This window comes from Lycorma delicatula, chromosome 1 (genome assembly GCF_047948215.1).
Source record: "Lycorma delicatula isolate Av1 chromosome 1, ASM4794821v1, whole genome shotgun sequence".
NCBI classification, from domain to species: Eukaryota; Metazoa; Arthropoda; class Insecta; order Hemiptera; family Fulgoridae; genus Lycorma; species Lycorma delicatula.
In genome coordinates this window covers 179,432,510-179,555,516 of record NC_134455.1, presented here as the reverse complement: position 1 = coordinate 179,555,516, position 123,007 = coordinate 179,432,510, and the positions used below count along the sequence as shown (strand labels likewise).

Here is a 123,007-nt window from a genome sequence, read left to right as displayed (position 1 = left end):
TTCTTAAACAGGTTTAAGTAAAAGTTGGTGATACGTTATGGTACATCTGCCTTATGACATGCACCTATCCATAACTATGCGGAGAAGTAATCTTGATATATTTAGGTAACTTACATATATTAGAAATCATTTTTTTATATTTTTTGTTTCTTCATAAGACAACTGGAGATCAATTTTGGAAAGAAGAAAGTTTAAGTATGATGAATTTTACATTTCTGCTCTTACCACCACCATCACGAATAGAAAATGTACTTAGGAATGAATCTGTAAAAAATGAAAAGCTTGAAGATGTCCTAATGAAGAAGAGTTGTATCTTGCATGAATGTAAATATTGATATATCCAAAATACATTTAGATGAAAAAAGAGTATAGAAAGATGAAAATATAATTTAGAAATAGTAACAATGAGCATAGTAATAATAATGATAATGATAGTCACATGGCATACGTACAATTCATGTACTTTGGCTCAAATGTTGTAAACTAAGAGGGTCATTCAACACAAGCCTGTGATGGTTGTGTTTTTTGGATTTTGTTAATTGATTCTTATGTATTTTTTAGCTTTGAATCTGAAAATAACCTTCATTTTTTCCATCTTGTCAGTTATTTTTGCAAACTGCAAATTTTAAAATTTGAAAGATTGCAAAAATGTGTTGAAATAAAATGGATATAAAATGTTTTAATATAATATATTCACTTTTTTGGCTTATACTATGCATTCTTATAACACAATGGTTGAGTGATCTGAAGAGGAAGGTGGGATTATTGACCATTAATTTCTAATGAAAATTGCCGAAAAATAAGCCCAATTTCTGTTATAGTGCATTTTTAAATTAATTAATTTAATTTTTTGAGTTACATGAAGCCTTTGAAAACCACTTCCCCTCTTCACCCACCCTTAATGACGAAGTATGTAAAATACTTACAATTTTATTTTAGTCCATATGTTGAAGTTTCTTTGGAGAGCTTATGCTCTGCTTCGCTCTTTTCCTTCTATGTTCTGTGGTTCATCTTTGTGTAACATCCAGCAATAGTCTGCTATCATTGTAATAGTCCATTTTCCTTGATACCTCCTTTCCATTTCTTTCATGTCCTGATCAAATCTCTCACCCATTTCTTCACTAACGGCACCCAGATTTTCAGGATAATAGTCAATGTGAATTTAGGAAGTGAAACTTCAAGCTTATGGAACAGCCTAAATGTTTGTTCTGCAGCATGTTTTCAGTGATTGATTTGAAGTTCGGATCCTTCTTATTGCCCAGAAACTTGGTTAATATATCTTTAAAGGCTCTTCAGGCTTCTTTTTCTGCAAATTCCATTTGTTTCTCAAATTGACCATCTTTTGAGATGGACTCCCCGAAGGGGAGTCTTATTCTTTAAGAGTTTGGGGGTTGGCGTCCCCACGGGCCTAGCCTCTGCAGCTTTTCTTCCCACTACACACTTAGCTGCAGAATACTTTTCACTATACACGTATAGTGAATACGTGTAGTGTACCTACACCAGGTACACTACATGAATTACAACATTTACATTTACACAACAACATCCAACACAGTTTTCTGTTTCACTTACACTTGGTGGTGTTGCGACATCGTACGAAATGCAACCACAACCCAAGGTGGGAACTATCGTGCCGATGGGTGAATGGCTCTACATAGTGAGTTTCGAACGATGTCCTCTGGGCACCAGAGCAAACCCAGTTGTATTTAGCTCTAGCTCCAGTACACGTGCGCTCTGCTGGAGTGGTCTATTGTATCGCCGGTTCTTGTGGGACCAAGATTTCAGTTCCTACAACAAATTCTATGATAGTTGGTGGTCCATCTGAAAAAACCACCAATTTAAGTCTGGTGAAAAGGCCTCGGTCAACTTCGTCTGACGAGGACAATTTTGCTACAGCCGATGGAGATGGTGTTAGGTGCAAGAATGTTCGCTTTGTTGTTGTTAGGAATAATCAGGAGGGTGGCTCCCTTCAAAAGGTCTCACCTTTCTTGATTAGTAAATGCATCACAGGATATATTGGTTCTCCGAGGAACATTAAAAAATTACGTGATGGGACAATTCTGGTGGAGACATAAAACGACGAGCAGAGTCGGTCTTTGTTACATCTGACCAATATGGGCGGCATAATCATAAGTACGGCATGCCACAAGACCCTAAATACCAGCCAAGGAGTGATTTTTTGAAGGAAATTGCTGATGAACTTAGTACTCAAGGTGTTGTAGAGGTGAAACGTATGATGAAACGGCAGAATGGGACAGAAGAACCGACGCCGTCCCTTATACTGACATTCGGTCTTCCTGTTCCTCCAGAGAGGATTAGAATGGGTTACCTCTCCGTTTGGGTACACCAGTTCATTCCCAACCCATGGCGGTGTTTCAAGTGCCAAAGCTACGGTCACACTACAACATCTTGCTCGAGGTCGGAGATCTGTGCTCGATGTGCTACCGAAGGCCACAGTGACGCTAACTGCGAGGAAAGAGAAAAATGTGCGAACTAAAATGGTTCTCATACGGCTCGCTCCCAAGATTGCCCGACCTTTAAGGAAGAGAAGGTGATTCTCAAGATCTGTACTGAGCTGAAACTATCTTTCCCGGCTGCACGCAGGGAGTATAGGAAGATAGTTAACTCACGGAACCTGATGTGTCCTTTGCCACTGCTGCGTCAAAACAGACTGCTTCACCTGTTCATACTCCACAGTGCAGATCCTGCACGGAACTTAAGAAACTCATTCAGATGCTTTATGATCAGATTACTTCGCTTATGGCCACTATTTCCAGGCTGACAAGCATGAGTGAAAAATCCTACGTCGCAATAACTGAATCCAACAGTGTGGTCCATACAAAAGTTCCTGCTCCCTATGGACAGAGGCTACCACAGATGGCGGTAAGCCAACTAACAAGTTCCCCATGAAAGTACTTGCTTGACCACCCCCTCTGGGATGTCAGTAGTGACATCCCGTTCTCATAAATCTCCTCCGCCGTCACCCCGTATACTGGAGGATATGGTTGAGGAACCTCCTGACCCAAACGCGTCAGAGTTATCAAAGTTGAAGAACACAAAAAAGAAAAATAGAATCACGTACAACTGAATTCTATATGGTTTCCTGATTATATTTATTGTTTATTATATTTATATTTTTTTACTTTATTTTAATTTTATGAACATTATTCAGTGTAATGTTCGGGGTGTACGGTCCCGCATTAAAGATATTGGAGTGCTGGCGCAAGCTGCATGATCCGATTGTCATGTGTTTCCAGGAAACTCATCTTCTGCGACATGACCCAATCGCACTCAGGAGATACTTTTGTGAGAGATTAGACTGTGTAGTGGATGGTAGAGAGAGTGGTGGAGTGGCTATTTTCATGAGGGATGAGGTATCGGCTACAAGGATTCGACTGACCACTCTCGTTCCTGCTGTTGCAATGAAGATCTCTGTCCCCTTCAAGTTGCATATCTGCAATCTGTATCTCTCGCTGAACACTGAGTTCAGTGCTCTGGATATCTCAAACCTCCTCGCACAAATACCATGCCCATCATGTTTCTTGGGGCTCGACTTTCTGCTCCACTCGGGGAAATATAGTACACAATGTGAGACAGGACTTGAACCTTCGATTCAGCAAACAAAGGTTGATGGATCTCATACATTCATGTCTTTATCATCTGGTACTGTATCTAATATCGATCTCTCCATATGCTCTCCGGCTTTACTCCCTCATTTTGATTGGTCTGTTTGTGATGATTTTCATGGCAGCGACCATAAACCAATTGTTATTCGTTTCGGTGTGGATCACGAGATTTGGAGAAGGCGACGGAGGTGGATTGTTGAAAAGGCGAATTGGGATGGTTATCGCAGTGTGACGTTATCGCAAATTGGCCTTCCAATCGTAGTGTGACGTCGGTGCGAACGTCCTTGAGCAACTTTCCTATCTTACGTCCAAAATACTTGAAACTGCCAGCAGATATCTCCCGCAAACATTGGGTAATCCTAAACATCCTTCCGTTCTGTGGTGGAATGATGATTGCAAGTGTGCTATTCGGAATCGACGGTGAACACTACGCAAATTCAATAATAGACCTTCAACTGAACATCTAGATATGTACCGCAGGTCTAGGGCGGTGTGCCATCGGGTCTTCTTGACTGCTAAGAGCAATTAATGGACGAAGTGTGTGGAGAAAAATCCATGCAATTTTCAGGTCGCCAGGGCAATTTATTCTCGGTCTCGTCGATGAGGGGGAACTCCTTACATCATCTTCGGCTGTAGCAAATGCTTTAGCGAAGTCTTTCCGCACGGTGTCTCTCACTTCGTCATATAGTAATGACTTTCAGAGGTACAAAGCACAGATGGAAGTATTGGCGTTGAATATTGGTGTTTCGGTTGATGAATTGAACACTCCATTCTTACTTAAAGAATTGTTGCACGCACTTAGGAACTCACGTGACACTTCCCCTGGACCAGACAACGTTCGCCTTTGTATGCTTTCAGACTCAGCACTACAACATCTTTTGAGTATTTACAATGGTCTCCGGACAAGTCTTTCCGCACGACTGGTCAGAAGCAGTATATACCAGTACTAAAGCCTGGCAAAGAGAAAACCGATCCCTTAGGCTACCGCCCTATTTCTTTAACAAGCGTATTGTGTAAAATAATGAAAATAATGGAGAGGATGGTGAACCGCAGGCTTGCATGGTACTTGGAGAAATATGGCTTTCTTTCTTCGGAACAGTGTGGTTTCCGACAGGAGAGATCTTCCATTGACCATTTGGTGTCGATGGAGACAGCCATACAAAACACCTTCCTGAACCGCCAACACCTCGTTGTTATCTTCTTCAATATAAAAAAGGCATACGACACGGCCTGGCGATGTGGCATTCTTAACACCCTTAGGAGGTGGGGGATCACTGGCAATATGCTTGCTTTTATCTGAGGATTCTTGGATCACCGGACGTTTCGTGTTCGTGTAAACGATTCCCTTTCAGACAGTGTCGTCTCGGAAAATGGGGAGCTTATTGCTGTCTCTACTTACGTCAGGTTTCTGGGTTTACATTTTGATAGCCGTCTTACCTGGATCACACATATAAGGGAATTGAGGACAAAGTGTTCCAAACTTTTGGATATGATGCAGGTCCTTAGTAACACCAACTGGGGGGCCGATCGGTCATGTATGTTGCTTTTTTACTACTCCCTTGTTTGTTTCCATTTGGATTATGGTTGTGTCGACTATTCTTCAGCTCATCAAACCGTACTTAAGATGCTGGACGGTGTGCATCATTCTTTTCTTCGGCTTGCCACAGGTGCGTTTAGGTCGAGCCCTATTGCAAGCTTACTTGTAGACAGTGGCGAGCCATCACTTTGGGATAGACGAGACCAGCTTTTGTTGTCTTATTTTGCCCGTCTCAGCGGACAGCCGAATCACGCAGCTTTTGACCCAGTTCTTAAGAATCCTAATTTGAGGAAGTATGAGGACCGTCCACGTTGTAGTGTGCCTGTGGGTGTCCGTACACGACATCTGCTGCAGCGTATGAATGTTGGCACTCCCTCGTTCTTTCCATCATGTCCGTGCTTGAATCCCTTGTGGAGAATAAACCATGTAAATTTTACGTTTGATCTTACAACGTATGATAAACGATCAACGCCACCTATTGTTTTCCAGCAGATGTTTCAGTTTCTCCTCACCAAGTCGAACCCAGACGTGGTGGTATACATTGATGGGTCGAAACATGACAGTAACATTGGTTGTGCTTTTGTTTTCAATGAACAGACTTATATGTTTGGCCTACCCGGTGTTACGAGTGTGTTCACCACGGAACTACTCGTTGTGGATAGGGCTCTAAGTATCGTTGGCCCTAAATATAGGAGCATTGTTATTTGCAGTGACTCGTACAGTGCTCTCCAGGCGTTGCAGAACCTTTATTCCGGACATCCTGTCGTCGTTGGCATTTATGATAAAATTGCTGAGTTAGATAAACGAAAGGAGGGGGTAGGTTTTTGCTGGATTTCTAGCCACGTTGGAATTCTAAGTAACGAGAGGGCAGATTCTGCTGCCAAAGAAGCGTGTATTCAGCCTCCTTTCACCACCCGAGTTACTACCTTTGATTTTATCAATCATATAAAACAATCACTGCGAGCAAGGTGGCAAAGTGGCTGGACGGCTGCCATCAATAATAAACTTCGACGGATTAAAGATTCAGTATTGCCGTGGGGCTCCTCTTGCAGGAACTGTCGTCGTGAGGAAGTGGTCCTCTGCCGGTTACAGTTGGGACATATGGGGATCGCACATGAATATCTTATGTCGGGAGAAGACCCACCCCTGTGCACACGGTGCAACTGCGCATGACTGTACACCATATTCTCGTGGACTACATATGTTACTTGGAGTTGCGTCGTCAGTTTAATATACCCAGCAGCATTCATGATATCTTGTGCAATGATGGCGGGATTTTGGAACAGATGTTTCTCTTTTTGCATAGTACTGGGTTACTACAAAGGATTTAATGTACTCATATATGTTTTTCTGTAAGGAAAGTTTTTTAATAATTTTAACCTTTATTTTCGATTTGATTTTTTGGTTCTATGTGTTTAATTTTACTATCCGGGGAGGGGATTTTTGCACAATCCATCGGAGTTAGGTAAGTTTTTATACTTTCTTTATTCTATTATTTTAACTTTTATATTTTATCAACTTTGTCTGTGGTATTAATTTTGGGTTTTTTTGCCTTCTTGGCTTGTTTTAGTAAAGTTTTATTATATGGTTAATATTACGTTTACACCTTGTATGGTTTATTGTTTCGGAGTTATTTTACCCTTTTACTAATAACTACCGGGCGATGATAACGCCCAGGCGTTTTTCGCCCACAAATAATAATAATAAAAAAAAAAAAAAATCTGAGAAGATTTTTAATGTCATTAAAAACACCCTATTTTAGTTTGTTGTTTGCTATGACTGGAAATTTGTAACATGTTTTTAAAACATTTATCTTCTTTTGGTAAGACTTTGACAAATTGCTTCATCAAGCCTAACTTGATATGCAGAGGTGGAAGAGAACTTTATTTGGATCTATGAGAGCTTTTTGGAGCACATTTTACCTTTATGGTTCCAGGCTCTAATGAAGATCTTTTTGGCCAATTTTTCCTTATTCAATGATTTTCCCTGTCTGTGCTACCCATTCACACAAAAAACAAGGAAACTTTGTGTATCCTCTTTGCTGTCCTAGGAGTATCGATATTATTTTGATATTGCCGCCTGTAATCCACTTATGATTGTCATATTTAATTTTATCGAAAACAAATTCAAAATTATTGATGGATACATATTCCCATTGTGAAAAAGGACAACATGAGGCTTCTTTTGGACAAATCTATGAACAGTCTCCAATCGTTACTTTTGTGTGTAATGTTAAATCGAGTCAGAAGTCCACATACATCAGTGCAGAAGACTCCTTCTGAAAAATATGGAAGAAAATATTTTTCTGTGTACCTGAACCAGGAAAATGAGGTGCCAGGTTCTTTTCTTTAAGCTTCGAACCAAGAAATTCTGAATCTTCTTTAGTCAAGATGTAAGTCTTGAACCAAATCGTTTAGTTCTGACTTTGAATAAAGCTCTGGTACACAGTTATCTCTAGGTTTTTACTCCTCAATGTTATCTTCATTTAAATCACTTCTGGAACTGTCTGTTTCAGGTAAATTTTCTGGTAGAATTGGCACTAGTATGTCTAGACCATGAGGAACAGGCATAAATCAGATGGCATATTTGGATAAATTTTGGACAATATAAAAATACAGTATATCGAAGCAAAAAAGGTTTTTGACACAGCTTTGCGTTACGTTGAATAATCAAACAACCTAACATGCATTAAAATGTTCTACAAATAAAAAAAATGGAGAAACAAAGCAAAGTGCTGCAGCGGCCAGACAAACAAAAATAACAAATTATTTAAAACAAAAGTAATAGACTGAATCGTTTAAATTTATTATGTTACAACATAATAAATTTAAGACCTTCATTAAAAATGTACTGTTACAGTATTAATACAAAAGCTTTGGTTATTGGTTAGTACTGTATAAAGAATACTACCAACAATACCTCTTATTCATAAAAAAAATTCTTCAGTTTAACCAACCTTTTCACTTAACTGACTGACTACCTGTCAGCCCCAACTAAGTCAGTTAACAGAGGGGGATTACTGTACAAGCCCTGATATGTCATACTCCTATACAATAACAACATGAGATTCATATCTCATGTATATATAATGTAATGTATATATCATTATATACATTCCTTACAGTACATTACTGCAGGATATGAACACAACAAATTTTCAACTTCATAGAAGTGACCATTTACAAATTAAACTACAAGCACATCATATATGATCATTGTTCAATAGTCAAGAAACATAAATGACTAGAAAAATTATTACTTTTTCAGTGACAATGTAATTAATGCTACTATTCAATGTAATCCTGGCTCCATTTAGGCACTTTCCCATTTTTCCATGAACTTCTATATTCCAGCAGTAAAGAATTGTTTTCCTTGGTGTATTCTTGACCTACTCATTTTTGCTTTACTTAGTGTGATATAAAAACTATACGAGAAAAGCAAACAAAATAAAATCTGATTATGCAAGATTGGGACTGTAAGTGTAAGACGGTTTGATTTGAATCCATGTCTTTTTAGCGATACAAGGGTGAGCGTTATCATGCAGAAGAATTATGCCTTTTGAGAGAGAACAAGGACAGTTTCTCCTTATAGGAGGCTTCACTTTATTTTCTAGCAAGTCACATTAATACTCACTGTTGATTGTATGATGTTCTTCTAAATAATCATAAGTAACTTGGGCCTTTATAGTCTTAAAACTCTGTTAGCATTACTTTAATTTTTATTAATGGATTGAACAGTTTAAATTGGAAATTAATATCCCAAATTTTTATCATAGCAGAAGACCAGTAGAAGTTTTAACTGATGCGTTGCAAAATTTCATTAATGATCTTATTCACAAGGACAATCATAAAAATTAAACGTAGGTTTTGAATTTTTTCCTGGTGTTTACTTGGTTGTTTCCATTCCATAATCAGACATTTGGATTCCACCTCCAATTTTCACCAGAAATTACTCACATTATGCTTTTGATGTAAAAAATAGCTAGATGTAAATATTAGCTGTACAAATTTCAGCAGTTACTCAGATTTTTATGCATGTGTCATTGTGAACAAGATCAATGCAATTTTGCAAGCATTAGTTGACGCTAACACCAGTTTTCTGCTATGATGAAATTCTGTGGTACTTACTCCGATCTGTTACTCCACTTATAAAAATTTGTATGGTTAATGCACTTTTTATCATAGTGTTTTAACATTTATGAGTAAATTTTGGCCAATATTACACCTTTAAAAAAATAAAAATCATGTCACAGCACGCTGTTCTTCAACAATACACATTTCAAATGGAGCCAGTATTTTGAAATAAGCAAAAGAGGTTAAAGTAATAGAAATTATTTTTGAACAGCTGATATTTTCTCTCAAAGATGCAAACTCAAATGTCAGGCAGTTTCAGTTTATTCTATTAAATAGTTTTTCAGCGGTTGCAATCTGTATCTTTAATTACTGAATGATCATATTAGTTTAATTCTGATTATGCTGAAAAATAAATAAATTTGTGACAAAATGATTTTATGTACATTTTTTGTATTTACCATTTATTTGGATTTGCCATTTTCTGTTAAAAATACTTTTTAATACATTATCTAAAATGTAAAAAATTGCATATTTTTTGTTAAAAAAATTCATATTTTGAAAGTAAATGAACTTATGTGGCAATTGATATTTTCCATAAAAATAAATGAGGTGATATAAATGAAAAGGGATTATTTGTAGTTTTTTTTAAATTTAAACTCCTTTAAAATCAAAATAAAAAGTAGTGTCATTTTGAAAAACCACTTAAAAGAATAATTTTCATATTGCATAAAAATGTATACTATATAAAAAATATTTATATTTTCTGATAGTACTAGATACACATTAATGGTCTAAACCAACCTAGACTAGACTAGTAATAGAATAAATGAAATTAAAATTATTCAAAGTTAAGAACAAAACATGAATTGATGACACAGTACTAATTGAACATCACATTTTAAATTGAAAATGTGCAAATTATATATTATTTGAATCATGCAGTAGTTGTAATCATTACTAATTGAACTTAAAAATTGGACAAAATAGAGTTTGCAAGCTGTGTCATATTACTAAAAATCAATAATTACTTTTAGTCCTTAATACTAAATGGATCCCAGTTACTAAAATGACAGTATTATAAAAGGATTCAGTACCAAATTTATTCTGTTAATTTTGTAACCTGTTATTTTTTTTTTGAGAGATGGTTAGTTTGGATAAAGAGGACGGCCAATCAAAACTGTGAATCTTTTCAACTCATCTCTGTGATGGATATTATTACAGATCATTTTGTCTGATTTTCTAATTCTGATTTGTTTGCACAAAGATGTTCTGAAAAAAAGGAGAATACTGAGAAATTAACTAAATTTAATTTGTTCATCTTGGTAGAGTGGTAGCTTCTTGGTCTTTCATCTGGGAATCCCAGTTAGGCATAGCATTTTTCATATTCTACAAAATTCTGTTTCGAAATTCCTACATACAAGCTTCAAAAGCTTCTGTGCTAAATTATTGTATTAATTCAACATTACAAAAAATAAAAGAAAATAATGTAACAAAACACATTATACCAGAAAAAGAAGAAATTTATTATTTAGGTTATGAAATTAAAATATATAGATGTAGAAATGCAGAAATCAAAAGGAGACTTTTGCAAGTTTTTATGAAAACAAAAATCTGGTAGTGTCAAATTCAGATCTAAGAATTAGAAATACTTGAGTATGGTTGTGAAACATGGCATGAGAAAAAGCAAAGAAAAACAATTCAAGATTTTGAAATACTTTATTACAAGAGAATGTTGAAAATTGGGTTAATTGATAAAGTTTGAAATGAAAATATCTTAAGATGAATGGGAGAGGATAGAAATTTTTGGGAGAATCTTGTAAAGAGACGAACTAGCCTTGTTGCCATATATTAAGAATCCAGTTTAATACATTTAATCTTAGAAGAATGTGCAGAAAGTAAAAATCTGTAGATAAAGACAAAGATTAGTATGTATAAAACAGATAAATGTGGATGTAGGATGTGGTAGAGATATGTTGAGGAAAATATTAGCACAGAACAGAACAGAAATGTAGATCTAGGATGTGGTAGAAATATGTTGAAGTTAAAATATTAGAACAGAACAGATAAATGTAGTTGTAGGATGTGGTAGATATGTTGAGTTAAAATATTAGCACAGTACATAAAGGAATGAGAATAATCTCAAATGACTGATGACCCACCAAAAAAATAATCAAGGATACAAATAACTTGATGCTTAATGCTGTCAAGAACTTCATTCATTTGGTCAATAAATTTTTTAAAATAATTCTGAGTAAAGTACTAATTCTATTTGCGCGTCTTTGATAAGCTGCCAAAGAGAACTCTAAATATGATTACACACATATCATTCACAAGTTATGTATTAATTAAATTTCACAATTTAAACTTTTTTTTGGGATTGCTAAACAAGACTATGAAGCGAATGGTTACACTGCACCCATTTCATATACTTCAGCCATTACAGTATAATAAAAACTAATGTTCAGATGTATATAAAAAGAGGTTTACATAAAAAAGAATAAATGCAGAGTTTATACATTTGAAAAAGGATTGATTATTTCAAATGGAATAAACTAAATTAAAATATTAAAGATCCAGAGAGTAAATTCAAAATGTAGATAAATTAAGAACTTTGAATTTGTAAATAGCTATGAAAATAATGTATGTACAAATTGATTGTTTGATTTAGGAAGAGTACTAAAAGTAAGGTAAGGGTCTTAGTATCCTTCTTTAATGTATATTAAAAGATTTGATGTAATTATAAAAAGTGGATGAAAATTTAAGATCTGCAGATAACATACTGCGTTTTTGGGAGATAAAGTACAGGTTTTTAACAGATGATTTCAAAATTAGAATAATATATTATGATAGAATTTGATATGAAGATAAATGTTAATAAATCAAATAAATAATGAGGATAGGAGACAAGAAGTCAATGACTGTTTATTAAGAGCAATGAAGAATTAAACAAATAAAGTAGTGCAGGTATAATTTTATGCTTACTTACAATGGGAAAGAAAATTGAAAATGAAATAACCATAAATGTAGTGGCTAAGGAATTATTAATAGAAAGAAATAGTCAATGAGATTAGAATTTGATTTGAAAAAGTGTTATTTTTGGAATGTAGTTTGATATAGATATTAAATGTCGGCACTAAGAAATGAGAAAAAATTTCAAGTGACTGGAGGCATATGAAATTCTGGCATGGAGGAGATTGAAGAAAATTATTTAGATACATGAATTGAAAAATGAAGAAGAAATGAGAGAATGAACAGGAGTAAATGTTTAACCAGAAAAATTCAAAATAAGAAAGCTAACTAACTGGTTGGTCATCATGAAAAGAGAAGAGCTGATAGAATAGTGTTTTAAGTATTATTAGTAGGAGCAAAGGAGAGAGATGAGAGAAAGTAAAAATTAAAGATTGTCTAAAAGGAATTGGGAGCTATTAACAATTGAGAAGTTTAGCTGGAAGTAGAAAAAAGTGGAGATGGTGCCTGGGACTTGCCGCAGTCAGGGTAGCCTTGGTATATAAGATATTATAAATTTTTTATTTATATTAATATATACTGGAAATAAATGAAATATGTCAGAAGTAAATATTATAAGTTGTACTTGTTATGAATTTCAAATAGAATTATTTTGAAAATTCTTTTAATCTATTATTTTAAAGTATAGCTAATTATAAATTACAAATTTATTATTTTATAATAAGAGTATTCCTTTTTGATTTCTTATCAGTTCTTAAAACTAATAATAGAATACTATAAATACCTAATTATTTTGATACTAATTATAAAATATGGGTTTCCTTTCTACTGAGGAAAAGATAACGTGATTAAAAAAAAAATGACGTTTGATGAGGTATTTTTTGTGGTTTTCCTTAGAATGTTAAATTTATAAAATGCTTAAATATATAACACAGTTTATAACAACCAGTATTCACCACTTTAATTTTTTTTAAAAAAACAACCATGATCATTGTAGGAGTTCTCATTCCAATTTTTGTTTTGAATTATGGAGCAAATGGAGAAGGTAAGTAAGTAATATATATTTTTACAAAAAAAAAATATATATATATAAATCTTACTCTTTTTTTCATATGAGTGCGTTTTAGTACACTTTCTTTTTTTTAGTGTATTTGTACAGATTACAGATCTGTCAGAATTTTTCTAAAACCCTTTGTTTAAAGCAAATTAAACATTAAACATTTATTGTACAGTAAATAGTTTGTATACTTATATTAAAACTTCTTACTCTATGCTCTTCTTTAGTTAGCCTCAGGTACATCCCAAACTGATGTCCAGTAGTAATTTCGTAGAGTATTAGCTCTCCATTCACCTTTGTACTAATTTTTCAGTACACTTCATGATTTTTTCATGATTTTTTTCAGTTTTTTTTAATACACTTTCTTTTCATCTGTATACTCTTGCTCTCCTTTTAATTTTTTCATGTGTGCTTTTTTAGTACACTTTCTTTTCTTTTATTATTTATTCTTGGGGCTAGACCTGCTTTAAATATGAACACAGCTTCAAGGGAAAATCAGGGAGAATTCACCCCTGCATTTTCTCTGCCATCTTTATGTAGAAAATCTTGACCAGCATCTTTGACACCGTTGTCACATCTGTTCATTCTGCAGCACGGTACCGATGATGTTTTCTGGAGTAAGCATCTCGAATTCTCTTAGGTGTGCTTCTCAATGCTGTAAGAACCAACCGCACTTGAACACAGTGTATTCTATGATACACTCCCTTTTGCCAGAAGTCATACTCTGCTGATAATCTCAATGTATGTGCACACAGGTGTACTACTTTAAAGTAATCATGACATTATTTTGAATCATATTCATTATTCAAAACATACGCTATTATATAAAAAATGTTCAAAGTTTAAATGTTGAACATTTCTAAAAATTAACAATGATGAAAAAATTTTATCAGATATTAGTTTTGTATGTTAAAAACACTAATTCTTTTGGTATAAATTAATTTGTTACACTCAGATCTGGATTTTTGAACCAACCTTGGAGACATAAGAAATGAACCCAAGGAATATTTCAACTGGGATTTTTCTGTGATGAAAAATCACTACAAAGGTAAATGGAGGGCTAATACCCTATGAAATTACTACTGGACATCAGTTTGGGATGTCATTAAGGCACTAAAGAAGAGCATAAACTAAGAAGTTTTAATAAAAGTATATGATTATTATATACTTAGTATATGATTTATTGCAGACTATTTAGTGTCCAATAAATTTTTAATGTTTCATTTGCTTTAAACAAAAGTGATAGGAAAATTCTGTCAGATCTGTAATCTTTACAAAAAAGCAATATAAAGCAAAAATACAAACAAAAAATGATTTACTAAATTTAATGAATAATGTTAAGTTATATGATGTCTCTAAAATAAGCATATATTTATACACAAATATAAGCATAACTCATTTGTTGGACAGCAAGATAAAAAATTGTAATGATTAAAAATGAGTAATCATTACTCATTAATTAATCATTACACATTAATTAATCACAATTAATCATTACGGCCCGTGGGGACGCCCGTGGGCGTCCCCACGGGCCTAGCCTCCGCAGCTTTTCTTCCCACTATACAATGAGCTGCGGAACACTTTACATTTTACACATATACTACACCAAGAACACTACATAAATTACAACATACACACATACACAATTACACAACAACAACCTACACTGATATTTCTTACATTTACACTCAGTGGTGTTGCGACATCTTACGAAACGCAACCGTAACCCAAGGTGGGAACAAATCGTGCCGATGGGTGAATGGCTCTACGTAGTGAGTCTTGAACGATGTCCTCTGGGCACCAGGGCGAACCCAGTTGTACTTAGCTCTAGCTCCAGTACGCGTGCGCTCTGCTGGAGTGGTCCATTTTTCGCCGGTACTCGTGGGACCAAAATTTCAGTTCCAACAATAAACACAATGATGGTTGGTGGTCCATCTGAAAAAACCACCAAATTATGTCTTGCGAAGAGACCTCGGTCAGCTGTATCTGACGAGGATAAAAGTCCTATGGAAGAGAACTACAAATCTTTAAACATGAACACTAAAAATATTCGATTCATTGTTCTCCGAAATAGTCAGGAAGGTGGCTCCCTCCAAAAGGTTTCACCCTTCCTTATAAATAAAACCCTAACAGGTGCAAGTGGCTCCCCTAAGAATATCAGGAAATTACGTGACGGATCGATTCTGGTTGAAACATTCAACGATGAACAGAGTCGATCTATCTTACGTCTCCGTAATATGGGTGGCATAAATATAAGCGCAGAATGCCACAAAACGCTAAATACGAGCCGGGGTGTAATTTTTTGTAGAGACCTTCTAGATATAGATATCTCTGAAATAGTTGACGAGCTTTGCCACCAAGATGTTGTTGAAGTGAAACGTATAATGAAACGGCAGAATGGAACAGAAGAACCGACACCGTCTCTTATATTAACATTCAGTCTCCCTGTTCCACCAGAAAAGATTAAAGTGGGTTACCTCTCGGTTCGGGTACGACCATTCATACCCAACCCACGGCGATGTTTCAGATGCCAAGGTTTTGGTCATACTACAACATCTTGCACGAAAACTGAGATCTGTGCTCTATGTGGTAAAGAAGGTCACAACGACACTAACTGCGAAGAAAGTGAAAAATGTGCAAACTGCAGTGGTCCACATACAGCCCGCTCCCGAGATTGCCCAACTTTTAAAGAAGAAAAGGCAATTCTCAAAATCTGTACGGAGCAAAAACTATCTTTTCCGGCTGCACGTAGAGAATATTAAAAGATAAACAACTCACGGAATCTGGTTAAACCAGACGTATCTTTTGCCACCGCTACAACTAAACAAATTCCTACAAATGCTAATAATCAGCAGTGCGGATCCTGCAATGAGCTTAAAAAACTTGTTCAGATGCTATCTGATCAAGTAGCTTCACTTACAGCCACTATCTCAGAGCTGACAAAAATGAATAAAAAGTCCTCCGTCGCAGCTAGTGAATCAAACAGTATGATACATATGAAAGTTCCTATTCCCAAAATCGTACCGCCACGAATAGCGACTATCACAGCTGGCAGTAAGCCACCTAATAAGCTCCCCATAAAGGGAACCCACGTAACTATCTCTTCTGGGATGTCAACTACAGCATCCCATTCAAATAAATCTCCTCCACCATCACCTCATATACTGGAGGATATGGTTGAAGAACCACCCGACCCTAGGGCATCGGAGTTCTTTAAAATAAAAAATTCAAAAAAGAAAAACCGAATCACGTACAACTAATTTTTATATAGTTTCCGAAATTTATTTTTTTATTTGTTTTTTACACTTATGAACATTATTCAGTGGAATGTTAGAGGTATTCGGTCCCGCATTGAAGATATTAGAGTACTGGCGCACACACATGATCCACTAATCATGTGTTTCCAGGAAACTCACCTTCTACAACATGACCGAATTACACTTAGAGGATACTTCTGCGAGAGATACGACTGCCTAGTAGACAGTAGGGAGAGTGGTGGAGTAGCGATTTTCATGAAGAATGGGGTGTCAGCTACAAGAATTCAACTAACCACTGTCATTCCTGCTATTGGAGTAAAGGTCACTATTCCCTTCAAATTGCATATCTGCAATCTGTATCTCTCACCGAACACTGTGTTCAGTGCTTTAGATGTCTCAAATCTCCTTACACAAATACCATCTCCATCGTTAATAGTAGGAGACTTCAATGCCCATCATATTTCCTGGGGCTCAACCTTCTGCTCCACTCGAGGAAATATGATAAACAGATTGAGACAAGATTTTGACCTTTGCCTACTGAATAATGGATCACACACATTTATGTCCTTATCAACTGGTGCTGTATCTAACCTTGATCTTTCCATATGCTCACCGAATGTACTCCCTCATATTAATTGGTCGATTTGTGATGACTATCACGGCAGTGATCATAGACCAATTATTATTAGTTTCGGTGTAGACTGCGAGATTAAAAGAATGCCACGGAGATGGATTGTTGAAAAGGCAGATTGGAACGGATACTGTAAAGCATTCCAATCTCAGTATGACGATGGAGCGAACATCCTCGACCAATATTCTTCTTTTACGTCCATGATACTTAAGAATGCCAACAGATATATCCCACAAACATCGGGTAATCCTAGACGTCCTTTCGTTCCATGGTGGAACGATGAATGCAAAAATGCTATTAGGAATCGACGGCAGGCACTACGTAAATTTAATCGTAGGCCCACAACAGAACATCTAAATTTATACCGCAGGGCTAGAGCGGTGTGCCGTCGAGTATTCTTGGACGCTAAGAGGAATTCATGGACGAAATACGTGAGCACTATCTCACGCACTACTTCCACGTCTACTGTATGGAAGAAAATTCGTGCAATCTTCGGATCACCGAAACAATCTATTCTTGGTCTTATTGATGAAGGAGAACTCCTTTCATCATCCTCGGAAGTGGCAAATAGTCTAGCAAAATCTTTCCGCTCGGTGTCTCTCACCTCATCATATAATAACGATTTTCAACGGTACAAGATACAAATGGAGGTGTTGTCGTTAAACATTGGTGATTCGGTTGGTGAATTAAACACTCCATTCGTATTTAAAGAATTGTTACATGCACTTAAAAATTCACGGGACACTTCCCCTGGACCGGACAACATTCGCCTTTCCATGCTTTCACACCTTCCTAATTCGGCACTACAACAACTTTTGAATATTTTCAACGGTTTATTCTCCGAACAAGTCTTCCCACCCGGCTGGTCAGAAGCATTTATTATACCAGTACTAAAACCTGGTAAAGACCAGACGAACCCCTCAAGCTACCGCCCTATTTCATTAACAAGCGTTTTGTGTAAAATAATGGAGAGAATGATAAACCGCAGACTTACATGGTACTTGGAGAAACATGGCTTTCTATCTTCAGAACAGTGTGGTTTTCGACAAGGACGATCTTCCATTGACCATTTAGTGTCACTAGAAACAGCCATACAAAACGCTTTCCTCAATCGGCAACACCTCGTCGCTATCTTCTTTGATATAAAAAAGGCGTATGACACAGCCTGGCGACGTGGTATTCTTAACACTCTCCAAAAATGGGGAATCAAGGGCAATATGCTTGCTTTTATCCGGGGATTCTTAAATCACCGAACGGCTCGTGTTCGTGTGGATGATTCGCTCTCAGATAGTGTCATCTTGGAGAATGGAGTGCCCCAAGGTAGTGTATTAAGTGCCACCTTATTTTCTGTAGTCATAAATGATATTACCAAATGTGTTCAGGCTCCTGTCTCATGCTCTCTATTTGCTGACGACTTTGCTATCTACATTGCAAGCCGTTCGGCACCTACAGCAGAGAGACTACTGCAGAACACTATATATCACCTTGAAGCTTGGTCCAGGATTACTGGTTTCACATTTTCATCCGAAAAAACAAAATGTGTAGTTTTTTCTCGGCTACGAAACCCTTCTATTCCGCAAATTTTTTTGAACGGTGAGACTATTACTATCTCTAATTACGTTAAGTTTTTAGGTTTAATTTTTGATAGCCGTCTTACTTGGGGTCAAACATTTAAAAGAATTGAAAACAAAATGTTCCAAAATTCTAGATATGATGTGAGTCCTTACTAACACCAACTGGGGAGCCGATAGATCATGTATGATACGTTTTTACTATTCCTTTGTTCGCTCCCGTTTAGATTATGGTTGTGTCGCCTACTCTTCTGCTCGTCAAACCGTGCTTAAAATGCTGGATAGTGTACATCATGCTTTCCTTCGGCTTGCCACAGGCGCGTTTAGATCAAGTCCTGTCGCAAGCTTACTTGTAGACTGTGGTGAACCATCACTTTGGGATAGACGAGACCAGCTCTTATTATCTTATTTTGCTCGTCTCAGAGGACAGCCAAATCACCCGGTTCTTGAGTCAGTCTTTAAAAATCCTAATCTAGGAAAGTATGAGGACCATCCACGTCGTACTGCACCGGTAGGTATCCGTACCTGGCGTCTGCTGCAGCATATAAATGTTGACAAACCGTCATGCTTTCCTATATATCCTTGCTCATATCCTCCGTGGAGAATAAACCTTATAAATTTTAATTTTGACCTGACCACATACAATAAACAACCAACACCATCTATTGTCTTTCAGCAAATGTTTCAGTGTGTTCTCTCCAAGATGAAACCAGACGCGGTTGTATACACTGATGGATCGAAACAAAACGATACAGTTGGGTGTGCTTTTGTTGTCAACGAGAGAACTTATATGTTTGGTCTCCCCGGTATTACGAGTGTGTTTACCGCTGAATTATATGCTATAAATAAGGCTCTAAACATCATTAACCCTAAATATAGAAAAATTCTTATTTGCAGTGACTCGTGTAGTGCTCTCCATGCCTTAAAAAACTTTTGTTCCAAACATCCTATCGTCATTGAAATTTACAACGCAATCGCTGAGTTGAATAATCGCAACACAGAATTAAGTTTTTGCTGGGTCCCTAGCCACGTAGGGATTCCAGGTAATGAACATGCAGATTCTGCTGCCAAAGAAGCATGTAATCAGCCTCCTTTCACCACCCGAGTTGCTACTTCTGATTTCATAAACTATGTAAAACAATTATTAAGAGCAAGGTGGCAAGGTGACTGGACGGCTACCGTTGATAATAAACTCAGACAGATTAAAGATTCTGTGTTACCATGGGACACCTCGTACAGAAAAACTCGGCGTGAGGAAGTAGTCCTTTGTCGATTGCGGATAGGACACACGATTACCTGATGATAAGAGGACAAGCACCCCTATGCACACGATGCAACTGCCCCATGACTGTGCACCATATACTTGTGGATTGCATATGTTATGCGGCGTTGCGTCGTAAATTTAATCTACCAAGAAACATCCGTGGTGTCTTGTGCAATGATAATAAAATTTTAACCCGGTTGTTTTTATTTCTTCGTAGCGCTGGGTTAATGCAAAAAATTTAATATCGTTGCGTATATTTTTTAATGCTAGAAGAGTTTTTAAATAAGTTTTTGATTTTTTTTTATTCTTTATTTTAATTTTTTTATTTTATCCGATTAGGAGCCTTTTACACTCCTTATCGGAATTGTTAAATTTTATATAGTTATTTTTTATTTATTTTATTTATTTATTTTTTTTTTATTTTTAATATTTTAAAGACTGTCTGTGATATTAGTTGTAAGATTTTAGTGATGTTAGTTTTAAGTTTTATTTCAACTTTTTAATTTTTATTTTTAACCTAGTTTTAATTATATAATTTGTGTTAGTTCTAAGTTTTATTTCATTTTGTTGTTTTAGTTTTAAGTTTTATATTAGATCTTTTTAGTCTTTTGTTATCCAAGAATGGGCCTTTACACCCATCTTGGACTTTGTAAAATTCTATTTACTCTTGATTTTATATTAGTTTTTATCTGTGATATTAGTCGTAAGTTTTATTCATCTTTTAGAATAGGTTTAAATACTTTTATTTTTTATATTAAAAAAAAAAATATAAAAGACTCCGGGCGATGATAACGCGCAAGCGTTTTTCGCCCTAAAAAAAAAAAAAAAAAAAAAAAAAAATGACTCAAATTGGTGAAACCTTTTTGTCCAAGTGATATTTTCAAGAAAATACTACCAAATGTTTCATTAACACTTGAAATTTGGTATTGTTATGCGACATGATCCACTGAAGAAGTAAGGAATAGCTACTTCCAGAAGATCTTAGGGAGAAAAAGTTCCTTTAATTTTTTAATTGATGTTTAATTATTTTAAAGGATATTATTATTATTATTTAATAAAGTGTTAGTGGCACTACTTTATTACTGTTATATAACAGATTTTTTAAAGAATTAATTTTAAACTTATTATTATTTTTAATTTATATTTCTTTTCTTTACTGTTTTATTTTATTATTATTTTTTAAGTTTGTTCTATATGGTTCGATTTTTGTTAATTACATTTGTAAGCTTGGTACATGTATTGCAGAAATTTTACTATCGCTCATACCATTCCCCAAATTTTTGCTGCATAACACATTACAGACTGGGATACAGCACTGAGTAATTTCATTCTTGACGGTAATACCACTTGTTGTCCATCTAAATCCTACTCTGACCTGCATTCAAACCGGTTTTGGCTTTCGATAACTTTACTTTCAAATGATTTTCAAAATTCAAAGAAGGCAAAGTACTTCTAATGGAACGTAAGGATATCAGGCATATTTTATCCCTCTAATCACGGTAAAGCCTGGTCATCAGTTCTCTGCTGGTTGGTCTTTCTACTTATCTGGTGTGTATTTAATTTTTATTGGCAGTTATATATTTATTTTCTTTTAATTAAAGACTGATGGAGTTTGAGATTGCATTCTGATCCTTTGTAGATTGTGATTTGACGTATTTTACTTCGGTTATTCCTTGGTAGATAAGTAAGATATTTGCTGACTATTCTCCGACTGCTGTCTTCCGGTGTTCATCTTTTTCTTCTTGGTTGTTAAATTATAGGATAGTGGGGTAGGTCTATATAATTGTGTTACAATTAACCTACCGGGTTGGTCTGGTGGTGAACTCGTCATCGCAAATCAGTTGATTTCAAAGTCGAGAGTTCTAAGGTTCAAATCCTAGTAAAGGCAGTTACTTTTATATGGATTTGAATACTCACATATGAATATGGGCATTCATAATTATCATCCTCATTCATCCTTTTAAGTAATACCTTATGGTTGTTCTGGAGGCTAAACAGAAAAAGGAAAGGACTTACAATTAATATTAAATCGATTTGTTCATATACGTGATCAGTGGCAATGATTGCATGTTGTTGAACATCCGCAGATGATGCCAACAAAGTAAACTTTCATCATTTCTTTTAGACACATACGTATCTCAGAAGGGTTTGGGGCGTAAGTACTTCTAAATGTTTATAACTAATTTCACCTCTTCTTTTGTGCACCCATTTTATGCTTTTACCCCTTCTTCCAACTTTCCTAAATATCATAATATTTGATTTATTTTAATTTATACCTGAATTCCAAATTGCAAAATATTTCTCAAACATATTTATCATATAATTAAAAACCGCATCTGAATCCATTACCATAACCACATGATTCATAAGGAATATTTCAGGTAGATAAGAAAATTTGTAAAATCCACTGATTTTGATTTTCCCTCTGTCTGACAGCCTTCGCCCACTTCTTCAAGCACTTAAAAATAATGATAAGAGAAGAGGATTTAGCAAACCTACTGTTGAATCTTAATCGATGTATAAAAATTATTTTTAACTAATAATGATACTTCATCACATCTGGATGAGGAAGTATTTCGCAGTGGCAACATTAAAGTGACAATATTTCTGCAATCAAATGTCACTAGTCTTATTCAGAATATGAACCAAGGGGTCATTACAGCATTTAAGAAATTCTACAAACGAAAGATGCTTACTTATATCCTCAGAGAAGAGTCAAATGCAGGAAATTGAACAGATTTTGAAAAATATTAAGTTAAAAATGGATTTATTGGATAGCGGATGCTTTGTGTGAAAGAAAAATTAAAATGGAAACCCAAAAAAATGTTAAACAAAAAAATATTTTATCTGAAGAGATAATTATAACTGTTTATGAAGTTATTCTAGAGATTACGACTTGACCGCTTTAGGACAAAAAAAAATACATACCAAATTGCAAAAAATATGAAGAAATTAAGAAACGCGTAGATTCTGAAAACAAAGAAGAAATTATTGATGTCGACGTAATAGGAGTGAAGAACCAATAGGCAATATAATCTTTAAAACGGAACATTAATATTTTAACTTTTTTACACCATCTCTATTGTTTTACTTCAACTACATTTCTTCTAAGCTATGAAATTTTATTCCTTTCAAAACCAAAAAACTAAAAAACCAAAAAATTAAAACTCATCTGAATTTGCCATTTTCCAGTTCGTTGTAGTATCTCTTTTTTTCAGTGCCAACAGCTTATTTCTTTTTTCATGAATCAGCCTAGTGTAGTCCTTATGCACAACAAATTTCATATTTTTCAGTTTAACATCCTTTTGAATATATTAGAACTATCTTACGTTACAGAAATATGTGATAACATTGACATTCTGACGCTCCGATTAATGATTACATCCATTACTACACTCGAAACTGTGGAGCAAACTTTACTTGACTTCAAAACATAATTATCTTTATGTAAATTTTCTAAGCATTTAACATTACATTATTCCTTCTGGACCTTGCCTCCAGATCTAACAGTTTTACCTTAAATTTTTATTTATTTTGCTAATTCATATGAATATTCTCCTGAAAAAATCTGTTCTCTTTTTCCAGAGCACAAACTTTCTAATTCATTTAGCGATATCAACAAATTTCTTTTCCAGAAGATCTCTCTTATCTCTTTTAAAATCTATTATCACCTAATTCAGTGATTTCCAAACTGCACATCGTGGTGGCCCAGGGAGCCGCAACATATTGTAAAAGCTTCATAATTAATTGAACCTTCATATTAATTTAATGTTTATAAAGTAAAAAAAAAATAATGAAGCTACATGAGTTTTATTTATTTTTATCTCTGGGTGTCATGGAAAAATTTTAATTGAAAAAGGCCGCCACAACTTGAAAAAGTTTAAGAACCACTGACCTAATTTATTATTCTCCATTTTATTTTATGTATTTTCTGAAACCACCTCTGGTGATAACCAACCTCCCAAACATTTTCAATCACTTACCAGGTCTGCATTCATGGAAACAAAAAGTAAACAAAATTGTATTATTGTTTAAGCAAAAGATACACCCGTTTTTTCAATCGTGAATAGAAAAACAATACATGAATAACTTTATTGTGAATCTTTTCTACACTCAATCATCAAATACTTCCTATTTTTCATCTTTTTTTTATAAGTATGTAGTTTTTTACAAAGTACTTTGACCTTGATGGTTTTGAATCTTTAAATTATAAATTATTTTGATATTGGCCGCAATACTAGAAGGTTGATTTCTCATATCTGGTGTAGTATCAAATCTGTTCCTGGATATTGACTTTACACCTAATATGAAAATTCTACCTCGCATAAATATTTCATTGTTAAATATTTCATTGAAAGTAAAATATAAATACAATGGAATGCCGGTTAATCCAGATGGATTGACCTTTGTTTGCCCAAATCCGGATTACTGGAAAATTAAAAAAAGGTTTATCATATGTACTAATAATATCATTCTGTTTAATGGGTATCACACTTAATAAAAAGATGAAAATATAAAAACAAATATATATATTTCTATAAAATTAAAAAGGTACTTAGAATATACATACAAATGTAATAAAAAAACAGATACAGTAATACATTACAAAAATCCAGTGAGTAGAAATTTGCTAATAAAAGAATCAGAATTTACAAAAATTATTTGAAAGAAATTAATTTTAACTATCTTACTATTTTATAGAAAAAAATATTATTTAAAAGATTAAAACAAACTCACAATAAAAGTATTGAAAAGAAATTGAGTTAAGTTATTGTGGGTTGTAAAAATACCAATTATTAAAAATTACAGTACATTTATTAGAATAAAACCTAGTGACAGTCAATAATCAGAACATATTTTTAAAAACACTATTTCTTAAAAAAAAAACTAATACTTATGATTTTGATCTTATTTTATAAGTTCCAAAATTACATAATCATTTTAAACAAAGGATCTGTGTAGAATATTCCTCTTGTCGCTCCAACCAGTCCATAGCAATAGACAAAGATTCATGCGCTTTTTGGTGTGATGGTCCTGAATGCAAGTCATTACATAGTTCATGCTTGACAAATTAATCTGTTTCCATCAATATTTTTAGAAGTTAATTTTATAATTAGTTTAACACAGGCCTAAATTTATGTTTTATGCTATAATAATTGCAAAAAAGCAATTAAATAACCCATTAAAAACAAATATTGATAAAAATACATTTCCTGTTGAAGCAAAGTTTTATTTTAATAGTATTTCAGATTTTTTAAATTAGTGTACATTTTTTTCTAAATTGTCTAGTGCAGTCTGGATAATTGGGTATTTGGAAAAACTGGTATCCCACTGTATCTATTTTTGACACGCTGGTGTACTCTTCTGTTAAATTTTGTTTACAACCTTGGGGTCTGATTTTCAAATATGAATACTTGAACTTTTTGCAGTGTTTAAAGCCGTTCCAGGTTCATGTCAGTTCTGATAAGTTTTCATTAGTGCTCCACAGAACTTTGTTAGGAAACCATTCCACTACTTTATGGATCTAAATTTAATGTAAATCTGAAATATTCAAACAAAAATAAAGCAGTAGGAATCGATGATAATCCATCCAAATTGCTATTTTGTGAGGTAGGATTGAATAAGCTTAATGCATTATTATTCCAAATTTATGAGGTTGGAGAAATACTCTCAGATTTTAAAAACCAAAGAAAACAGTAGCAGTTGCACATGAGAACTATTGAACTATCGAGTTTAACGTTTCATATGTAAAAATATTTGCAATGATCCTTTTTCCTACAAATAGATGATGAAAGTTATATTAGATGAACATTAGTTTTAGTATTGGTTTACCCAGTGTGACTGCCATTTAAAACATGAGTCTTTTAATGTAATAGTTTAAATACATGAAACCTCATTGCACTCAGAAGGAATAACAATTCATTAATACAATCCATTAGTGATAAACAAGTCATACTACATTGTAGATTGTAAGTTAAATTTTCAGCGGTTTCATTAATATTTATAATTTATTATAAATAAATATAATTGTAATACTAAAAAATGGCATATAGATGTCGCTCAAAATTACATTAATTTCATAGCTATGTAAATAAGATAAATATTTTCTATTAGAAAGATGATGTATCAAGCACAGCGAATTCAATTGAAATGCATTTAAAGAACTAAAAGATTAGAAAAATGGTTCTTCAGACCACTTGGTTGATATGATTAACAATGGCATTTAATATAATTAAGGTGACCAACATTTTTACAATGAAAAGGAGACAAATAAATTAAAGAAACAAAAATAGTAAATAAAACAAACATTTTATTCATTGCAACAGTAATACAGAATACACTAAAAATGCATAATAAAAACATACACTATTAATGCATAATAAAAACATTTGTAACATTTTATATTGTAATTATGGTTATACTAGGCCCAGCCAATATACGAGCTTGTAACGTCACAAGCAGACTGCCTATTACTACTCAGCCTGAAAATATCAACTCCGCGAATCGAATCAAAATATTACTTATTATCGTATTGTACGCAGTAATTAAAATCATACTTACATTTACTAATTATAAACAATACATAATTCTTTTATAAACTTTATTTGTACTAAATTATTAATCTTTAATAATAAACCAAAAGTTACTTGAATTTTCTTCATGCATCTAATTCAAACTTCTAGCAAGTTCACTATTCCCGTTAAATGAATCACTATCACTCACTTTCATTTTCAATTTCACTATCAGAGTCTACACGTATAATATAATGTTCCGTCATTTCAACTATCAGTGGTTCCAGTTTTTCATACTCTTTTTCAATATTTTGTACTTTTTCACAATCGGTTTCCAGTCATCTTCATTCATGGAATTAATTTTCTGCATAGTCAATTTTTAAACATTTGTGAAAGAAAATGTTGTGTTATGACTCGCCACATGTCTTTTTATGGCTGACCATACCATCTCGATCGGATCCAAATCAGGAAGTTATGGTGGGAGTCACGGGAAGAACACAATGCCCAGGTTTTTTCAAAAGTTCATCCAAGTGATATTTTTTAACTTTAGTTTTATGTAACTTTACTAATTCATATAAATTTGGTTTCAGTATTTTTGAACTATACGGAATATGGGTTTTCTCTAGCCAATCGATCATATCTTTTCTTTTGGAGTTAGAATTTGGCACTTTATCAATGGCTGTATTGTGATAAGGGGTGTTATCAGCAACTACTACTGACACTGATAGAAGATTTGGAATCAATTTTTTATGTGTCAATTTCATGAAATTTTCTGTATTCATGTTGTCGTGGTAGTCGCCACTTTTCGAACTGGCTTTCCAAGTTAATAATGCGTACGGAATAAAACCAATTTCTCCTCCAGCATGAATTACTATTAAATGATCACCTTTATTAGTCGGCACATGAAGTCCCTCAACAATACCATCAGACCATGATTTTGTCGAACAATGCATACATACAACTTAAAACATACATTACATCCAAATAAACAATTGTAGCATTTGCTTTGTCTGTTCTTAGCCGTTGCCTGCAAATATTCAATTCTCTTCCACCTGATATCAGATTAATCAATTAAATTTTTTCTACTATTTTCAGTTTTACGCCATTTGAAACCTAACTCTTTTAAAATAACAGCTAAAGTTAATTCACTGCCTTTAAAATCAATAGATGGCTGAAGATCTTGCCTTATTTTTTTTAAAGTAGGTAATTCATTCTTTGAATGAAATTCATGAACTGTTCTTTTAACTACACCTAAATCAAAACTGTTCAGTCCACTGACAGGTTTCAAATGCCGTTTATACTTTTTCAGCGTGCTGAAAGAACACAATTGGGATGTTGATTGAAGAATCATGTCTTTTTTCTCTTCTGAGTTTTGAACCTGTGTTCTTGATATTCCAACAGTTGTTTCTTCGCATATTTGAATGCCAATTATATGCTTGTCGTCAGTTACCTGACGACAAGCATATCTACCTACCTACAAGCATATCTACCTACTTTTAGAGCTTCTTTTTTAATAAAATCATAAACATTATTGATAATTTCACATGCTTGACTCCTAAGTTTTTTCTGAACTATGGATTTATATAACACACAAACAAAAATAAAACAAAAAATATTATATACAAAAAATTTTAGAAAAACAATGAATAATTATAAAATAATATGACTGCACAAAGACGCTATCCGAATACTTTCACTGAACACAATATAAACTGGACTAAAATTTATTTCTTTATACACACATTATGTTCTACGAATGACAGCTCTAAATATAATCGTGATAATAGACATCATTTTTAACTACATGTATAAATTTTTATAGGGCTGAATATAATACCAATCAGAGTAAAAATCATTGGTTAAGGAATTGTTATTGTTTACAAGATTGAGTCATTAAGCATGTAATCAACTCAAATGGAAAGAATTGAACACACAACATAAATGTATTGTTTGGGCGCCCGTATTGTTTGTAAGTTGAAAAATGAAATAAAAATAATAATTATGCGGAAAAATAATGTTTTGGAAAACAATAATGTAATGAGATGTCAGCACGTGACGTCACAAGCTCATAGATTCACTGGGGCAACTGTACATACCTATTAATTATTATTTAAATGAAAGTAATATGTAATAAACGTGGTAAGAAATAGATAAGAAAATTATTGTTCCTATTTTCTTTATTATTTAAATTGACCTCAATTTTTTAATTTACAAAATCTTGTTACTGATAACATAAAAAATGTAATATCTTTTAATACATAACTAATATCTTTTAAAAAAATAATAACAATGAAAATTAAGAGCTTGATTTTATAAATTTTTATTTTTTTGATTTAAATTAATAATTAATCTGTTCATTTACTCTATTTCACTTTGATTTATACCTTTTACTTAACGGCTATAGCAATCAGTGCCCTTGTAAAATGGAAAAAATTTAAAGTACACTAAACAAAATCTTTTGGTCGATTATTTTTAAGTATTTCCATTCTTCATGAATCCTGTAACTTTGACTTAGTTCATCTTACAACTTCAATTATTTGCTTTATGAATTCTAGTTATCTCTTCCTATAGTGGTTGCCTTTTACACTTCCTTTTATTGTCAAAATAAATAATGTTGAAGATCTTATTGTATAAGCTACTGTTCTAGTTTATCTTCATCATACAAAAATTTATTAAAACTTCTTCCCACTGTCCCTACCTACCTGCTGGATGGTTAAAAAAATCTTTTTGTAAATTTTCAGACTGATTTTTTGTGTTTAAAAACTTTTTCAACATCATGGCAATAGTGCGAAAAGCAGCTTCATTGATTGCAACCAGATTTATTTCAATTGGATTAATAGTAAAAAAGTTATGCATGAACAAACATAAAAAAAAAATGTATGGTCGAGTAAATTACCTCCTTTTTTGAAGTCAGTTAAAAATATTGTAAACTGATGGGTTTTATGGTATTTTTTTTTCGTTATCATATGGTTTACTTTTAGTAAACTGAGTTTATTTGTGAATAAAACTCAAACAATGATATTTTGTCCAATAATAACAAAGAGAAATGTCTAATCTAGAGTTCTGTCTAATCTAACTTAAGCTAGAAAGTCCTCACTCAAAACAAAAATAGTAAAATAGGGCCAAGTTATTTATATATTGATGTTATAACAACAGGTTTTGTGTGAGAAATAAATCTTGTAGTATGCAAAAAATAGCAGGTTGAATAAGATTTGAATTTTGTATTGTCTGGATGAGAGGTAACGATGCTATTTTATTTTAACCATTTCTCTGTAAACCATTGTTTGTAGGCTTTTGAATAATGACTATTTTTAAAGTATTATAATCACTCTGTCTGTTGGTGGACTATTTTCCATCACTTTACATGTAGGAAACAATCAATAAGAAGGCTCAGTGTTACTAAGAAAATGTTTAATAAAATGGTATTAATTATTTTAATGAACTCTCTTCACAGATGTGAGAGGCATAATGGTACGTTTAAGAAGTCAATAACCTATCTTACTCGTGATGATATCCTGACTTATGTTTTTGTTTTTGTCTTTTTTAGCTTTATAAAGCTAAATCTACTGTTTACTGTATTCAACTGCTATACATCTGTATTTTATATTATGTAGTTCTTAATTTTTAAAAATAAACTCATTTCATTTTTTTACTTTATTTTTTTGTTTTTGTAATTCTAACTATTTGTAATGTAAGTGCATTTATTACGATTGCATAATTCACTCATATATACCTTATATTGTTTATTTCAGTGATGTTCAACTGTACACGTTCTCAATTCCGTTGTGATGATGGAAAGTGTATTTCTAAGCTACACGTGTGTGATGACAAAAGCCACTGTGATGATAAAAGTGATGAGAAGGAACAATTATGTAACTGTAAGTACTACTCGTAAAAAGCTACTGTCTATTTTTTAAAGATTTATTTTATATTTTATTTTTTATAACTAAAAATAGAATATATACAAAATATAGCGGTGACAAAATTAATAACTGTGTGGGTATCATAGACCTTATACAGTTAATGATTCTTTTTTTTAATATAATGTTCTATTTATTACAGGTATAACTAGAAATATAATAAAAGTATAATTACACCAATATAATAATACTTTTTGTATTATCTTAAAATAGAATGAGTTTTCAAAATACAAAAATGGGCTGATGAATCTTTGTTTGATCAATAAATACATAGTTCAGTAAACTTCAAACCTTACTCATCTTGTACTGAATTTAATAAAGTTTGCTCTACGACAAGATTGAAATAATAAAATTAAAATTAAAATGTAGTACTAAACAGAATTGCCAATTGTAATTGATTTAGGTTTACCCAATGCTAAATGTGCTGTTACTGTAGACCGTCTTGTCTGAGTAATATTAACAAATGATCAAACACCCATTGAACACTGATGGAATGCAGCGTCTAACATGAATAAACTAATCATTTGAAATTTTAATTTTTTTCTACACAATCATGCACAAGAGGGAGAAACAAATGTTTGAAATTGATAGCTTGATAAAGCTTTTAAATGTAGACATGGAGCATTCATGCTAGGTTTGGTCGAAGAAAATGTTTATTTGCTGAACGCTTTAAACCAGTAATAAATCCTATAAAGAAATTAATGAAAAACTTGATCAATATCCATAGATGTATCAAAATGGTTAGATTTTCTTTTAAATTTAAGATCTTGATGAATAAGATTGAAAAACCTTATACTATTTGGATATTTTATTTTTTTATAGATGAGATCATTAATGGGATATCTTTTTCTTAATCTGTATAACATTTATTTTAAAGATTTATATTGAGTGTAAATAGCATATGTGAAGATGTTTAACACCTAATTTATATATATTAAAGAATCATTAACCTTGAAAATAGTGTCGTTAAAAATTGCTCTATTGTTAAAAATTTACTTTATATGAAATATTTTGGGGGTGAAGATCTTAATCAACTAATTACGTACATTAAAAAACTATTTTATATGAAATATTTTGGTCGTAAATCTGCGAAGCCTAAACTGACATACATTAAAGAATCATTAACACTGAAAATGTTGTCTTTAAAAATTGTTGTTTATTATTTTATATGAAATATTTTGTTGTGTGGAATTCCACCCGACTAAATTTAGATGCATTAAAAAAAATACATTAAAGAACTGATTCGCTAAAACGAAATGACAAAATTAAAAGTAATTCATAAAACATAATGTATTAGTTTTACATTGTTAATATTTTTTAATATAGATATTTAAAAAGAAATATCTAATATAGTTAAAATTAAGAAATTGAATAATTTTGTTGATTTTACAAAATATCCTAGTGAACAAAGCGTAGGTTTAGTTTTATTTTCAACAATCAATGTAATTTTGAAAGTAGGTGAAATAAAAGTCATCCCACCGGTATCGCTATATTGTTGTCAAAAAACTTGTAAGCGCAAATAAGATCCCAGATCAGGTATAGCGGCTAAAGACGGCATTACTGTCCGCAATTAGCTGGGCACAATTGACGCTGATTATCGCGTTGAAATAAAAGTCATCCTTAATAATTTAAATGATAAAGATTTTATGATACCAAAAGGTATGAGAATCGCACAAGTGGGAATATCAAAATACAAACGCGTATCGTGGATTGAAAGTGAAACACTCGATGAAACTGAACGTAATTGTCATGGGTGTGGTTCGACGGATTTAGCATAAATAACCTAACCCACCGGGTTGGTCTAGTGGTTAACGCGTCTTCCCAAATCAGCTGATTTGGAAGTCGAAAGTTACAGCGTTCAAGTCCTAGTAAAGCCAGATATTTTTACATGGATTTGAATACTAGATCGTGGATACCGGTGTTCTTTGGTGGTTGGGTTTCAATTAACCACACATCTCAGGAATGGTCGAACTGAGAATGTACAAGACTAACACTTCATTTACACTCATACATATCATCCTCATTCATCCTCTGAAGAATTATCTAAACGGTAGTTACTGGAGGCTAAACAGGAAAAAGAAGAAGAAGAAGCATAAATAACCTAGACCCACCGGGTTGGTCTAGTGGTGAACGCGTCTTCCCAAATCAGCTGATTTGGAAGTCGAGAGTTCCAACGTTCAAGTCCTAGTAAAGCCAGTTATTTTTACACGGACTTGAATACTAGATCGTGGATACCGGTGTTCTTTGGTGGTTGGGTTTCAATTAACCACACATCTCAGGAATTGTCGAACTGAGACTGTACAAGACTACACTTCATTTACACTCATACATATCATCCTCATTCATCCTCTGAAGTAATACCTGAACGGTAATTCCCGGAGCCTAAACAGGAAAAAGAAAGCATAAATAACCTGTTCTATCGATAAATTTTTTTTATTTTTTTTTGTTTATAAAAAATAATTTGGTCACTCGAATCTGAGAGAGTAAACTTTAGATACATTGAAGAATCATTAACCCTGAAAATATTGTCTTTAAAAATTACTTCTTATTGTAAAAAAATTACTTTATATGAACTATTTTGGTCCAGCAAATCTGCAGGACCAAAACTGACATACATTAAAGAATCGTTAACCCTGAAAATGTTGACGTTAAAGATTGCTGTTTATTGTAAAAAAAATTACTTTATATGAAATATTTTGGCGGTCGGAATGCTGACTACCTAAATTTGGATACAGTAAAGAATCATTAACACTGAAAATGTTGTCATTAAGATTGATGTTTATTGTAAAAATGTAAAGTTATTCCATCGGTCCGAATTCGGATTGATGAAATGAATGGATACATTAAAGAATCATTACCCTGATAAATGTTGTCGTTAAAGATTCACATAACTAAGTTAAGTATTCATATAACGTATTTTTTACATTTAAGTATTTAGGTAATGTCACTTAAAATGTTTAATTTTCATAAATCTGTGGATCTATCGTGTTGTGGTATATGCAATACGGTTATATGTAACAACTATTTATTGTCATTCATCATTTAATATGTACTATTTTATTATATTTCAACTGTATGTAAAAATAAATATTTACAAGCTTCATCAATAGTTTAAAAACGACTTTATATCTGAATATCTTACATTGTTATATTCAAAATTACACTGAACTGTAGACATTATTAATTATAAATTTAAAAGTAAAAATAAAACTTTAAATAGAAAATATATTGAACATATGGAAAAATTGTCCACTTTAACTACACGTAATTCGCTATGTAAAAATGCAGCGTCAAATATATTGCATAATATTGCTTATGAAATAGTATATCAAAAAGAAAATTTAGAAAAGAAAAGAAAAGAAATCCTCGTTTAAAAAGAAGTACGTTAAATGCTTAACATAAGTCAAAATGAATTGTATAAAAATGTAAAACCAATAATAAAATTTTTTTATAATAAATATTCTTTCTATATTAGATTGCATACATCTATATTCATATCTCCACATTTGTATAAAGAAATTTACCTATCACAGAAGATTTATGTAAAGAATGTCTAAATAACAAATCAATAAGTACAAATATATGCAAAAAACAATTATGATATCTTTATATTTAAACGTTTTATTAGGTTTAGATCTTGAAACTGTAATGTTGTATATTAAAAACCAAATGGAAAACAGTGCGGTGCCTGTTGTAATAAATTGACTAGAATTTATAAGCAAATTTCTAAAATTGCTTTTACTGAAATATATCAACAAAATATTTTTTTATCTCTAATTAATCTACTAAAAGATAAAGATTATGAACTGCTAATAGATGAAATTTTATATATATATATTTTGTAATATAAAATATAAAATCATGCAAGCAATATATAAAATTATAGTATAAACCCCAATGATATTTCATTATCTGCAAAGACAGCAATCAATATAGATATGATTTAAATTTATTCGTCAAAATATCAATTATATTTTCATATAAAACAAAATAATAATTTTAAATTTATCGTATATAAAAATCAAAATGATAACAGTAATATTTTATTTTTGATTTATAAGCGTTAAATCAAATTACTTTAAATGAATATTCTTGGAATGAAAGACTTCAAGTCTAGAATAATTATGCACCTTTATTCCTTATCTGTATTATGGTTGAGGTTTGAGTGCGATAAGAAAATATAATTGTTGCGCAACATTTATAATGGAAGATAATAAGTGTGTATGTTATCTTCATTTGGCTCAGTGTTAATGACTGACTTTATTGATGAAAATAAAATATTTATCTCTTTTTTGGAAATTGAATATTTTAAATTCCAATAGTATATATGCTTCAATTGAATATTACATAAAATATACATACGAATAGAATAAAAGTTGCATGGAAATGTGTTACATAAATTTATAAAAAGGGTAAAATTCTGAATAAAATGAAATGATTGAACAGAAGAGAAATTGAATATGTTTAAGTAAGGTACAACAATGGGAAACAAAATATAAACAGTAGTAATTATTTATGGAAAGGTTGGAAACACATTCTAGGAATATATAGGTAAGTAATAAATGATAGTATATGAAAACTGGGCAGTTCAATGTATAATATCACAGTCACTCACCACACACGTCATCCTGCAGACGTCACCTGGCACGGAAACCTAGCAGGCACCCTGGGTAAAGTTGGATGTGCAATGATGTAGTGAGAATGACCACACAGTGAATGTCTGGATTTCCAGATGGGATATTTGATCTGATATGATATGAATTTTCTAAAATAAGGTGATCTTCCGTTCTTGGGTTTCAGCACAAAAAATGTTAGGGAATGAACTACTCCCAAATAAAGTTCAATTGAGTTTATGAAATGTTTTATTTTTATGGTATAAAAAGACATATGAATAATGGTAATTGTACTGTATAAATTATAATCCTGTCTGTTATATATTTTTATACTGATTTCTGTCCATTGTATAATAGAATGCATAAGTGTAAAAATATAAATTGTATAAAATATATCAACTGAACACTGTAGTTGCACGCACACTTCTCATCAGCAGCTTGACTTGTACTGTTCAATCCCCACTATAAGTACACACATAACCAAACTATATGCATATTCTACAAAGGTCATCCCATATTTCAAATTTTAATAAAAGAATAGAATAATTTTTTTATATAATTCTTTTCTTGCATACTTAGAGCTTGTGGTAAACCACAAGCTTGTCCTTCAAACATTTCTATAGACAACACATTTTCATTGGTGGGGGTATGCATTTGTTCAGTTGTTTCATTGCTGTCATAGAGTTTGTGTTACTATGTCTGTATGAGTGTGTGTCTGTGTGAGTGTACTATACTAATTTTGTGGAAAATTGTATTGTGTTTTGTTTATGAAAATTATCAGCATCATTACAGTTTTTTTATTACACTTTCTGTTGTTAATGGATTCTGTTTCTTTAGATTACAATAAGTTTAATGTAGGATATTATTATAATTCCTATTTATTATCTCAGAAGATGACAGTAGTAGGGTATAGAAGAAAATAATTGGAGGGTGTAAAGTTATCTATAGTAAGATTAGAGAAGATCATTCATCCTCTGAAGTAATACCTTACGGTGGTTCCGGAGGCTAAAACAGTAAAAGAGAGAGACAAGGAAAGATGTATTTAATGTTTTAACATTTATGACAAAGAGGTACAACCTCCTTTGAGGAGGTGAACTTCTGTTCACCTAAACAAGTTCAGAAACGTGTCGCCCAGAATATGGAAATTTTACTCTGCAGTGTTAAAAAAATTTTAAATGAAGCAAAACTAATTCCGATAAAGGCTTTAGCACTCCTAAAAAATCACAACACCAAAAAAATAAAATGTCGGTGGATAACTTTAATAAAACTGTTATTCATGTAACAATTTATAATTTTCACATTCATCAAGGTGAACATGTTACTCTTCGGTAGCTACTATTGGTTGTGAGAGAGAAAATTAATTTTCAAGCAAACCTTTGGTCTTTATGTCATTATCAAAGATGTGGGGGTTCAAATGGGGGAAAAACCTGTAGATAATAGAAAAATTTTAAATAAACAATAATTTTTGATAATAGAAAATTTTTAGTAGAAAAATTAGAAAATCGAGAAATGAGGCTATGTTACAAAGAGTTATTAAAGAGTAGTGTAACCAAAACAGACCTACAATTTACATGACCAATCCTGTGTGCATTCTAATCATACAAAGCCAATATTGTGGAGTGATAGCTCGGATTGCAACGTTCCTGCTCCGATTTGTAAAGGCAAGCAGGTTGACATTATTCATGCCAGTTCTGACAATGCTTTTGTTAAGAACATGCTTCTTATATTTAAATCTGGTACCAAAACAGGAGGTTACCAAGATGATATGAGTTCTGTTAATTATAAGCAATGGGTAAAACAACAATTAATTCCTAATCTTCCCTCTAACTCGGTTATCATCATAGATAATGGTTCATAACTTGCATCTGAACCACGCTCCAAATTCAAACACGCGAAAGACAGATATGATCGATTGGCTTATACAAAATATTGTGTCATTTACAAGAACAGTATTGATATCAGAACTGTACAATTCAATAAAACTGCATAAGCTGCATTTACATTCTTTAAAATCGATTCAGTTTTAACCAAGAAGGTCAGTGTTTTGAGATTGTCTCTTTATTCTTCATATTAAATCTGATTGAAAAAATTTTTACAGTTTTAAAAGAGTAAAAAAAAAATTTTAATTTTATGTTAGATAATGCCATTGCATTAATTGAAGAACGAGCAAATTTAATTAAGAATGCCAAATGAAAATCAAGGTGCGAACATGTCAAGAAGATAGAAACATCTTATTTGTACTGGGAATCTTAATTGGTAATGGCATTGAAGAAGTCTGTAACTAAATGGCAATAGTGATGATAATGGTTTAAGTGATGATTGTGATTTAAATATTGGGACTGATGGTATAAGTGATGTTGAGTTATCAGGAATTGAAGCATTATGATTTGATTTGGTAAGTACTAGTTCAGATCAATGTTTGTACAGTTCGTTTGGTGGTGGTGGCGTATGAGCCTCATGAACTTTTAGTTGTATCGACCTAGTAACACAGAGTTTCAGTTTACAGATAGGAATACAGAGAACAAACCTTCATCTAGAATTGTAGTTAAGAATCCTCAGTTTCATAATTTCACCTTCACCAAAGTTCCTTATGTCCCTAATGTATTACACATATGTCAGTAGCTAGTCATAAATCTACTTCAGTAAAACAAAGCTTGCCTATGTTGTCTTAACTATGCATAGTTTTAGTTCTATATTTAGCTGTTTGATTGTGTATGGTGACTAATTCATGATTATTTTTATTTCTAAGAATCATTACCACATGTCCAACATATACAATTAAAGACATTATATACAAATAAAACATATTAAACAAAACGTACACTGCAAATCATTTCATAAATTTTAACTCATTTGTTATCAATAGAATCTAATTTGTCATCCAAAAAATAAAAATAAAAATTGTAAAAATTCTGATCATGGTGTTGATAGTAATGTAAAAAAACAACTTATTAAAAATCTAATGACTGGTGTAATTGCAAAATTAATCACATTATTATATTACACCATTTCCAAATTGGTTTCATGAATAATTTTTACTAGATTCACTGATTAACACATTACCTAACACAACATATTTAATTTCTTTCCAAATTACAATATTTCTTCAACTTCAGTCAGTATATCATCTTTGTCATCACTGTCGTTAATAGAACTGTTGGAATTATCAGTTTCATGAAATTTTACAATAAGACGCTCGGAAATTTGATCTACTATCGGTTCAAGTTTTAAATAATCTGTCTTACAATTTTCCTCAGTTTTGCAAGCTGCTTTCCAGAAGTTTACATTTATTTCTCTAAGTTTTTCTTTCACCAGTTCTATTGTATTTTCTAAATTGAAGATGTTTGCTACATTCTTTTGGGCAATGTAATTTTTAGCACTTATCCATAAATTCTCAATAGAATTTAAGTTGGGCTGATAAAGTGGTATTCTGACAACAGTATGCCCTTTTCCAATTTGTGGTTTGTGTAGTTTTATCAGTGTAATAAAATTCAGGTTTGAACATTTTAAGTGAAAATGATATCTAGTTTTTAATAAGTCATTGATTATGTCTTGTTTTTTTGAATTTGAATTAGGGGCTGAATTTATTTGAACATTGTGTACAATATGTTGTTCATGACTATTACAAACCTCTGTGACAGATTTGGTAGCAATTAAGACACAACTCATTTCTGAAATTGATTAAAATTCATGACATCATGGCCTGTTTTTTGACCAATTTAAATATTAGGAGAACATTTTCGATAAAAACATCTTTTCCTTCTGCATTAACTATTATTGCTTAACTCCTTTTAGAAACGGGAGCTTTCATCCCTTCTAAAGAACCATTGGTCCATGGTGAGAATGTCTAGGTTTCATCTACTTATAAAATAGACGATTTTCTTCTCTGTACTGCGTTATGGAGTGGAGATAATGCAGTATTTTATCTCTTACATCATAATTTTCAATCAAATTTTTTCTGTTGTTTTCAGCTTTTTTCCACCAGAAGCCTAATTTTTTCATGACTTATGAAAAGCCCAAATGCCTCCTTCAAACATTATGTGCTCTTTTACTAATGGCAAAAATTTCCTCAGAGAGGGGTGTTCTCCATGCCTTAAGTGACTCATTTACCATCCTCCGAATAACACTTTTTTGAAATTGTCCAGGTCAGTTTTCAACTTCATCCTTGGCAGTTTTTTATGAGAATTACTGAATTCACTTCCACTAGTTTCATGTTCTTATTGTTTTAAGATGTGGTGAATCTAATGGATACACCGGTCGCTTTAGAAACAAGAGTCTCAGGTTGTTTCAAACTTTTTTCTTGTCCATTGAATTCTTTCTTAAAGTGCTGGTATCTGACTTTTGATAATCCTCTTTCCCCCAATTTTACCAGTTCTTGCATTATGGGTGTATGTTTACACTATAATAAATTAAAATTACAAACAATTCAAATAAAGTTAACAAAAAAATAACTTTTCTTGAACAACACTAATACTAATACAAATACGTCTGTCTACTACTACTGTACAAAAAGCTGTATGTAGTATGATACTTCCCGCGCCACTTCTCCTCCTTTGTTCTTTTTTCCTTCTAAGTTAGTTATTTCCCCTTCAAAATTATTGTGGTTTGCAATAAGCTCTACTTTAATGTCCCACTTAACACTTTGACTCCCGTGAGTATCTCACAGATACACAGTAAACATTCACTGCCAGCCCGTGAGTATATCCTGGATACTCAGGTAGAGGCACACTTTAACGGATCATGTATCTAGCAGCAACACAGTTAGCGTTGTTTTAAATAGTTTAATCTGTTCGTCTGGTCCCTGGTAAGAAAAAAACGAGTTTGGGTTCTAAAAAATTCAGCAGTTGGCTACACTGTCGGCTATTGAAAAACAGCTGCTGCATTTTTGTGTTTTCTTTGTTTACAGTCAGAACGTCTAGTGCTATTGTAACCTTTATAATTCATTATTTCTTAGTTAAACAGTTGGATTGTTTCGTGAATTGTGGTTTATTTTATGTTTATAAAATGGATGAAGAAGAGATAAGAATGGAATTAGACTGCTCTTATGACAGTGATGATAGCACACTCAGTATTTTTCACAATCTAAGTGACACAGACGATCTATCAATTCATACCTCTGATATGACTTCTGAAAGTGACAGTGAGCGTATGGATAATTATTCTAGGTCTACTACAACAACTGAGGAAATGGGGGAAATGTAAGTCCGAATTTTATTACTAATCACAATATTATATTTTATTCCACCTCAAGAAGTGCCAACAACAAGGCTTACAGAAACTTCAATTCCTTCTGATGGTCAGGAGCCTATTCAAAATAATTCTAGATCTAGGTCTAGAAACTCGTACATAACATGGGAACCTATTTCAGGTAACCTAAATCATTTTGATTTTTTACCTAGTTCACCTCTTGGGCTAAATTATGATAAATTGACAAACATTGAGAATGGTAATGTTTTTCATTACTACAGGCTTTTTCTAAATGATCAAGTACTTGATCTACTTGTAAATGAAACCAATAGATATGCTAACCAGCGTATAGTTCAGGCAATTTTAGAAGAACATGACAAATCATACTCAATGCTAGTCATTTGGAAGGACATGTCTAAAAATGAGATCGTAACCTTTATTGGATCAGTTTTATGGATGGGTTTAGATACCAAACCAACTATCAGAGACTACTGGTCAAGCAATGTACTATATGCTAACAAAGTGAGTAAGAGAAGGCCGAGAAACCGCTTTGAGACAATTTTGGCACTTATTCATTTGGCTAATAATGAAGAAGCACAGCCAAATGATCGCCTACACAAAGTGCAAGGCCTAATAAATCTTATGGTTGAGCATTTCAAAGCATGTTTGTTCCAGACAAAGCCGTCTGCATAGATGAGACAATGGTTCCTTTTCGTGGACGAATAGTTTCGCCAATATATACCTAACAAAAGGCGTAAATATGGTTTGAAAATTTTTGAAATTTGACTAAAGGGAGGCTATACTTGGTCTTTGAAATTGTATGGAGGGAAGGAGACAAATCCTAATAATCAAGAGGGTACTCAGACCACTAAAGTTGTTATGGACTTAATCAGGCCAATAATTGGGGAAGGACGAGTGCTCTATACAGACAATTTTTATAATTTTTATATGAGCGTAGACTTGGCACACTCTCTCAATAAGGAAAAAACTCACCTGGTTGGCACTCTTCGCAGGAAGCGAAAGCACAACCCTGTGGAGTTTACAAATGCTAAGTTGGCCAAAGGAGAAATGATCGGGAAACAAAGTAATTCCAAAATTATCGTATGTAAATGGAAGGACAAGCGTGATGTCGTGTTCTTAACTACAGAAAATGTACCAACAATGGTTGATATTCCAACAAGAAGAGGTTTTGTGAAAAAATCTTCTACAATTGCTGAATACAATGCAGCAAAATCATTTATAGATATTTCGGATCAGTTGGCATCTTACAACACCCCCACTAAGGAGAGGGGTCAAATGGCATAGAAAAATTATCTTTGAATTGCTGGTAAACACATCTGTAAACGCAAATGCTGTTTATAAATGGCATAACACTGACAATAAAATGAAGATAACAGAATTCAGAGAAAAATTAGCTGTTCATCTTTTGTTTGGAATTGACGAAGCATCTGATGATGATAATGGCAACACTACAGGAAATCATAGAATAGAAGAAATTCAAAAAAAAGGAAGATGCGTTTCATGCTATGAAATATTTTCAATAACCTATGGTAGAAATTATGCTCAAAAGCATACATCACAAGTTCGCACGACCTCCCCTTCATGTCCAAAAAAAATTCATGTGTATAAAATGTTTTTTTGATTATCACAAATGCTTCAAGAAATAGTTTTTGTGACATAATACAAAAGAACGCTTTTCTTTATAGATTATTTCCTAAGTGTTTCTAATTTTGTAATAAAACTAATAGATTTGCTTTCCATGTATCTTATTGTTTTTCCTTTCATATTACGATCTTTTATTTCATAAAACTTGTAACTGTTTCACTTTATGTTTTCATACTACAATTTTCTAACAAAATCTAAAACATAAAACAAATTTTCTTCATTGTTAGTTACATCAGTTGAGTATTTCAGGAATACTCACAGGCTCACATTTTCATTGCAAAACTCTTATATGGTCCGTTAGTATCTATAAAACACTCACCTATAAAACAAATATCTAAAGAAATAAAATCTTTGTTTTTATATCAATTTTGGAACACTAGAGAGTCCAAAACTGAGTTAAAAAATTTCTGGGTTCTGGGGAAGATTTACCAAATATACCCCTGGGAGTCCCACTTAAGTTTTCTCTTAAGTATTAAGAGAAAAAAAGTTTCTGTCTTTCTCAACAGAAACTAGTCTCTGAAGCTATTGTCTCAATAGCCAGAGTTGCTTAACTTTCCAGTAAGACTAGAAAAGTTATGCAACTCTTTACTGGCTTTTTTTCTATTAAAACAATCGAAAGGCTGCTTTTAAAGCATTTATTCCAATCATCTCATTTTCTTAAACTTCTATTAACATAGGTTTAACTTCTGTTAAACATAGCACTCTAAATTTTTATTTATTTGTTTTTGTCATTTACCTTAATTAAATTTTGTCCATGACGTCTGAAGTATCTACTTAATTGTTTATGTCTGTACACCTTCTAATTTCCATTTAAAACTTCTTCATGAACTTTTCATAACTAGTAAATGTTTTGGTCATTTTATTATTGGGTTTCCCATTATGGTTGGACTATCTATACTCCATTTGAGCCCTGAGAGTTTCTGTAGTGGTCAGGAAATTATTTTTTTAAAATTCTGTGTTGCTTCTATGTTACCTATTGTACTGTTAAGTTTTAAGAGTATATAATTTCTACCAACTGCACTTGTTTTTTGGACTCTGGTAGGTTTATTGATGTAAGGTTGAAGTCCTCTTCTTGCTAACATTAGTATATATGATTTGGTTTTTCATTTGGCTCAATCAAATCAATGTTTATGTCTCCCATCAATATATCTAAATCATTTTTGTAATTTTTTTTTTGTCCATTCACTGATTTCATTGATAAATCCCTATTCTGTATATACAAGGGTGAATCAAATATAAACCGAAAATTGTTTTATTATTTATTGAAGGGTAATAAAAATGCATACTAACAATAGTATATTTCTGCATATGTATTTCCTCTTTTGGAAACACATTTTTCCCAGTACATAGGTAGGATTTTAATCCACTATCATAAAATGAAGGTGGGCATGACATCAAACCAATTGTGCACGAATGCTTCAACAGTAGCATCATCTTTAAATTACTGTCCTCCAAGTGCTTCTTTTAGTGGTCCAAACAGATTATAATTGCAGGGTGATAAGTCCAAATTGTATGGAGGGTGCTCCAGTGTAGTCCAGAATAAGGATGCAATCTTTTCTTGAGTTTGAACCGTGGTATGGGGCTGAGCATTGTCATGAAGCAGAATGTCTTTGATTGGAAATTGATATCTTTTATTGACGATATATGAGGCTTTCTTTGTCTCAAAATTTGTAGTAGTACACAGAATTCACTGTATGACTTCATGAATAAAATCAACATGCAAAACTCCTTTGAAATCAAAAAATATTACGGCCAGGTGACCTTCGAGTTTTGGCTTTAATGGGTGCAGTTTCTCCCTTTTTTCATCACTCCATACTAAATTCTGGTAGTGCACTTTATGTTTGGATTTACTACTTATTCCTTTTATCTTTTTTAATACAGAAATTACGTATGATGAATGGTCTTTTTGTTCATGACACATCATTAGTATGGCAAAATTCATGTGCTGATTAGCCGTAGCCTAGTCTGCCAGATATTTCTCATAGGTTGAACAGTATATATGAGGAGCCAGTTCTTATATTGATCTCCATCTTTACAGCCAAAATACAGTTCATAATATTTTTTAACTAGTGGAGTCACATTCCATTGTTGTTCTTTAAATGTCAAATCCCCACAAAGTAACAGAAGGTATCCAGATCAATTACGCACTTCCTTGGTATATTTATTCAAAACACAACACATTCGACTAAGTAATTGTAAATCAGAAAACAGAATGAAACCACAGTACATGTATATACAGCAAACTTTTAAACATTACTAGTACATTAATTGTTTGACTCAGAAGATTACTCTGTGCTGACATTTCAGAATGTATAGCAGTTTATTCATCATACATATGCAGCTATTGCCTTCATAATGTTATGTTTGTATCCCACCCACTGAAAAAGCAAAAAGCAAAAGAAATTCTTCAAAAATGTTTATCAGACAAAAACTGTGCATGATGGAAATATTCTAATTGCACTTTTGAATTCAGTATAAAAATTATGATCAGAATAAAAATGTCATGGAAAAACTGTTTTTATTAGTGTTATTGATTTTTATAGCATTTCTAAACCCAAATCTTACAAATGTTGTTTTTGAACTTAAAATAAAAAAATTGCAGATTTTCACCAACTCAACCTCTGAATATATTCATTACTGCCCACTGAATCAAATGACTTCAAAAAAACTGTTGTCAAATCTATAAAAAAGCTAGCTATAAATTTACTGTCATATCTATATATATATATTTATATATTTAGAAAACTGTTCCATAAACTTTAACAGAGTCTACTTAGTGCTTAATTTTTGCTGGAAGCCAAACTGCTTGTCACTGAAAAAATTCATTTTGATTAAAAGAAGACATGAGTTGAATTTTTGTAGATTTTTCAATTAACTTAGAGAAAACCGACAATTACGCAAAAGACCTCTAATTCCCTGGTTTATTTTTATCAACTCTATTTTTATATAATGCTACTACTACTGGGTTTTTAAGTTTTTATGAAAACTTCCCAGTAATGAAACTTATTAAAATATAGGCTTATGGCTCATATATATGTTTGGTTATATTTATTATTACTAATGAATTTCTACCATCAAATCCAGGTGTTTTTTTAATTTTAATTTTTTATAAAATTGCACAATTTGTTTAGAGTTAAGGATCCAAACACATAGGAATTTTATTGTTTCATTTTAAAGAAATTACACAGAAATCTCTAACAGCTTTCATTTATGTACATTTTGGCATAGTTACGGTCAGTCCAGTGTGCTCAGTGGAGAAATTTTCTTTACTCTTCTCTATAATTCAACTTTGAACAAATCTCATAATGATCCCTGGTGAAGTAAATCCTTCTTTTCCTTTACTGAGGATTTGGCAGTAGTCTATATTTTCTTTATTTCAGCTTCCAAGCTTTTATCCATCTGCTGAACAATTTCAATCACATTTTTGTACGGAGTCTTAGGGACACCATGTATGTATGTATGAACAGTAATTGCCCATAAATATTGTTCTGCATCATCCAGACATTCCTGTACAAGTATGTGGTTTTTAAAATTTTACTCTGAGTGGTTCGTGCATGAAAGTTCTGTAATTCTCTCAGAACAAGTGTAGACATTACTTTGTATTATTTTATTTCATTTTTTGATTTTGTGGGATCCTGCATCATCAGTCGGTATATAATCTTATAATTGCATCAACAAATAACAAAAAAGAAATAAAAACTAAAAAATTTAGAAAACATAAAACTCTAACAACCACAAAATTTCTAATTTGGAATGATGTAAATTTAAAATGTCACACATCTACATTCATAAACATTGTTGCCAATCACTTCAATCCACTCTTCTCCTGTCTTTAATTAAAACATCATCTTCAAATATGATCTGTTGTTTGATCATTTCATACATTTGTTTAATTTTACATATAGTATTTTTCAAGTATATTCATCTTTTTATTTCTAAAATTACTAAATTTAGAAAAATAAATAAATTTACTAAAATTTAAAAATTTCTAAATTATTTCTACAATCAGTAATACTATGCTTACATTGAAACAAATGTATGGCCACATTAGATACACCTCTCTTTCTCATTATAATGTTCCATAAATATTTTTTTTAAAAGATCTATTAGTTTTACAAATATAAATCTTATTACATTTAATTTTATATATTTCCCTTAAATCCTCACTGTCATTTTTATTATTGTTATTCATTAAATATTTTATAATATGGTTATTTGATTTATATGCTTTTTTACATTTATTTTTATCATAAACATTAGTAATATTTTCTATTATTTTATTTGTATAATTGTAATCTAAGAAAAACTATTAGTAATCTCTGGGTTATTTTGTTGTAGTAATTTTTTTAAACCATCATGATACTTCATATTCTTTTTTTTATAAATTTTTTCTACATTTTTATCATCGAAACCATTAAATACTGCTATTTGTTTTATTTCATCTATTTCTTTTTTTAAGCATAGCAGATGATAGTAGTTGGCAACAATGTTGCTTTAATTTATCCTTTCCAACTTTATCAACATGTTCTGATGAAAACAGGATTAAATTTTTAAAAAATACCATAATAATATTTTTAAGTTTTTTAATAATCATCAGCACTTTATCATATGTGAAGTGCATGCAAGCAAGAACAGAGAGACAGACTGATTGGCAGATAATAATTAGGCAGACAGTTGAAAATTAATTTATATTAGTATATAAATGTTCCTTTGGGATTACACCAGTGGGCCTTCTTCAATATCCTGATTGGTTTGTGAAGATGTATTTTTAACTGACTACAGAAATAGGATGATTTGTTGTTACAGTCTTGTATGTATACATGTATAAATGTTTGCATTAGTAGGTGTAACTTCAGAATAGCTGCCTTGATTTTAATGGAATTTCACACACATGCACATTTGTGTTCACACACACACACACACACACACACACACACACACACCACACATACACATACAGAAATAAACACTCATGCGTTTATATATCCGCTCTTTTGTGTTGATTATCAACATCTCATTGATACATGAAACATGTAAATAGAGTAAAAAAATAACATTATGCATTGAAAATAAATTTTTTTGTATGTTCAGACTTTATAAAGTCTGTTTAAAACTGAAAAATAGTTAAATTAAAACAGAAATAATAATCAATGTAAAGAAAAAGAGAATGAATAATATCATCTTATGATCTCTGCATCTGTATGTGGTATATGATCAGAAACAATTTTTTTTTCAACATTAGATTTTACTTCTGCATTACTATTTAAAATACTATGTTAAATTTTTAAAGTAAATAATAATGATACTGAAAGTAATGTTATGTAAGAATCAATTCTGAAAGAATTAGTTAAATTGATTAAAGAATTAATTAAAAAATTAGTAAGAATCAATTACTTACATTTTAATGACCATGTGTTAATTTAAATTAGAATTTATTTCAATTTTCCAGAATATATTTAAGGCTTAGAACTTAGGCAATTCTAAGCCTTTTAACAATAATAGAAGTACATTCTAGAATCTGGGGAGTAAATTATTATGTAATAAATTATTGATTATTTATTACAGAACTGTATTAATTTAAACATCAACAATTAGAATTCTCTGTTAGGTTACTGAATAAAATTTAAATTAATTACTAACATTTTTATTTATATTTTTTCTAGATTTTACATATACTTCAATTTAAAAGAGGCTTCATCACTCAATAGATTATACTAAATGCATATTTTTGTTAAAATGCACTTATTAGTGTCAGATTGTAAAATAATTTGGAAGTTGTTGGTACGACTGCAGCTGGAGTGAGAAGGGCTGTTTATTGCTTACACATTTGAGTATTGTCAGTCTGTGTCAAGAACTGGCTTTTGAACAATTTTGCATAATCATGTGTTGTTGTTTGTTAATATGAGGTTAACTGTTAAATAATGTGTATTCATGGTGGAAACTTCTTTAGACGATATCTCATGTTGTTTGTTGGTGAATATTCAGGAAGAAATTTGAAAAGGAAGCATTAGTGAAAAGTATTAGTCAGAAGTTAGTTAAAAAATTTTGTGAAACAGGTTCAATGTTAGGGGAGAAATGTGCCTGACACAGGTCAGTTTTAACAACGCAGATCATACAGGAAATTAAAGCAGCAGTTACAAGACTTCCTCATAAATCTTTGGGGAGTCTAAGCTGGGAAAAGAACATTTCACTAGGTTCAGCCCACTTTGTAGTGAGAAGAATATTGAAATATTTTCCATATCAAATGCAGGTTTTCCATGAGCTAACTAATGTTGATTTTGTTAAACAGGTTCATTACTATGTCAGTGGTTCAAGAATTTCATTAGAGGTAACATTGGTATTCTAGATCAAGCATTTTTCACACATGAAGTGTGGTTTTACCTTGGTGAGTAAGATAATAATCAGAACTATCTGACCTGGGCTACTGAAAATCCACACATTTTCTTTGAATCTCCTCTACACTCACAAAAATAGGCGCATAGTGTGGGGTTTCAAGGTGACAAATAATGGGATCCTTATTTTTTGAAAAAATACTATGGATGCTGCTGTCCACCAAGAAATTATCCAACAGTTTATAGCCTTACTGTAAAGAGATGAGCATGACTGTTGGTTGCAATAGGATAGTGCCACTTGCCCATACAGCTCACTCTACTATGTAGATGCTATGGATTTTTTTGATGGAAGGACCATTTCTAAAGGATTGTGGCTACCAAAATCCTCTGATCTGACTAGTCCAGACTTCCTTCTGCAAAATTACTTAAAAGAAATTATTTATAGGAGCAATTCACATACCCTGCAGGAATTGAAGATAAACATTATAATTTTTTTTTGTTTGGGGGGAAAAACACCTATGCGTTATCGCCCGAAATTTTTATTAATAAAAGAGTAAAATAACTCTAAAATAATAAAACTTATAAGGTGTAAAATTAATATAAATTATATAATAAAAATTTATTAAAACAAAAGTCAAAAAAGTGAAATAAAACTCAAAACTAATATCGCAGACTGAGTCTTTAAAATGTAAAAGTTAAAATAATAGAATAAAGAAACTGTATAAAACGTACCTAATTCCGATAGGTTGTGCAAAATGCTCCCTTCTCGGATAATAAAATTAAAGACATAGAACCAAAAAAAAAAAAATCGAAAGTAAAGGTTAAAAATTATCAAAAACCCTTCTAGCATAAAAATATATATGATAATATTAAATTTTTTGCAGTAACCTGGTACTATGCAAAAACAGAAACATCCGGTTCAAAATTTCGTTATTATTGTACAAGTTATCACGGATGTTTCTTGGTAGATTAAATTTACGACGCAACGCCGCATAACATAAGCAGTCTATGAGAATGTGATGCACAGTCATGCGGCAGTTGCATCGTGTGCATAAGGGTGCGATTCCTCCTGACATTAGGTACTCGTGTGTGATCCTCGTATGTCCTATCCGTAACCGACAGAGGACCACTTCCTCACGACGAGTTTTTCTGCAAGAGGAGTCCCATGGCAACACTGAATCTTTAATCCGTCGGAGTATATTATCGACGGTAGTCGCCCAGTCACTTTGCCAGCTTGCTCTCAGTGATTGTTTTATACGATTAATAAAATCAAAGGTAGTAACTCGGGTGGTGAAAGTAGGTTGAGTACACGCTTCTTTGGCAGCATAATCTGCTTGTTCATTTTCTGGAATCCCTATGTGGCTAGGGACCCAGCAAAAACTTACTTCTGTGTTACGATTACTCAACTCAGCGATCGCATTGTAAATTTCAATGACGACAGGATGTTTGGAATAAAAGTTTTCTAAAAAGAAAAGTGCCTGGAGAGCACTACACGAGTCGCTGCATATAACAATGTTTCTATATTTAGGGTTAATGATATTTAGAGCCTTATTTATAGCGAGTAGTCCAGCGGTGAACACACTTGTAATATCGGGTAGGCCAAACATATAAGTTCTTTCATTGACAACAAAAGCACAACCAACGGTATCGTCTTGTTTCGATCCATCAGTGTATATCATCGCGTCTGGGTTCGTCTTGGTGAGAATACACTGAAACATTTGCCGGAAAACAGTAGGTGGTGTTGATTGTTTATCGTATGTTGTAAGATAAATTGTAAAATTTACAACGTTTATTCTCTACGGAGGATATGAGCTCGGATATGATGGAAAGAACGACGGAGTCTCAACATTTATATGCTGCAGCAGACATCGGGTACGGACATGCACAGGTGCAGTACAGCGTAGACGGTCCTCATACTTCCTTAAATTAGGATTTCTAAGAACTGGGTCAAAAACCGGGTGATTTGGCTGTCCTTAGGCAAAATAACAAAAGCTGGTCTTTTCTATTCCAAAGTGATGGCTCGCCACAGTCTACAAGTAAGCTTGCGATAGGGCTTGATCTAAACGCACCTGTGGCAAGCCGTAGAAAAGCATGATGTACCACCGTCCAGCATTTTAAGCACGGTTTGACGAGCTGAAGAGTAGGCGACACAACCAAAATCTATACGGGAATGAACAAGGGAATAGTAAAAACGTAACATACATGACCGATCGGCTCCCCAATTGGTGTTACTAAGGACCCGCATCATATCAGAAAGTTTGGAACATTTTGTCCTTAATTCCTTTATATATTTGACCCAAGTAACACGGCTATCAAAAAGCAAACCTAGAAACTTGACGTAAGGAGAGATAGCAATAAGTTCTCTGTTCAGAAAAACTTGCGAAGGGTTCCGTAGCCGAGAAAAGATTACACATTTTGTTTTGTCGGATGAAAATGTGAAACCAGTAGTTCTGGACCAAGCCTCAAGGCGAAATATAGTGTTCTGTAGTAGTTGCTCTGCAGTGGGCGTTGAACGGCTCGCAATGTAAATAACAAAATCGTCAACAAACAGAGAACATGAGACAAGAGCTTGTACACAATTGGTAATACTGCTTATGGCTACAGAAAATAAGGTGGCACTTAACACACTACCTGAGGTACTCCATTCTCCAAGACGACACTATCTGAAAGTGAATCGTCTACACGAACACGAAACGTTCGGTGATTTTAGAATCCCTGGATAAAAGGAGAATATTGCCCTTGATTCTCAATCTCGTACCACGTCGACAGGCTGTGTCGTACGCCTTCTTTATATCGAAGAAGATAGCAACGAGGTGTTGGCGGTTTAGGAAGGCGTTTTGTATGGCTGTTTCCATTGATACTAAATGGTCAATGGAAGATCGTCCTTGTCGGAAACCACACTGTTCCGAAGATAGATATGTTTCTCCAAGTACCATGTAAACCTGCGGTTTACCATTCTCTCCATTATTTTACACAACACGCTTGTTAAAGAAATAGGGCGGTAGCTTGAGGGATCGGTTTTGTCTTTACCAGGCTTTAGTAATGGTATAACAAATGCTTCTGACCAGCCGGGCGGAAAGACTTGTTCGGAGAATAAACAATTGTAAATATTCAAAAGATGTTGTAGTGCTGAGTTAGGAAGGTGTGAAAGCATACCAAGGCGAACGTTGTCTGGTCCAGGGGAAGTGTCATGTGAGTTCTTAGTGCGTGTAACAATTCTTTACGAATGGAGTGTTCAATTCACCAACCGAATCACCAATGTTTAACGCCAATATTTCTATCTGTAATTTGTACCTCTGAAAATCGTTAATATATGATGAAGTGAGAGACCGAGCGGAAAGATTTTGCTAAAGTATTTGCTGCAGCCGAAGATGATGAAAGGAGTTCTCTTCCATCAATGAGACCGAGAATAGATTGCCTTGGCGATCTGAAAATTGCATGGATTTTTTTCCACACAGTAGACGTGGGAGTAGTACGTGAGATGGTGTTCACGTATTTCGTCCATGAATTCCTCTTAGCGTTCAAGAAGACCCGACGGTCTAGACCTGCGGTATGAATTTAGATATTCAGTTGTAGGTCTATTATTAAATTTTCGAGGTGCTCGCCGTCGATTCCGAATAGGACATTTGCAATGATCATTCCACCATGGAACGGAAGGACGTTTAGGATTACCCGATGTTTGTGGGATGTATTTGCTGGCAGTTTCAAGTATCATGGACGTAAAAAAGGAACATTGCTCAAGGATGTTCGCACCATCGTCATACTGGGATTGGAAGGCTTTATGATATCCATCCCAATCTGCCCTTTCAACAATCCACCTCCGTGGCCTTCCCTTAATCTCGTGGTCTACACCGAAACCAATAATAATTGGTTTGTGGTCACTGCCGTGAAAGTCATCACAAACAAACTAATCAAGATGAGGGAGTAAATTCGGTGAGCATATGGAGAGATCAATGTTAGACATAGTACCAGAAGATAAATACATGAATGTGTGAGATTCATTATTCAGCAAACAAAGGTTTAAGTTTTGTCTCACACTGTGTACTATATTTCCTCAAGTGGAGCAGAAGGTCGAGCCCCAGGAAACATGGTGGGCATTGAAGTCTCCTACTATTAACGATGGAGATGGTATTTGTGTGAAGAGATATGAGATATCCAGAGCACTGTACTCAGTGTTCGGTGAGAGATACAGATTGCAGATATGTAACTTGAAGGGGATAGAGAACTTTACTGCAACAATAGGAACGAGAGTGGTCAGTTGAATCCTTGTAGCTGATACCTCACCTTTCATGAAAATAGCCACTCCACCACTCTCTCTTTCTACCGTCTACTACACAGTCGTATCTCTCACAGAAGTATCCTTTACGGGGAGCTTATTAGTTGGCTTACTGTCAGCTGTGGTAGTCTCTGCCCGTACCGGTAGGACTTTGGGAGCAGGAACTTTCGTATGGATCACACTGTTGGATTCATTTACTGCGACGTAGGACTTTTTATTCATCTTTTTCAGCTCTGAAATAATGGCTGTAAGCGAAGTAACTTGATCAGAAAGCATCTGAACTAGTTTCTTAAGTTCATTGCAGGATCCGCACTGCTGATTATGAACATTTGAAAGGGGTTGTTTTGACGTAGCGGTGGCGAAAGATACATCTGGTTTGACGAGGTTCCGTGAGTTAACTATCTTTCTATATTCCCTGCGTGCAGCCGGGAAAGATAGCTTCTGCTCAGTACAGATTTTGAGAATTGCCTCTTCTTCCTTAAAAGTTGGGCAATCTCGGGAGCGGGCTGCATGTGAACTACTGCAGTTCGCACATTTTTCACTTTCCTCGCAGTTAGTGTCATTGTGACATTCGTTAGCACATCGAGCACAGATCTCCGTTCTCGAGCAAGATGTTGTAGTGTGACCATACCTTTGGCATCTGAAACATCGTCGTGGGTTGGGTATGAATGGGCGTACCCGAACGAAGAGGTAACCACTTTAATCTTCTCTGGTGGGACAGGAAGACTGAATATCAGTATAAGAGACGGTGTCGATTCTTCTGTTCTGTTCTGCCATTTCATTATACGTTTCACTTCTACACACCTTGAGTACGAAGTTCATCAGCAATTTCATTTAAATTCATTTCCAGAAGGTCACGACAAAAAATTACTCCTCAGCTGGTATTTAGGGACTTGTGGCATGTCGTACTTAAACATAAGTACGCCCATATTGGTGAGACATAATAGGGAGCGACTCTGCTCGTCATTAAATGTTTCCACCAGAATTGTTCCATCACGTAATTTCTTAACGTTCCTCGGAGAACGAATACATCCTGTGACGCATTTGTTAATCAGGAAAGGGTAGATCTTTTGAAGGAGCCACCTTCCTGATTATTTCGAATAACAACAAACCGAACATTTTTGCACCTGACACCATCTTCGACCGCAGTAGCAAAATTATCCTCGTCATATGAAGCTGACTGAGGCCTTTTCACTAGACTGAAATTGTTGGTTTTTTCAGATGGACCACCAACCATCATAGAATTTGCTGAAGGAACTGAAATTTTGGTCCCACGAGAACCGGCGATATAATAGACCACTGCAGCAGAGTGCACGCGTACTGGAGCTAGAGCTAAATACAACTGGGTTTGCTCTGATGTCCAGAGGACATCATTCGAGACTCACTATGTGGAGCCATTCACCATTCACCCATCGGCTTGATAGTTCCCACCTTAGGTTACGGTTGCGTGACACCACCGAGTGTAAATGAAAGAGAAAATTGTGTTTGATGTTGTTGTGTAGTAGAGTAAATGTATATGTTGTAATTTGCATGGTGTTCTTGGTGTAGTATATGTGTATAGTGTAAAGTATTCTGCAGCTAAGTGTGTAGTGGGAAGAAAAGCTACAGAGGCTAGGCCGGTGGGGACGCCAACCCCCAAAGTCTTAAAGAATAAGTCTTGCCATCCGGAAAATAGACAGGGTCCAGCTAACAAACGTAGCAAGGAACATGGTCAAATGTGTTGACAAGTGCATAGAAATGGGTGGACATAATTTTCAACACCTTCTGTAAATTATTATGCAAGTGTTTGCCAATAAACTAATTGATGGGACCTCTTTTAAGTTAAACACCTTTATATATATATTATTTTTTCCACACCTAATTTATATTAGTCACTGATGTCACACTAAAGTAAGCTAGCTAAAAATAAACTTATCAGTTTGTATCAATAGATTTTTGAAATAATGGAACCATGAGTTATAAAATCAGGTAATAAATATATTATCATCAATATTGGTTACTGTTACCAGTATTGTTAAAACATTAAATATTACTGTGTTGTAATGGATGTCTATTTGAGTTGATTATTTCAATTGCCTCTTTTTTGCATGTAAAAATGCTAATGAATTATCTAGTGTTTTGTAACTGATGATGAATTCATGGATTAGAAAAGCTTTTTATATAAATCAGTAAGTTGATTTTAAGTGTACTATTTCAGTGCGTTCATAGGTGATTTTTGTTAATAGTTAATTACAGCACTTACCCAACATTTCTAATAAAACTATTGCTGTGAAATAAAAAATTTCCTCTTTGTCCTTTGAGATTTCTGTAGACTTCATGTAAAAAATTCTTACAATTCAATTTTTTTTACTTCAAACAGCCTGCACAATATATTCAAGAATAATGTTTTGATAAAGGGTTTTTCCCAATATATTGTTTATTGTAAGTAGTAGCAAGCATACATTCAGGAAAAATTAAAATAAATACAGGGAAAATTTGTGTACATTTCAAAATTCATAAGAATGCTCATTGAAAGCTGTTATTATGTTTTTGGGAATATTTTTATTTCATAGTCGCATCTGTCTAGATAGCTTACTAATTGAAAACAAATTAGGACAATTCCTATATTCATTGTAATATATAGTCTTGTTATCTGTGATATAATGATGAAAGATGCCAGCTTTAAACTGGTATTTTTGTACATGAGTAAATTTATAAACACAAAATATTCAAAAACTGTTAACAAACTAATGTAAACTTATGTTATTTTTAACCTAAGTCTAACCTATTTATTTACATGAACTATTTAGCATTATTTATAGCTTTATTAATAAATTTTTATTTTAACTTTATTATTACTATATTATGTCTTTATATAGCATTATTTTATATCTTTATGAATTATTTTAGCGCTTTCATTGAATCCTTTTTTTTGTGGAGTAATCTAAGGATTTTGTCTAATTTCTATGTCTAATGTCTAATTTCTAGACATTTTTAAAATCCTAAGATTAATAAATAACTAAAATAATGATACTTCCAAAATATAAAATATTATTTTGTTTTTAATTTTAAACAGCATTACAGTTATGTAGAATTAAAGATTCAATCACGATATGGATTTTTTTTGTCCCAGTCAATGGTATATCATCACTATGTAGTGACTGTGCTGAACTATACTTATGTAGTACCTTAGTACAAAGAGAATGATGCTTATCTTTAAAATATTCCATCTTTCTAAAAGGAATTCAAATGAAAAATCAAAAACATCATTGGAATCTGGTATCATTTCTGCATAAAACTAATGAAAGTAGTTTTATATGTTATCCTCATTTTATTATTATTCATGTGAGAAGGGAAAAATCATGAGTTTTAGTAGTCATTAGTTTTAGTATTTTGGAAATTGTTACTCATATTGTTAAATTACAGTAACAAAAAGGTGAAAATGTTATTTGTCTGGTTTCACCTAACAAATAAAATTGGGGTGAGATAAAAGTGTTTCATTTCTTTGAATCAATGATACAGAGTTTCATTAAATTTTTTCAAATTACTATTATGACTGTTTAAGAAAAAATGGAATTTTACATAATCAGTTGATTTTTTGTTTAAAAAATAGTTTTTTTACTTTATTTATATTCTAAAGTAATTTTACATTTTTTATAACCTACAGTAATTTTGATTAAAAAAATTATTACATTAATGAAGAAGATTTTTATTTTTATTTACTTAAGTTCATGTATTTATATTAAAAATATGTGGTTAAGTTTATATTTCATATTAAAATTTTTACAATCATATATAAATATGTACCTTCCAAATTAACCATTAGGATACACTTGAGATTTCTGTAGACTTCATGTAAAAAATTCTTACAATTCAATTTTTTTTACTTCAAACAGCCTGCACAATATATATTCAAGAATAATATTTTGATAAAGTTTTTTTTCCAATATATTGATTATTGTGAGTAGTAGCTAGCATACATCCAGGAAAAATTATTAAATTACCTCATTATTTAATTGCCTACATCATACAATATTGCAAAATTTTTTATTAACTTGTAAAGAGTTATTACTGTAATTGAACAATATTATTTGGAAGTACAGTATAATATTAGTGTACTTGTAAGTGGATATTAGTTGTGATTATTTTTTATTATAACTTATACAAAAGAGTAAGAAAGTTAAATTATTTTTAAAAAAATTTTTACTTAAAGATTATTCTCTCTACTGTTATACATAATAATGTTATTTTTAATGTTCTTTAGTGAAACCTCATTATTATAATTACTTATCTCAAGACCCTAATCTTAAATTATTTAATTGTGATAATGATTATATAAGTCCTGAAAAGCTATGTGATGGTGCAAATGACTGTAGTGATAAAAGTGATGAAGACTTCAATAAAGTGTGCAGTAAGTATAATACAAATTTTTCTATTTTTTAATAATTTTGGGCACAAAATATTTTGTAACTTTTGCAGACTTTCTGTATGTGAAGAACTGTATGTAACGAAGAATATATACTAGTACAAATTAGAATTAAAAATAAATATAAGTGTGTGTATATGTGTGTGTGTGTTTGTGTGTATATATATATATATATATATATATAGAATATAATATTCTTTTAGCCTTCACAATATTTACATAGAGGAAAAAACTCTAAAAAGTTTAACCTAAATAAATTTATATTTATAATCATTTTTAAAAATTAAAAAAAAATTAAAAAAAAATTAAAAATTAATTATTTTTTTGTTTGTTATTTATTTAATAACAGTGTAATGAATAACAGTAATTACATTGCTATACAATGTATGGTAACAAGATAATTTTTTGCAATTTTCTATTAGGAAATTAATAATTAAACATTTAAACCATAAAATTGTAAATATTAGGTTACAAATTTTAATATTCTTTAAATAAATATAGTATTTATCAATACTTTTTTGAATTGACATTGTTTAGTTCATTAGATTTTCTTTATTTAAAAAAAAAATTTTTTGTATACAGAAAATCGTATTTGTCCTGAAGGATATTTTCGTTGTAAAAATGGCCAGTGCATATTAAAAACTCTTATTTGTAATAACAAAAATAATTGTTTTGATAAAAGTGATGAAACAACAGATTTATGTAGTAAGTATTTTTCATTTTTTTATTACTGTATTAAAATAATTTTTCTTCTCAGCATAATTTAAATAGCGCTGTTGTGTAAGTTAATTAAAATCAACTATAAACTTCAGTTTGACTCTTCAGTTTGACTGACTTTTTGTGGGTCACCTGTAATATCAGCTTTTAAAATGACTAATTATTTCACCCAAACACTTCTTTATAGTTTAAAGTACAGATTTTTTTAAATGTAATTCATAAATACTGTATTTAATGTGATAAACTTTTGATGTGTAGTTATTTTAAATTAATTGACAGCATATGTCTAGAATTTTCAATTGTTATACTTGTTAATAGTAAGTATTTTTTTGAACTTATTTAAATGTTTTCATTTTGACAGATAGTATAAGCATAACATTCTTCAGAAAAAGAAGTGCTAATTTCTAATTTCCAAGTGTTTTTATAATATGAATTTTTATTATTAATTTCAATATTAATTGAATCCAGTTTAAAACTCAACTAAAAGGAATTTTTATGGAAATTGTTTGTGAAGATGGTAATAAGAGTTAACAATACAGAAGAACATTACAGAAGTAACAATACAGAAGAAGATTACAGAACTCTGGTACATCAGCTTCTAACTCTTACCGAACCACAGGATGTTAAATTTTACTAAAAATATATATTCTACATTCACATACAAATATCTTTCTCGGAAATCTTGACAAAGTTAGTAATGAATAAGAAAAGGTATTCCACTTGACAGTAGGACAATGGAGATCTGATACAAAGGCTGCTGATTCCTAACTAACCATAAATGATTATAATTAAATTTTATATTTATCCAGTTTTAATTATTAAATAAACTGTGAACATTAACAAAAAGTTATACTTTTTTCTTTATACTCCGTGGATAAGAATATTCTGAAAATGGTTTAATATTATAAAACTAAATTTAACGAGACAGTACCAAAATATTCATATAAATAAATATTAATAAATAACATATGAAGCTGAACATACGTCTGCCAAAAAACCAATAATGATTTTTTTTCTTCTTAATATTATAGTAAAATATCCTAAGTAATAACAGTTTTTGATCTGTAATCTCACAATTATATAAAAAAAAAAATGTATAATATAATATTATATTAATATGTTAATAGTACATCAATTATAATTGTGCAAAGAACATAAAATTGTACAATAATAAATATTAAACATATGTTACAAAATAAATAAACAGTAATGCACATGGGTCATTCCAATACAAGTGAATGCTAGAAAAATTCAAATACTAATAACATATTGTATTGAGTTTTGGTTCAGCAATACAGTATATAACATATTGTATGAACATACATAATATTATATTAATAAATAATATATCAATTCAATCAATCAATAATAAATAATAATATTCAATTACATAAAAATTGGTTTTGAAAAAACTATAATGTATTATATGCCTTTACTGTCATAGATCATTTTGATTTATGACTAGAGAGATTGATCTATGATTTTATCCTTAATAAATACAGTGTATGTCTTAAGTGTTGTGTTGTTTGTGCATCCAATGGTAAGACTAAGCTTGATGCCAATGGGTATTTTGGCCCAACATCACCAAGGATGTGTAAATCTGGGACTTCTTTAAAAGTGCTGTTCCTGGGGCTCCACTAGAGTGAAGGTGAATTCAATGGCATGAATAATCCTGATTGAATGATTATTCAATGATGAACAATCACGATGATGGCATGAATAGTCATGATGAATAATCATGACGATCACATCAATAATCCTAGGATCACTTGGATCTAGTATTTCTTTTGTTCATGAAATCCCATTGGAGTGAAAGTGTATTGAATAGCCAGACAAGCGTGATGCCACTGAATATAAAAGTGTACGAGTAATGTCATGGGAACTTAGCCACATAACCTGATGTTTAAATCATCTAGGTGCATTAAAAATAAAATCTAGTTGTATATGCATACATGATATATTTGTGTATGTACATGTTGGACGTGTATGTATGTATGTATGTATGTATGTATTGTTTGCGTATGTGCCTGTGGTTAGTATGCATTTACCCGTAATACAGTGTAGTAAGAATCTGTAAAGAAGTCTGTTAAAAGTGTAAGAGTAATATGAAAATAATGTTATAATTACTATAACATAAGTACATATTATACAAAGCATACAATAATCAAAACATAATACATTAGGGAATTACAATGTGCTGAAGTTACAATAACAATTGATTGCAAAGGTAAAAGATTAAATGAAATATAATAAATTTTATTATAACTAAAAATGTTATAACTTATCTAAATAAATATTGAACAACTTAATCATTGGAGGTTGGGAGTAAACATAGTTTATGAATAGGTCTTCTTATTTACCTTTTAGCAGTATTTAAATCCACAATCCTTACCAACTTGTCAGAACCTAGATGAACCTGGGTAACAATTCCATGCTTCCAAAGCATGGAAGCAGATTCCTCGGTGATTAAAACTAGATCTACCGAAAGATTACAGGAAGGAATACGCCATTCATTGCATTGTTGTAGATAATGCAGATAATTTTTGCATCTGATAATTTTTTTATCTGCTCCGAATTGAGTGAATAAATTTTTGAATAAATTGCCAGCGGCCTAAACAATTGTCAACCTTCTGATAATTAGGTTCAAGCAAAGATGTAATAGGGCATCCAATTAGAAAATGTCTTGGAGAGACATTTTGGTTCTGGATCTTCAATGATCTGTGGAAATAGAGAAAATAGGACGCAAATTGAGACATGCTTCAGTTTGAGTTAGAATTGTATATAACTCCTCAAAATTCAGAATTGTCTGTTCTATTTCATGACATAAATGAAATTTAATGCTCTTTGTTGTGCTCTTCCATAAACCGCCAAAGTGGGGAGAAGTGGGTGATATAAATGACCACTGTCATGTCTTATTTAGTTGAAAATGAATGTATGCCAATTTAAATTTATCTGATTTAAAGAGTTGATATAGATTGTAGAGGATATTTCTAGTGCAGTGAAAGTTAAAGGCATTGTCAGAAAAAAATTTGAGTAGGAATACCTCTATGAGATATAAATCTCTTTAAGGCTGCAATAAATGCTTGTGACAAAAAATCAGTCACCAATTCTAAGTGTATGGCTTTAGTAGCAAGGCAAATGAAAAAAGTGATATAAGCCTTACCCAAAGACTTAAATCTCTGCCTACCATAGTGTATTATAATCGGACCACTATAACCTACTGCATAAGCAAAGAAAGGTCGAGAGGGAGTCACTCTATAAGATGGTAGTTGACTAAGTTGTTGAATTTGTGTTGATGCATTAAACTTAAAGCAAGATATGAATGACTGATGAAATAATTATTTTAGCGTTTAGTATCCAATACTTTTGATGCAACGAATGTTGTATTAAACTGAGTACCAGCTTGGAGAAGTATTAAATGCTCAGCAGTAATAATTAATCAGGTGATATTAACATCTGGATGTATAACAATAGGTTGCTTTGCATGGTAATATAATAGAGAATGTTGTAGCCTACCTCTACACATAGTAAGCCCAATTCATCCAAAAATGGATCAAGAGAAATAAGCTTACTTTGTTTAACAATAATTTGATTGTTTTTTTGACTATTTATCTCATTACCAAAGTGTATAGATTGGGATTGTAGCAAGAAGGTAAGAGTATGATAGTTCTTGTGTAGATAATGGACCAAAAATTTGTTCTGATCAGTTCAACTTAATATTATGAATAAACCGGAAGCAAAAACTAAATGTGCAGAGAAACATGATGAGAACTGTTATGTATAATCAAGCAAAACAGTAGACACATTTGACATTGAAATAGATAATTTATCACAGCCTAATTCAAATAGGAGGGCCAGATGGTGTAATGGTTAGTAAACTGGCTTCTTGATCAGCTGATTTGGGTTCAATTCCTTACAATTAGTCACTCATTTTATCCATCTTGTCTTTCTTATTAAAATACATTTAAAAAATCTAAGATTAAATATAAAAATATAGAAATAAACTAATGTTGTTTTATTGAACCGGTAAAAGAAATTATAGTGCCATCATTAATACTGGATAATGCATTAATATTAAAATAATTTGCTCGTTTGGGAAAATTAACTTTTTTTATTATAATATAGAATATTACAACTGACAAGTATTTTTATAATCTATTTTCTAACAGAATCCACTTTGGTCTATGAAAATAGTTCTACCTCATAAACTTTCTAGATGCCCTACTTCTTTTGGAGTATAGAACATCATTATTTTCATGTCTTGAGCTTAATAAAAATTAAAACATTAATGTTTCAAAGAAAATTGATTTTTGGAAAATTTTATGGTTGGACTAAAAACTCAGAATAGTTTAGAAGGATAGCTTCTTTTTTTTTTGTTCAAAATTTGAATGAAACTAATCTAATGGTTTAGTTTTAAAGTGAGCTTCCAGGGATAGAAATAGACTAATTGACAGTTTACAGATACTATGGCCCTGAGAACATGTACATCTGTTGAAATCATATGTAAAATGTAATTGAATGTTACTTGTGATCAATAGTTTCTCTTTTTTCTTTAAGCAGATTTTGATTTTATGAAACTGAATCCAGACAGTATTTTAACAGCGCAGTAGAATCAAACTCAAATATTTTTATGATAGGAAATATTGATCGAAGTAGTAAACTGAATAACCTTAGTTTCAATAAGTGTTTAATAGTGATTAATTTTATTTTTTGTAGAAAAACATGTATGTTATGATAATGTAAATCAGTTTCAATGTGGAGATGGTAAATGCATTTCTTCAAGTAATGTATGTGATCAACAGCCTGATTGTACTGATAGAAGTGATGAAAATTCAACTTTATGTGGTAAGTGTTGATAATAGAGCTATTCATACATGGTGATAGTAGAGTACAATTTATTTTATAATGCTTGGCTTTTCATTTCAGTTCCTGGCTTGGACTTTGCCTTTTTATCACTTACAACTCATTACCTATGTGGAGTCAAAGTATTTTTTTTAGGATCACTCATAAAATATTTGTATTATTAAATTTTTATGTTAAGTTTTGTAAATAAAGTAAAGTTAATTTCAACATGTAATGTGTTGGTGGTTGTTCCATGTTTATATTTTATACATCTTCAGTATAAGGACTGACTGTTCTTATAAACTTCTTGTAGATTTTTTTTTTATTTGATTGTAATGATAACCAAATTTAAGAATGTAATGTTAGAAAAATCTTAGTATTTTAAAACTGTTTACCTATTATCTTTTTTTTAAATGGCTTAAATGATTAGGAATATTTTGTTATTGCAAGTTACTTATGTTGGTGACTTGTATTTAGCATCTGTTTTATCTATACTCTATTGCTTGATCTATAATTGCTTCAGATAGTAATAATCAGATAATGCAGCAGATAGTAATAATCTGAACATTTTTTGTCAATCTGCTTGAGTGATTTAATAAATATACTGAGACACAAAGAATTTCCGGTATAATTTAAATGAGAGAAACTGTATACAAATATTTGTATTTACAGTATTGTTATATTAACAGATAAAGGGTATGACAGCATTTATAAATGTTTTGTAACAGAGGAAAGTTGTAAGACTGCATTTAATCCTATAATGGTAATAAATGCAACTTTTTTAGGTATACTGGAAGGAAATATTTGTCACAACTCGTCCAATGAGATTAGGTATCCACATTTCTAATCATGTTTACTCTAAACAGTTGCCTATGAAATTCTGTATTTGATTGTTGTATTGATTTGTCTCCCCTATGAAATATAAAACCACAATATTTTTAAATTTCATTACAAGTAGATATAAATGATGATAATTTTATGTAACATTACAGTGAAAATAAGTATGTAAGTAGACAATTCAGCATAAAAACTATTTCAGGCAATTTTCTTTTACCAAGAAGATTAATAAATTGGAGCAAAAAATGTTTACTATATGTAAACATATAGGAACATATAGGATGTGTGTTGAAGATCAGGTCTTGGTAGCAGACAATGTATACACATTACTATGAACAACATATAAACAACAGAAAGCTGTATAAAATTATAATTTTGAAATATCAATCTTCAAAATCAATCTTCAAAATAAAGTCAATAGTGTTTGAGAGCCTACATCCTATTCCTTGTAAATAAATATTGAATAATATGCCAATCTGATGAGTAAGTAGTAGATTCATGTTTTTAGGATGAGAGGTTATAATTACAGTAGAAGTAGATATAAATGTTAAATGCCAAGTTGAAAAATTATGTAAGATGTATGGAACTATAAAATGGAACAATGAAATGAGAGGAAGGACACATTAACATTTTACAAGACTATGGCTATTCTTGCTGGATTGAATTATATGGAACTGATTCACAGATGCTAACCTCAAAAATTGAAATTGGTTAAGAAATGGTGATACAAAGAAGCATTTGAAAATTTATGACATTATTCAAAAGCTGTAGAAAACAGAAGTAATTATTTAGGATGTATTTTCCAGATGAATGGTGAATGCACATCAAAAAAAAATTTTAACAAGTTAGGAATTTTAACAAGGAAATTTTTTCAAACCCCAGAAACTTTTATTTTTTTCCTTGCATCCTGACCCCATTGAGGAAGATACCTCCCTTGTAACAAATCCATTTGCTACACCACCCCCTCCATTCCTAGCTCTGATGGGTTTTACTGGAAGTCGTCTTTTAGATCCTCTATACTTGATAACACAGTCATCAGTTTGGCCTCTGTCAGGATGGCGCTGATGCAAATGCTTTGGCAGACATTCCATCAGTGTATTAACACAACCTACTATTGCCTTCGTATGGCCTTTTCCAATCACAACCACCTACTATAACTTACAACCCTCAACTATCAAATTAATTGATTTGTGGAAGCACGACCCCTATGTCTTCCTCTAACACTGAAGGTTTCACAAAAATCTCTTCCTATATCTATCTTCAATTAGACTATGCACTCAGATTGATTCTTTAAACACCAAAAATACTATCCTCATACCAATAAAACAAATGTTGATCACAACCACAACAATTTTGTCCTATAATTCAATTTACTCAGAGTCCTCTTGATTTATTTAAAAGTCTAGAAACAGATTCACAAATTTAATAAGCCTCTAATGAAAATATATCCTATTTCTGTCTGCTTTGGTCTACCTTTGGGAGCGAGGTTAATATCTACACCTTCCCATACTGTAGTTTCATCACAGAGTTCTTCACACATCCTATCCTATCTCATCCTATCAGCTAATATCTCACCTAACCAGAGCTTGATGCCAAAATGACTATCTTGGTGAAGTAAGCACCCAGACAGATCTCTATCCACTCAGGTTGCTATTCTATTTATATATCTATAACAGTATCAGACTTTGTCAGGCATCCTTCACAGAGCTAAGAATCTAAGAAAGCCAGCAGCTATGTTCCATTCCCTTTCAGTTTGCCAATTAACTTGCAGATCAAAACCAGAATTGATCGTTGCAAGCTACTCTCTCTCTAGCTACTTTGGTACATTTAGGTTCATACCTAGGGCAGAAAAACATCACATCAATATAAGGCATGAGACACATCATCAATGACCCTATACTCCAGACACATACATTAATCAAACCAAATCTGGCCAACATGTTTTGAAAAGCACCATGTTCAGAAAGAAAATATGTAATATGCTGATTGCGGGAAATCCGCCTAACTATCTGTATATGTCTCACATCTGGAAAAATACCATGCTTGTAATGTCCATCAGATGATTCAATCCACCTTGTATTTACATTTTAAAACTTTTATTTACATTTCAGAATACCTGTGTGATATTTCTACACAGGCATCTTCTTTCCTTAATACTTTCTGTAGTGTGATTAAAGTTTTTATGATGTGGTACCTTCTTTAAACTTATTCTTCCCTGAAGAAGGTTTGGGACAGTCAACCCTTTAGATCAAATTTTGCTTAAATTCATCATCATTCTCGAACCATGACCACCAAGCTACATCTGTTGTAGTAAGACTGGAAATTATTCTAAGCAAGATCATAGGGGATGCAAAAAATCTTCTACTTAATTTCCTGAATTATTCCTGAGTTGCTGCATGAACATTGTCAACAGTAGTTGAACACAATAAAATGTTCTGAATATTCTATCTGAATGCAGCTCAAAAAATTACCATAAACCACACATACTGTTCAATCGACATAAATTTTTTTCCAAACCACTTCTTTTTTTTTCTTATTAAATGATGGACCTAGTTTCATCACCAGTCCTAATGAATTCAAGTAGTTTCTTTTCTAACGAATTTAAAAAAAAAAACATTCAAGCTGAATTCATATATTGTTGTTTTGTAATGTCAGTTAAGTAAAAAGGCATCCCCCTCATGCTGAGGTTTTTATTGAGAGGTTATTCAATTAACATCTTTTCTGATGCTTTATGGGTCTGACTTCAGTCCCTGAAGTGTATAAAAATATCATCAATAGTAATGCCATGATTTTCTTACATAACATTGCAAATTATAGAATTGGCATTGTTTACAGTTGTTGAGTGCAATCTCTGAGCGTTATTTTTTACTTTTTTACGTCCTACTGTAAATATTGCTCACTGATATTACTATTTAGAATATCTTGCACTCTTCCTGTTAGCGTAAGTTGATTCATATTGGCTATTCATATTATCTCTTTTTTCTTGAAGCAAAACCTATGTATGATAGAGGGTATTTTCAATGTATTATCTATTGAAGTAACATATCTGAAATTTCAGGCTAATGAGGTACTAGGAAGCATTGCTGCATAAAACAAATTATGGCAATAGCGGAGTGGCCAAATCGTCTCAATAACACAACTGCCTTATTTCTTGTTGTTTGGATCTATGTATATTAGAACTTCTAGAGCAGTTTTATTTTTTTTTAAATAGAGTAATTTGTTTATCGGATGCCTGTCAAATAGTGTTTCAAATAAGGAAATCATGTAGTATTGCTTTATGATCATTTTAATAACTGTATTCTACCTATGTGTGAAATGTTTACCATACTTTGAAAATAACAGAACACTCTTTAACATGTTTAGTGAAACTAAAAAAAAGACTATGTATCATTATGTTTCAGTAAAACTGAAGCTTTTAACATTTTATCAGTTTAAAACACTTGCCTTATTTATTAACTTACCAGTTATTTATTAACTTATTATTTATTAAAAAATTAGAGGTAAGTAATAAATAAATAATAATTAGTAATAATTAATAATAGAATAATAGTAAGTATATTACTTATTTAATAATAGCAAGTTAATAATTAGTATTCATTAATTAATGAATTTCATGCATTAGGCTGAAAAAAAGGAAAATGCTAAAAATGTTTAATAATAGTTATGTTATTTTTACAGAAAAGCAAAATTGCATAGCGAATGGAGTAACTTTGTTCAAATGTAACAGTGGGCAATGCATTGACAGTGAGCATGTATGTGACAATGAAAAACATTGTTCTGATGGAACTGATGAAGACAAAATTATGTGTAGTAAGCAGTTTTAAACTTCTTTTGTGATTTTACAATTATAAAAAAAAATCTGATGTGGATCCCACATGACTTCCTTGTATACCTATTAAATTACACATACACATTTTTGGCTGCACTTCATTTAAACTTATTTCATTTGAAAGTGAGATAAAATTGCTAAAATATTAGTTTTTATTAACTTTAAATATTTATACAATTATTAATTTAACAATCTTAAATGAAATATTAGGCCAGTGTAAAAGTGCCTTTATTATTATTAGATCAGTATTATTTGTATATATGTTGCAGTTTAACAAAAGTTTTAGATTTCTGCTGTGTTGTATAAATAAAAGTTAATAAAATAATTAAACTATTCCATTTAGTGAACTACTGTATACTGGTTACAAATGTTAATTTTGACCTTACGGTATAAAATATTTAGTTTTTATTATTGGGTTATTTGGTGAATAATCAAGAATGAAAAAGAAACAATCATACAGGAAACAGAAAGATAACATGAAGAAGTATATTCCTAAAAAACGATAAGAAGATGATTATGAAGAGGAAGAAAATGTTAAAACCAGAGAAAGTATGAAAAGATTAAAAGAAGATGATAGACATAAAGAGGAAGAAAACATCAAGATTAGAATAAAAAGATTAAGAATAAAAAGATAAAGAGAAGATGATGAATATAGAGAGAAAATGTGAAAACTAGAGAATGTGTACACAAATTAAGGTCAGGAGAATAATATCAAACCAAAGAGTGATTATTAAATGATTGGCAAAAAAAAAAAACAAATAAACAGAATGATTTTTTTTAATAAACTTCTGATTATTTTCATTTTTTTTTTAATCGTTATTATTAAATTATTATTTATTGTAAAACCTTTTTACAATCATAGGTTAATAATTATTAATAATTACTGCAGTTAAAAAAAAGTCCAAAATTAAAATTGTTTGGATTTTGGGATTTTTTAGACATTTTTGGTCAAGTCGATTGCAATCAAAAGGGGAGCTAGATGTCACAGCAGTCCTAAATCCAAAATTTCAACATCCTAGGCTGATCGTTTTTGATTACATACAGATGTCACACCAAAATTAGTCACATTGGATTCAGGGTTGGTCAAAATGGATATTTCCATTGAAATCTGAAAACCAAAATTTTTCATGATCCAATACTTCCTTTACTTTGTACAAGGAAGTAAAAATGGAGTGGTAAGAAGTAACTCCCACATTTTGAAGGTTAATTAAAAAAAAGTAATGAGTTAAAATAAATATTTTTATTAACATAAAACAAATATAATGCAGTTTGTTTAAACTAAGTTTGGAAAACTATGTCACTTAAATGTTGACCGTAACAGTACCGTCAAATGTTGACCGTCATTGGCAGTACATTGTTGAAATGTTTCTTGGAAGTTATTCAGTATTTTCTCTGGCACATCTTGAGAGGAATGGCGGCGATTTCTTGCCCTATTTCATCCTCTAAATCATCCAGACTTTAACGTCTATGTCTAAAACCATTTTCTTTTAAGAATCCCCACTTTCTGTGGGGATTCACTAGTGGTCAAATCTAGTGATTGTGTGGGCCAACCCAATGTCATTGAGAAATGTGAGCTGTGGCTCCATCTTGTTGGAACCAAACATCTGCTGAATCTTTGTTTGTCTAATCTAGGCTGCAGAAAGCTGTGTTGCATCTTCACATATAGTTCTAAGGTGACAGTAACTGTGACACCTTTGTGTTAAAATAAAATAGGGGCCTCCAAAGGCCAATATGTCCTATTACACACCAAACAGCAATGCAAGGACTGTGCAGCGGTTTTTGATGAACTTTGTGAGGGTTTGTGTTGGCCCTGTAATGAAAGTTATGTTTGTTTATGCTGCTGCTGAGAGATAAAGATGTGCTTCATCGCTAAACAGTAGCAGGGAGGATCTACTGTCAAAATTTGTTACACATACTTTTATTATTGATGCAGACTCTCTCACTTAATTCTTTCGCAACTACCATTTTATATAGATGCATTTTAAGCTCCCTGTGGAGAATTCTTCATAGACTCTAATAAGAAATCCCAAGTGTAATTGTATGTTTATGTGCGGTGGAGATTGTTTGATAGATGTTTTTACTGCCCGCATATTTTCTGGTAGAGTTCTGCCAGATGGTTTTCTTTTCAATGTTGATCCAATTGCATGGAGATGAGGAAACCTCGCAAAATTGTTTTACTACATGGAATGGTGGCATGTCGACAGAGTCCGAAGTTAAACAAAAGGCTTGCTGAGTTGCGACTACAGATCCTTGCTTTTGATAAATGTTCAACAAAAAAACCGTAATATTCTCCCATTCAAGCCATGATAACTAAAAATGGAGGAACCGGTGTTAACTAGCGAGACTCCATCCATCTTAGTATCACCACCATATAATGGACAGTGACATTTCAAATGTGGGAGTTACTTCTGCCGCACCTTATATATTATGTATATGTATATTATGTCCTTATGTATATGTATTTACATATAAAACATGCAGAGAAATGATGTGAACAGACTGCTATTGAGCTGAGCTAAGAACTGTTTAGAGTGCAGGATTGTGTATTATTTTTCATGTGAAGTTTTATAACTAAATTTTTTAATTTTTGTATGAATGTATTCTGAATATGGAAATAATACAGGGATATATATCATTATTATGTTTAACAATACAATGCTAAAAAATGATTACAGGAAAAAAAATTCTCAAATAATCTTTTGGACAATGTAGATTTTTATTTAAAAAAATATCATCTATCAAGTTACACAGAAAAAATTTAAAACTTGATCACTAAAAGAATTTCCTCCATAGATAAAAGAAAGAATTAAAAGATATTAAGCACATATTATGCTATGTGTAATACACATATTCCTTTGACTTTACATATATCTCTTCTTTTCTGAATCAGAACGAAAGTTTTTTCATCTACTCTTATCACTGATTCTTGTATAAATTTTCTGTAAGAATTCTTTTCCTTCTTTCAGAATGATCTTTCTTAAAATTTGAAATGTTTTTGTTTCATTTTGCTTTATAAAGTTAATTCTCAAGATATTCAAATGGTTTTATGTATTAAATATGCATTATAAAAACTTATTCTGAGAGCCAGAATGGCTTACATTTTACCCATAGTCTTTCTGAAATGAAACTGGTCTTCATCTAGATTACTTTCTTTCTACTGCACATTCCATTTTCTGTAACTTTTCCTAGTGATTAATGTTTATACATATAATGTTAAACAATGATTGTAACAATTCTCACACTTTGGCTTCATTTTATTAAATAATTAGATTATACTAAATCTTACCTGATATTACTATAGTCAAGAGGTTCTGTGGCCAAAATTTATTTTTTCTTCTAGATTATCATTCATATTTAATCATTCAGCTCTTTTTCAATGGATTTACTGATGACCTTCAATGAAAAAGGAGCTGTAGGGTTACTTTCATTTTATTTTAAGAGAAGTTGAAGGAATTGCAGAAAATTATACATTGTTTTTAAATATATATTTACAAATCTAGTTTTGTCTTTATTTTCAAATTTTTCAAAACTCTTTAATATGCTATCAAGATAGAAAAACAGTGGCTCACAGTAAAAATTAGGAAATTTGTTTTTGCTTTAAACTACGTTTTAACGTGTGATGAAAGTGTATATTTAGGATAGAAAAAGGGTTGGCAACTGATGACAGTTTTGGTTGTCTGAGAAGATCATGGCTGTTCTTTGCAATATTTCATGGGGAAACAGGTGTACAGAAAAGTATAAGGTTTCTATTATGTTCTACGCTGATGTGAAGTAACTATCTCTTTTCTTCTGGGAACATTGGTAAACGTATGGGTTATAAATGCATAATTTGTCATAATTTCTACAGGTAAATTATGACTAATTGTCATAATTTCTTTTTATAAATTCAGCTCTTAATAATTAACAGAAATGAAAAAGGTTTAATACAATTTCCATTAATTGCTTGTAAGCTATAAATCATCAATGACACAAATTTTATTTTTTGATGTACAGTTATTACATCTTAATGGACTGTAATTCACAGTTTGGTTGGCATTACCTTTACAGTTTCCGGCTCGGTTGGAAACTTAAAATTTCTGTAGTACTGGAATAGTCATTGCACTGCAATATGAGATCATTATGTATATCTGCTTGAGTATGTTTTACATTTAAATTAAAAGAAAACTAATACTCATTAATATCTGAAATTCTGAGCAAAAATTATTAGGAACAGAAAAAATATACTAAATATTGTGTATCTCGGTCTTGATTATTCACAAACTTTGAACATTTATAATATCTTACATTTAATGTTTGTCATAAAATAGTACTTATCTTACAGGAAACACGACATGTAATGATATAAATAGTTTTCGATGTAGCACTGGAAAGTGTATTAGTAAGTATAAACTGTGTGACACATTCAAAGATTGTTCTGATGGAGAAGATGAAGAAAGAGAAATGTGTAGTAAGTACTAATTTCAATTTTACACATTTTATTCAGTTTGAATATTAATAAAAATTATGTAATATTTATGAAAAAAAGATATTGAAAACACTTTAAAAAAGTAGAATAGATTGAGTATGGATTGTAATTTCCGATGAAAAAGTATAGAGTTCATTGAATTGCAATTAAAAATTTGGTTCAGAACTAATTATTAAATTCTATGAAAAATTATTTTGTAATTTGCCTTTAGACCATCATTAAGAGATTAAAACTAGTTAATAGGATTTAGTACTTCCAGTGTATATTATAAAAGCAAACATTTAAATAAACAGTGCTGTATCTATCACAGAGATGCTAAACATAAATGGAATACCTCCTCACTACACAATCCATTAATTATACTTCTTTAATAGCTTCAAAGCTGAAATTTAGAGTGTTTATTCCTAAAGGAGATCTTGAGGAAAAGTAAAAAAAAAAAATATTTTTATTTAATTAAGTATCTTTTTCAAAATATTTTCTATCTCTTATGAATTGTCTCAGTGTAAGTATCAGATCAGTTATTCTCCTTAGTCTAAATCCTACTTGTTCCTCTCTATTCATCTTTTCTCTTATCTCTATTTTTTTTTTAATTGCCCAGAACTTTGTTAGTATTGTAAGATTAACATTATTGGGTAATAGTTTGAGCACACACTTGGGGGGATCCTTTTTATATACTGGTTTACAGAAATACTTGTATATTATATAAATAAAAATAATTAATACTATGAAATTTCCAAAATAATTGTACATTATGTAAACAAAAATAATATTTGTAAATAATTTTTTATGTTGATTTGGTGACAAATTAGTATTGATTTTTATGTTAACAATAAACCATTCTCAAGTAAATCCGTACTCACATCTCATTGGTACTTAGAGTTTCGGAAAAATGTAAAATTTCAACTTTGGTTTCCTTGACTGAAGATGGGTTTGAGGATGTCAACTAATACCTTTAGTTGAGGTAGGTCTTTTAGCTGATGTATTTGTTTTATTTGGATTATTACTTCACCATGTAAGCTTGAAACTTGTGCATGGAAATATGAAATGGAAATTTTGTAATGTATGAAAAATGCTATGTCTGACTGGGATTCGAACCTGGGACTGCCGGGTGAAAGACTGAGATGCTAACCCTTAAAACATAGATTAAAGAGAACTTTTAAGATTTATATTGTTTGAGTTGAAAAACTGAGTGGCAAAATGTTCTTGCAAAGGCAAGAATGAGCATACATCATGACCAATATCATTCAACAGTTAACATGATCATACAAACAAAGGTTCTGTGTATTGTGGTTAGAAAGATTTGAATGCGTGGGACTCTGGTGCAAAAACCATGTCATTGCAATGTTATTTTCAATGGCGACCTTCCATTGAAATGATTTTAAAAGTTGGGATAAAAAGTTGAAAGAAACAGGAATTGTACAGGATAGAAATCTACTGTCACGTCAATTTTAGTGAAACATTATTCAGCTTTCTAAGTGATAAAAGCATTGAAATAATTTAAGGAAGTTATCTTCATAGTCTCAGAAAGTCTGTACTTATGAATTCAAATTGACATAAACATCCTTATCCCACCAGGTATGATATCCAGTAATCCATTAACTGTTCAAGTTGTGCCCAGGTGATGAGGTGTGATCTTACTATCAATATTCTTGGTTAGATTGGTTTGATATTTGTTAGATAGACTGATTTTCAGTGTTAATGCCAATTTTATTACTTCTGGGTATGTTCACAGACAATGTCTGAATGTGATCACAAAAATCATCATGAATCCAATGAAAATGGACATTGTTTTTTGAAAATAAACATTTTAAGTTCTCTTTTTTGAGGTCAGATGACTGGACTGTTTCTTTTATTGAAACAACTGTAACATCTCACAATTATTTTGATGTTCTTAAACTTCTTGAGATGATAATCATAACCTTTAAACTTCTTAAAGAGATGATAATCATCAAGAAGCCAATGGCTTCACAGAAGTAGGCACACTTAAATAATGTAGAAGCATTATGCAAAATTTTATGGATATCTCTGCAAGAGATTTTGCCAATAATTAATTGAAAGAAATGGATGGAAGCAATTGTTTCACAGTTTTTTAATCTTTAGACTATCTCATAATATACTCCTCAGGCTTTTATGTTTTGGTCTTTGAGAAGCACAAAACACGTGCGTACATCTTACCCATCACTGACATCTACCAAATGAAATTGCAGATCACAGAGGTAATTGAAACAGTTACCTGTTGTAGTTGTTACAGGTTGATAGGGAATGGATTACCACACTGATATGTGCAGGGTGACTTTAAGAACTTACAGTGAACTTCACTGACTATAAAGAAAATCTTAAAATATTTCCCTTCAGTTTCAACATTTCCCTTCAGTTGAAACGTAAGTTTTATGTCTTTCATTTTTACTTTCAGAGTTATAGCAATTTAAAACTGCATTATGCCTTTATGGACGCACTTAAGTTAAAAATAGATTTGTCTTATACTTCAGCCTTTCCTAGAGAAATATTTTAAGCCACGCATGTATAATTAATAAAAGTATATTAATTTTTTAATTAATGAGTAAAAATTAATGTTAAGAACTTAAAATAATTATTGCTATCTTTTTTAGATAAAAATAAGAATGAAAGAAAAGAAATAAACGGTTTTAACTATTTTCTTTGTAACAATGGCTTTGGTATCAGCCATGAGAAAGTATGTGATACATTTAATGATTGCCTTGACAATTCTGATGAGGATCCATTAATATGCAGTAAGTAAAGTTCTAATTCTTTAAGTTCAGCTCAAAAGTTTATTGTAAAATTAAGTATAAATTCAGTTTAATTACACAAGAGGATTGTAACATGATAATGAGGATTAGAATTATAACATGAATATCAGTTTAATTCTGAAAAATTAATGTATAGAGCTTATTAAAAAAAAAATCAACTTTTATTATGAAAAACAAACAACAGAAAATGTTAAGACTTTTAAAAATTAAAAATAGCTGATTTTAGTACAATAAATCGAGTAGACCTTTGAAAAGTTAGATTGACAACATGTGCTGTATGCTTAGAAATTAATTTGAATACTACTCACTGTTGAGTAGCATGTTAAAATTGTGGTTACATAAACAGTAGGCGACTTAGTTGTTTTGACATAATTTTGAATGTATTTAATTATATTTGAGAATCAAGTTATTGTTTTTGTGTTAGTGTTTTCTGTTAGTGTTTTTGTGTTTATTGTACTCTGTACTATATCTACATTTTTCCAACTGAATCTGAATTTAAAAAAGTGTGAATTCTTTGTTTTGGAAAATGCTGTCTCTTCACTTACCCAGAATATTTGATATGATTGATTTTTGCATATGGTTTTTGCAATGGAAGTGCTTCAGCAATGGAAGAATTCTGATGTAGGTATGCTTTTCTCTTTTTTCTGTTTAGCCTTCGTAACCATCGTAAGGTATTACTTCAATGGATGATATGTATGAATGTAAATGAAGTGTAGTCTTGTACAGTCTCAGGTTGACAAATTCCTGAGTTGTATGGTTAATTGAAATCCAACCTCCAAAGAACACTGGCATCCATGATCTAGTATTCAAATTCGTATAAAAGTAAATCCCTTTACTAGGATTTGAACTTAGAACTCTCGACTTCAAAATCAGCTGATTTGCGATGAAGATTAACCACTAGACCAGCCTGGTGGGCTGACAGGTATCCTGCTGATAGGTATCCTGGACAAGTAATTCTAAACCGTAAAATACTTTGTAGAGTTTTTAATAATTTTCATGAGAATGGTATGTTTCCCAGTACTTATGTTTCATATGAACGTCAAGTGGTACATGATGATGAAAGGGAAAACATTCTTCAGGTAGTACAGTTTAGTTCTATAACGAGCACATGAAGAATTTTTACATGAATCAACATTCCAGAAAGTACAGCATGGAGGACATTTTTTACATGCTCACGTACTGTGTCCTTATCATGTTCAGAAAGTTCAATACCTGCAGCTTGATGACCATGCCAGATGACTGCAATTTTGTCAATGGGTTAACAATAATTACCACTTAATTCTATTCGTACTATTTTTGTATGAATCTACTTTTACCCATAACAGCATAAACAACACATGGCCTTCACATTAGTGGTCTGAAGAAAACAAACATGCTGTAGTTGAATCAAATTTCCAGCAGGAATTTTCAATAAACGTTTGGTGTGGCATGAGCAACAACCAGTTAACTGACCCTTTCATTGTAGAATAATATATCAAGGGGAGTAAAAACTAACTGGAATTTTTAAACAATGAATTTCTTACAGTGCTTGAAAATTTCTCATTGGCAAAACGAATTGAAATGTACGATCAACTTGATGGAGCACCAACAGATTTCACAAATGGAGTAAGACATTCCTAAATGAAAAATTTACTAGTAAATGGATTGGAGTAGAGGACTTGTAAACTGGCCACCAAGATCACTGGACTTTACTCCTTAGATTACTGTTTATGGGGATGCATGAATTGCAAAGAATACAAGTAAAACATACAAACATATGTGATCAACTGATCACTTGAATTCTCAATTCTGCTGCCCTGATTAAGGAACATGAAGATATCATTAGGTTGGTGATAGAAAATTTAAGGAAATGAGTTAAAAAGTGCATTGATGTCAGTTATGGAATTTTCTAACAATTATTGTAAATTTCAGCATAAACCACAGTCAGTATTTTTTTTAAAGTATTTTAATTTTTCAAAGGTGTAAATTTATTGAACTAAAACAGCAGTTTTTAATTTGTTTAAATTCATAACATTTTTCAGTTAAGTTTTCTTTTTCATAATAAAAGTTGATTTAAAAAAAAAATATGAATAGACTTTATTACATAAATTTTCTTAGAATTAAATTATCTACTAAATTTTGTAATAAAATTTATCTATTTATTAGTCATTTAATAAAGTCAATGTACTTGGAACCTAAAAAAATGTTTTTTGTCATCAAATTTTCTGTTTTACATAGAATATCATGAGAACTATGGAAGATGCAGTTCTGGGACCTATTTTATTCAATTTTTCAGGACAAAATAAAATAAGGAACCATCAGCTTTTTCCATAACGCCTTAAAAATTTCAGTATCACCTCATTTCACCAGGAGAACTGAAGTCCGGGCAAAGGTTTTGCTAGCTGTAACTCAGTAAAAAAGCGTTATGAACTTTTTTCCTTTTTTCAAGCTGTGTAATCAGATTCCAAATTATTTCCCTTTCCTCTTGAATAACCCGGTATATAAATAAAATAAATAAAAAAATCTATTAAAAAATTATATCTGTGTGCATGTGTTTGCACACAAAACATAATAAATTGATAAAATCATGATAGAATTGAAATACTTATCAAATAAATAAAGCAAACCAATGTGGTTGTGATGAAAGACTTTATTGATAATACATACAAAAATTTATTTTAATAAAAAATCTTTCTAATTAATAATTTGGACAAAAGTAACAGCTACTTTTGTAAATGTTCTATTTTTGCACAATTTTTACTACAAAATATTGGTAAACTGTTATCAGCCGTGAAATTGTACACACTTTTCATTTTCTTACTTCTTTTAGTCAAGTTTTAACTACTGCCAAGGTAGTGTTTTGGTGACATTGTCTTAAAAGATTATCTATGAATCTGTAGTAATTTTTCTTATTTTCATACAACTTTTAAAATTATTTTCTTTGAGTATGATTTTGTATTGTTTGATTAGAGAATGAGTTTTAGAGGTAAGTGCAAAGTTTAACCTTTAATTCATAATCATTTGTCAGTCAGATGACACACCTTTCTAGGTTTTGCTGTTTGGTTATGTGGTAGGTGAACGAGAAGGGCTCCCTCCTCGTTATGCATTAATTCCTTTGTCACATTAGTATTGGCAGTGTGTTTGGCATGTAAGCTTGTTTTAATTTCAAATTAGGTGATTCATTTGTGGATAGTCATCTCTAGGACAATTGTTTAAGAATAGTGTGAGTGCCCGATTTCATTGCATCATCTTGTGGACAAATGTTTAAGAACAGTAGGAGCGGATGAATTTTAGTTCTCTTTAATCAGCCAAATCAGCTTTTCTCCCCCAACCAGTCCATTATTTTACAATGGCGACAGTCGTAGAGTCTTCAACGAGCCTGCACTATATTGCTGCCAGGTCGTCATCATACGCTATGCGTTCTACATCCCCATCATATGTCAGTCGCAGCTCTCCGTTGAACCCAAGGTTACGCAGTATTGGCCTAAGAACCAACCCCTGCAGAACCCCACCAACTATGTTTACTTCGTTGCCACCATCCTCAGTGCTCAAGCTGGTCTTCCTATCGTGTAAGTAATTATTCACCACACATCTCAGATAATCACTCACGCTTCTAGAAGCAATTACGTCATTTATAACCTACCTGGGTAGACTTTCGAATGTGTTCCTGACATCTAAGAGGACTGACTAGTAATGGAATCTTCTTCTGATGCCAGGAACCACCAGCTGTTTCACTAGTCCAGTTGATCATGTAATTCAGAGCATCCACTTTGTACCTCTCTCGAATAAACCCGTATTGCCTGGGGAGAGCCTGCCGCTTGCCTCAACTTCAGTCCATAGCTGATCGACCAGCATTCAAATTCATATAACTTTCCAACCGTATTAATCAATGAGATAAGTCTGTAAACTGCATTGTCTTGCTGGACTTCTGTATTTTTTTGAATAAGCACAGTTCGTGATTCCTTCTAACAATTTTGAAATCGTGCACCCTCTAAAGCATGATTGAGTGCTTCTAATACCAACCAAAGATGCCTCTTCACTACTGTTTTAACAATAACGCCAGGAACTAGGTCCAGTCCCGGATTCTTGTTCGGATGTATTTCTCGATGGCACTGTCCAATTCATCATTCAAAAATCCAGTATTTTGTACATCCTAACTCCATAAAATAAAAACACAGTAACATTGAAACAAAACAAAACAAAGGATCAAAAACATAATTTGTAAAACAAACCATCAAGAAAAACAGAATACAAGAAAAATCTAAGCAGAGCTCTAGATCCCCTCAGTAATCCTTTCCTTTGCTAAGTACACTATGAAACTCCCCATTATTGCCCATTCGGCCTGGCTCCTCCAGTTTACACGGAGATCCAACACCGACCCGATAAAATCAAGCCGACAGATGGTCTACGTACGCATTAACTCGTATTTCGAGCATTCAAAAAGAACATGGTAGGTGTCATCCAACTGTCCATACTGAGGACACATCCCAGAATCTACCAAGCCAAATTTCTGCAGTCTGTCTCTAAAAGCACCATGACCGGAAAGAAATTGTGTCACATATTTATTAGGATTCACCTAAGAGGCATCCTGCAAACCAACAGCATCTGGAGAGAGATCATGCGTATAACGCTCACCCTCTGTCTCATCCCATCTGGCCTGCTACAAGGCATTGCCATGTTGTTCAATTTCTCGAACTTCATCCAAAGTTAAATCATCAGACTTCTTAGCGACATAGTGCTGTTGCTACTTTATTTCTCAGTCACAATAAAGTCTATCGGTTTCATGCCTGGAATGACCAAGACTGCCTCTCGTGAAATAGTGCGGTAACCACCCGTTACCATTAATAATGTTAGGCATTGAGTCCTTAATAATATGTCCCGATAACTTTTATATTTTAACCTATTTGCCCAAACAGGCGCCACATGTAGCATAATGCCTCGCACACGCCTTCATACAGGATGCTCAAATACCACAAGTATAAATACCACAAGTCAAATGCCGAAGAAGACATTCCAGGCCCTCTCTGCGATGTATTGAAGGTGCTTCTTAAATTGCAGTTTCTCATTAAGAAACACCACGAGGTAACTTCTGAACCTGAACATACTTTATATGCTGGCCTGCCATTGAAACACAGACACGCCGACTCACTGCCATGGCCTTTGAGGAGCATCATCGTGGTCTTTTCCGGCCTAAACGTCAATTTGTGTTGATAACCCCACAGCTGAAGCATCTTGCAAGGCCGAGTGGCTCGGAGTTCAACCTTCCTCTGAGAGCTTCCTTCGACTAGCAGGATCCCATTGTCAGCATAAGCCACGATGCAACACATGCTGGACAACCTCAGCCGCAGGAGAGAATCAAACTCCACCATTCACAATAATGGACCCAACACACTGTCCTTGCCTTGAGACATCCTTTAGACAGCATCTTGCAAACTTAATGCTGCCCTTGCGGAGCAGCACATCCCTATGACTGAAGTAACTTTTCATAACTTGCAATTCACTTACAGTACATTCTCTTTTTTGGAGTTGGTAAATAGCAGAATGCCACCATAGGTATTTTTTATTTTATTTTTTTTTTTCGTTTAACCTCAGAGTCCACAGTTAAGCATTACTTCAGAGGATGATATGAATGATTTGTAGCGTGTGTGAAAATGCCATGCCTGACCGGGATTCGAACCCGGGACATTTAAATACCATAGGTATTTAAATGCTCTGGAAATGTCCAGGAAAATTCTCAGGACATATTTTGTCTCACTGGTTGTTACCACCCTCATCACACGGAGTGTGGCGTCCTCAGTACACTTTCCTTGGTGAAACCTGTACTGATTTTCCATCAATAATCTTTGCAAGGTAAACCTATCATTTATACGTAGATACAGAGCTTTTCAAAGACCTAGCCAGTAACCGAAAGTAACATCTGAGGCCTATATGACAAACTAACAGTGAGATCCTTGTCGCCACCTTTAAACAACAATTTCACAATCCCCTTCTTCCAACACACAGGTAAGTAACCAAACAACAGTTTATTAAATACATGTGTGACAACTCTCACACTCACCCCAACCGAGCAAACAAGAAACTCTGCCGTTATTCCATCAAAGTCTGGGGCCTTATTCCTACCTAAACTACAGATAGCTTGATGCACCTCAGCCTTGGTAATCTCCAAGGATACTGCACACCTGCAGAACTGAGCGTCCTCTCGCTGCACCTGCAGATGGTATGCGGTCTTTCCAGCTTTACTATCATCATGGTAGTAAATCATCTAGTAATTTGTGTACAGTCTCAAAGTATCTGAAATTACACCAAAGCTAGTAGAGAGAGCAGACAGAAGAACATCCTTTTGTCGTTTGTGTCCCAACACTTTGTATACTACGCCCCAGGGATCCCTGTTCCCCTACTCATGAACGAAGGAATGCCAGAAGTCTCTTTTCACAATCCGGACTGTATGAAAATAATGACATCTCAGGGTCTTGTATTCAGCAACAAGGGGGGGGGGGGATTTGGGTTTGGGATGTAAGGGAAGGGAGTTATTTAAAGAAATGTGTTCCCCCTTATAAACTGTTTAGGAATTATTCATTTACTAAACTTTCACCACAAAAAATTTTCCAAGTCCTTGTTTATGAACAGTTTCTTCCTGTCTTCATTTGCAGAGCAACAATTTACTCTATAATAGACCTTATTGCCAATGACAATAAGGTCGATTGCACAAATAACCTAATAAAATTCAATCCGTCATCCAAAACTCAAACCAATCACTGATGATACATGTCTACAATAACTCAAACCTCAATTTCCACTCCCATGAATCAGTAAGAAATCTGAAAAAGGAGAAGGCTTAAACTGCTGTATAGATATGTAACAAACTATCATTCCTTTAAGCTATCATATTTTGTCTTTTTGCTATATTAGGTGATAAACAGTATGATTTTTGATGTGGACAATTTTTGATTATTGCTTATAAAAAAGCAGTTGAAGAATATTTAAAAAAATAAAATTTATGATTACAAAACATAAAACTGTCATAGATTTGCAGTAAAAGTATTTTTGATAAGTATTATTAATTATGAATTCATTTTGTTTTTTGTAAGAAATTTTTTGTTTACAGTCAATTAGAATTCTGAATTTCTCTTTTTATATGACCTAATATGTGTGGAGAGATGCTGTTTGAATTCATTTTGCTATTATATTAGTGTCACAGTTATTACATCACATTTATTTTTACATTTAGCTTGCATCTTTTCTCTTCCTCTTATTTCTAAAATATTTTATTTGTTTTTTATTAAGGTTCCTTGACATATATGTATATATATATGAATTTAGTAACATTGTAACTTACATTTTATTAATTAATTTATTTAAACATAAAATTAATAAAGAAATACAAAGTGTACTATATAAATATGAAATGTGTGCTATAAACTAAACTTATTAAAATTATTACTATTTAGATGTAGATACATGTTTTCATGAATTATCCATTGTACTGTTTCTGACTTTGATTATTGATATCCTTCAAAAAACCTAAACATGATCTGAGATAGCAATACAGTGTCTGTTTATGGGGTCAATAGTAATTATTCCCCCTTGCACCTAGTGAGATAAAGGTGAGAGTTCCATAAAATTTATTTTTGTTGCATCAATCATGATTGATGTAAATATGTTGAAGAAGCATCATTCCAAAAGGGAAGGATGAAAACTGATATTCTTTCATCTGTGTTTGTAATTAGGCAATGATTGAATACTTCTTGCCGAACTCATTTCATGATACATGTTTGGTTTCAAGAATTTAACCATTTTTATTAACCAATAATTCCAGTGGCAATTCCACGATTAGGTAATTATTTATTGAGAGACATATCGGGAATTGAGTTTTTACCATTAGATACCATCCAACAGAAAAAGGAGCCACACTGGAGGCCTTATGTTAAATAGAGAGGTTTTGAAAATAATTTTTGGTTTCAAAACTGTACCTTACTGAGTAAGTGGCGGTTTATTATGAAAATTTAGTAAAAAAAAGTCCTGGTGTTTCTTATGTATGAAGGTTTTATTAAAAGACAACCATGTTTCTTGTTAAACCATTATATGTATATTGTTATTCTATTATAAGTTTTTGACATTTTCTTTTTCAGATCGTACATGTGACAACAGTAGCAATAATAATTCAATAAAGTTATTTAAGTGCAAAAGTGGTCAGTGCATAAATGATGTGTTTGTTTGTAATGGCCATAATGATTGTGTTGATGGATATGATGAACTTACGGAAGTCTGTGGTAAGTTTTCAGTGTTTATTTTAATGTTTAATTATTGCTAACCAATTTTTTTCAGTGAAAAACAAACTGTAAATGTGTATGTGTGTGTGTGTGTGTGCACACACACACACACACACACACACACACGCGCACAGATGGTTAGTTATTTTTGATAATATTAACCCTACTTTTATATTTATTTTGATGTAGGTGGAGAAAAACGACACTGCCCTAAGGGTATGTATAAATGTGCAGGAGGCCAGTGTATTCCTGGTGAAAGTAAATGTAATGTAATTTTGGACTGCTATGATGAAAGTGATGAATCTAATGACACATGTGGTAAGCTAAATTTGTATATTTTGTCAAAACTAATAAATAACAATAATACATTGTTATTAATTCTGGCAATTTAAGCAATTTTGTTTAAAATTTTTAAATTATTAAAATCTTTAATTTAGGCAATTTTAAATTTTGTTCATCTTACTGTGGTGTTTTTACTTTATTATTAGTTGTTACATAAAATTTTAATTTTATTTTTTGTAACACATAATACAGCCTGTTTCACAGTCAGCTGTATTATGAAACTACTTACAGCCACCATTGTTTGATTACTGTATAGTGTTTGTTCATTTGTTATTGTCTTACTTGAATACAATATTTATTTGTTCAATGATGAGTCAATATTTTCTGAATATCCCAATAAATTAGGAGATAAGATTTGTTAATTTATCAGAAGTAGGTTTGTTTTTGTTTTTTTTTTTTTTTTCTATTTGTATTTCAACGATTCCTAGTCTGAAGGCAACTTATTATTTTGTTCAACAATTTTGCATTTATTATAAAAAAAATTAATTTAATTTTGTATTTTGTAGCTTATTCTTGTAAAATTAATATTATGTTTATTAGGAATAGGTTGTATGTTCTCAGAGCAGAATACTTTGAAATTGCATTTTAGTTCTATTTATCTGGGATCTCTTAGAGATTGTGGGCCTTGGAATTAAAATGACTGAGAAAGTATCTCTGCAGTCTATTTAACTGGGACAAGATCATTTGTTAAATAGAACTTACTCATGAAAGATAAAAAATAATTGTTTTAGAGCATCATAAACTCCAGGGCTAAATATCACTAGTTTTTTTTTAGCACTTGCCTTAGACCCAATTCAGTTTTCCAACAATTCCTGAACTTCAGATTAACTGCAAAGGGTGAACCTGTTTCAAAGGTGGTTCCAAAGGCCAAAAGGTGATGGTGAATGTTTTTGGGATAGTAATGGAATTTTGTTTATTGATTATCTTCAAAAAGACAAAACAATAATGGGATAATACTACATGACAAGCTGAAGGCAAAAAAAAACACATTTGAAGAAGAAGAAAGTACTTTTCCATTAGGACAATGTGCCTACTCACACATTGGCAATTACCATGGTTAAAATTCATGAATTGCACTTTGAATTGGTTGACCAATCACTGTATTCACAGATCTGGCCTTAAACAACTTTTTCTTGTTTCCTTAAAGTTTTGTTTGGAGGAAAGAGATTTTCATCGAACGAGGTGGTTATCGCATATGTAAATGCCTATTTTGCAGAGAAAGACACCAGCTACTATTTGGAAGGGTTAAAGTAGTTAGAGCATCGCTGGAAAAAAAATATTGACTTGAAAAGAGATTTTGTTGAAAAATAAAAGTGTATTTGACAGAAAAAGAACGTCTGTTAGGCTCAAAACTTTTCAGACAACCCTCATATATATATATATATATATATATATATATATATATATATATACACACACACATTATATTTACTTAATTTGTGTTTATTATATATATTATTTATCATATTACAATATAATTATAGTGATTATAATTATAAGAGTAAAACTACATACTATATATTCTTTACAAACAATAATAAATCATTTAGATTTTCTTATCTGTCTTGTGAGATTTGATGAAACATATTTATAGTAATGTGTGTTGGAACATAGTTTTAACAGAATTATTGTGTGAGAGTAATATAAACATATGTTTATATTATTTTGAACAATTTACAAAGTTCATCTTTAAATTTATTATCCACTACTCAGGAATTATTTTCTTAAAAATTAATTTTTCCCAAATGCTTCCCATTGAGTGAAGGAGGCCCCAAAATGAAAAGGTTTTTCATTTTTCAAGAATACCAAAAATAGTCGCACCATTCTACTTTAATCAAATCCTTCATAAGTATAGAAACAATAAATTTTCTATTTATTTTTACACCCATATATAATAAATTTAGAAATAATATTTTTTCTTGTGAAAAAAAAGAATTCATACTTTTGGTTATTGTTTTTCAATAAAAAAGAAATTATATATATATTGTAAAGATACAAGTAGAGAATAAAATGATTGAACTGAAAAGTTTTTCAAAAATGAATTGCATAACTTTCCCAGCTACATCGGTCAAGTTTGGAAAGTCATGGTATAAACACACCAAGTTATGGTAAAAACCATAGACTGAAGTGAAAATTACATTTTATTTATAAATATAATGCGTTCATTAAAAATAATGTATTTATTTTTTGTAATGATAAAGCATAATAAAACTGGAAATAAGTTTGAAATGATTAAACTTTTGTATGAATTACCGTTGGTATATGTAGGATAGTTTATTTTTAACTGATCCTGTAGCTTGAATACATAGTGTTTAATAAATGTGTAATTCTTTTAAATAAATATGTTGATCCTATTCCAGATACCACTGGTGCTGGTATTCTTTAGATTGATTTTTAATATTTATTTTTTACTATGTATTTAAGTTGACACTGAATATTTAACTGTATGATAATTTAATTAAACCAATAAGATAAAAAGAAAAAAATAAACTAAAAATGATTATTGCTGATTCATATAACTGTTTTCAAGATAAACTGGTAAGTTATAGAACGAGTATGGGCTGTATTTGGTTCAAATGATGGTTGAGATGATGAAATAAACTAAAATATATTCTTCTTGAATTGTTAAATTTTAATTTGTCACATTAGACATTTTTTGGATATCGAAAATACAAGTCATATTAGACCGATGAATAAACGACACATTAGTCAAAATAATACAGTTGAACATTATCAATAAACACTATAATCCACATTAGACTTTAGACTACAAAATAAAACTATTCCGCACTAGAATGAAATGTTACAATAAACAAATCATGACCACTCCAAGCAGGATCTGACTCTCAAATGGTCATATTAGACTAAATCGCCAGCCAGTGCTACTAGATGCTAGAGAGCAGCACCAACCGACTCAACATGGAACAGAACAATAACATAAAACTATTTATTATTTTCTGTACCTGGAAATTTATATTTTTAAAACATTTCTTGAAATTAGTTTCTTGAAAAGTGATTTTAAACAAATGTTTTATCATTTTAAGAGAAAAAGAAAATAGCATTACTTATTATTCATTTCAAAGTCAATTTAAAGATTATTTCAAGGTCAACTTTTTATATTTTAAATGTAAATGTATCATTTTTATTACAGAATCTTATTCTGCACTAAATAAACTTTGTTTGAAATTTTGTACAAGATATAAAAATGTCAGAAACAAAAATCATTGATCTAGAAAAATATGACTATGTACCAGTTTTCATTCCCTTCAACACCACTACAGAATAATAAAGGAGACACAATTATAATTTTTGTTATAATGATTTTTTATTAATCAGTTATTTGCTAGATATTATTACAAAAATAATTATCATTAGAAATTACAATAATAATTAACTTGATTTACAAAGATTGGCTGTAATTTATTGTATAGTATTAAAGTAATTTATCAATAAAATTAATACGATAATTATTAATTCATATGAAAAATAGTAATTGTTATTCATGTTTTCTGTTGCAGCAAATCATACCTGCCCTGAAACTCACTTTAAATGTAAAAAAACAAACAAATGTATTGATAAAAAATATGTATGTGATGGAATTGATAGTTGTCAAGATAACACAGATGAAGAACCTGAAATGTGCAGTGAGTATATTGCATTGTAGCGTTTATAGCAAAAAAAATAATAATGTTACTAAGTAAATAAATTAACTGGGTCAATTAATAGTAGCTGGGTCAATAAGCACAACATACCCTTTTCCTTTAATAGTATTAAAATTATAGCACTAATTATTTTCTTCCACAAGAAAAAATAAGATTTTATCCACAGGAAAAAAGTTGTTGGTTTTATTCAAAGTATGTACTGGTTTGGAATACATATTGTTCTTATAATGCTCTCTGATGATACTATCTGTAACCATAAAGAATGGGGACGGGTATATTATACTGCATTAAATAAATTTGTATGTAATTTTAAAAATATTTCTTTTTTTTAAAAATAATAGTATGAAGCTTCAGAATACATCAGTATCAATAATTACCAGAATATATAATAGTAAACCCTAATTACAACAAACTATTATAAAAATAGTTTAATGCATAACTATTATAACATTAACAATGAGCAAAATAATAATTTAATATTTAATTATAAAGCAAAAGATATTTTTGATTGTTAAAGTTAATGGGAATAAACAAACTAATATGTGAATGGTTTACAGTAAGAGAAGGAATTTGTTATTATTGATTTTATTTAGATAATAATTTTATTAAAAAATTGTCACTAACAATGCAATAAGAATTAGCAGAGAAAAAGTTCATGTGACAGGGACTGGCTGAACAGTATAAGACATGTGCGAAGCACTTGTGTGGTAAGATGCGCTGACAGATATTACTGTAAAATCTTAATGTAGAAAGATCATTGAAAATTTCTGTGAAGAAATAGCAAACATTCTAAAGTAGTGCATAGGAAAGATCATAATAGTAAATGCTAACAGCAGTACACTATACTGTATTTATAAGTACAGTGGATTATATATAATTATAGTTAATTTGTGTAAATTATGTGTTCGGGTATGGGTGTTTATTTACTCTTTTAAATTGAAAAAAAATTTTAATTTTTTTCAGAAAACATAAAATGTGAAAAGTCTGAATTCAAATGTTTAAGTGGAAAGTGCATTGATTCCAGGAAAAAATGTGACAATGATAATAACTGTCTTGATGGAAGTGATGAAAAAGAAGAAATGTGTCGTATGTATCTTAAATAGTGATAAATATTTTTGAATGCTGACTGTATGTATAGGTAAATCGAAAGATAAATTTAAAATTGAATCCTATCCCTAGAACTACCCAAATTATGACTGAGAAAGAAAGGAATTCTTATTAGAGTAAAAATATTTCTGATTTGGTTTGGCATTTTAATAAACAAATTCTATGATTATAGGTACCAACGGCTACCAGTAATTTGTCCATGAACTCATTAAACTTACTTTTTTATTTCTTGTATTAGAATTAAGAGAAATAAAATTTTTTTTTTAATTTTTCTGGCTACAAAATTTGTCATTACTTCATAAATAAATTATATAGGAATTATCATTTATGAAAAATTGCTGATAGGTTATTATTTTCAGTTTCCTTATCTCTGTGTTTCTATTTATATCTATTCCACATTTGGAATGTGTTTTTTTATGTAAGTTAAGAACTATTTTCAACATATGTTCTCCAAAGCAGTATTGCATATTATTTATAAAATCATTGCTGCAATAGGTTTTGTGATTATTTTTGCAAGTAATTTATCTACCTGTTAATTCCGTGAAATTGTTCAGTAATAACATCAAAGAACATTACCATTGTTTGTGGGACTGTTATTTATGATGGTATTATTTTATTGTTTATTAGATTTACTTGAAAAAATGTTCATGTATGTTACCCGTGTGTAACATACAGACAGCACACGGTTTTTTTTGTTTTTTTTTTACATTAGCTTACATGTAAAAACAGCAAATGGTCATTACACATAATAAACATTAAAAAAAACAGTTCTATGTTATAATATGTAACCCTAATTTTATCTTTTATAGAAAAACAATAATGCAGTTTGCGAAAATGTCTTTTTGTAAAATTAGTTAGTCTATAAAGTTGAGGTTCAATTATTTGTCATGAATTTAAAATAAAAAATTTGTTTTTTTTAGTTTGTTAGTTAATTTATTTGAATGTTGTTCAGTATTCATTTAATATTTGAAACACAAGAATAATATTGAATTCAGTGAAAGAAAATAAAATAAAAAAATTGTCAAATAATTGTATATTATATTTGTTGTATTTTCTAAGATAATGTAGACACATGTGTATTTTTTAAAAAAATATTAGGAATGTAAAGAAAATGAAATTCAATGAAGATAAAATAGTAAGTACATACAATACACATTATTATAATTCAATTTAATTTTTCATACAAAAAAAAATATCTAGTTTTAATTATGTGAAACTGACATGTTTCTTTTGTACTACAACTTCCTTCAACATGTTTGTATTCTGTGTTCAACGTGAAAGCTGTCCTACCAGTTGTTTGTAGGAATGGGATTTTACTACAGCATGTGTGACTGTGTTATTGCAGTAATGTAATAAGTGGCTCAATTTGTTGTAGTGTTCACCAGTATTTATTATTCTTGTTTTTGCCAGCTGTAATATAACTTGTAAACTGAAAATTATACAAAAACAAATTTCATAACTTCCTGGTTAAGCCGGTCAAGTTTCACAAGTCATGGTATAACTACACCATGATAAGATATAACGTACACCAAGATAACATAAAACTGTTTATTAATTTTTGTACCTGGGCATTTTTATTTCTAAAAAATACCTTGAAATTGCTTTTTTAAAAAGTGTGTGATATTTAAACAAAAGTTTTATCGTTTTACGGGAGAATGAAAACATTAATTATTCTTTGTTTAAATGTCGTCAATTAATAGAAAACACAATATGTCAATTAGTAGAGAAGTTTTATTTCAAAGTCAACTTTTTCATTTTAGATGTAAAGGTATCATTTTTATTAGCGAATCATACTCTGTGCTGAATAACCATAGTTATAAATTTTGTGTGTGATATTTTTAAATATTTCAGAAACAAATATCATTCATCTAGAAAAATATGACTATGTACCAGATATCATTCCCTTCAACACCACTACAGAATAATAAAGGAGACACAATTATAATTTTTGTTATAATGATTTTATATAAATCAGTTATTTACTAGATATTATTACAAAAATAATTATCATTAGAAATTACAATAATAATTAACTCGATATACAAAGATAGGGTGTAATTTATTGTATAGTATTAAAGTAATACATAAACAAAATTAATACGGTAATTATTAATTCATATGAAAAATAGTAATCATTATTCATGTTATTTGTTGCAGTAAATCACCCCTGCCCTGAAAATCACTTTAAATGTAAAAAAACAAACAAATGTATTGATAAAAAATATGTATGCGATGGAACTGATAACTGTGAAGATAAAACTGATGAAGAACAAGAAATGTGCAGTGAGTATTTTTTTGCACTGTACCATTTATAGGTAAAAAAATTAAAAATATTACTAAGTGAATAAATTTAACCAGCAGCTTGGTCAGTAAAGACAACATACCGTTTTCCTTTAATAGCATATTAATTATAGCACTAAGAATTTTATTCCTCAGGAAAAAATTACTTTTTATTCGACAGGAAAAAAGTTGTTAGTTTTATTCAACGTATACACTCGATTGGAATACAATATTTTTCTTATAATGCTCTCTGAAGATGCTTTCTGTAACTATAAAGAATAATAATTAGTAAATTATTGGAAATTGAATAAAATTGTATGTAATTTTAGAAATGAATTTAAAAGACATTTCTTTATTTTTATATAAATACAAGCACTGTAGCTCCAGAATACATCAATATCAATAATTATCAGAATATTTAATAGTAAACTTAATTAGATCAAACTTTCAGTAGAAATAGAAATAGCTTTAACGTGTAACTGTTATTACGTTAATAAAGGGCAAGAAAATATTTTAATATTTAATTATGATTGGTGAATCAAAATTTAAGATACACCCTTGTTGTGTTCTTTATCTAAAAGGGATATAATAATGTGTTTTTGGTGTCAGCACTGGTTGCATTTTCTTCACAGTCCCCCAGCAGCAATTTTTTACTACCTTCAGGACGTGTGTAGCATCGTTGTCAAAATGGCTTGTCCTCCAGAGGTGTCGTCCAGCATAAAATTGCGTTCTGTAGTCTATGTTTTGTAAGAAAGTATTCCAGTTGTTGTAAAATTCATCCCCTAATTGTTGAGGTGAGAATGCAATGCCACTCTTTATGATCACAAAATGGTGCTAAACATACAGAAACGGAAGAACAATTGTAAGTGACGAATTGGGTGCTGGGCGTCGTTCAACTGCATACACGACGCGTAACGCGGAACGCATCAATGAAATAATTGTTTATAACCAGTTTATTAACATCAGGGAGAATGCTAGAAAACTTAACATCAGTTATGGAAGTGTGTTTGTGATTATTCGAGATCAGCTTGATTACTGCAGGATGTAGGCGTGATAGTTGCCACAACTGTTGGCCGATAACCACAAACATAAACATTTTGCTTCCACTCTTTCTTTTTTAATGTATTCCAGGATTGGTGGAGAGTTTTTGAAACAAATCACCACAGGAAATGAGGGTTGGTTGCTAACTACACTGCTTAGACTAGACAAGCATCATATGAATGGAGACATAAAAATTTGCCGCAACTAAAAAGTGAAAACATCCACCCATCTTCGTTTGAAATATTATGCTGACAGTCTTTTTAAAATCTGAGATAGTTGTTTACAATTAGTTTTCGATTCAAGCAAGGATCATTAATCAATGGCGAATTTTACTGTGAAACTTTAAAAAAATTGCGTAAAGCCATTAAAGTTCAATGATTCAGAAGATTAGCTAGCGATTGTGTCGTTTGTCTTCATTACAATGCTACTCCTCATCCAGTCTCATGTGACAAAGAAGTTACTGCAAAAATTCAAGTAGTAACTGTGGTCAGATTCGCTTACAGCTTCTATTTTGCACCTGCGACTATAATAACCTGTTTCGTCCTCTCAAGAATGAAATGTGAAAGGCGTGTGTCACTAATGATGATTATAAAGAAGTGGTCAAATGATTGAAGGAAATTGGACGAAATATTGTTTATGAGAGTGGAATTTAAAAGCTTGTCCGAAGATATTAATAGTGTTTAGAGAGTATTGGCGATTTTGTCAAAATATATTAATTGATTCGTAGTTTTTGTTGAATAAAAAAAATATTTGTATTATAATTATGAGTTTGTTTCATAGGTGGTGGGTTGTAACTTACTTTCAGTTTGTCCCTCATATAAAGGAAACTGTTTTCATGATGAAGATGAGATAAACCAATTACTATGTGATTACTTGGAAGTAAGAGAATGAATTTGTGATTATTATTTAAATTAATTATTAAATAATTTAATAAAAAAAAATGTTCACCAACCAAAGAAGACTACTTAAAGTACAATATTTGTTGTAGTTAAATCAATAAGTATCTGACATTCTAACGGTTTGTATTTGATTTGGGATATATTTCATAAATTTATCGTGTGTTTGTCAGTTAATAATGTTTTGATTTATTGCCATTGTTTATTAGTACAGCTATATAAAATGTATCACATTGAAGAATTAAAATGAAAGTAATAACTACTTTATAGAGTCGTAATATTATCATCAGATATTCCTAGTTATCATGAATTAATAGGTTCTATATAGTCTTCTACTACAAACTGTACATTTCGGTTTATCAACTAACTTATGAATGTGAAGGTTGCGTGAGGAGACATATTAATATGAATGATTTCCTGTTTCTTGTTATGGTCCCAAATTTTATACACATCTATTTTATGTCTTATAAATAATTTTATACATTCTTGTCTTGTTGCATATAATTTGTTATTTTATACCGATTAATGATTTGTGCATTAAACAATTTCGTCTTGCATCATAATCCAGATACTTAAAAATTCGTCATTTAGATTGGAGTCTTTGTAAATTTAATTTTTGTTTTCACTGGTTGAGCAGGTATTTAAGAGGACTGTAAATCATTTTTTTATTTATCTGCGAAAAACATTAAATGGGCTCCATTTTGCATATGGTTGTCATATCCCAAAGGTTTTTACATCAACCCTTTTTTTAAAATGATTTGTCACTAGCCACCCTTTTACACATATTTAATCAAAATTGTTGAAAATCTTCTTCTGGGTGCTTGAGTTGTTGTGATAATCCTAAGTTAAAATTATTAATTCATATGAAAAATAGTAATCATTATTCATGTTATTTGTTGCAGTAAATCATACCTGCTTGGAAACTCACTTTATATGTAAAAAAACGAACAAATGTATTGATAAAAAATATGTATGCGATGGAACTGATAATTGTGAAGATAAAACTGATGAAGAACAAGCAATGTGCAGTGAGTATTTTTTTGCATTGTACCATTTATATGTAAAAAAATTAAAAATATTACTAAGTGAATAAATTTAACCAGCAGCTTGGTCAGTAAAGACAACGTACCCTTTTCCTTCTATAGCATTTTAATTATAGCACTAAATATTTTATTCCTCAGGAAAAAATTCCTTTTTATTCGACAGGAAAAAAGTTGTTAGTTTTATTCAAAGTATACAGTCGATTGGAATACAATATTTTTCTTATAATGCTCTCTGAAAATGCTTTCTGTAACTATAAAGAATAATAATTAGTAAATTATTGTAAATTGAATAAAATTGTATGTAATTTTAGAAATGAATTTTAAAGACATTTTTTTAATTTTTTTATAAATACAAGCACTGTAGCTCCAGAATACATCAATATCAATAATTATCAGAATATTTAATAATAAACTTAATTAGATCAAGCTTTCAGTAGAAATAGAAATAGCTTTAACGTTAAACTGTTATTACGTTAATAAAGGGCAAGAAAATAGTTTAATATTTAATTATGATTGGTGAATCAAAATTTAAGATACACCCTTGCTGTGTTCTTTATCTAAAAGGGATATAATAATGTGTTTTTGGTGTCAGCACTGGTTGCATTTTCTTCACAGTCCCCCAGCAGCAATTTGTTACTACCTTCAGTACATGTGTAGTATCGTTGTCAAAATGGCTTGTTCTCCAGAGGTGTCGTCCAGCATAAAATTGCGTTCTGTAGTCTATGATTTGTAAGAAAGTATTCCAGTTGTTGTAAAATTCATCCCCTAATTGTTAAGGTGAGAACGCAATGCCACTCTTTATGATCACAAAATGGTGCTAAACATAGAGAAACGGAAGAACAATTGTAAGTGATGAATTGGGTGCTGGGCGTCGTTCAACTGCATACACGACGCGTAACGCGGAACGCATCAATAAAATAATTGTTTATAACCAGTTTATTAACATCAGGGAGATTGCTAGAAAACTTAACATCAGTTATGGAAGTGTGTTTGTGATTATTCGAGATCAGCTTGATTACTGCAGGATGTAGGCATGATAGTTGCCACAACTGTTAGCCGATAACCACAAACATAAACATTTTGCTTCCACTCTTTCTTTTTTAATGTATTCCAGGATTGGTGGAGAGTTTTTGAAACAAATCACCACAGGAAATGAGGGCTGGTTGCTACCTACACTGCTTAGACTAGACAAGCATCATATGAATGGAGACATAAAAATTTGCCGCAACTAAAAAGGTGAAAACATCCACACATCTTCGTTTGAAACGTTATGCTGACAGTCTTTTTAAAATCTGAGATAGTTGTTTACAATTAGTTTTCCATTCAAGCCAGGATCATTAATCAATAGCGTATCTTACTGTAAAACTTTAAAAAAATTGCGTAAAGCCATTAAAGTTCAATGATTTAGGAGATTAGCTAGCGATTGTGTCGTTTGTCTTCATTACAATGCTACTCCTCATTCAGTCTCATGTGACAAAGAAGTTACTGCAAAAATTCAAGTAGTAACTGTGGTCAGATTTGCTTACAGCTTCTATTTTGCACCCTGCGACTATAATAACCTGTTTCGTCCTCTCAAGAATGTAATGTGAGGGGCGTGTGTCACTAATGATGATTTTAAAGAAGTGGTCCTTTAATGATTGAAGGAAATTGGACGATATATTTTTCATGAGAGTGGAATTTAAAAGCTTGTCCCAAGATATTAATAGTGTTTAGAGAGTATTGGCGATTTTTTAGAAAAATAATAATTGATTCATATATTCACATATCTGCTTGGAAACTCACTTTAAATGTAAAAAAACAAACAAATGTATTCTTAAAAAATATGTATGCGATGGAACTGATAATTGTGAAGATAAAACTGATGAAGAACAAGCAATGTGCAGTGAGTATTTTTTGCATTGTACCATTTATAGGTAAAAAAATTAAAAATATTACTAAGTGAATAAATTTAACCAGCAGCTTGGTCAGTAAAGACAACGTACCCTTTTCCTTCTATTGCATTTTAATTATAGCACTAAATATTTTATTCCTCAGGAAAAAATTGCATTTTATTCGACAGGAAAAAAGTTGTTAGTTTTATTCAAAGTATACACTCGATTGGAATACAATATTTTTCTTATAATGCTCTCTGAAAATGCTTTCTGTAACTATAAAGAATAATAATTAGTAAATTATTGTAAATTGAATAAAATTGTATGTAATTTTAGAAATGAATTTTAAAGACATTTTTTTAATTTTTTTATAAATACAAGCACTGTAGCTCCAGAATACATCAATATCAATAATTATCAGAATATTTAATAATAAACTTAATTAGATCAAGCTTTCAGTAGAAATAGAAATAGCTTTAACGTTAAACTGTTATTACGTTAATAAAGGGCAAGAAAATAGTTTAATATTTAATTATGATTGGTGAATCAAAATTTAAGATACACCCTTGCTGTGTTCTTTATCTAAAAGGGATATAATAATGTGTTTTTGGTGTCAGCACTGGTTGCATTTTCTTCACAGTCCCCCAGCAGCAATTTGTTACTACCTTCAGTACATGTGTAGTATCGTTGTCAAAATGGCTTGTTCTCCAGAGGTGTCGTCCAGCATAAAATTGCGTTCTGTAGTCTATGATTTGTAAGAAAGTATTCCAGTTGTTGTAAAATTCATCCCCTAATTGTTAAGGTGAGAACGCAATGCCACTCTTTATGATCACAAAATGGTGCTAAACATAGAGAAACGGAAGAACAATTGTAAGTGATGAATTGGGTGCTGGGCGTCGTTCAACTGCATACACGACGCGTAACGCGGAACGCATCAATGAAATAATTGTTTATAACCAGTTTATTAACATCAGAGAGATTGCTAGAAAACTTAACATCAGTTATGGAAGTGTGTTTGTGATTATTCGAGATCAGCTTGATTACTGCAGGATGATAGTTGCCACAACTGTTGGCCGATAACCACAAACATAAACATTTTGCTTCCACTCTTTCTTTTTTAATGTATTCCAGGATTGGTGGAGAGTTTTTGAAACAAATTACCACAGGAAATGAGGGCTGGTTGCTACCTACACTGCTTAGACTAGACAAGCATCATATGAATGGAGACATAAAAATTTGCCGCAACTAAAAAGGTGAAAACATCCACACATCTTCGTTTGAAACATTATGCTGACATTCTTTTTAAAATCTGAGATAGTTGTTTACAATTAGTTTTCGATTCAGGCCAGGATCATTAATCAATAGCGAATCTTACTGTGAAACTTTATAAAATTGCGTAAACCCATTAAAGTTCAATGATTTAGAAGATTAGCTAGCGATTGTGTCGTTTGTCTTCATTACAATGCTACTCCTCATTCAGTCTCATGTGACAAAGAAGTTACTGCAAAAATTCAAGTAGTAACTGTGGTCAGATTCTTTTACAGCTTCTATTTTCCACCCTGCGACTATATTAACCTACTTCGTCCTCTCAAGAATGTAATGTGAGGGGCGTGTGTCACTAATGATGATTTTAAAGAAGTGGTCCTTTAATGATTGAAGGAAATTGGACGAAATATTTTTCATGAGAGTGGCATTTAAACGCTTGTCCCAAGATATTAATAGTGTTTAGAGAGTATTGGCGATTTTTTAGAAAAATATTATTTGATTCGTAGTTTTTTTTGAATAAAAAAAATAATTGTGTTATAATTATGACTTTTTTTCATAGGTGGTGGGTTGTAACTTACTTTCAGTTTGTCCCTCATATAAAGGAAACTGTTTTCATGATTATTGAAGTAGATCGGATAAACCAATTACTATGTGATTACTTGGAAGTAAGAGAAGGAATTTGTGATTATTATTTAATTTAATTGTTAAATAATTTTATTAGAAAAAATGTTCACTAACCAAAGAAGGCTACTTAAAGTACAATATTTGTTGTAGTTAAATCAATAAGTATCTGATATTCTAACGATTGGTATTTGATTTGGGATATATTTCATAAATTTATCGTGTGTTTGTCAGTTAATAATGTTTTGATTTATCCAGTGTTTATTAGTACAGCTATATAAAATGTATCACATTGAAGAATTAAAATGAAAGTAATAACTACTTTAGAGAGTCGTAATATTATAATCAGATATTCCTAGTTATCATGAATTAATAGGTTCTATATAGTCTTCTACTACAAACTGTTCATTTCGGTTTATCAACTAACTTATGAACGTGAAGGTTGCGTGAGGAGACATATTAATATGAATGATTTCCTGTTTCTTTTTATAGTCCCAAATTTTATACACATCTATTTTATGTCTTATAAATAATTTTATACATTCTTGTCTTGTTGCATATAATTTGTTATTTTATACCGATTAATGATTTGTGCATTAAACAATTTCGTCTTGCATCATAATCCAGTTACTTAAAAATTCGTCATTTAGATTGGAGTCTTTGTAAATTTAATTTTTGTTTTCACTGGTTGAGCAGGTATTTAAGAGGACTGTAAATCAGTTTTGTATTTATCTGCGAAAAACATTAAATGGGCTCCATTTTGCATAAGGTTGTCATATCCCAAAGGTTTTAAAATCAACCCTTTTTTTAAAATGATTTTTCACTAGCTACCCTTTTACACATATTTAATCAAAATTGTTGAACATCTTCTTCTGGGTGCTTGAGTTGTTGTGATAAACCTAAGTTAAAATTATTAATTCATATGAAAAATAGTAATCATTATTCATGTTATTTGTTGCAGTAAATCATACCTGCTTGGAAACTCACTTTAAATGTAAAAAAACGAACAAATGTATTGATAAAAAATATGTATGCGATGGAACTGATAATTGTGAAGATAAAACTGATGAAGAACAAGCAATGTGCAGTGAGTATTTGTTTGCATTGTACCATTTATAGGTAAAAAAATTAAAAATATTACTAAATGAATAAATTTAACCAGCAGCTTGGTCAGTAAAGACAACATACCCTTTTCCTTCAATAGCATTTTAATTATACCACTAAATATTTTATTCCTCCGGAAAAAATTCGTTTTTATTCGACAGGAATAAAGTTGTTAGTTTTATTCAAAGTATACACTCGATTGGAATACAATATTTTTCTTATAATGCTCTCTGAAAATGCTTTCTGTAACTATAAAGAATAATAATTAGTAAATTGAATAAAATTGTATGCAATTTTAGAAATGAATTTTAAAGACATTTCTTTATTTTTTTATAAATACAAGCATTGTAGCTCCAGAATACATCAATATCAATAATTATCAGAATATTTAATAGTAAACTTAATTAGATCAAACTTTCAGTAGAACTAGAAATAGCTTTAACGTGTGTAACTGTTATTACGTTAATAAAGGGCAAGAAAATAGTTTAATATTTAATTATGATTGGTGAATCAAAATTTAAGATACACCCCTTGCTGTGTTGTTTATCTAAAAGGGATATAATAATGTGTTTTTGGTGTCAGCACTGGTTGCATTTTCTTTACAGTCCCCCAGCAGCAATTTGTTACTACCTTCAGTACATGTGTAGTATCGTTGTCAAAATGGCTTGTTCTCCAGAGGTGTCGTCCAGCATAAAATTGCGTTCTGTAGTCTATGTTTTGTAAGAAAGTATTCCAGTTGTTGTAAAATTCATCCCCTAATTGTTGAGATGAGAACGCAATGCCACTCTTTATGATCACAAAATGGTGCTAAACATAGAGAAACGGAAGAACAATTGTAAGTGACGAATTGGGTGCTGGGCGTCGTTCAACTGCATACACGACGCGTAACGCGGAACGCATCAATGAAATAATTGTTTATAACCAGTTTATTAACATCAGAGAGATTGCTAGAAAACTTAACATCAGTTATGGAATTGTGTTTGTGATTATTCATGATCAGCTTGATTACTGCAGGATGTAGGCATGATAGTTGCCACAACTGTTGGCCGATAACCACAAACATAAACATTTTGCTTCCACTCTTTCTTTTTTAATGTTATCCAGGATTGGTGGAGAGTTTTTGAAACAAATCACCACAAGAAACGAGGGCTGGTTGCTACCTACACTGCTTAGACTAGACAAGCATCATATGAATGGAGACATAAAAATTTGCCGCAACTAAAAAGGTGAAAACATCCACACATCTTCGTTTGAAACATTATGCTGACAGTCTTTTTAAAATCTGAGATAGTTGTTTACAATTAGTTTTCGATTCAAGCCAGGATCATTAGTCAATAGCAAATCTTACTGTGAAACTTTAAAAAAATTGCGTAAAGCCATTAAAGTTCAATGATTTAGAAGATTAGCTAGCGATTGTGTCGTTTGTCTTCATTACAATGCTACTCCTCATTTAGTCTCATGTGACAAAGAAGTTACTGCAAAAATTCAAGTAGTAACTGTGGTCAGATTCCCTTACAGCTTCTATTTTCCACCCTGCGACTATATTAACCTACTTCGTCCTCTCAAGAATGTAATGTGAGGGGCGTGTGTCACTAATGATGATTTTAAAGAAGTGGTCCTTTAATGATTGAAGGAAATTGGACGAAATATTTTTCATGAGAGTGGCATTTAAACGCTTGTCCCAAGATATTAATAGTGTTTAGAGAGTATTGGCGATTTTTTAGAAAAATATTAATTGATTCGTAGTTTTTTTTGAATAAAAAAAATAATTGTGTTATAATTATGACTTTTTTCATAGGTGGTGGGTTGTAACTTACTTTCAGTTTGTCCCTCATATAAAGGAAACTGTTTTCATGATTATTGAAGTAGATCGGATAAACCAATTACTATGTGATTACTTGGAAGTAAGAGAAGGAATTTGTGATTATTATTTAATTTAATTGTTAAATAATTTTATTAGAAAAAATGTTCACTAACCAAAGAAGGCTACTTAAAGTACAATATGTGTTGTAGTTAAATCAATAAGTATCTGATATTCTAACGATTGGTATTTGATTTGGGATATATTTCATAAATTTATCGTGTGTTTGTCAGTTAATAATGTTTTGATTTATTGCCAGTGTTTATTAGTACAGCTATATAAAATGTATCACATTGAAGAATTAAAATGAAAGTAATAACTACTTTATAGAGTCGTAATATTATCATCAGATATTCCTAGTTATCATGAATTAATAGGTTCTATATAGTCTTCTACTACAAACTGTTCATTTCGGTTTATCAACTAACTTATGAACGTGAAGGTTGCGTGAGGAGACATATTAATATGAATGATTTCCTGTTTCTTTTTATAGTCCCAAATTTTATACACATCTATTTTATGTCTTATAAATAATTTTATACATTCTTGTCTTGTTGCATATAATTTGTTATTTTATACCGATTAATGATTTGTGCATTAAACAATTTCGTCTTGCATCATAATCCAGTTACTTAAAAATTCGTCATTTAGATTGGAGTCTTTGTAAATTTAATTTTTGTTTTCACTGGTTGAGCAGGTATTTAAGAGGACTGTAAATCACTTTTGTATTTATCTGCGAAAAACATTAAATGGGCTCCATTTTGCATAAGGTTGTCATATCCCAAAGGTTTTAAAATCAACCCTTTTTTTAAAATGATTTTTCACTAGCTACCCTTTTACACATATTTAATCAAAATTGTTGAACATCTTCTTCTGGGTGCTTGAGTTGTTGTGATAAACCTAAGTTAAAATTATTAATTCATATGAAAAATAGTAATCATTATTCATGTTATTTGTTGCAGTAAATCATACCTGCTTGGAAACTCACTTTAAATGTAAAAAAACGAACAAATGTATTGATAAAAAATATGTATGCGATGGAACTGATAATTGTGAAGATAAAACTGATGAAGAACAAGCAATGTGCAGTGAGTATTTGTTTGCATTGTACCATTTATAGGTAAAAAAATTAAAAATATTACTAAATGAATAAATTTAACCAGCAGCTTGGTCAGTAAAGACAACATACCCTTTTCCTTCAATAGCATTTTAATTATACCACTAAATATTTTATTCCTCCGGAAAAAATTCGTTTTTATTCGACAGGAAAAAAGTTGTTAGTTTTATTCAAAGTATACACTCGATTGGAATACAATATTTTTCTTATAATGCTCTCTGAAGATGCTTTCTGTAACTATAAAGAATAATAATTAGTAAATTATTGTAAATTGAATAAAATTGTATGTAATTTTAGAAATGAATTTAAAAGACATTTCTTTATTTTTATATAAATACAAGCATTGTAGCTCCAGAATACATCAATATCAATAATTATCAGAATATTTAATAGTAAACTTAATTAGATCAAACTTTCAGTAGAAATAGAAATAGCTTTAACGTGTGTAACTGTTATTACGTTAATAAAGGGCAAGAAAATAGTTTAATATATAATTATGATTGGTGAATCAAAATTTAAGATACGCCCTTGCTGTTCTTTATCTAAAAGGGATATAATAATGTGTTTTTGGTGTCAGCACTGGTTGCATTTTCTTTACAGTCCCCCAGCAGCAATTTGTTACTACCTTCAGTACATGTGTAGTATCGTTGTCAAAATGGCTTGTTCTCCAGAGGTGTCGTCCAGCATAAAATTGCGTTCTGTAGTCTATGTTTTGTAAGAAAGTATTCCAGTTGTTGTAAAATTCATCCCCTAATTGTTGAGATGAGAACGCAATGCCACTCTTTATGATCACAAAATGGTGCTAAACATAGAGAAACGGAAGAACAATTGTAAGTGACGAATTGGGTGCTGGGCGTCGTTCAACTGCATACACGACGCGTAACGCGGAACGCATCAATGAAATAATTGTTTATAACCAGTTTATTAACATCAGAGAGATTGCTAGAAAACTTAACATCAGTTATGGAATTGTGTTTGTGATTATTCATGATCAGCTTGATTACTGCAGGATGTAGGCATGATAGTTGCCACAACTGTTGGCCGATAACCACAAACATAAACATTTTGCTTCCACTCTTTCTTTTTTAATGTTATCCAGGATTGGTGGAGAGTTTTTGAAACAAATCACCACAAGAAACGAGGGCTGGTTGCTACCTACACTGCTTAGACTAGACAAGCATCATATGAATGGAGACATAAAAATTTGCCGCAACTAAAAAGGTGAAAACATCCACACATCTTCGTTTGAAACATTATGCTGACAGTCTTTTTAAAATCTGAGATAGTTGTTTACAATTAGTTTTCGATTCAAGCCAGGATCATTAGTCAATAGCAAATCTTACTGTGAAACTTTAAAAAAATTGCGTAAAGCCATTAAAGTTCAATGATTTAGAAGATTAGCTAGCGATTGTGTCGTTTGTCTTCATTACAATGCTACTCCTCATTTAGTCTCATGTGACAAAGAAGTTACTGCAAAAATTCAAGTAGTAACTGTGGTCAGATTCCCTTACAGCTTCTATTTTCCACCCTGCGACTATATTAACCTACTTCGTCCTCTCAAGAATGTAATGTGAGGGGCGTGTGTCACTAATGATGATTTTAAAGAAGTGGTCCTTTAATGATTGAAGGAAATTGGACGAAATATTTTTCATGAGAGTGGCATTTAAACGCTTGTCCCAAGATATTAATAGTGTTTAGAGAGTATTGGCGATTTTTTAGAAAAATATTAATTGATTCGTAGTTTTTTTTGAATAAAAAAAATAATTGTGTTATAATTATGACTTTTTTCATAGGTGGTGGGTTGTAACTTACTTTCAGTTTGTCCCTCATATAAAGGAAACTGTTTTCATGATTATTGAAGTAGATCGGATAAACCAATTACTATGTGATTACTTGGAAGTAAGAGAAGGAATTTGTGATTATTATTTAATTTAATTGTTAAATAATTTTATTAGAAAAAATGTTCACTAACCAAAGAAGGCTACTTAAAGTACAATATGTGTTGTAGTTAAATCAATAAGTATCTGATATTCTAACGATTGGTATTTGATTTGGGATATATTTCATAAATTTATCGTGTGTTTGTCAGTTAATAATGTTTTGATTTATTGCCAGTGTTTATTAGTACAGCTATATAAAATGTATCACATTGAAGAATTAAAATGAAAGTAATAACTACTTTATAGAGTCGTAATATTATCATCAGATATTCCTAGTTATCATGAATTAATAGGTTCTATATAGTCTTCTACTACAAACTGTTCATTTCGGTTTATCAACTAACTTATGAACGTGAAGGTTGCGTGAGGAGACATATTAATATGAAAGATTTCCTGTTTCTTTTTATAGTCCCAAATTTTATACACATCTATTTTATGTCTTATAAATAATTTTATACATTCTTGTCTTGTTGCATATAATTTGTTATTTTATACCGATTAATGATTTGTGCATTAAACAATTTCGTCTTGCATCATAATCCAGATACTTAAAAATTTGTCATTTAGATTGGAGTCTTTGTAAATTTAATTTTTGTTTTCACTGGTTGAGCAGGTATTTAAGAGGACTGTAAATCACTTTTGTATTTATCTGCGAAAAACATTAAATGGGCTCCATTTTGCATATGGTTGTCATATCCCAAAGGTTTTTAAATCAACCCTTTTTTTAAAATGATTTTTCACTAGCCACCCTTTTACACATATTTAATCAAAATTGTTGAACATCTTCTTCTGGGTGCTTGAGTTGTTGTGATAATCCTAAGTTAAAATTATTAATTCATATGAAAAATAGTAATCATTATTCATGTTATTTGTTGCAGTAAATCATACCTGCTTGGAAACTCACTTTAAATGTAAAAAAACGAACAAATGTATTGATAAAAAATATGTATGCGATGGAACTGATAATTGTGAAGATAAAACTGATGAAGAACAAGCAATGTGCAGTGAGTATTTGTTTGCATTGTATCATTTATAGGTAAAAAAATTAAAAATATTACTAAATGAATAAATTTAACCAGCAGCTTGGTCAGTAAAGACAACATACCCTTTTCCTTTAATAGCATTTTAATTATAGCACTAAATATTTTATTCCTCAGGAAAAAATTCCTTTTTATTCGACAGGAAAAAAGTTGTTAGTTTTATTCAAAGTATACACTTAATTGGAATACAATATTTTTCTTATAATGCTCCCTGAAAATGCTTTCTGTAACTATAAAGAATAATAATTAGTAAATTGAATAAAATTGTATGCAATTTTAGAAATGAATTTTAAAGACATTTCTTTATTTTTTTATAAATACAAGCATTGTAGCTCCAGAATACATCAATATCAATAATTATCAGAATATTTAATAGTAAACTTAATTAGATCAAACTTTCAGTAGAACTAGAAATAGCTTTAACGTGTGTAACTGTTATTACGTTAATAAAGGGCAAGAAAATAGTTTAATATTTAATTATGATTGGTGAATCAAAATTTAAGATACACCCCTTGCTGTGTTGTTTATCTAAAAGGGATATAATAATGTGTTTTTGGTGTCAGCACTGGTTGCATTTTCTTTACAGTCCCCCAGCAGCAATTTGTTACTACCTTCAGTACATGTGTAGTATCGTTGTCAAAATGGCTTGTTCTCCAGAGGTGTCGTCCAGCATAAAATTGCGTTCTGTAGTCTATGTTTTGTAAGAAAGTATTCCAGTTGTTGTAAAATTCATCCCCTAATTGTTGAGATGAGAACGCAATGCCACTCTTTATGATCACAAAATGGTGCTAAACATAGAGAAACGGAAGAACAATTGTAAGTGACGAATTGGGTGCTGGGCGTCGTTCAACTGCATACACGACGCGTAACGCGGAACGCATCAATGAAATAATTGTTTATAACCAGTTTATTAACATCAGAGAGATTGCTAGAAAACTTAACATCAGTTATGGAATTGTGTTTGTGATTATTCATGATCAGCTTGATTACTGCAGGATGTAGGCATGATAGTTGCCACAACTGTTGGCCGATAACCACAAACATAAACATTTTGCTTCCACTCTTTCTTTTTTAATGTTATCCAGGATTGGTGGAGAGTTTTTGAAACAAATCACCACAAGAAACGAGGGCTGGTTGCTACCTACACTGCTTAGACTAGACAAGCATCATATGAATGGAGACATAAAAATTTGCCGCAACTAAAAAGGTGAAAACATCCACACATCTTCGTTTGAAACATTATGCTGACAGTCTTTTTAAAATCTGAGATAGTTGTTTACAATTAGTTTTCGATTCAAGCCAGGATCATTAGTCAATAGCAAATCTTACTGTGAAACTTTAAAAAAATTGCGTAAAGCCATTAAAGTTCAATGATTTAGAAGATTAGCTAGCGATTGTGTCGTTTGTCTTCATTACAATGCTACTCCTCATTTAGTCTCATGTGACAAAGAAGTTACTGCAAAAATTCAAGTAGTAACTGTGGTCAGATTCCCTTACAGCTTCTATTTTCCACCCTGCGACTATATTAACCTACTTCGTCCTCTCAAGAATGTAATGTGAGGGGCGTGTGTCACTAATGATGATTTTAAAGAAGTGGTCCTTTAATGATTGAAGGAAATTGGACGAAATATTTTTCATGAGAGTGGCATTTAAACGCTTGTCCCAAGATATTAATAGTGTTTAGAGAGTATTGGCGATTTTTTAGAAAAATATTAATTGATTCGTAGTTTTTTTTGAATAAAAAAAATAATTGTGTTATAATTATGACTTTTTTCATAGGTGGTGGGTTGTAACTTACTTTCAGTTTGTCCCTCATATAAAGGAAACTGTTTTCATGATTATTGAAGTAGATCGGATAAACCAATTACTATGTGATTACTTGGAAGTAAGAGAAGGAATTTGTGATTATTATTTAATTTAATTGTTAAATAATTTTATTAGAAAAAATGTTCACTAACCAAAGAAGGCTACTTAAAGTACAATATGTGTTGTAGTTAAATCAATAAGTATCTGATATTCTAACGATTGGTATTTGATTTGGGATATATTTCATAAATTTATCGTGTGTTTGTCAGTTAATAATGTTTTGATTTATTGCCAGTGTTTATTAGTACAGCTATATAAAATGTATCACATTGAAGAATTAAAATGAAAGTAATAACTACTTTATAGAGTCGTAATATTATCATCAGATATTCCTAGTTATCATGAATTAATAGGTTCTATATAGTCTTCTACTACAAACTGTTCATTTCGGTTTATCAACTAACTTATGAACGTGAAGGTTGCGTGAGGAGACATATTAATATGAATGATTTCCTGTTTCTTTTTATAGTCCCAAATTTTATACACATCTATTTTATGTCTTATAAATAATTTTATACATTCTTGTCTTGTTGCATATAATTTGTTATTTTATACCGATTAATGATTTGTGCATTAAACAATTTCGTCTTGCATCATAATCCAGTTACTTAAAAATTCGTCATTTAGATTGGAGTCTTTGTAAATTTAATTTTTGTTTTCACTGGTTGAGCAGGTATTTAAGAGGACTGTAAATCACTTTTGTATTTATCTGCGAAAAACATTAAATGGGCTCCATTTTGCATAAGGTTGTCATATCCCAAAGGTTTTAAAATCAACCCTTTTTTTAAAATGATTTTTCACTAGCTACCCTTTTACACATATTTAATCAAAATTGTTGAACATCTTCTTCTGGGTGCTTGAGTTGTTGTGATAAACCTAAGTTAAAATTATTAATTCATATGAAAAATAGTAATCATTATTCATGTTATTTGTTGCAGTAAATCATACCTGCTTGGAAACTCACTTTAAATGTAAAAAAACGAACAAATGTATTGATAAAAAATATGTATGCGATGGAACTGATAATTGTGAAGATAAAACTGATGAAGAACAAGCAATGTGCAGTGAGTATTTGTTTGCATTGTACCATTTATAGGTAAAAAAATTAAAAATATTACTAAATGAATAAATTTAACCAGCAGCTTGGTCAGTAAAGACAACATACCCTTTTCCTTCAATAGCATTTTAATTATACCACTAAATATTTTATTCCTCCGGAAAAAATTCGTTTTTATTCGACAGGAAAAAAGTTGTTAGTTTTATTCAAAGTATACACTCGATTGGAATACAATATTTTTCTTATAATGCTCTCTGAAGATGCTTTCTGTAACTATAAAGAATAATAATTAGTAAATTATTGTAAATTGAATAAAATTGTATGTAATTTTAGAAATGAATTTAAAAGACATTTCTTTATTTTTATATAAATACAAGCATTGTAGCTCCAGAATACATCAATATCAATAATTATCAGAATATTTAATAGTAAACTTAATTAGATCAAACTTTCAGTAGAAATAGAAATAGCTTTAACGTGTGTAACTGTTATTACGTTAATAAAGGGCAAGAAAATAGTTTAATATATAATTATGATTGGTGAATCAAAATTTAAGATACGCCCTTGCTGTTCTTTATCTAAAAGGGATATAATAATGTGTTTTTGGTGTCAGCACTGGTTGCATTTTCTTTACAGTCCCCCAGCAGCAATTTGTTACTACCTTCAGTACATGTGTAGTATCGTTGTCAAAATGGCTTGTTCTCCAGAGGTGTCGTCCAGCATAAAATTGCGTTCTGTAGTCTATGTTTTGTAAGAAAGTATTCCAGTTGTTGTAAAATTCATCCCCTAATTGTTGAGATGAGAACGCAATGCCACTCTTTATGATCACAAAATGGTGCTAAACATAGAGAAACGGAAGAACAATTGTAAGTGACGAATTGGGTGCTGGGCGTCGTTCAACTGCATACACGACGCGTAACGCGGAACGCATCAATGAAATAATTGTTTATAACCAGTTTATTAACATCAGAGAGATTGCTAGAAAACTTAACATCAGTTATGGAATTGTGTTTGTGATTATTCATGATCAGCTTGATTACTGCAGGATGTAGGCATGATAGTTGCCACAACTGTTGGCCGATAACCACAAACATAAACATTTTGCTTCCACTCTTTCTTTTTTAATGTTATCCAGGATTGGTGGAGAGTTTTTGAAACAAATCACCACAAGAAACGAGGGCTGGTTGCTACCTACACTGCTTAGACTAGACAAGCATCATATGAATGGAGACATAAAAATTTGCCGCAACTAAAAAGGTGAAAACATCCACACATCTTCGTTTGAAACATTATGCTGACAGTCTTTTTAAAATCTGAGATAGTTGTTTACAATTAGTTTTCGATTCAAGCCAGGATCATTAGTCAATAGCAAATCTTACTGTGAAACTTTAAAAAAATTGCGTAAAGCCATTAAAGTTCAATGATTTAGAAGATTAGCTAGCGATTGTGTCGTTTGTCTTCATTACAATGCTACTCCTCATTTAGTCTCATGTGACAAAGAAGTTACTGCAAAAATTCAAGTAGTAACTGTGGTCAGATTCCCTTACAGCTTCTATTTTCCACCCTGCGACTATATTAACCTACTTCGTCCTCTCAAGAATGTAATGTGAGGGGCGTGTGTCACTAATGATGATTTTAAAGAAGTGGTCCTTTAATGATTGAAGGAAATTGGACGAAATATTTTTCATGAGAGTGGCATTTAAACGCTTGTCCCAAGATATTAATAGTGTTTAGAGAGTATTGGCGATTTTTTAGAAAAATATTAATTGATTCGTAGTTTTTTTTGAATAAAAAAAATAATTGTGTTATAATTATGACTTTTTTCATAGGTGGTGGGTTGTAACTTACTTTCAGTTTGTCCCTCATATAAAGGAAACTGTTTTCATGATTATTGAAGTAGATCGGATAAACCAATTACTATGTGATTACTTGGAAGTAAGAGAAGGAATTTGTGATTATTATTTAATTTAATTGTTAAATAATTTTATTAGAAAAAATGTTCACTAACCAAAGAAGGCTACTTAAAGTACAATATGTGTTGTAGTTAAATCAATAAGTATCTGATATTCTAACGATTGGTATTTGATTTGGGATATATTTCATAAATTTATCGTGTGTTTGTCAGTTAATAATGTTTTGATTTATTGCCAGTGTTTATTAGTACAGCTATATAAAATGTATCACATTGAAGAATTAAAATGAAAGTAATAACTACTTTATAGAGTCGTAATATTATCATCAGATATTCCTAGTTATCATGAATTAATAGGTTCTATATAGTCTTCTACTACAAACTGTTCATTTCGGTTTATCAACTAACTTATGAACGTGAAGGTTGCGTGAGGAGACATATTAATATGAAAGATTTCCTGTTTCTTTTTATAGTCCCAAATTTTATACACATCTATTTTATGTCTTATAAATAATTTTATACATTCTTGTCTTGTTGCATATAATTTGTTATTTTATACCGATTAATGATTTGTGCATTAAACAATTTCGTCTTGCATCATAATCCAGATACTTAAAAATTTGTCATTTAGATTGGAGTCTTTGTAAATTTAATTTTTGTTTTCACTGGTTGAGCAGGTATTTAAGAGGACTGTAAATCACTTTTGTATTTATCTGCGAAAAACATTAAATGGGCTCCATTTTGCATATGGTTGTCATATCCCAAAGGTTTTTAAATCAACCCTTTTTTTAAAATGATTTTTCACTAGCCACCCTTTTACACATATTTAATCAAAATTGTTGAACATCTTCTTCTGGGTGCTTGAGTTGTTGTGATAATCCTAAGTTAAAATTATTAATTCATATGAAAAATAGTAATCATTATTCATGTTATTTGTTGCAGTAAATCATACCTGCTTGGAAACTCACTTTAAATGTAAAAAAACGAACAAATGTATTGATAAAAAATATGTATGCGATGGAACTGATAATTGTGAAGATAAAACTGATGAAGAACAAGCAATGTGCAGTGAGTATTTGTTTGCATTGTATCATTTATAGGTAAAAAAATTAAAAATATTACTAAATGAATAAATTTAACCAGCAGCTTGGTCAGTAAAGACAACATACCCTTTTCCTTTAATAGCATTTTAATTATAGCACTAAATATTTTATTCCTCAGGAAAAAATTCCTTTTTATTCGACAGGAAAAAAGTTGTTAGTTTTATTCAAAGTATACACTTAATTGGAATACAATATTTTTCTTATAATGCTCCCTGAAAATGCTTTCTGTAACTATAAAGAATAATAATTAGTAAATTGAATAAAATTGTATGCAATTTTAGAAATGAATTTTAAAGACATTTCTTTATTTTTTTATAAATACAAGCATTGTAGCTCCAGAATACATCAATATCAATAATTATCAGAATATTTAATAGTAAACTTAATTAGATCAAACTTTCAGTAGAACTAGAAATAGCTTTAACGTGTGTAACTGTTATTACGTTAATAAAGGGCAAGAAAATAGTTTAATATTTAATTATGATTGGTGAATCAAAATTTAAGATACACCCCTTGCTGTGTTGTTTATCTAAAAGGGATATAATAATGTGTTTTTGGTGTCAGCACTGGTTGCATTTTCTTTACAGTCCCCCAGCAGCAATTTGTTACTACCTTCAGTACATGTGTAGTATCGTTGTCAAAATGGCTTGTTCTCCAGAGGTGTCGTCCAGCATAAAATTGCGTTCTGTAGTCTATGTTTTGTAAGAAAGTATTCCAGTTGTTGTAAAATTCATCCCCTAATTGTTGAGATGAGAACGCAATGCCACTCTTTATGATCACAAAATGGTGCTAAACATAGAGAAACGGAAGAACAATTGTAAGTGACGAATTGGGTGCTGGGCGTCGTTCAACTGCATACACGACGCGTAACGCGGAACGCATCAATGAAATAATTGTTTATAACCAGTTTATTAACATCAGAGAGATTGCTAGAAAACTTAACATCAGTTATGGAATTGTGTTTGTGATTATTCATGATCAGCTTGATTACTGCAGGATGTAGGCATGATAGTTGCCACAACTGTTGGCCGATAACCACAAACATAAACATTTTGCTTCCACTCTTTCTTTTTTAATGTTATCCAGGATTGGTGGAGAGTTTTTGAAACAAATCACCACAAGAAACGAGGGCTGGTTGCTACCTACACTGCTTAGACTAGACAAGCATCATATGAATGGAGACATAAAAATTTGCCGCAACTAAAAAGGTGAAAACATCCACACATCTTCGTTTGAAACATTATGCTGACAGTCTTTTTAAAATCTGAGATAGTTGTTTACAATTAGTTTTCGATTCAAGCCAGGATCATTAGTCAATAGCAAATCTTACTGTGAAACTTTAAAAAAATTGCGTAAAGCCATTAAAGTTCAATGATTTAGAAGATTAGCTAGCGATTGTGTCGTTTGTCTTCATTACAATGCTACTCCTCATTTAGTCTCATGTGACAAAGAAGTTACTGCAAAAATTCAAGTAGTAACTGTGGTCAGATTCCCTTACAGCTTCTATTTTCCACCCTGCGACTATATTAACCTACTTCGTCCTCTCAAGAATGTAATGTGAGGGGCGTGTGTCACTAATGATGATTTTAAAGAAGTGGTCCTTTAATGATTGAAGGAAATTGGACGAAATATTTTTCATGAGAGTGGCATTTAAACGCTTGTCCCAAGATATTAATAGTGTTTAGAGAGTATTGGCGATTTTTTAGAAAAATATTAATTGATTCGTAGTTTTTTTTGAATAAAAAAAATAATTGTGTTATAATTATGACTTTTTTCATAGGTGGTGGGTTGTAACTTACTTTCAGTTTGTCCCTCATATAAAGGAAACTGTTTTCATGATTATTGAAGTAGATCGGATAAACCAATTACTATGTGATTACTTGGAAGTAAGAGAAGGAATTTGTGATTATTATTTAATTTAATTGTTAAATAATTTTATTAGAAAAAATGTTCACTAACCAAAGAAGGCTACTTAAAGTACAATATGTGTTGTAGTTAAATCAATAAGTATCTGATATTCTAACGATTGGTATTTGATTTGGGATATATTTCATAAATTTATCGTGTGTTTGTCAGTTAATAATGTTTTGATTTATTGCCAGTGTTTATTAGTACAGCTATATAAAATGTATCACATTGAAGAATTAAAATGAAAGTAATAACTACTTTATAGAGTCGTAATATTATCATCAGATATTCCTAGTTATCATGAATTAATAGGTTCTATATAGTCTTCTACTACAAACTGTTCATTTCGGTTTATCAACTAACTTATGAACGTGAAGGTTGCGTGAGGAGACATATTAATATGAATGATTTCCTGTTTCTTTTTATAGTCCCAAATTTTATACACATCTATTTTATGTCTTATAAATAATTTTATACATTCTTGTCTTGTTGCATATAATTTGTTATTTTATACCGATTAATGATTTGTGCATTAAACAATTTCGTCTTGCATCATAATCCAGTTACTTAAAAATTCGTCATTTAGATTGGAGTCTTTGTAAATTTAATTTTTGTTTTCACTGGTTGAGCAGGTATTTAAGAGGACTGTAAATCACTTTTGTATTTATCTGCGAAAAACATTAAATGGGCTCCATTTTGCATAAGGTTGTCATATCCCAAAGGTTTTAAAATCAACCCTTTTTTTAAAATGATTTTTCACTAGCTACCCTTTTACACATATTTAATCAAAATTGTTGAACATCTTCTTCTGGGTGCTTGAGTTGTTGTGATAAACCTAAGTTAAAATTATTAATTCATATGAAAAATAGTAATCATTATTCATGTTATTTGTTGCAGTAAATCATACCTGCTTGGAAACTCACTTTAAATGTAAAAAAACGAACAAATGTATTGATAAAAAATATGTATGCGATGGAACTGATAATTGTGAAGATAAAACTGATGAAGAACAAGCAATGTGCAGTGAGTATTTGTTTGCATTGTACCATTTATAGGTAAAAAAATTAAAAATATTACTAAATGAATAAATTTAACCAGCAGCTTGGTCAGTAAAGACAACATACCCTTTTCCTTCAATAGCATTTTAATTATACCACTAAATATTTTATTCCTCCGGAAAAAATTCGTTTTTATTCGACAGGAAAAAAGTTGTTAGTTTTATTCAAAGTATACACTCGATTGGAATACAATATTTTTCTTATAATGCTCTCTGAAGATGCTTTCTGTAACTATAAAGAATAATAATTAGTAAATTATTGTAAATTGAATAAAATTGTATGTAATTTTAGAAATGAATTTAAAAGACATTTCTTTATTTTTATATAAATACAAGCATTGTAGCTCCAGAATACATCAATATCAATAATTATCAGAATATTTAATAGTAAACTTAATTAGATCAAACTTTCAGTAGAAATAGAAATAGCTTTAACGTGTGTAACTGTTATTACGTTAATAAAGGGCAAGAAAATAGTTTAATATATAATTATGATTGGTGAATCAAAATTTAAGATACGCCCTTGCTGTTCTTTATCTAAAAGGGATATAATAATGTGTTTTTGGTGTCAGCACTGGTTGCATTTTCTTTACAGTCCCCCAGCAGCAATTTGTTACTACCTTCAGTACATGTGTAGTATCGTTGTCAAAATGGCTTGTTCTCCAGAGGTGTCGTCCAGCATAAAATTGCGTTCTGTAGTCTATGTTTTGTAAGAAAGTATTCCAGTTGTTGTAAAATTCATCCCCTAATTGTTGAGATGAGAACGCAATGCCACTCTTTATGATCACAAAATGGTGCTAAACATAGAGAAACGGAAGAACAATTGTAAGTGACGAATTGGGTGCTGGGCGTCGTTCAACTGCATACACGACGCGTAACGCGGAACGCATCAATGAAATAATTGTTTATAACCAGTTTATTAACATCAGAGAGATTGCTAGAAAACTTAACATCAGTTATGGAATTGTGTTTGTGATTATTCATGATCAGCTTGATTACTGCAGGATGTAGGCATGATAGTTGCCACAACTGTTGGCCGATAACCACAAACATAAACATTTTGCTTCCACTCTTTCTTTTTTAATGTTATCCAGGATTGGTGGAGAGTTTTTGAAACAAATCACCACAAGAAACGAGGGCTGGTTGCTACCTACACTGCTTAGACTAGACAAGCATCATATGAATGGAGACATAAAAATTTGCCGCAACTAAAAAGGTGAAAACATCCACACATCTTCGTTTGAAACATTATGCTGACAGTCTTTTTAAAATCTGAGATAGTTGTTTACAATTAGTTTTCGATTCAAGCCAGGATCATTAGTCAATAGCAAATCTTACTGTGAAACTTTAAAAAAATTGCGTAAAGCCATTAAAGTTCAATGATTTAGAAGATTAGCTAGCGATTGTGTCGTTTGTCTTCATTACAATGCTACTCCTCATTTAGTCTCATGTGACAAAGAAGTTACTGCAAAAATTCAAGTAGTAACTGTGGTCAGATTCCCTTACAGCTTCTATTTTCCACCCTGCGACTATATTAACCTACTTCGTCCTCTCAAGAATGTAATGTGAGGGGCGTGTGTCACTAATGATGATTTTAAAGAAGTGGTCCTTTAATGATTGAAGGAAATTGGACGAAATATTTTTCATGAGAGTGGCATTTAAACGCTTGTCCCAAGATATTAATAGTGTTTAGAGAGTATTGGCGATTTTTTAGAAAAATATTAATTGATTCGTAGTTTTTTTTGAATAAAAAAAATAATTGTGTTATAATTATGACTTTTTTCATAGGTGGTGGGTTGTAACTTACTTTCAGTTTGTCCCTCATATAAAGGAAACTGTTTTCATGATTATTGAAGTAGATCGGATAAACCAATTACTATGTGATTACTTGGAAGTAAGAGAAGGAATTTGTGATTATTATTTAATTTAATTGTTAAATAATTTTATTAGAAAAAATGTTCACTAACCAAAGAAGGCTACTTAAAGTACAATATGTGTTGTAGTTAAATCAATAAGTATCTGATATTCTAACGATTGGTATTTGATTTGGGATATATTTCATAAATTTATCGTGTGTTTGTCAGTTAATAATGTTTTGATTTATTGCCAGTGTTTATTAGTACAGCTATATAAAATGTATCACATTGAAGAATTAAAATGAAAGTAATAACTACTTTATAGAGTCGTAATATTATCATCAGATATTCCTAGTTATCATGAATTAATAGGTTCTATATAGTCTTCTACTACAAACTGTTCATTTCGGTTTATCAACTAACTTATGAACGTGAAGGTTGCGTGAGGAGACATATTAATATGAAAGATTTCCTGTTTCTTTTTATAGTCCCAAATTTTATACACATCTATTTTATGTCTTATAAATAATTTTATACATTCTTGTCTTGTTGCATATAATTTGTTATTTTATACCGATTAATGATTTGTGCATTAAACAATTTCGTCTTGCATCATAATCCAGATACTTAAAAATTTGTCATTTAGATTGGAGTCTTTGTAAATTTAATTTTTGTTTTCACTGGTTGAGCAGGTATTTAAGAGGACTGTAAATCACTTTTGTATTTATCTGCGAAAAACATTAAATGGGCTCCATTTTGCATATGGTTGTCATATCCCAAAGGTTTTTAAATCAACCCTTTTTTTAAAATGATTTTTCACTAGCCACCCTTTTACACATATTTAATCAAAATTGTTGAACATCTTCTTCTGGGTGCTTGAGTTGTTGTGATAATCCTAAGTTAAAATTATTAATTCATATGAAAAATAGTAATCATTATTCATGTTATTTGTTGCAGTAAATCATACCTGCTTGGAAACTCACTTTAAATGTAAAAAAACGAACAAATGTATTGATAAAAAATATGTATGCGATGGAACTGATAATTGTGAAGATAAAACTGATGAAGAACAAGCAATGTGCAGTGAGTATTTGTTTGCATTGTATCATTTATAGGTAAAAAAATTAAAAATATTACTAAATGAATAAATTTAACCAGCAGCTTGGTCAGTAAAGACAACATACCCTTTTCCTTTAATAGCATTTTAATTATAGCACTAAATATTTTATTCCTCAGGAAAAAATTCCTTTTTATTCGACAGGAAAAAAGTTGTTAGTTTTATTCAAAGTATACACTTAATTGGAATACAATATTTTTCTTATAATGCTCCCTGAAAATGCTTTCTGTAACTATAAAGAATAATAATTAGTAAATTGAATAAAATTGTATGCAATTTTAGAAATGAATTTTAAAGACATTTCTTTATTTTTTTATAAATACAAGCATTGTAGCTCCAGATTGATATTGTACATCAATATCAATAATTATCAGAATATTTAATAATAAACTTAATTAGATCAAACTTTCAGTAGAAAAAGAAATAGCTTTAACGTGTGTAACTGTTATTACGTTAATAAAGGGCAAGAAAATAGTTTAATATTTAATTATGATTGGTGAATCAAAATTCAAGATACACCCTTGCTGTGTTCTTTATCTAAAAGGGATATAATAATGTGTTTTTGGTGTCAGCACTGGTTGCATTTTCTTTACAGTCCCCCAGCAGCAATTTGTTACTACCTTCAGTACATGTGTTGTATCGTTGTCAAAATGGCTTGTTCTCCAGAGGTGTCGTCCAGCATAAAATTGCGTTCTGTAGTCTATGTTTTGTAAGAAAGTATTCCAGTTGTTGTAAAATTCATCCCCTAATTGTTGAGATGAGAACGCAATGCCACTCTTTATGATCACAAAATGGTGCTAAACATAGAGAAACGGAAGAACAATTGTAAGTGACGAATTGGGTGCTGGGCGTCGTTCAACTGCATACACGACGCGTAACGCGGAACGCATCAATGAAATAATTGTTTATAACCAGTTTATTAACATCAGAGAGATTGCTAGAAAACTTAACATCAGTTATGGAATTGTGTTTGTGATTATTCATGATCAGCTTGATTACTGCAGGATGTAGGCATGATAGTTGCCACAACTGTTGGCCGATAACCACAAACATAAACATTTTGCTTCCACTCTTTCTTTTTTAATGTATTCCAGGATTGGTGGAGAGTTTTTGAAACAAATCACCAGAAGAAATGAGGGCTGGTTGCTACCTACACTGCTTAGACTAGACAAGCATCATATGAATGGAGACATAAAAATTTGCCGCAACTAAAAACGTGAAAACATCCACACATCTTCGTTTGAAACATTATGCTGACAGTCTTTTTAAAATCTGAGATAGTTGTTTACAATTAGTTTTCGATTCAAGCCAGGATCATTAATCAATAGCGAATCTTACTGTGAAACTTTATAAAATTGCGTAAAGCCATTAAAGTTCAATGATTTAGAAGATTAGCTAGCGATTGTGTCGTTTGTCTTCATTACAATGCTACTCCTCATTCAGTCTCATGTGACAAAGAAGTTACTGCAAAAATTCAACTAGTAACTGTGGTCAGATTCCCTTACAGCTTCTATTTTCCACCCTGCGACTATATTAACCTACTTCGTCCTCTCAAGAATGTAATGTGAGGGGCGTGTGTCACTAATGATGATTTTAAAGAAGTGGTCCTTTAATGATTGAAGGAAATTGGACGAAATATTTTTCATGAGAGTGGCATTTAAACGCTTGTCCCAAGATATTAATAGTGTTTAGAGAGTATTGGCGATTTTTTAGAAAAATATTGATTCGTAGTTTTTTTTGAATAAAAAAAATAATTGTGTTATAATTATGAGTTTTTTCATAGGTGGTGGGTTGTAACTTACTTTCAATTTGTCCCTCATATAAAGGAAACTGTTTTCATGATTATTGAAGTAGATCGGATAAACCAATTACTATGTGATAACTTGGAAGTAAGAGAAGGAATTTGTGATTATTATTTAATTTAATTGTTAAATAATTTTATAAAAAAAAATGTTCACCAACCAAAGAAGACTACTTAAAGTACAATATTTGTTGTAGTTAAATCAATAAGTATCTGATATTCTAACGATTGGTATTTGATTTGGGATATATTTCATAAATTTATCGTGTGTTTGTCAGTTAATAATGTTTTGATTTATTGCCATTGTTTATTAGTACAGCTATATAAAATGTATCACATTGAAGAATTAAAATGAAAGTAATAACTACTTCACAGAGTCGTAATATTATCATCAGATATTCCTAGGTATCATGAATTAATAGGTTCTATATAGTCTTCTACTACAAACTGTACATTTCGGTTTATCAACTAACTTATGAACGTGAAGGTTGCGTGAGGAGACATATTAATATGAATGATTTCCTGTTTCTTTTTATAGTCCCAAATTTTATACACATCTATTTTATGTCTTATAAATAATTTTATACATTCTTGTCTTGTTGCATATAATTTGTTATTTTATACCGATTAATGATTTGTGCATTAAACAATTTCGTCTTGCATCATAATCCAGATACTTAAAAATTCGTCATTTAGATTGGAGTCTTTGTAAATTTAATTTTTGTTTTCACTGGTTGAGCAGGTATTTAAGAGGACTGTAAATCACTTTTGTATTTATCTGCGAAAAACATTAAATGGGCTCCATTTTGCATAAGGTTGTCATATCCCAAAGGTTTTAAAATCAACCCTTTTTTTAAAATGATTTTTCACTAGCTACCCTTTTACACATATTTAATCAAAATTGTTGAACATCTTCTTCTGGGTGCTTGAGTTGTTGTGATAAACCTAAGTTAAAATTATTAATTCATATGAAAAATAGTAATCATTATTCATGTTATTTGTTGCAGTAAATCATATCTGCTTGGAAACTCACTTTAAATGTAAAAAAACGAACAAATGTATTGATAAAAAATATGTATGCGATGGAACTGATAATTGTGAAGATAAAACTGATGAAGAACAAGCAATGTGCAGTGAGTATTTGTTTGCATTGTACCATTTATAGGTAAAAAAATTAAAAATATTACTAAATGAATAAATTTAACCAGCAGCTTGGTCAGTAAAAACAACGTACCCTTTTCCTTCAATAGCATTTTAATTATAGCACTAAATATTTTATTCCTCAGGAAAAAATTCCTTTTTATTCGACAGGAAAAAAGTTGTTAGTTTTATTCAAAGTATACACTCGATTGGAATACAATATTTTTCTTATAATGCTCTCTGAAAATGCTTTCTGTAACTATAAAGTATAATAATTAGTAAATTGAATAAAATTGTATGCAATTTTAGAAATGAATTTTAAAGACATTTTTTTATTTTTTTATAAATACAAGCATTGTAGCTCCAGAATACATCAATATCAATAATTATCAGAATATTTAATAGTAAACTTAATTAGATCAAACTTTCAGTAGAACTAGAAATAGCTTTAACGTGTGTAACTGTTATTACGTTAATAAAGGGCAAGAAAATAGTTTAATATTTAATTATGATTGGTGAATCAAAATTTAAGATACACCCTTGCTGTGTTCTTTATCTAAAAGGGATATAATAATGTGTTTTTGGTGTCAGCACTGGTTGCATTTTCTTTTCAGTCCCCCAGCAGCAATTTGTTACTACCTTCAGTACATGTGTAGTATCGTTGTCAAAATGGCTTGTTCTCCAGAGGTGTCGTCCAGCATATAATTGCGTTCTGTAGTCTATGTTTTGTAAGAAAGTATTCCAGTTGTTGTAAAATTCATCCCCTAATTGTTGAGGTGAGAACGCAATGCCACTCTTTATGATCACAAAATGGTGCTAAACATAGATAAACGGAAGTACAATTGTATGTTACGAATTGGGTGCTGGGCGTCCTTCAACTGGGTACACGACGCGTAACGCAGAACGCATCAATGAAATAATTGTTTATAACCAGTTTATTAACATCAGAGAGATTGCTAGAAAACTTAACATCAGTTATGGAAGTGTGTTTGTGATTATTCATGATTAGCTTGATTACTGCAGGATGTAGGCATGATAGTTGCCACAACTGTTGGCCGATAACCACAAACATAAACATTTTGCTTCCACTCTTTCTTTTTTAATGTATTCCAGGATTGGTGGAGAGTTTTTGAAACAAATCACCACAAGAAATGAGGGCTGGTTGCTACCTACACTGCTTAGACTAGACAAGCATCATATGAATGGAGACATAAAAATTTGCCGCAACTAAAAAGGTGAAAACATCCACACATCTTCGTTTGAAACATTATGCTGACAGTCTTTTTTATATCTGAGATAGTTGTTTACAATTAGTTTTCGATTCAAGCCAGGATCATTAATCAATACCGAATCTTACTGTGAAACTTTATAAAATTGCGTAAACCCATTAAAGTTCAATGATTTAGAAGATTAGCTAGCGATTGTGTCGTTTGTCTTCATTACAATGCTACTCCTCATTCAGTCTCATGTGACAAAGAAGTTACTGCAAAAATTCAAGTAGTAACTGTGGTCAGATTCCCTTACAGCTTCTATTTTCCACCCTGCGACTATATTAACCTACTTCGTCCTCTCAAGAATGTAATGTGAGGGGCGTGTGTCACTAATGATGATTTTAAAGAAGTGGGCTTTTAATGATTGAAGGAAATTGGACGAAATATTTTTCATGAGAGTGGCATTTAAACGCTTGTCCCAAGATATTAATAGTGTTTAGAGAGTATTGGCGATTTTTTAGAAAAATATTAATTGATTCGTAGTTTTTTTTGAATAAAAAAAATAATTGTGTTATAATTATGAGTTTTTTTCATAGGTGGTGGGTTGTAACTTACTTTCAGTTTGTCCCTCATATAAAGGAAACTGTTTGCATGATTATTGAAGTAGATCGGATAAACCAATTACTATGTGACAACTTGGAAGTAAGAGAAGGAATTTGTGATAATTATTTAATTTAATTGTTAAATAATTTTATAAAAAAAAATGTTCACCAACCAAAGAAGACTACTTAAAGTACAATATTTGTTGTAGTTAAATCAATAAGTATCTGATATTCTAACGATTGGTATTTGATTTGGGATATATTTCATAAATTTATCATGTGTTTGTCAGTTAATAATGTTTTGATTTATTGCCATTGTTTATTAGTACAGCTATATAAAATGTATCACATTGAAGAATTAAAATGAAAGTAATAACTACTTTATAGAGTCGTAATATTATCATCAGATATTCCTCGTTATCATGAATTAATAGGTTCTATATAGTCTTCTACTACAAACTGTTCATTTCGGTTTATCAACTAACTTATGAACGTGAAGGTTGCGTGAGGAGACATATTAATATGAATGATTTCCTGTTTCTTTTTATAGTCCCAAATTTTATACACATCTATTTTATGTCTTATAAGTAATTTTATACATTCTTGTCTTGTTGCATATAATTTGTTATTTTATACCGATTAATGATTTGTGCATTAAACAATTTCGTCTTGCATCATAATCCAGATACTTAAAAATTCGTCATTTAGATTGGAGTCTTTGTAAATTTAATTTTTGTTTTCACTGGTTGAGCAGGTATTTAAGAGGACTGTAAATCACTTTTGTATTTATCTGCGAAAAACATTAAATGGGCTCCATTTTGCATATGGTTGTCATATCCCAAAGGTTTTTACATCAACCCTTTTTTTAAAATGATTTGTCACTAGCCACCCTTTTACACATATTTAATCAAAATTGTTGAACATCTTCTTTTGGGTGCTTGAGTTATTGTGATAATCCTAAGTTAAAATTATTAATTCATATGAAAAATATTAATCATTATTCATGTTATTTGTTGCAGTAAATCATACCTGCTTGGAAACTCACTTTAAATGTAAAAAAACGAACAAATGTATTGATAAAAAATATGTATGCGATGGAACTGATAATTGTGAAGATAAAACTGATGAAGAACAAGCAATGTGCAGTGAGTATTTGTTTGCATTGTACTATTTATAGGTAAAAAAATTAAAAATATTACTAAATGAATAAATTTAACCAGCAGCGTGGTCAGTAAAGACAACGTACCCTTTTCCTTCAATAGCATTTTAATTATACCACTAAATATTTTATTCCTCCGGAAAAAATTCCTTTTTATTCGACAGGAAAAAAGTTGTTAGTTTTATTCAAAGTATACACTCGATTGGAATACAATATTTTTCTTATAATGCTCTCTGAAAATGCTTTCTGTAACTATAAAGAATAATAATTAGTAAATTGAATAAAATTGTATGCAATTTTAGAAATGAATTTTAAAGACATTTCTTTATTTTTTTATAAATACAAGCATTGTAGCTCCAGAATACATCAATATCAATAATTATCAGAATATTTAATAGTAAACTTAATTAGATCAAACTTTCAGTAGAACTAGAAATAGCTTTAACGTGTGTAACTGTTATTACGTTAATAAAGGGCAAGAAAATAGTTTAATATTTAATTATGATTGGTGAATCAAAATTTAAGATACACCCTTGCTGTGTTGTTTATCTAAAAGGGATATAATAATGTGTTTTTGGTGTCAGCACTGGTTGCATTTTCTTTTCAGTCCCCCAGCAGCAATTTGTTACTACCTTCAGTACATGTGTAGTATCGTTGTCAAAATGGCTTGTTCTCCAGAGGTGTCGTCCAGCATAAAATTGCGTTCTGTAGTCTATGTTTTGTAAGAAAGTATTCCAGTTGTTGTAAAATTCATCCCCTAATTGTTGAGGTGAGAACGCAATGCCACTCTTTATGATCACAAAATGGTGCTAAACATAGAGAAACGGAAGAACAATTGTAAGTGACGAATTGGGTGCTGGGCGTCGTTCAACTGCATACACGACGCGTAACGCGGAACGCATCAATGAAATAATTGTTTATAACCAGTTTATTAACATCAGAGAGATTGCTAGAAAACTTAACATCAGTTATGGAATTGTGTTTGTGATTATTCATGATCAGCTTGATTACTGCAGAATGTAGGCATGATAGTTGCCACAACTGTTGGCCGATAACCACAAACATGAACATTTTGCTTCCACTCTTTCTTTTTTAATGTATTCCAGGATTGGTGGAGAGTTTTTGAAACAAATCACCACAGGAAATGAGGGCTGGTTGCTACCTACACTGCTTAGACTAGACAAGCATCATATGAATGGAGACATAAAAATTTGCCGCAACTAAAAAGGTGAAAACATCCACACATCTTCGTTTGAAACATTATGCTGACAGTCTTTTTTATATCTGAGATAGTTGTTTACAATTAGTTTTCGATTCAAGCCAGGATCATTAATCAATACCGAATCTTACTGTGAAACTTTATAAAATTGCGTAAACCCATTAAAGTTCAATGATTTAGAAGATTAGCTAGCGATTGTGTCGTTTGT

The 123,007-nt window shown here is 31.3% G+C and overlaps 1 protein-coding gene across 1 annotated transcript; it reads left to right on the top strand.

Annotated features, from left to right (window-relative positions):
- The first annotated feature begins 13,149 nt into the window (after positions 1 to 13,149).
- Positions 13,150 to 96,681, top strand: LOC142317721 (uncharacterized). The gene is made up of 15 exons (XM_075354268.1): positions 13,150 to 13,248; positions 30,248 to 30,373; positions 56,732 to 56,878; positions 57,476 to 57,598; positions 62,327 to 62,455; positions 66,968 to 67,099; positions 71,440 to 71,565; positions 74,193 to 74,333; positions 82,460 to 82,600; positions 82,790 to 82,918; positions 86,461 to 86,586; positions 87,568 to 87,690; positions 89,869 to 89,994; positions 92,831 to 92,956; positions 96,668 to 96,681. The coding sequence occupies exons 1-15, from the start codon at positions 13,188 to 13,190 to the stop codon at positions 96,679 to 96,681; spliced, it is 1,770 nt and encodes a 589-aa protein (XP_075210383.1). The 5' UTR covers positions 13,150 to 13,187.
- Positions 96,682 to 123,007: the final 26,326 nt, after the last annotated feature.

Coding starts and splice junctions, on each gene's coding strand:
- LOC142317721 (XM_075354268.1), top strand. CDS start 13,188: ATGATCATTGTAGGAGTTCTCATTCCAATTTTTGTTTTGAATTATGGA. Junction 62,456..66,967: donor TGAAAATTCAACTTTATGTG/GTAAGTGTTGAT, acceptor TTATTTTTACAG/AAAAGCAAAATTGCATAGCG. Junction 82,601..82,789: donor TGAACTTACGGAAGTCTGTG/GTAAGTTTTCAG, acceptor ATTTTGATGTAG/GTGGAGAAAAACGACACTGC.